Source organism: Plectropomus leopardus, chromosome 18 (genome assembly GCF_026936395.1).
Source record: "Plectropomus leopardus strain MGB_pleo_1.0 chromosome 18, ASM2693639v1, whole genome shotgun sequence".
NCBI classification, from domain to species: Eukaryota; Metazoa; Chordata; class Actinopteri; order Perciformes; family Serranidae; genus Plectropomus; species Plectropomus leopardus.
In genome coordinates, this window is record NC_142193.1 from 545,003 (window position 1) to 647,500 (window position 102,498).

General features: G+C 41.1%; 4 protein-coding genes across 9 annotated transcripts; 3 read left to right on the top strand and 1 right to left on the bottom strand.

Moving 5' to 3' along the window:
• The first annotated feature begins 1,321 nt into the window (after positions 1–1,321).
• On the top strand, positions 1,322–24,253 carry engase (endo-beta-N-acetylglucosaminidase). Of its 4 annotated transcripts, XM_088091160.1 has the most exons (15): positions 1,323–1,535; positions 3,766–3,845; positions 5,009–5,210; positions 5,788–5,936; positions 6,091–6,245; positions 6,595–6,743; positions 8,454–8,625; positions 8,718–8,824; positions 8,931–9,042; positions 15,348–15,535; positions 16,105–16,247; positions 16,615–16,714; positions 16,801–16,912; positions 17,231–17,297; positions 20,994–22,557. In XM_088091160.1, exons 1-14 carry the CDS (start codon positions 1,435–1,437, stop codon positions 17,258–17,260), a joined length of 1,800 nt encoding a protein of 599 aa, XP_087947286.1. In that variant the 5' UTR covers positions 1,323–1,434; the 3' UTR covers positions 17,261–17,297; positions 20,994–22,557. The 4 variants fall into 4 exon arrangements, with proteins under 4 accessions (XP_042360147.2, XP_087947286.1, XP_042360146.2 ...); XM_042504213.2 differs by lacking the exons at positions 17,231–17,297; positions 20,994–22,557 and adding an exon at positions 23,621–24,253 and having other exon boundaries at positions 1,322–1,535; XM_042504212.2 differs by lacking the exon at positions 17,231–17,297 and having other exon boundaries at positions 18,536–22,557.
• Positions 24,254–29,158: 4,905 nt separating this feature from the next.
• scpep1 (serine carboxypeptidase 1) lies at positions 29,159–38,989 on the bottom strand. Of its 2 annotated transcripts, none has more exons than XM_042505110.2 (13): positions 38,831–38,989; positions 38,453–38,592; positions 36,629–36,718; positions 36,171–36,326; positions 35,048–35,122; positions 34,543–34,615; positions 32,665–32,702; positions 32,452–32,580; positions 30,554–30,638; positions 30,300–30,413; positions 30,040–30,177; positions 29,757–29,920; positions 29,159–29,364 (listed from the first exon to the last, which is right to left on the bottom strand). In XM_042505110.2, the coding sequence occupies exons 1-13, from the start codon at positions 38,889–38,891 to the stop codon at positions 29,302–29,304; spliced, it is 1,326 nt and encodes a 441-aa protein (XP_042361044.1). In that variant the 5' UTR covers positions 38,892–38,989; the 3' UTR covers positions 29,159–29,301. The 2 variants fall into 2 exon arrangements, with proteins under 2 accessions (XP_042361044.1, XP_087925178.1); XM_088069052.1 differs by having other exon boundaries at positions 30,040–30,189.
• A 3,881-nt stretch (positions 38,990–42,870) lies between these two features.
• On the top strand, positions 42,871–50,136 carry coil (coilin p80). The gene is made up of 7 exons (XM_042505019.2): positions 42,871–43,181; positions 44,123–45,101; positions 46,547–46,636; positions 47,697–47,744; positions 47,846–47,915; positions 48,257–48,345; positions 49,736–50,136. The coding sequence occupies exons 1-7, from the start codon at positions 42,931–42,933 to the stop codon at positions 49,781–49,783; spliced, it is 1,575 nt and encodes a 524-aa protein (XP_042360953.2). The 5' UTR covers positions 42,871–42,930; the 3' UTR covers positions 49,784–50,136.
• Positions 50,137–52,840: 2,704 nt separating this feature from the next.
• On the top strand, positions 52,841–99,564 carry rab11fip4a (RAB11 family interacting protein 4 (class II) a). Of its 2 annotated transcripts, XM_088091098.1 has the most exons (16): positions 52,841–53,168; positions 58,339–58,426; positions 58,510–58,598; positions 67,106–67,263; positions 67,469–67,627; positions 71,202–71,336; positions 78,871–78,894; positions 79,145–79,180; positions 79,398–79,506; positions 82,330–82,433; positions 83,224–83,364; positions 83,997–84,078; positions 86,753–86,890; positions 86,967–87,113; positions 95,400–95,543; positions 96,377–99,564. In XM_088091098.1, exons 1-16 carry the CDS (start codon positions 53,016–53,018, stop codon positions 96,491–96,493), a joined length of 1,824 nt encoding a protein of 607 aa, XP_087947224.1. In that variant the 5' UTR covers positions 52,841–53,015; the 3' UTR covers positions 96,494–99,564. The 2 variants fall into 2 exon arrangements, with proteins under 2 accessions (XP_087947224.1, XP_042361443.1); XM_042505509.2 differs by lacking the exon at positions 78,871–78,894 and having other exon boundaries at positions 52,843–53,168.
• The last annotated feature ends 2,934 nt before the right edge of the window (positions 99,565–102,498 follow it).

A 102,498-nucleotide genomic window follows, 5' to 3' on the forward strand; every position in this document is an offset into this window, starting at 1 on the left:
TGAGTTGGAAGGAATAAAACGTCAGATATCAGTTTATTATTTCAACATAACTGGCTGGAAACTCACTACACCTGAATTCACACCACGATCAGCGTGTCTTCTCGTCAAGTCACAGTCTCTCACACACACACCTGGCACAGGAGGAGAGAGAGGAGGGGGACGCTGGCCTGACGGCCGCAGACAGCAGTGTTCTATGGTTACTGTGGGCAGCGAGCACGGGAATTAATGACAGTAGGCCTATTTCCTCCTTGATTATCTAAATAAGTTGCTAATATTTTTCCTGCTGTGTTTTTTAAATATCGTGCTGCAGGGAGGATCCGAAAAGCTGGTAAACAGCAATAAAGTCGGCACATTAGTAGTCCTCTTCTCCCGTCACCCTGGGACCTTAGACTGTGTTGTTCGATTGTTTTTTGGACGTGGAAATGTTGTTTTATTGCACAACATCCATAACCGTGTCCCCTATACAGTAAAAACACAGACTGACGGAAAATCTTGTCAATAGCAGGGAAAGAGTTAAGTATTCTGTTAAACATTTTTAAAGAAAATATGCCAAAACTGTAAAAACAGAAGTAACCATTGGATTTTCCCATTTCCAATGGTCCTTGAACACCTGATGTGCAACAAACACTTCAATCAGAAAAAAAAAAAAAAGCATAAAATAGTGATATTTCATGAAAATCACTTTATTCTGCATCTCATTTAAAATTTGTCCAAAAATAAAGTGTTTGCAAGAACTAATCAGCATTCATGACAAGAGTGAGACCCTGATACTTTTTTCAACTCCAGATCTTCATCTTCAACTTTTAACTTTCAAACATCACAGGGTCAGTTTTTGATAAATAAAGAACTGTCCCTAACGGACAGCTCACCAGGCATTATGCCTAACTTATTCAGAAGCCTAGTAATGACATATTTTTAACAGAAAAAATATTATATATTATTTTGGGGAATAAAAGGTTAAATATGGTGACACAGTGCATTACAAAAACATAAAAATACAGCTTGTTCATCAAAAAAAAAAAAAAAAATCCCAAATCACCTACAAAGGTCAGGGCTGAGCCCCCAGTGTTCTCATACAAAGGTCCCCGATACTGCAGAAAGTGATGAAGTTGTCAGTGTTCACCTTCTTTCTCAAAATCTAATCTTAACCCTCTGGGCCCTAAATACCCAACTTTTTGTCTATCTGTAGTGTCATTAATCCTCGAAATATTTTTTAAATCATGTGTTTCTAACCCACACAGCACAATGTCAGAGTAGGCAAAAGCATGTTATATGTGTACCACGACATGTGTGGCGCTCTTATTATGAAGGACTGGGTCGGAAGTGTTTAGCTGTCATAGCTGGTAGATCCCGGTAGATCCGCGGAGGAGCACTCCGAGAACACTCGTTTGTCTTCTTTCGTCAACAGTTTGTTTCTCAGCTCATTCTGGTTAAATGTCTCTGACTGAGGATATGCACAAGCCTTCACCACACCAAGAGGAAGAAGAGGAGCAGGATGATACCGGCGCGAGGAGCAGCACGAACGAGCCCAAGCGGTAACGTATCGTGACTGTACTCACTGACTCTCAGTGTGCTAATAGTTATGGGTAGCACCAGATCCATGGTTAGCACGGGTACGGGTTAGCTCACAAAAGTGAGCTCACAAAAGTGAGCTAACTTCCGGTTTACCATGGAAGAGATGAGGTAACTGGCTTCGTGTTGTTTACATCTTTAATTATATTAACATTGGTAAGGGTGATGTCATCGAAAAACAAAACTGACAGTCATCAGTTTATCTTCAAAGGAATCAAATAACCTAGCGGTGAAATCAAAGTACATTTACTTAATGTATTGTACTTGTACGAATATGACGTAAGTTACGGTTACTATACCCGAGTTGCTTTTTTCATTTTTTCCCAGACATTTTTCTCTTCCTTCTTGCAAATTGTGGAAAATTTTATGCTGTGATGCTCATGGCCTTTTTTCCCAATGTTTTTGAAATGGCTCATTAGCTCAGAATTCAAAGGTTAAATTTATTGTAAAGGGTATCTCAAAGCAGCCAAAGAGTAATGCCCTCCATTTTTCAAAGGGTTAAGCTAAATAAGCTCTTTAAAACCCTCTCTGATCAGCTGGAAAATATAATCACAAAGAGGAAACCAGAGCTGATTTCTGATGCAATAAAAAGTTGACTTTTTAGAATTTTGCAGCTCTCACTGGACAGCTACATGAATGTAGACAATATATAAAGGACTTAAAATGAGCAGAATGAATGTACATGAATATGAATAACCTGTTTAAGATCAGGTTTTTGGAGTATCTGGGTTATGTGTTTGAGCATGTAAACACCATATTCTGGTAATGATAAACCCAAATACTTTAGCTGTAGTATTCTGAAAAACAAAACAAAAAACAAAAAAAAAATGGTGTGTATACTTGAATACAAATAACCTGATTTCTCTGTGCTCATGAAAACACCATATCCTGAATATGATCATAACCAGGACAACCTGGTAACCTCATGAACGGGTTATTCATGTCTGTCTAATTACAGCCAATGGGAGCCTGATTCTGTGGACCTAGAGAATGATTGTTTTCGTTTTCGTTTTTCGTTTTACTACTACAGAAGTTCTTCTTCTTACAGCCTTATTTGGTTTCATGTCTCTGGTCTTGGTCATGTGTCAGTCTTTGCACACGGCACAACATCTGCCCTTATATAGTGTTAAGGGGGTGTTACCTTTGCTAACAGGTGACTTATGATTAAGTGAGATTCATCATTGAGCACACCTGGTCAGAGCAGATTTGAAAGGTTAAGAACGTTTGGTGTGTGTGCAGTTAACATTTCTTAAAGAGTTATATCTCTCTTATATTCTCTTAACAAAAAAATTATAGAAAATGGAAGAGAAATTCAAGAGATTGCGTTGCATGAGGCCCATTGTCTTTTCAGGCAGATAGAAGAATAGTCACTGTCATCTAGAACATTTTTCACAATTTATTGTCTATAGAGCAGCTTTCGACTTTATACCCTGTGACATCTCACATGTAAGTTTTAGCACTCAAGTTTTTGGATTTAAGAGAGAGGTGGTTATGTTTACTGATGTTGTTGAACTGTCTTAGATCATTGAAGTAACATGTTTGAATTCTGAAAAAGGAGACAGTAAAATGCAACATACACTTTTATGGAATACTTCACCCCCCAAATAAGCATCTGTATATTACTCATCCCGTTTGATGTTGAATTTGGGAACAAAGCAGTTTTTCTCTCATGCTGCATGGTGAATGAAGAACCCAAAATGAACTTAGGTAATAAGGTGTAGTGTTGTCACCATACTGGAATTTCTAACTCTGATACAATACCTTGAAAAATATTGATATTTGATACCATTTTTTTGATACCAAGTTGGCATTGAGGGAAAAGGATTTTTCTTTTTTATTAAAAGATGAATATAATAAGGCCATAACAGGACAACTGCATTTTTTCTTAATTGTTTAGGACTGTAGGCTACTTCCTCCTGGACTACAGTAAACACTAACAATAATTAAAATATTTATAAATGAAACTAAACTAAATATGATGTTTAAAAATCAATGGAGTGCCTCTCTTTTTGTAATTTTTTTTAAAATTAAAGTATACTGCACATGGAAATGGTTTATTTGGGTAAAAGGGATTAGTTTGGGATTAAAAAAAAAAAGAAAAACAAGTCTTGAAAGTTGTGTTACTGTCCAGGCTCTCATGTAGTGTTTATCCAAATTCACATGCCGCACTTTGCTACCTTGTTCCTTCATCAGGTTGGAGTCTTGTTTGGATCAACCGATGGACTCAAGCAGTGTCCATGAAGTCATCAATTATATGCCCTCACCACTACCAGGTGAGGAGATATGGTTGCCTGTAGGGCTGGGCGATTTCATCTCAAATCAATAACACAATTAATTGAACATTTTACCTCGATTACAATTAATGAACGATTTTTTTTGTTTGTTGTTTTTTTTTGTTTGATTGTTTATTGCCCTCGTAGTTCATTGACACAGTTTCATTTGACCATGGTGTGTTGGAGTGGAACAAACATATGGCGTATTATCATTTGTAAAACTATCCAGAATTAATAAGAATTAAAAGCTCCATCTTAAACAAACTTAAGGTAAATTTATGTAATGTGCTGATAATAGGCCATCCTCTCCTGACTGCAGGATTTAAACTTCTACTCTGTGGTGTTAATCGTTTTTCTCAACAAACAAAGTTTTGAATAGGCCTACATCCTCTACAGTTGCCAACATTCTTAGTTAGAGAAAAGCTGAAAATAAGGCCCCTGTGTCTGTGGACCCAGGCCCCCAAATCACTATATCTGTTCCTGGTAATAATAATGAAAGCTCAGCGCGAGTGACTGTGTGAGACACGGAGCAATGCGCTCTGGTGTTTCTTTGGACAGAGTTATGTACTCTGTCCAAAGTCTGACTTAACCTGAAACTAAAACAAAGTAGTCTGTAGAAGTCTGAAGAAGTCACTTTCTACCTCTGAGTATTTGGCTGCTGGTTCATTCTGACACTTTGGTGCTGTAAGGAGAAGCTCCGCTCTGTCTGTCTGTCTCACTCTGCCGCGGTTGGACCATCAGCTGTTCAATACGCAATAATAAGACTCCTTGGAAGCACATATAACTTGGTTGTCAAATACTGAGCTGTATTCTAGAGTTGTTCTAGAGTCGTTCATGGCATTACATGATTGTTCAACACCTCTGTTGTCGGAATGTTTTGCCGTGTGATTTTCCTCAGTGTCATGAGAGCGTTAGACAGAGCCTGAAAGCGTGAGACACATGCCAGATGTGTGAGAGTTGGCAAGCCCGCTGGGGAAAAGATTAACAGAATTTCTAAATAACCAACACAGGCAAGATTACATCGGTTTGAGGTTCTAAATGTTGGTTTCGATTACTCTACGGTTTATTGCCCAGCTCTAGTTGCCAGTAGTTCACCTATAGGGCAGTCTGAAAGAATCTGAGCTGTAGTTGATGTCTTGGTGTGCATTTTCTCTGCTTCTCAGTCAAACATTACGACGCAGAAACCACCGAACCAATCAGCTGTGGTCTTCAAAGTTTGGAGGAGCTATTGTCGTGGAAACGAAGTGAGGCAAACCCCTTTAATGTGGCAGCAGTCCCTCTGGCACCTCGGGAGCCTCCTCTGGCCAGCTGTCCACGTCGGACCTTGGTGTCTCATGACATGATGGGTGGCTACCTAGATGACAGGTGTGGTTGCACATTTAGGGCCAAATACAAATTGTCGTGTTCTGGACATTGAGGCCTCTGATTCTTAAATTTACATTCCCTTCCTTCCAGCTCACGACTCATGCACAGTTTACAATGAGCTGTGAGGACATTTTAGGAATTTGCGGGCGTTACATGGTGCTATAAAGATATTGGGGAATGAACACTTCATTTCCAAAGTATGTGGACCCCTGTCCCCTGCTCTCTCCTCTGAGTGGGGCAGAGAAACACCATGTGCTACAGCTAAAAAAAACATGAGACTCTCACACTGAGCTGCAATGAAACTAGTGCTTATAACTTTGGTAAATAACGTAAACAAACAATCTCATACTGGGTTTTTGTTCATGATTTGTAGTGTTTAGAGGAGGCTGTGGCTCAGCGGCAGTCAAAAAATGCCTTGATTTGCCCCTGATTTGATATTTGAGATGGAATCGGGACATCCCTAGTTTTTGTAACCCCTAGATGGGGTGTAACATCGAGATGACTGTCATCCATATTGTATTTGCACTCACATCCCTGCATCATGTAATGCCATGTCATGTTGTCTGTTGTTGTTTAGATTTGCCCAGGGCACAAATGCAGAGGCCCCATATGCCTTCTATCACTGGCAGTACATTGATATTTTCAACTACTTCACACACAACATGGTGACCATTCCTCCTGCTGTGTGGACCAATGCTGCACATAAACATGGAGTTGTTGTTCTGGGTGAGTGAAAAGGTCAAATCTTGCAGAAGCAGGTCCAGGTTAGTAATGCTGAATTTGTGTTTTATATTTAAGATATGGGGCGACGTCAGTTTCACTACCGTCTTATCAGGCGTCTTTTCATTTTGTATAAAATGTCCTGGTTCCCAATTCCCAGGCACTTTCATCACAGAGTGGACTGATGGAGCGGCAGCATGCAAGGCCTTCCTGCAAGAAGAGGAATCGTACCGGGCAGTGGCTGATAAACTAGTCCAGATCAGCCACTGCTATGGCTTTGATGGCTGGCTCATTAACATAGAAAACTCCCTCAGTGTAAGTAAGACATACAAACTAGCCAACACCACATTACTTACACTGATATGCGCAGACATGGTCATGCATCATTCTGCTTAACTCCACTGCGATCCTCAACAATGTGTTTTTTGATGGCAACCTCTTTATATCTTATTTATTTGCTGAGCATAGCCTGTAAATTTACGAAAGCAACACTTGTTTGGTGTTGGCTACTGAGTGGCAGGTGGCACCCTCTGCGTTCACCTCGAATGTTTATATAAATGGGTGAATGTGACATGTAATGTAAAAGTACTCAGAAGACTATATAAGTGCAGTCCATTTAACTGAAGCATGTAATGTTGTGTTTATGCTGCCCCCCCACTGGCAGGAGGTTGCAGTGAAGAACACACCTTTGTTCCTGCGCTATCTGACAGACCAGATGCATGAGCGAGTGTCTGGCAGCCTGGTCCTGTGGTACGATAGTGTGATCGAGAATGGACAGCTAACATGGCAAAATGAACTGAACCAGTCCAACAGGTGGAGATGTTTCCGTTATGGTTTGAAAACTTTAATCCCGCTAGAGTTTCCAAGTGGTATTATTGTCGGCACCAGTGTCATAAAGACAACTGGATCACTCCTCATTTTCCTCTGAGCTTTGCTGTGGGGCTCTTTTTCTTTTGGTGGGTAGATTTTTCACAGTTAGTTTGGTTGTTCCTTTGTCCGCCATTTACTGGGGACGATAACTGCAAAGAACTTTCATACTCTTTAGTAACTAGGGATAGTTACTAGGAAAAACAAAAGCACTAACCTTTTCCCAGTTGTTCATGCACTTCCTTCGTAAATCAAGCTGTCATGTTCCCAGGAGGCTGTTACCAGTGGCAGACTAAAAGGCAAAGTGAAAGCAAAGCTTATAGGGAACCAGTCTTAACACTGATGGTGCCATTAGTCTATAGCCATTACTTTGTGCAATCAACATTTGTACTTCTCTTCTCACTTCTCTTAATTTAGTAACAGAACTAAGTACAATCCCAATTCCAAAAAGTTGAGATGCTGTGTAAAACAAATCAAAACATAATGCAATGATTTGAAAATCCCATTTGAAGTATATTCATTTAATTACAGTCCCAGGACAAGATATTTAATGTATAAAATAATAATTGTTACAACAAATTCCAAAAAAAGTTGAGACAGGGGCACCTTTAAAACTTTTCTTTTAACAACACTCAGTAAGTGTTTTAGAGCTGACAACACTAATTGTTCAGTTTTGGTAGTGACATTCTTTCCCATTCTTTCTTGATACGCAATTTAAGTTGCTCAACAGTCCAGGGTCTCTGTTGTATTATGCACTTCATAATGCCCAACACATTATGTTGGGCATTATGATCACAAGGAAAGCCATGCTGTTGGAACACATGCAGAATATGTCTCTTTGTCTTCATCTGGATGGCAGCATAGGTTGCTCTAAAACATATATGTACCTTTGAGCATTCATGATGCTGTCACAGATGTGCAACTTACCCTTTTTTTAAAAAAAAATCTTTTTTTATTGATTTTTAACATCCTCTTGTGGTCACAGAAAAAATATTAATTAAACAAATGGGCAAACATTACACAGTATACCTTTTTTAGAGAGCTTACTGACAAACCCAAAACAAAGACTGGTACAGAGTCGTGCTCTCTCTCGCTATCTCTTTTTTTTCTTTCTAGACCTGGTCATTGCTATCTGTTAAGCCCTTCAAATTATGGAAATAAGTTAAAAAGGGTACCCATACCTCATTGAATTTGGACGCATTCCCCTGCAGGGTGTACTTTATTTTTAACCAACGTTAAGTGAAACAGTACATCTTTAAGCCACCTGGCATGACAAGGAGGTCTTGACGCCTTACAATTTAACAGAATGAGGCGGCAGGTCAGAAGTGTTGTGAATGTGGATTCTCTTAATTTTTTGGTGATATTATGGATTTTAGATGGTGAAATCACTTAATTCCTTGCAATCGTGCTTTCATAAATGTTCTTATACTGTTGGACTATTTGTCTATGCAGTTTTTCATAACGTGTTGAACCTTGTACTATCCTTTGTTTGGAGCAACTGAGCTTTTTGAAGAGGTCATTTCCTTACCCAGTCATGACACTATTTACATTTTACACAGCATCTGACCTTTTTTAGAGTTGGGATTGCAGACAATCAAGATGATTCTCACAGTTTGTCTATACATTAATAACTATCCAACAATCTCTCCATAAAAGGATGTTTTTCGATGTGTGTGATGGTTTCTTCACCAACTACAACTGGACAGAGCAGAACCTGGAGTGGATGAGCAACTATAGCGGTGTCCAAGGCCGCCAGCCTGAAGTTTACATTGGAGTGGATGTGTTCGCCCGAGGCAAGGTGGTGGGAGGAATGTTGGAAACAAATAAGGTAAACACTGTAGAGCATGTGTGTCTGTATATGAAGATGCATTGATTATTATCAGAACATCATATGGACCTTTTTGTTTGGATGATTTACAGGCGCTGGAAATGATTCGGAAGCACAACTTCTCTGCAGCTATCTTTGCTCCAGGCTGGGTGTACGAGACCAACTATGATAAGACCGAATTCCGTAAGAATCAGGACAAGTAAGATCAGCACAATATTAACATATCAATATACACAACCTTTTACTTGGATGTATGTATGTCAGTTAGTGGAGATGTTTTTAAATAAGCCCTGTCCTGTCTGCAGGTTCTGGGCTCTTCTGACAGATTACCTGTACATCCATCGACCAGCCTCACCACTCCCCTTCCTCTCCTCCTTCTGCCAGGGCTTTGGGAAGGCCATCTACTGGAGAGGACAGGTACTGCTGGAGTTCGATCTGTAACCAGAGGTAGATGGTGTGGGGTTTGAAATATTTAATTACTGCAGTTGTTATTGAAACAGTTTGCATTAATCCTACTTATTTTCAGTCATAGTACTACTGCATCACATGGTCAACAGTGTTTGCACTGAGGTTCATTAAGTTTTTATCCATATAAAAACAGCAAAGGATAAAAAATTAGACAAAACAAGGCAAAGGACTAATGAGTCCTGGGCCCTATTTCAGAAAGTGGGATAAGTGAAAACTCTGAGTATGTTCAGCCTGAAATGAGGATACTCTGAGTTGTCCGTTTCACAAAGCCAGCTCAGTGTCACCCTGAGTCAGTTACTATGGCAGTATGCTACGTGAAGCAAACCTCCTCGCCAGCAGGTTTCTTTCCCATGAGCCTGAAACTGATCACCTGCCGACCGAGGAGCAGGGACGACAGACACGGTGGTTCCTTTTCTGAATCAAGTCAAAGTTCTACATTTTCTTTATATTAGACACAACACAGTTTGCATTTTTCCATTGAAAATAATTTTATAAAATGACTCACTGGTTAAATGACGTTCAGAATCCTGGTGATTTTTTATTTTTTTCACTACGGCTATTTGAAGACATTTATTGAACATTCACATATAAGCCATAATTTAATTGGCTTTACAAAAGTGGCATTGTCATCCTCTAAAATGTGTAAATAAAAGCCTTTAATCATGTTGGAAAACTGCATGGACAATTTTCAATTTAGAGCCTTAAAACTAATACATCTTACATCAGTTTCAAACTCCACATTCACAGTAAAAGGCACAGTATCTGATCTCTATACAACCATCTCTTTGCAGTAACGGTGTTGTCTTTGTCATAATTTATACTTGTCCCTGCATATACGACAGGGTCAGCTTCTCCCTTCACGATGTCCTCAAGTTTCTTGTTGGCAGCTAGCAGCATGTAGATCTCTTTTTTAATCAAATATTACGAAACATTACATGTGATAAATTTATGCCTTGTGTTATAATTTTAGGGAAATGTCTGTACTAATTATATCTCTGTCTTTCTACCTAGCTACAATGGAATTGTCGCATTTTAGGTGGTTTAAAAGATTGTGAAAAGAGATCTATATTCATTCTGAATTAATAAAGATATACTGAATATTGATACATAATATCAGCTATTTTTCAACTTAAAAGTTCTGTCTTGGTTCTTACTGGGAAATAAGACACACATGTCACCGACTTGGCATCATTTTGTGAAAGTGATTAAATGAATGACTGAGTGGATTTTATATACTTTAGAAACTTCATAGTATTTAATAGCTCATCGTTTTACATGCAAGGTCATTAAAATCTCTAATTTAGTTGGTTAAAATAAGTAACTCTGCTTTTAACTCCACCTCCTGCCAGTGTGAATCATGTTGTCTTTGCTCCACTGATGATTGCTTTCTGTGCTCACCGTGAACATGCTTCTCTCAGGCTGAACATAGTCAGAGTTGACTGATCTTATTCTGTTCAGCTTTTCTGGAACCGAAAACTCAGTGTCTCTGCTCAGGCTCAATCAACTTAGAGTTTGGGATTAGGTTAAGAGTTTGTAGAGCCTGCTTTCTGAAATAGGGCCCTGGTCATTCAACATCTCCCTGTGGTTGTTGAGTAACCTCGTATCATTTGCATGTGATATAATAAAGGTAAACACAGATGATGGTTGTGAAATGGCACTGCTGCTGTCACGTCTGCAGGGATTTCATGAATTGGATGGGAAACTTTTCACACAGTCTAACACCTGCATATGTGAGCAGCGCGTAACAGCAAACTCACTGAACTGCTAGGTCTTGTATGCTTGTGGTGTTGCTGCACCGCTTCTGCAGAGCCGCCTGCTGCTATGAGTACTGTATTTCCACAATTATAAGCACATGATCCACTCATTTACCAACCTGAGCTCCTGTTTTGCCAACAGCTAGGTCCTGCAAATGTTTCACAATAAAATGTCTTGTGTCAACAACTGAAAGGATTCTGTCTGCAGAAATGTTGTCAGAGGGCTTCTATTTTGGAACAAACAGGAAAGATTGAGTAAAACAGATATATTTGTATTTCCTCATCTCATCATAAAGACATTGAAACTGTAATTAAACGTTTTGCTGAAAAAACGTGGAAAAAATTGGCAAGCCACCGCTTCTCTAGATGTTCTGCAGCTGAACAGCAGCTGAGATGCACCTGAGCAGCCCTGCTCACACAGGCAGTTTGGCTGCTTTAATTTATTAACCTGGGCTCCAAAAAAAAAAAGTTCCATGGTGCTTACACATGCAGTGTGTTCTAGGCATAAAGCTGCTGCAGAGTTACTCATATTCATCTACAGACCAGTGCAGACTGATTTACCAGTGATTCTACTCACCACTGTAAACCAAACAAGCATCAGTTTTGATGCAACTTTAAATTCATTCTCTTGATTAAAATGATTTATATACATTTTAAGCAGCATTTCTTCTTGCACTAGTATAATGCCTTACTAGTCTTCCAATCACTCAAAGTATTTTCACTATATAGAATCATTGTCACCCATTTATACACACATTCATACACTGGTGGCTGAGGCTACTGTACAAGGTGCCACCTAGGGCAGCTCAATGATGGCAAAAACAATAATCTCAATTATTAGGGCCCGAGCACAGATCACAGGTAGTTGATGGAAGTCAGGAAGTTGGTCATTATGTGCTATTTTTTGGCAATTTTGGGCCTCGTACTTTTGCCATCTTGTCCTACTGGATTCATCCGATCGACTTCAGAATTGGTGTGTCCATTCTCAACCCCTTGGTGATGAAAAGTTATCACAGGTCCATGTTAAACTTTTACTGGTTTCCTGTAGTGTGATGTATAATTTTGATGTCTCGCCAAACAACAGCAAATTGTTGTTACTTTGGTGTAAATTGTCCGATCTGCCTAAACTTCATAGGTTTGAGAAGTGTCCCACCCTGAACACATCTGTATGACAATTTTCACTTGTCATAGTAGCGCTACCTACTGGCAACAGGAGGTAAGCCTTGAGGGACAATTATCATTGGATTTACATGACATTAACGTTTGGTCTATAAATGATGTACACCAAGCTGACTTGGAAATTGTGTCCCCTCTGGCCGCTGAAAGTACTACACCATGTGAAATGTCTCACTCCAGGGTTTAAACTCTGCATGCGTTATCTGACCTTCACAGAGATCAGTGACTTGTCAGTCCAAGTCCCGCAAGCAACCGGGGTACAAGGACCCTTTCATCGCTGAAATCATGATTATTTAAGGAGGCACGGAACATGGCCCAGTCGGACTCAATGTCCCCCGCCTCCACTGGGACGTGGTCAAAGCTCTCCCGGAGGCGGGAGTTGAAGCTCCTGCTGACGGGAGACTCTGCCAGATGTTTCCAGCAGACCCTCACAATGCGTTTGGGTTTGCCAGGCCTGACCGGCATCCTACCCCACCATCGGAGCCAACTAACCACCAGGTGGTGATCAGTTGACAGCTCTGCCCCTCTCTTCACCCGAGTGTCCAAGACATGCAGCCGCAACACCGACGATACGGCTACAAAGTCGATCATCAAACTGCCGCCTAGCGTGTCCTGATGCCAAAATGCACATATGGACGTCCTTATGCTTGAACATGGTGTTTGTTATGGACAGTCTGTGGCGAGCACAGAAGTCCAATAACAAAACACCACTCAGATCGGGGGCACCATTCCTCCCGATCACGCCCCTCCAGGTCTCACTGTCGTTGCCAACGTGAGCGTTGAAATCCCCCAGAAGAACAAGGGAGTCCCCAGATGGAGCACTCTCCAGCACCCCCTCTAAGGACTCCAAAAAGGGTGGATACTCTGCACTGCCGTTTGGACCATAGGCACAAACAACAGTCATCATCAGTCCCCCCACCTGAAGCCAGAGGGAGGCTACCCTCTCGTTCACTGGGGTAAACTCCAACATACAGGCACTGAGCCGGGGGGCAATAAGTATTGCCACTCCTGCCCAGCGCCTTTCACCAGTGGCAACTCTAGAGTGGAAGAGAGTCCAACCCCTCTCGAGAAGACTAGTTCGGGAGCCCATGCCATGTGTCGAGGTGAGGCTGACTATATCTAGTCGGAACTTCTCAACCTCATGCACCAGCTCAGGCTCCTTCTCCACCAGAGAGGTGGCATTCCACATCCCTAGAGCTAGCTTCGACAGCCGAGGATCTGACCGCCAAGGTCCCCGCCTTTGGCTGCCGCCAAACTCACACAGCACCCGACCCCTTTGCACCCCCCATGGTAACTTTAGAGCTAACTTCTGTCACTTTAATCAGCAGCTGGCAAGCTAGACATGAATGAATGCCTTTATTGTTATTGCATGTCCACGTACAGCAAGATTTAGTCTCTCATGAAAAAAAAACTGTTTCCACTCACTCACACATTAAAATAAATAACTGTTAAATAAGATAAATATAAAAAAAAATAGGTGCTGTACTAATGATAATGTGCATATGCAGTGAATTAAGATTGTCAAATTGAAATTCAATGAATTGCGTGGCCCTATTGCCACCTACTACTCAGCTTTGACATTCACACACTTATACACTAATGGAACAGCCATTGGGAGTAATATTGAGTTCAGTATCCAATGATACTTGGACATTGGGACTGGAGAGCCACCTCCTGAGATACAGCTGCCCCCTTCCAAATATTTAATTGGCTCTTCATTATCAGATTGGTGGCAGGTTTACAGTGCCAGAAACAGACATGGTCTAAGTGCAAAGTCTAAGAACCATAAAAAACTTGCATGGGACACAGCAGAGTTAGACTTTTGGAGTTAGAGAGTTAGAGTTTTTGGATTTATTTAGGATCGAAGTCATACAGTGTGACTGCTGCTACATCTAAAATCAACCTGAATGCTGCATAAATGATGTATAAAATTCTGACTGATTCTGCAAGCACCATCTCTGAATACAGCAATTTGGTCTTGTATGTATTTTTAAAACTCAGCAATTAATTCAGCATTCTCAGCTATGTGAGAATGCTATGTATTGACTACAGCTTGGAATTGAACCCACTGCACTCAAAATAAATTATACCATTTTCACCGGTGATCAGGCAGCTTGTTAAGACAAGAATGAAAGTTAGCTTTAGATGCATGTAGAGGAGTAACTGATTGTGATCAGCTATATTGAGCTATATAGAGCCTGATTCCAATCCTAAATTTTATGTTACCTGATCCTTTGTTCACATCAGCCAACAAGCGTTTTTTCTCATGAAACTTTTATGCACTCCAATGCAACAAGTGCAGGACTCAACTTTCCATCTCTCCTGCAGTCTGCACCCTGTGAAAGACTAAACATCAGTAAACAAACTATGAGACTGTTTTTTATGTTATTTACTGAAGTTATGAGCACTTTTTTCATTTCAGCTTCTTTTACATTTTGCTGTCGTCTATGGCCTTGTTTTGAGGAGAGACAGACAAAGGTGGAGAGCCAGATACAACCACACTCACTATACCTCCCTAAGTGCAACAAAAGCCTTGCAAGCAGAATGCCAGGAAGTATAACTTATTAATTTCATCTGTGCAAAATAAATACAGACAAAAATGAACATACAGTGAAATACAGTAGAGAGTACTCCCTTAAAGAGACAGAGTCCAGCGACCAGGCCAAAAAGATCACATGAGGTTTGTTATTCAAAATAAATTAATGTAAAAGGCTAACATTAAGGATAAGTGTGGACAGGGGTATTTTTTAATGCATTGAAGTGCTATATTGTTGTCAAGCATATTAACTACATTGTTTGAACAATTTAAAAGTCCTGGAGGTGCACTGTGCAGCTGTATCATCAAGGAAAACAAATATTGGATTGGGACTCAGTAATGGCAGCTACTCATTAGTGACTTGGATTGGGATTGGGGGCAAAAAACTTGATCCAGACATCCTAAAGAGCAGCATTGATAGAGTGTCTGATGGCTCAGGGGATAAAGCAGGCGCCCATATATGAAGGCAATGTCCTTGCTGCAGTGGCCGTGGGTTTGATTCCAGCTTAAGGCATTTTGCTGCATGTCATCCCGCCTCTCCCCCCTTTCACACTATCACTCTGTCCTATCAAATAAAGTCAAATATGCCCCCCCCCCCCAAAAAAAAAGAGCAGCATTGATCACCTTACACTAGTCCTTATATCCCTGCTCTGGTTTGCAGTTCATTTTGGAGTTGATGATAACTTTATTTCGGGAGATGCTGGCTGTTTTTTGGTCAGTGAAATGTGCTGCATGAATGAAGTTAAGTGATTGCTTGGTGACTGCAGTTTTCATTTGTGTATGTGCAGCGTGAGGTGGACAGGAGCTGGTTCAACCTGACTGCCCAGGAGATCCAGCCCTTATACTACCATGAGGAGCTGGACGGCCGTGGCTGGCTCAGCAGTCGCGGCTGCCCCGAGGATGCATGGAATGGGGGCTGCTCGCTGCTGCTGGATGGACTCATCCCCGCCACTCACACATCTCCACTTTGTGCCAAGTGTGTGTGTTTCTTGTTCATGCTTGCTTTATTTTCATGTACGGGAAAAGTGATCTTGTCCCGACTACCTCCTCACACACCACAGTCTCACAGCTAATACACAGTACTCTATGCCTGCATTATTTGGGCCAAAATGATAAATCATGACTATTTTGATCAACATTGAGACTGCAATTATTGATGTCTGATGCCTTTTTTTAGGTGATTTAAAAAGTTATTTGTGTTGCTTTGCAGCACAGATGCAAGTCTCATGAAATCTTTGCATGTGATTTGTTCTCTCCTAAATTTGAAAAGTTCCAAACAGCTGATGATGGTGGATTATTTTTGTTTTGCTCGTCTGTAGTGGTAACATGGGAAAGATAGTAACAGGCTGCTGCAGCAGAGAGCACAGGTGGCAGTATGACAGCCCTTTGGAGGTGGAAGCTGGCTGATACTTCAGGCAGTGTTTGATATGATATGAAGCTGAGTTTTCTGTACACAAAAAACGCATTTTAAATGTCAGTACTGCAAAATCATGATTGTGAATATTTGATTAACTGTGAAGCCCTACTCTGTTGTGTATTTCTCAGGATCTTCTCCCTCCATGTACCTCTGGCATCCAAGATTCTGGTGACCCTCATCTACAAGCCATCTGCTGGGATCAAGGTGTCCTTGGAGCTGAAGACAACAGATGCCAGTCTTTGCACACACATGGACGTCCAGGATGTCAAACGTGAGTTTCTCATGATCCATTGATGATCATGATCCATTCCCCCTTATCCTACCTCAGCAATGACCATTTAAGAATAATCTCATGAATGTGGTACTCGACATAAAGGAAGGACACAGTTTTGCAGTTATGAGGCTTTGCTAAATTCGGCTTGAAACACATATAAGAAATAGAGGTCTAGGATCAAATGTTCTTGCATAAGTTTAGGAATTTGGGAATATTCAACCTCTGTACAGCCTCGGCGATGTCACATGTAGAGATATTTTTGCTGCTACAAGCGCCCCAAATGCTTATTGTTGTTAAGGTGTTCTTTAGATTTTTAATGTCCTGGGTTGGATATTAACACCATGCATTAACTGTCTGTGTGCAGTTACTGATGTGTCTCCTATGGTACACGATGAAGGGCTTAATTTGGTGAGGCAGTTCTCTCAGCTGTGTGGCAATTTGAAACCAGATGGTTGGACCATTGGGTAAGGCACTCAAACAGTGAAATGACAGCTAAGTTAGCAGATTTCATCATTAAGTGTGTGTGTTCCCATGATATCACTATGGACAGGTGTTCACAGTTGGAGCTTCGTGGCTGTGCTCTTCGAGAGGTTTGTTTCAGCATCCAGCGGGTTGGAGAGCCTCTGGACACACCTTTCAGCTGCAGGGTGGGCGAAATCATGGTGAGAGAACAGACAGTTGTGTTTTATGTGTTCTCTGTACTGCAAAGTGTTAGAGGCCCAGATAGAAGCGCACAGAAAATCTTCTCAAGTTGTTTTAACACCATAACTGCTTTCAGTGCTCACATTTCAGCCAACTTTGCCAACTGATACTGGGTCTCATTCATGAAATGTTAGTAAATCTGTGAGCAGATTTGCACATAAAACATCTTGGTACTAAAAACCCACATCGGATTAATGGACGCTGCAAGAAACTCTATTATTCTAACTTATTTTGGGTAATGTGGAGTTGAGAAAAAATATTTTCTTTTCTGTTGTCAGCACGGGTGTGACAGTTTAGCGCAGGGTTGAACTCTCTCACTATTCCCTCGGGCTTCAATCATGTCAGGTCTGTTCTCACCAATTTAACTTTTTTTTTTCTTTTCTGAGACTGTGTTGAACTGTCTTGTGCTTGAATAGCAGTTAAGCAGGAGTTTTAATGGACTAAATCAAGAAGGAAAGAGAGAGAAAGAGGGGGAGAGCGGGAAAGTGACCGAACAGAGCATGTTGAGAACCAGGGAAGAGAGATAGAGAGAGCACATGTGCGGAAGGGACAGAAAAGTGGGCTGCAAGGCAACTTGGTTGGCAGTGTTTGCTTGTGCCTCCCAGCAGATGGACAGATGTGTATAACAGGCAGCGAAGAGCAGTAACCATTATCTGCACACTGCATCACCATGGATCGCCATGCAAAAGAGGCACAGAGACGGAAGAGAAGAAGAAATGGTGCAAGGAAACTCACCAGCTCTTAGCATGTTTTAATTTTTTTTTTATAATATTTTTATATTTTTTTAATACTATTTTTACAGTATTATATTTATATTATTATATAATTGGCTTCAGGTCCCAAATTAAACTTCAACTTCAACTTTATTTGTCCCGAAACAGCAATTAGTTTTGCAGCAAGACATAAGGACATGCAAATACAAAGACAATGTTAAAAAGGCCAATGAGGTAATATGCACTGAAGATAGCCCCCTTGGAGAAACAACAGTGATCCTGACTGACGATCCTAATAGCTACATTTCATACAAGAATAAAGCACTGAATCAACAGCAACAACAAACAATTTCAAACTGTAATTTCTAATAATGACAAGCAATATTTCCGTGCATTCCTTATTTACACAAGCACTGCAAGCAGTCATTGGTAGCTGTAGATTTTGTTAGTGCCTACGAAAAGATTGGAGCTACTGACACATTGATGAATGCCAGAATACATGTAACTTACCTTCTTCGAACAGTACACACATAAATTCATTCTGCTTATATTTCATGAATGAGGCCTATTGTCTTTGAGTTTATTCACTGGAGCTGGCACTCGTTTATTTCAGGCTTTTATTGAACTGACACTTCTAACACAATTTATCACTTACACATAATTTCTCTTTTTTTAATTTCACTCAGCACAAAGAATTACACTGACACCTCTGATTTATTGATTCCATTCAGTTTTGTATTCCCATTGCTACTTCAATTGAAACTTCATTTTTCCACACCAAATTTAGCCTTTTCTAGTTTAAAAGTAATAAAGTAAGTGTGGAAGAGAATCCCTCCCTCTTTAATTGCCCCCCCCCCCCCTGTCTGTAAGCTCTTGGATGGAACAAGTCTGCAGGTGCCTCCTGATCTGGTTCAGGGTCTGTGCATTTATGATGTGGTTTGGCTGCGCGGGGCTGGTACCTCACCACAGTCCACTGCTCCCTGCCTGCTCCTCAATGCCACTCTGCGCTGGGACTACCCCACCAAGCTCGTGCGCCACTTCAGGGTGTATTGGCGACGGCTAAGAGGACCGGATCCCCGAATTCCCCCAGGCCAGCTGGTTCTGGTGGGCCGGGCATATTCTAATCTTTTCAGAGTGACGGAGCTAGCTGTGCCAGAATCACCGGGCCTACTGGAGCTCGTGGTGGAGCCAGTGATCAGGAGGGGCTTCCTGGTCCCAGAGAGCCACTGGGGAAGAAGAAGCCTCAGCTACACAGAGGACTTAACACAATGACTTTACATAGCAGAGTTCAGACTGATTCTTCTTCTGCTGCAGTTATGGCCCTGATGTCAAAGTCAGTGTTCCAAAGTTTCAGCATATCAGTAACCTACAATTTGCTTTTGGCTCCAGAGTTGTAACAAGATGGCTTCAGAGGCCCCAATCCCAACTCAGTGTCAACACACTTTGTTTTTCTTGAGCTTTTAACCAGACCATGCTGTTTTCATTAGGGCCATTGCTAAAACCATGAAAGCAATTGAGCTCACAGTCCGACATATCCGTCTCCGTGATGTTGTGATAGTTTCGCAACTGCTGGACGCCACAGCTGTTGCCTAGCAACACATAAACATTTTCCTGCTCACTGCTTGCTCATCTGTGTTAGCTCGGTCTTCATGTTATGCACAGACCAGCTACATTTATCTCTGTGTTTTCTGTGAAAAACCAGTTTGTTAACAGACACTGTGGTGGCCTGTGAGATTCAGATGAGTTAGTTTGATCAGACTGATCGTCGCTCCAGCATGTGTCCACTCACTGCCATAATCTCCGTTACCTCGTATCAGACAGCGTGTATGTCGGTGTCTTGCAGGCTGTGGATAGTATCAGACGAGTGTGTTCCTGTCTCACTGCACATGCTTGTAACATCTGTAATAGCTGGTTTACTCCCAGTGAACAAACGTTTACCACAACCCGCCTGTCACAGCTGCTCCCTCCTGGGCTTCCTCGAAACTTTTAGTAACTTCAGTGCATGTACAGTCAGTTTAAACCACACTTCAAAATTCCTGTCCTTTCTTGCTCGCCCCCCACTTCTGTCTCTCTCCTCTATTCTTCTCTCCTCATTTAACCTGACCAACTGACAACTACGTGAACTGCGCCAACTAGCTGTTTGAACCTTTGCTTGCACCATATTATAAACACATCTCATTTTAAAAACATATCCCACTTTCACTCTAACACAATATAATGGATTTTGAACGGCCATGAAGCGGAGTGATACATGCAGAGTTAAAAGTTAACAGTCCTAGTGCTGTTGTACTCTTATACCAGCACTCATTGAATGCCTCTCAACCAATCAAACTGCTTGGTCGGAACTAACTGTTGTAAAATCATTCACATCTAACAGCATGGTAAACAAAAGAGAGGGAAAAATAGACTTTCTACCTCTGAAGCGGTCCCTAAGTCCAAATATGTTTCCATTCCTCAATTTAATATATTCCTTTAGTCTGTGTGGCTCCCGAATCAAAAGAATCAAAACAAAATTAATCCAAGTTTTGAATTTTGGCATCTGAAGTCCATTGCTCTCCCTGCAAACTGAGTTAGTGAAACTAAGACTGCAATTACTAATAATAAATAATATTTATCTTATTTCTACATGATGTTGTTAGGTATGCTTGTTTCGTTGCCTTGCTGGCTATAAACTGAAAGTGTCAGAAAAAGTTTTTCTGTGTATTTTACAGCCCCTGAGCACAGCATGTACTGAAGGAAATTTACCTGTATTCTCGCATTCATCAGTATGTTAATATTGTCTGTACTAACAACATCTACAGCTGGCTCTGACTGCTTACAGTGTTTGTGTAAATAAGGAATGATTGTCATTATTTGAAATTTCTATTTAATTTGTATTTTGCTGTCATGTTCACAATACACAGATGCCTTTGAAACACTTAACTTAAATGTAACAGAAGATTAAAAATACAACACATTTAGCCAAAGTAGTTGGCAATAAGCAGATTCAGTGAAAGAAAGATCAGTGATGGCCATCAAAATGTACTGTGATATATTACCTTTAGAGTTCTCAAGGGGCCAAAAAAAATTACAAGCTGAACAGAGCCAACTGGTGTGAGTTGAAGCCCAAACCCAGCCCGTCTGAGATCATCACATAGTCTCAAATAGAGAGGCAGAGGGAGCAGCTGTCTGGTGCTTAAATGGCAGATAGTATCTATCTCTCAATTAACCAATCTCTATAATATATGGTGGATTGAAATTATAAATAAATAATTTTTAAAAAAATGAATTACTGTTACACAACTTTAAACAGATGAGAAAAAAAATCACCTCTGCTTTTTTTTCACAGGAGAGACAAAGTCCAGGCACCAAATTTTGATATTGCAAAAGAGAGGAGACTAGCTGAGGACGCTTTTTGTATGTGGTGTTCAAAATATGAAAATGAGAGCAGGTTGGTCTAATGAAAGACAGTACATATTTGAGAAGTGTCCTTAAAGAGCACAAGTATGCAGATGTAGTATTTCATCAAAATCTGTATGTGAGAAGTAGAATTACTTTGTGACCTGTGTAAATCAAAATGAATGGAGAGATGCATGAGAGCATAGAGGGATTTCAATGTGGAAATCAAAGATTGAAGATTTGAGTATGTTTTTCAATTCACTGTAAGTATTGATAATCTAAACATTGATAAATGTGATTCATGTGATTCAAAAATGTCATTCAGCTTTGTCTTTGTCTCCCGAAAAACAAATATTTCCATTTCGTAAGCCAGCACAGTCTAGGGCTCTTGGTAATTTGCTTGTACCATCTGGGGGCTTTTGTTGTGAAAATCCAGCCTTGTCCATGGCCAACTGGTAAACTATTGGCTTTTATTTTGAAAATGCAGCCAAATGGTAACTGTTTGACCAGAGCCAGCACTTTGATCTCCTGTTAGCTGGTTGGTGCATTAGTCAGTCCTTACAGGATCTGTGGGCTGTTTTTGTAATTCTTATGGCTTGAATGCCTGATTTCACGGCAGCTTTTCTGAAAATTACAATGCAAGTTACATAATTTTCAGGCTTTTTCTTTTTTTTACCATGTGGGTTTGTATTCTGTTACAATTACATAGGATTACATCATGATATGATGCATTTTCAGAGTCAGTATTGGCATATAATAAAACAAGTGTTTTAAAATATTTGCCAGTCCAAAGTTTTGATATTATTAGTCAAAGCCTGTCAGGAAGATTAAGAAACAGAAAGGTCAACTATGATGAAAGAGGTTGACCTGACTGTTAACAGGTGATTGACTGGAAGGATAGACACAGGCATTACAAAGGGAAACACAGCTAAGAGAAAAAGACTGTCTGCCTCCGTAGACCGCGTAGGCTGCGTCCTCCGAAGGATGCAGACCCTGAATTGGGACACAGTTTATGTAAATTTTGCTTCAGAGGGTGGCGCACTTCCTGGGGGCTTGGCTTCACGCCACTGAGCAGATGATGTGATGGGCTTTAACAGGGTAAGACGTCTAAAGAATCGTTTTTATAATATCAGCATATATTAGGTAAATAAACATGTGCATTAACGCATGATATTGGATTATCTGCTGCTAAATTAGTAGATTTACGAAGCAATAACAGACATGCTAAGAGTAGGCTAACGTTAGTACACTGTACTGTATGTACTGTACACATACCGTTAGCCACTAACAGCCTGTTAATTTAAAATGTCCTGCTCTTGAATAATTTCATCTAACATTGGAGAGTTAAAGGGGAGAAAATTCTTGTGTAATTTACTTTACAGGTCAGTGTGAGTTACATGTCAGCTTTAAATATAACATGGTGCTTGATAGCAGAGTGCTGTTTTATGGTACATAAGTATTAATATGGATTAAGAGTGCATATTTGAGACTAATAAACGATGTAAAAACTTTAATGTAAACAGAGATGTGATTTAAGGGTGAATGTTTTTAGCTTTGATTTGGTTGACTTTTGTCTTTATTATGCTACAGCTCAGCTGATTTTCTTTTGATGGCAAAAAAGAAAGAAAGACTTGAATGAGATTACAGGGTAAGTCATTTAGAAAAATGAAACAGTAGACTCAAATAGTTCCAGCAATAATGAATCACACTGACATGTTAGCCTGTTAAACTTTATTTTATATTAATGATAGAAGTTATTCTACTGGATATATAATATACACTGTTGGGCAAGTTAATTTACAAAAAATATACATAGCATATTAGGAGTTAGCTTTTATTTGAATGAAATAAGGTACCGTACAATATGACTCTCTGTGGAGAGTAATGCATTACACAAATTTTGTATTACTTTCACCAGAATGACTTCATAAGAATGACTAGGCATTATAAAATGTAAGGTCATGTTGTTTCGAAGCAGGTTATAAAAACGCAGAAGGCTCAAGTTTAATGCAGTTCATTAACATATTAATCCAGTAGAGGGCAATATTACACAGCCTGATGAAGGCTCTCCTCTGGAGCACAGATCTGACTAATTCATGCATTCACACAGAGTGGTTTACACTTTGTATTAAATTCACTTTCTTTCTTTCTTTCTTAGTGTGATGACATAGAACAATGAAGTAGCCTAGACCTTTTTAACCAAAGGAAAAAGCTTGGACACATGGACGGGCAGGCTGACAAAGGATCAAAGTCTGATAAATTATTAAAAAAGGATCAATATTTGTAGGACTATCATATGAAACACTATAGACAAATGCTGAGGTTAGCACAGCAAAAGCTAATTTCCATGCGAGTTATTACATACAGGGTGATGGTATATCCGCTTGGCCTTAAGCCTGGCGCACCTCCAACGTAAAGTAATTCACTATGATAACTTAACACAACTAACAAAGTTTCATAACTGAAGTTGGGGAACAAACACGCCTCATCTCCTAAATCGGTTTCCCACCCAGGCCTATAAAAGTATGTCTGACCCTCTCTCTCCTATCCTTTTCTCCCTCCCTCTTTCATTAAAAGAGCTACACAGGATTCAATGGAGCCTGGAGACTCCCTGCACTAAGACAGCACCCTCATCCTGAAAATCAGCTCCCTGATCACTGCAAGCCTTTCCCTGTTCCCTATCTTATTAAACCATATGCAAGGCTTCCCAATGATATGGTCTTTGTTTGAGGAAAATGTTCTAATGCAGTTTTTGAAAATGATAACCATGAATATTTTTTGTAGTTGTAATCTGTGGTGAGTGTAAGGCTATTTCTGCTGCCATTACTCAACAATGTTTTCCTCATCTGCGTGTCAGTGGAGAAAATGTGCATGTGTACCTCCTTTCTCTACACACCTGGATCGTTCCCGTGCAGCACAGCAAAGCATGGTGGAGACTGAGGACACCACAAAAGAAAAGGCACATACCAACTGCTTGATGTGCTATTTGTGTTGAGTTTATTAGATATTAATTAAATTAATTAATTGCAGTTAGTAATTCAGTAGAAAGACAAAGATAAATGAGACACACGTTTATATATAAACAATAAACAGCAACCTGCTCCTTTACCATGGTAAATCTAAAATATGTCAGCATAACCATGTATGTCATATCCACATCACTCACGTAATTATACATTTTCCATATAAAAGTATTATATATATACAGTATATATGTGTGTATAGTGTATATAGATTTTATATATATTGTATTTTAAAATATATATATATATATATATATATATATATATATATATATTGTATTTTAATCATATTTAACCCTAATTTAGCACTCAATCACTTTTTTCTGTTGCCTCTGACTGTTGAGCTGCTGAAATGTTTGAATTTCTCGAGTGTGAGATTAATTAGTATAATCTAACTTTAGCTGTTGACATTAATCTTCAGACATTAGCATTTTACTTTAAAAAACAATATAATAATGAAACACCTCACCAGGAGGCGTCCTAATTAGATGCCCAAGCCACCTCATCTGGCTCTTCTCAATGCGGAGGAGCAGCGGCTTCTCACCCTATCTCTAAGGGAGAGCCCAGCCACCCTACGGAGGAAGCTCATTTCGGCCGCTTGTACCCGCGATCTTGTTCTTTCGGTCACCACCCAAAGCTCGTGACCATAGGTGAGGGTAGGAACGAAGATCGACTGGTAAATCTAGAGCTTTGCCTTTCAGCTCAGCTCCCTCTTCACCACGACAGATCGGTGCAGAGTCCGCATTACTGCAGACGCTGCACCGATCCACCTGTCGATCTCTCGCTCCACCCTTCCCTCACTCGTGAAAAAAGACCCTGAGGTGTGGTCGCCTGGAGGGAGCTTGTGATTGGGAAATGCAGGTTGATTTAGGAGGAAAGCTTGTTATTCCCCAGGAAATAGTCTGTACTAATTTGAGGCCTGACATAATGCTGTGGTCGGTGAGCCAGCAAATACTTCGTTGAGTTTACAGTCCCTTGGGAAGCTTCAGTGGAAGAAGCCTATGAGAGGAAGAAACTGAGGTACACAGACTTACAGGCAGAAGCTGAGTAGAAAGGATGGAAAGCTAGAGTTCGCCCAGTTGAAGTGGGATGTAGGGGATTTGTCGCTGGATCAGCTATCTCTCTCCTGGGGAAACTGGGAGTAAGGGAGCAAAGTTTGAGGAAGACAGTAACAAAATGTCAGATGGGGAAGTTAAATCCAGTCAGTGGATTTGGATTAGGAGGAACAATGGCAGTTGTGGACCAGCAGGGGGAACGGCCAACTTTGAGGTCAGGTGGAGAGATCCACCAATCAGTCCTCTCAGGAGAAAATCCAGGAAGTGTGAGGGTATTTAGGAGTGGGAGTGGCCTGTTTGAATCTTTTTTTGTGTGAGACCATGCTGCCATCCAAATATGTGTGTTTTATTTCCCTGAGCTTGAGTCTTGTAATTGAGTTGTAGTATATTGGCAATTGTGATGCATGTGCTAGGGAAGGTAGTATCAGCACAGTCACTACCTGGAGTCTTCAAAAATAGAGCCTGGGTCTGCTGAAGGTGGTATTGCTGTTTGGGCTGTGATAGCTATGTGATAGCCAGCCTAGCCAGCTTAGATAGCTCAGTTTAGCCTCCTGGGGGATAGCCATGTGTTAGCTTAGCTTAGCTTTGTATCTGTGGTAGCCTGTGGTATCTGTCTGTAGGCTGTGATAGCCATGTGGTAACTAGCCTAGCTAGCATGGCTTGCGTAGCTTAGCCTTAGCCTTAGCCTTAGCCTTGTATCTGTGATAGCCATGTTTTAGCCTTGTAACTGTGATAGCTTTGTAGTTTAGCTTGTATCTGTGAGAGCTTTGTAGTAGTTTAGCTTAGCCCTGTATCTGTATTAGCCCTGTCCCTGTATCAGGTGGTACTGCCATTACCTGGAGCTTGCATAAACGTAGCCTGGGTCTGTTGAAGGTGGCAGGGCTGTTTGGGCTGCATAGGAGCAGTGAGGACTGGCACTTGGGGAGTGGCTTTGGGACACGAGATCACTGCCTAGACTCCTGGAGGTGTTGTGGGACCAAGGAGGTGAAACACTGATGAAAGGAGGTTCCCACCTGATGACCCCAAAGATGTGTCAGTCTTCACTGCTCTCTGACTCTTCTGACCTCTCCCAAGCATTCATATTTAAGTCATAATTGCTGATCAGTGACCCTAGTATCCTCATTGAGTGCTTATCCTTTTCCGGAGCACAAGTTTCTTGTGTTTTAGTTGAATATGTAAGGTCATTTCCAGATATCTGGGGTCCTCACTGAAATGGATGAGAAGTATCTTGCACTTATTCTTAAAGGTACGTTGATGTCAGACTGGATGTAGAGATTCCCAGCACCAATGGTCATACTGCAACTTATGATCTGAAATCGTGTATAAACCTGCAAGCTTCCAGACAGCTCCTGTTTCACTCACAGACTGAAATGCACTATAATGTGCAATCCTTTGTATTTTGAATGTGTATTTGTTAAAATAAGTCTCCATAAATATTTATAGACCCCCCAAATGATCCCTCGGAATCCACCAAGTAAATTTGGTCTACCATTAACTCATTAAACTGTCTATCTGAATTGATTATCCTCTGTGATTTTAATAACAACTGGTTAGATCACTCATCTAGCAATGATCACACTTTATTTGGCAGCGTAACTGAACCCACCAGAGTTAATTCCAAGTCTGCATCCCTCCTAGATTGGATTCTTGTCACATAATTGAATCTGGGGTATTACCTGACTTTTTCAGTGACCACTCTATTGTGTTTTGTGTTTGGAAAATAACATGACCTCATCTTTCACCGAAATGTATCAAAGTTAGAAAATCTAAAAATATCAACTCCAAACTTTTTATCCAAGATATAATGAATATAAATTGGCATAGATTTCAGCTAATTCCGTTTACTGAAGATGCTTGGAATTTCTCTAACACAGAATTTGTTAAAGTTGTTGATAAACATGCTCCCTGACAGTAATTACAGTTAAAGAAAAATACTTGCTTTGGATAGATGGCAATCTAATACATTTTTTTAAACAAAGACATAGGGCATGGGCAAAATATTGCTCAACAAAGCATTCCTCTGATTGGAATGCTTCAAAAAATTTGAGAAATACATGAACAACCAAAACTAGAAACCTCAAATCTCATTATTACAACGACTGCTTAAAAACTGATTTTAACAACATTAAATAATTTTGGAACAAAATCATCAGCATAACCAATAAATCAGCTAAAAGTCTAACTACACATATCAGAATCAATAATGAAGTTGTTAATGATCCAAGAACAGTCTTTGTAGATTTGTTTTGAGGTGTCCTTACAGAACTCATCACTGCTGGATGTACGAGTCATTGAATTGGTTAACACACAAGATATTATCACTTATTTTTGAATGTAATTTCTTAAATTATCCTCCCTTCTTAAAACACTTCTTTACTCCATGCTGGTCTTCATATAACCTAAGGCATACCAAGCAGCTGTTTTTCTCTGTTCCCAAAATCCATAAAGAAATTTGTTGACATGCATTTAAATTTAAAGCTCTATCTGACAGAAACAACCTGCCTTGCTCAATTCGGTCTATTACCTCTTTTTATCTCTTTAAAGTATCCATACTCAACCATCTTCAAACAACCTGCTCCTGTTTTTAACTCTTTTTATATCCTGTCTCATTTTCTCAGCGTCATGAAACAGTTTATATCTTTGTTTCTCTTTATACCAGTATATCACATGAAAATGTCTGTATACTTTTTGTGTGTACAGTTACTGAATGTATTGCACGCTCTCTACTTTAATGTACACTACCTTGGGGATTTGGTTGGTGGGGGATTAGCTGGGCCTGGGAGAGCTTTTTGTGTATGTTTGTAAGTGTCTTGCAATGTAATGGGTCTCTGTGTATTTTATTATATTTCTTTTTGCATTTGTACTTTCTGTTTGTTTTTGATGAGGACCCCCTCGAAAACATTATACATCTCAAGGGGTTATCCTTTCAATAAATTTAAGAATTTCACCCAACCAGAATTTGCCACATGGGTGGTAGGAAGTGGTGAAAATTCTGGCCTGCATCCATGGACTATACCTGCAGAATTCACTTTGCAGAACAATGTTCCAGGAACAGCGATGCTATTTAAGACACTGAGGTTTGAATTTCAAAGCAAGCTTGTGAATATCACTGAAAAGTCTCTTGTGCATCCATGGGGAGGACATCCACCAATCATGCAGCATCAATACAAGTCAAAGATTCACTAAATAACAAGTGAACAAAGTGTGGGAACTGTTGAAATGTGAAGAACAACGTAGAATAGAAAGACACCTATAACAATGTAGGAACACAAAGCAAGACTTATGGCTACAAGTCTGTTGCCCAGGTGCATGCTGGGAGGTCTCCCTATACAACTATTTCATATAACCATAATCACGTAAGCACTTAGCTAACCATGTGAATGCTGCTCCTGGTTTTAACTCTTATTCTGCCTTTATTTCAAAACGACAGCACATTGTTATTGATAAGGTAACTTGATCCAGAATTAATACATTTATCTTCAAACTGCTCTCAAAGAACAAAATGAACTGGATGAGAATGAAAAGGATTATTGAAGCCTGATAACAGGTTGTTAGTCTGAATTAGTTTAAGAGTAACTAATCCTCCACACCACTTTTTCTCAGTTGAAAAGCAATATATATGGGTATTTAGCTAATACTGCTGATTGATTCAGGCCAATTTCTCGACATTTGAGTGCAAAGTATTAAAATTCTACATATATATATAAATATGCGTGTAACTGCCCTCCAAAGGTTGAAATGTGCTATTGCAACTGAAGTGAGCTATTGGCTGATCCTGGTAGCAGGAGCTGCTTTCATCACCAACTGGGCTCCCCCTGTCACCACTCTCTCCCAAATTTATTGCTTAGTTTGTGTGTGGGAGGGCAGTAAGCTGTGGATCAAGAGGCCCAGCTCATTTTTGAGACTTTTTTCACATTCCAGAGAGGAGGCACTCAAGCCAAAAGCGGGGAGTTAAACCATATTAGAATAACAGGACATGGGTTTCCAAGCATCTCTGAACACTTTGATAGTTTGCCAGACAAGAAGCCACGGCAGTATTTACAAAAATCAAGTGTCTTTAATGTTGTTATGGCTGGAAGCAACAGAGATTCTTGATTTAGTTGAACATAGCGTGGTTTATAAAGAGATAATGTGATCATTGTGATTGTCAGAGCTGTTTGGGCTGGAATCAGTGGATGAATCAGTCCTGCTGAGTGATCATCTTCATCATCTGCAAGGCCATTGGTCCCTGATCTGATGGAATCTGGACAAACAGGAAAATATATTTTACTTGTTTTATACTTGATGTGACTTGAAGTTCTCAATCAGCTTAACAGACACTAGGTAACAGTATCTGGATCAATTTCATGTCAGCACAAAATGTGTAACAAATCCCAAAGAAGAAAACAATGGTGAAAGTCAGAATTTTGGTAAAACTGCGTGAGTGGGATTTAAGAAGAAATGTCTTTTTAGTGGTTGGTGAATGAGGCCTGTTGATCCCACCATGAAGAACACACATTCTAGAATCTCTTATATTTGTAATTCCAGAGAGGTTTCTCCATGTTCACTAACACAATTATCAGTGGCAACTTGCAGGGGACTGAGTTAACTGGCCGGTGCATTAAAACAGGGAGGAGCCCCTGACTGGTATCTCACCATGTGACCAGCTTTAAGGATCCAATAGAATGCAAAATTCTTGTAAGTCTTGAAGAAAGCTCCAGTTATGCCTGAAGAGGAGGGGTCATCCAGGGGGGTCCACCTTAGCTTATTAAACTCAGGTAGCCCCTCCCACTTCAGCCTCTTCACCCACAGCTCCTGACCTGGGACAGGAAATAGAAATCATGTGTCACTGCTATGTTGAGAGGAATTCAGTCTTTGGATAGTTTACAGCTCAGACAGCCCTGCTGCCCTGCTGCAGGCAGGACACTGAGGACGTTACCCATGGTGTCCACTATGAGATCCAGCTGTCCATTGTAGACGGTGACGTTGACTCCAGCAGTCAGCAACTGGTCCACTATATCCACCACAGGCTTCATGAAGTCTCCTGCCATGTTGCTGAACACGTCCTCTGCCTGGCCTGGACACAACGCTCACACAGCAGAGAAGAACCGTTCACACAGATTGAGAACAAAAAGAAAAAAGAAAGTGCTGTTTTAAGAATGTATTTGGATCTCAAAGTCCCCCGTTGAGATAGCGTACCTCCCCAGGTGACGTTCTGGGGGATGATGCCCAATTTTTTCCTGATTGGTCCATTCATCAGCTCGCTCAGGGACTGGCTGTGTAGCGGGCAAATATGGCGACGTGTCTGCAGAGCTGGTGGATGATAACATGGTTAAGCTTAAAATATTGAAATGACTCATGTTCATTTAAACTCATCTCATTAACCTTCTCATCCCATGCTACCAAACCCAATTAGCTGTTAGTTTTTAAAATCATTTTTCAAAGCATCTTACAGATGAAGTTCTCTCCTGCTGCAGAGTGGCATTTCTCATCCGGCTCCTGGGTCAGGATGTTGTAGAAGTTAACTCCATTGGTGTTCTGACATGAAAACCACAGCAGATGGTAAGGAGCAAGGAAATCAGACTTATAATGCAAAATCATTCTGTCAATATCAGTGTCATATTTATTAGACAGTCTGCAGGCTCATCTGAGTCTGCAGTTGCACAATGATACTGCAAGTTGCAAACTTTGTTAAAATGTAACTTATTTATGTGAATTATTAGGACCTTATAGAAACATATGGAACATCATCAACCAGGGGTCCATTCCAGAAAGCAGCTTCGACATACTCTGAGTGTAACTCTGAACTCTGACCTGATGAATGCTGAGATGGGAAACTTGTGAGTTTCAGTTCCAGAACATCTGATCAGAGTTTGTTCAATCAGTTATGAGTGTATTCAGTTAAGCTTGTGCGTGGTGAATGAAAAAAGCAATCATCAATGGAGCTCCGATACTACGATTCACCATGACAACAGGTCAGCAATAGCCACAAACATTTTAATCCAGTGGTTTTACAGATATTAATAACTGAGATTACGGGGTGCCCAGTAGCTCACATGGTGGAGTGGGTGCCCCATGGACAGGGGCTGTGTCATTGCTGCAGCAGCTGTGGCTATCTGAATAAAGGCGTAAATAAAGCCTAAAAATAATCTTTAAAAAAACTGGGACCCCCCTCCTATTTCTCAGCAACCATCTTTTCTAAACCACCTTGAAAAGACGGTTAAAGCTGCTCAGCTCTGTCCTCACTGACCTTGAACTCTGGACTATAACTTGGTTTTATTTTGACAAGCTTTCAGTAGTGATGTGCTATTGTGTGTAGCATTTGATTCTGTGTTTTGTGTGTGATGTGCTTTTTTTGTTGTAGTTTTATGTTGTATTGTCTGTATTGTGTCTTTTTCTTAGTATCCCTATTGTGTGTTATTTGTCTTGTGTGTCTTTTCTTTTTCTCTTCTTCTTGTACAACTTTAGATTATAATGTCAATGTGCTTTTTTTGTTCTGACCTGCCGAGGGACTGCAGATGCTAATTAGCTTTAAGCTTCAATCTGGTACAGTACATCAATTGGCAACATTTATCTTTTAAACTGTACATGCTCCCTTTACAATCAATTAAAAAAAAGAATTATTTTGTGCAAAACCTAAGGTCTAGAAAGGATGTGTTGGGACCAGGCTAGCTGTTTCCCCCTATTCCTAGCCTTTGTGCTAAGCTAGGCTAGCTGTCTGCTGACTGCTTCTATATATTTGCTCTTCAAAAATAAGTGGTACTGAGCTTTTCTTCCAACTCCTGGCAAGAAAGCATTAAACACATTTCCAAAAACTACTCTTTTAACATCAAGCAGTGTTAAGTTAGTTGAACAAACGGAGACATAAAGAGCCAGTTACCTAAAAATGGTGGAGTGGTCTTTTGAAGCAGTCACACGCACTCTTGTATGAGAAAGTAAGGAAAGAAAAGAGGTATGGAAAACGCAGATGCGTTTCAACCCCGTGGCCTACTTCAGGGCGTTGTTACAACTGGCTCTATTTGGCACTGTTTTTTCAAGTATTTAACTAACTAACTAACTCGACACATTCTGAGCAGGCCAGTCTCCATTCATTTTTTTTTTGGAGTTAAGTTAGTGCCACAGAAAATGAGTACTTCCTGCTGATAAGCAAGGAGACAGATAGAATGGACATAAAGGCCTGTCTCTACAATAAACATGTCTCCAAAAAGTCACCATAAATCATGGTTCCAGCCACTTTGAGAACTGACAGCATACCCCTGGCATGGGTAGCCCTTCCTAATTACTGATAAACACTGTAAACAGCTCCCTGACAGCCTCAAACAGTGCTGTGGAACCTTGTGAGTTGACCAACCTGCTCCACTACCGTCTCAGCCACAGACCACAGCTCCGTGGCCTTGTCAAACTGCTGCTGCTCCACAGCCTGCTTCACCGCCTCGGCTGCACCGCTCACATCTGCCAGGCCATAATCATCCAGCAGCGACTGCACAGCAAAGGAAACATGGAAAGCTCAGCATAGCACACATTTCTAAAAGAGATGTTTTCTGTGCTTCGGTACTTAGCCTACGGTGGTATAGAGGTACGGTCCCCAGGTCATCACAGAGTCTGTGGATGAAGCACAAGTCTTATTGTGAGCAGTCTGGTCGTTCAACGAGAAGCTCTGTTATCTCTGATCAATGAAATGCATTTAACATTCTGCTGATCTGTGACTTCCTATGGCAAGTATAATAAGCACTATAGACTCCACAATAGAAAAATCACTGAAGTTAGGTGTTCTCTTTTGCTGATCTGAAAAATTCGTCTGAGAGACATCAAGTTGATCAGTTAGAAAAACAAGTCCCGATCTTCCTCAGGTTAAAGAGATGTCGGGACTGTATGCTGTATGGGACTTATTAATAGACGTTATATTACAAACAACAGAAGTCAGTAAGCACACCTTCAGTTTGGAGAAGCAGGCTGGAGTCTTTTGACACAGAAGCTACCTGATCTACTGCTGTGGATGGAGGTCAGCAACAAAACGACCTTTACCCACCTACAAAAAGTCCCACCTTACCAAATCAATATCAGTTGAAGTAATTATAGTATTAATAGTATTAATAGTATTTACACTGCTACAAAATTTATGTCAGACAGTGGTTTCCAACAGGACAATCACCAAAATCCCACAATATCACAAACTAACTGACTGATTGAAGCAGCAGCAGATTAGCAGCTCCTGTGTTCAGGGAGATAAAATCACTGTTTCTCTTAATGGATTTTGGTAGCTTTGATGAGAGCATAGATGGAGAACTGAGGCTGTTTATGTCTTTCCCAATGAAACAGTCTGTCTGACAGAAAGGTAAAGTGGTGAAAAATACTCTCAAGATAACATACATTTAAACTTTTTTTTAGTGAAACTTTTAAGGTGGCTAAATTAGATGAAATCCTGACTTTCACCTACAGCAGTACATTGCTAAGCCTCTGTGCCAGACTCCAGCCTGCTTCTCCAAACTGGGGGTGTGCAAACTGACATGTACTGTATGTGATATTCTGACTGTGGAGAAGCACCCCATACAGCCCTGCTTCAAATACTTAATAAATAACTGCCCCATTAATGTCACTCTGTGGTGTAACCTGCCATGTACCCTCATTTTGTCTTCTTTTGACTGTCAGTTCTTTTTATAGACAGTAAACTGTAGGGAGGTCGGCTATGCTTGGTTTAACCCTTTGAAACGCGCAAATGAGTGCAAAAAAAAAGAGAAGGCACCAATAAGCAACACCAGAAATGACACAAAAATTAGAAAGAAGCTAGAAAAAAATCACCTGCAAATTAGTAAAATAACCAAAGCAACAAGGAAATGACCAGGTAAAGGGGCTTTAAAAATTCTAAGAACTTTGTAATCATTTTAAATACCTAATTATAATAATTCTAAATGTTCTAAATGTTTTTTTCCTAGCTTTTTTCTTTTTTGCCTGGGCATTTTTCACTAGCTTTTCAAAAATAAATTTCGATAAATACTAATTTGGGGAACATTTCTTATCAAGTTTCTCATTGCCTTTTTTCAAATTTGTGAAAGAAATCATACTATTTTGCTTCAAAGGGTTGCCAAAGGCATCTCAAAACAGCATGAAAAAAGTGTTGTAGCTGCAGGTTTTGAAGGGTTGAATGACAAGTGTGATACAATCTGCAGTGTTTGATTACTTCCCATTCCTCAGACAAAAACTGCAGTTATTTTTTCTACATAGAAAAGTGCAGCACTGCAGAAATTCAAGAGATTGGATTTCAACCAAGGACAAAATTGGAATTTGTGCTGATGCTCTGTAGACAATTTTAAAAAATCGGAGCATGAATGACTTGCCATTGTGTAATTTACATGGATTGTTTTCGGTTTCAAAATCTAGATGTGGAGTGCTCCAGCAGAACAGGTACAAAGGTCGTGACCATACGGGACTGACTGATACTGACCCAGCGGAGAAATCCACGAGTCCCCAAGTGCCACACCAGCAAAGTTGCATTTCACTGTCCCTTGTGCTATGGCCTGAACAGACAAGAGACAAAAACAACAAAATATCCACAAAAGTAGTTTGTATATTCCTCAGTTTCTGTACAACTCTTTAAGTGGACCATATGAACAGCCAGACTAAATTTCACAGTTTCCACAAATTCAGAAATGTCAGAGCCAGTAATCCAGTTACTGTCACTGGCTGGCAGCTGCATGGAACACTTTCAGGATTACTGATGACATTTTGAGATTGTTTCTACAGTAATGAAAGGCTCGCTGCTGGAGCTGTACAGACACAAACTTCTCCAGAACAAGTCGTTAACTTGCAAGAATTCCAACCCACTGATGACAAAACATGACCCAAAGAAAAGTCACATGACAGTTGTTCAACATGGGGAATTTCCAATATCAGTGCGCTCACATGGACCTGAAGAGGATGTTAGAAAGAGAAGTAACATTTACTCTCACCCTCGTGAGTTCCAAGGAGATAGCTGCTGCCATCTTCCCTCCGTAAGACTCAGAGAAGATGTAGAAGGGAATGGCCTGCAAAGAACATAACTGACTGAAAAATCTGAGGCTGTGATCATAACACTTCAGACTGTGATTGAGAAGATGCAGTACTAGAGTAACACGGAAAGCTGAGCAAACAAAGCAGGCTGAGATTATGTGCATTAGTCAGTCCCTCCAGGATTTTGCTATGCTGCCATAGCATCAATTCACATACTATTATCTGTGCCTGCCACCTCTGAGACGTATCCTATTCTTTCTGACAATCACTGCTTTACAACCATGTCAACCCGTTTCATCCTTGTCCACCTCACTGTTTCTAAATCTTCTTGACTGGCTCTGACTTACATGAAAAAGAACACCGTCTAAGATTTTTTATATATCAGTTTTATATTCACCAATATTGGCTCTGAAAATGCATCATGTAATGATGGAATTTAAAGTAATTGTAACTTTAAAAAAAATACAAACTCTTATGACACCAAAAAAAAGCCTTGCATCCCAACTTTTATGAAAAGTGGTAGTGACATCAGGCACCTCAGGCCGCAAACAGTCACAAAAACAGCCCACGATATCCTGTAGGCACTGATTAGTTAACTTGTTAGCCATCAGTACAGCCCTGCTCTTGTCCAGGTTTCTATCTATGCTATATGTATTTATTTTTTGTTGTTTAGTCTTTACATGTGAAGAACATTGTCTCATTTTATTGTTTAACCTATTCAGCTACTTGTTCTTTGTCCTCAATGACGGGGGCATGAGCCAAAATGCTCTATTTCTGCTGTATCAAATTACACAGATCATCATATGAGGCCAATAAAGCATGCCCAGCAAAGCAGCTAACTGAGTGCGGCAAAGCAACTAACCTCCACCAGCTCTATGGCTAACTTCCTGTTTAGTGCTCCACTAGCTTGAATGGGGATCAAGTTATTTAAACATGCTGCTCTTTCAGACTTTCTAAAATTATTGGACTGAATAGATCAAACCCCAATAGTGAAACGCATCATTTTGTGGGGGTTGTGACATTCAAAAAAATGTATCCAGTAAATTCTGTGGAGTAATAGAGTATCATGCTGGAGTGACGTACCTGGAACTCTGCTCTCTCGGTGAAGAAGTGTTGGAGCAGCACCAGCATGTCGGAGGCCACCATGGCCACATTAGTAGCATAGCCGTCCGGCCGGTCACTGTAACTGAAGCCAGTGCCCACAGGGTTGTCCACAAACAACACACTTGCTGCCTGCACCTGAGACAGCCAAAACACACACACACAGCCAACACACACACACACACACAGTATGTTGCATTTCCTCAGTTTCAGCAGACTTAAACATTGCTATAACACAACAGCATCGTCAAAGTTACAAAAACAACAGTCCATGATAACATGTCCCTTATGGAATTTTGACACACACTGCAGGAGATGACTCAACCAGGATGAATCACAGTCACAACTTTACAACAGTTTTTTCCTCTGCAGTGCACTCTAAATTGTTTGTGGTTCAATAGCAGTACGTTTATTTTAAACCTTAAAAGCAACCCTCTTACCCAGCTGCTTTTTCTGGGCTCTAGGTCCCTGTTCAAAGGTCCAATCTCCTCAAAGTTCCCAAAGCCACTTCCTGATCCTCCTGGTCCACCCTGAGGACACATAGGCACACATCCTGTTCATGGGCAAACATTAACAACCATATACAGTATGTATCTAATGAGCTATTATTTCACAGATTAACCGTCTTCTAACCAATTTCTGAAAATATGATGGCGAGTTTTCCTCAGATGACTGGTTTTGTTTTATAACTCTTGCACGGTTGGCTCCTACAGGTAGAAAGACCAGTTTATTAGTCAGTTCCTATTGTGCCCATAAAAACAGAAGCAGAGAGCTGTTACTTAGTCTCACCCCCAAAGCTGTTTTTATTCTACTTGCTACAGCTGCTGACTGAATATCCGTCTCCAGAGCCACTGTCTGCTCTCCTCCCAGCAGAGTATCATGAGTCTTGTAGAGCAGAGTGAGTCAAAGGGATCAAAGGGTGCTCTACCTGATTCTCTCACTGTGCTCCTGATAAACAGTAAATGCATCTTACCTCATTCACTCAGCCTTTCTGATTTCCGTTTCAAAGTAAAAGCCCTCTTGAGCGGCCTCTACCTCACCTGCTATAGTGTGCACCCCATATGTCCAGGCCTTTGCAGCAGCCCGGGTTTGATTCCAGCTTGTAGCCCTTTGCTACGTGTCATTCTCCCTCTCTCTCCCACATTTCCTGTCATTCTACAGCTGTCCTATCAATAAAGGGAAAAAATCCCCCCAAAATAATCTTTTAAATAAATAAATAAATAAATAAATAAATAAAAGCTCTCTGACAACTCAGTTGATGACACAAGGCATTTTATTAAGAAATATTTGAAAGACCATGTTGTTTACAATGCTGGAGCTTGCACAGCTTCATTAAGTGGAACATGCTTATAGTTGTGGAAATACAGTACATACAGAAGCAGGCAGATTTGCAGCAGCATCGCAGCAACAACGCTGACAGTGTGAACACCACAAGCGTGCAAGACGCAGCAGTTGGATGAGATTGTTATCACGTGCTGCTTATGCAGGCGGTGCGTTCCAGTTGTTAAGTTACAGTTTAGGACTATGGGAGGAAACGGGGGAAACCCACTGACAGGTAGCAAACATGCAAACCCCACACAGAAGGGTCCAAGCCGGCCTGCCAAAACCTTTTAATGTGAGGCCACAGTGCTAACCACTGCAGCACCTTGGCAAATCGGATGTTATGAATTGGAGTTTTATCTGACGTTTAGGGCTGCAGCTAATGATTTGTTTTTTAATAGATTATTTTTTCGATTAATCTATTCATTTTTTTCCCATTTAACTATTATTTTTTTATTACTCGATTGATATAACAACGTATTTACCAAAAATAACATTTTAAAACTTGTCATTTATATTTCGGTATTTTATTCAATCATGGCAGAGTATACACTGCAGGGCAATATTCCCCAACAAGAAAAAGCCCAGTCTTAACTGGTAATTTCCGACTTAAATGGCCATTCCATTGCACTTTTCCAAGTCGAAGGTCGTTATTTTTCTGAGTTCCGAGTACAATGCAACGCAACATTAGCCCCCAATCTATGCGGAATCGGTGGCATCCTGGGAGCTGGGCTCAGTGCGGGCTGCAGTCAAGTCAAGTCAATTTTATTTATAAAGCCCCTTATCACAAACATAAATTGACTCAGACTGAGTTACAGCATACGACCTCCCTGTCTATAGACCCTCACATTGACATGGACTAACGGGGGACAAAATTGTAGAAACAACAAGCAGTAGCAGCAGTGTGAGAGAAACAGTGAGTGGAGCCTGTGTGTGTGTCCTACCTGCAGCCACATGAGCAGAGGAAGCTGCTGGTACTGAGCAGACGGACTGTCAGCGTAGTACAGCCACCAGAAAATGTGAGCCCCGTCCCTCACCGTCACATAGTTCCAAGCTTCTTTACCGGCCCGGGGTGTGCAAAGCCCTGCGCGGGAGTCAATCACATCAGCCGTGTTCTCTAGGTGTTCAGTTAAAGTGTCACCGTTTTACAGCCTTGTCTGATCACTAACAGCACACAGCTACGGTGGTTTCGTTTTGCCACCAGCTGAGTGACGGCACGAGGAAACGTCAAAACCAGCAGGTCTATCTGTTTGCTGTTTTGACCATAGTTGACTAGAAAGCTTTCCACATTCAAACTCGCTGTAAATAGACCATGAACCTACCAGCGGTGACGACCGCAGCCAGTAAAACCAGCGCCGTGTAAGTTGGTCCGGTCCTGTCCATTGCTGAAGTGTCGCTTTGTGCTCGGCTGACTCCTCTCTGCACAAGTCACATGACCACACTCTGGGTCAGCTGACACAGCTCATCCCCACCCCAAAATATATCACAAGGCTCTGCGCCACTCTGCACCCGCGATGATGGTAACGCAAGACATTCCAACTGCACTTAGTCATGTCATCAAAAGTAACATGGACAACACACCGGTGTTGGCATCAGGCCCACAGGAAGTGCGCCACGCCAGACATAAAATGAACGCGCATAGGACCCGCGGGACTCTACCGCGTGGATGCGCATGTAACTCTTGGAGTTGCTGACACAACACAGGCTCCGTGTCGGCCTTAGTAATGGATGTTTTTGAATCAGAATTCATCATTTTTACCATCTTGCAACATATCCATACGCTGTTAGCTGTAAAGCCTGTAATATGGACGTCTTACCGTGTCTGTATCAGAGACCGTATATACAGTCTGCGGTCTGTATTCAAACAACCGGTTATCAGTGAGCAGCACGGAGCTCTAGTGACAGTTACTAAACAGTACTGAACGTACTATTTCCTTAAAGTTGAGCTGTGTAGTAATACACGGGGCAGTATTACAAGGCACTGCTTTTTATTATATTTTTGTGGGCACAATATATTTTGATTCTGTTAATTTCATTTCTCCGGTCGTGATTACGATATGATTCTCTGATAAGTTGTATGTATATTTGTGTGTGTGTGTGTGTGTGTGTGTGTGTAGAGAGAGAGAGAGAGAGAGAGATACCATTATCTGATTATCACGTAAATATTAAAACCGACAGCACCGCTGTAGTTATACCGCCGATTAGCTGCTGTTGCTAATAAACTTAGCTACTACGAGAGGAATGCTCGTGAACGAGCGCTGTTCGCTTGGAGCACTCGACTCGGGTAACTTGTGTGAGCGAGCCAGTGAGTCGGAGTCAGTGCTCGGGTACACTCGGCCGCGTTCGACTGTCGTTAATCACTTCTACTTCCTATCATGGATGTATTGCTTCCTAATACATCCATGCTTCCTATTGGGCCAGTAGATCCGGGTATTTTACACTTTTCTAAACCCCGAAAAAGAGTTTTCGCCGCTTCATGCTTCATGCTTCCTTATAATACATCCGTGGCATCATGCCGGCTGTATCCAGATTTCACTATAATACATTCATGATGAGGCTCACAATGACATTTGCCTGTGAAATGAATTCATCAGAGCAGGATTAAAATTTGAGGTAAAAACCACTGAACACCTGCTTTTGTTTATTTGTTTGTATTTTACCTGTGACAAAATTCAAACCCTATGGAAATCAATACACACCCCTATTCTTTAGGCTATGCCCTAGGATGGTAGTATTTTATGCGTAGGGGGTGGGACCTGCTTTGCTTTACAGTTTGTTAATAACAGGAAACAACAGGCAAAATATAGGCTATGAAATCAAAAGAATCAGAATCAGAATCAGAAAAAGATTTATTGTCAGGTATAGTTAACACAATACGAGGAATTTGTTCTGGCGGGTTGGTGCAACATAAATATAGAAAAAAAACCCAGATAAAATAGAAGATACAAATATAAAATATAAAATATAAAATATAAAAAGTACAAGTCTAGCAGTGCAAAACAAAACAAGTAACACAAGTAACAGTGTAACAGTGCAAGAAACAGAACCATGGAATTAAAGTGTTATATACAAGAATGGTTGGAGTGCAAGATATATATTGATATTTACATTGAATTTCACATTTATACAGGTTTGAGTGCAACTTTATGGTGTGGATGTGCCGCATGACCAGCAGCAGTGCCGGTGATGTGCATTAATGAACACGTTAATGTAACGTCCAGTCTATGAGGAGAGTGCGTCAGTGGGGGACCTGGGCCTTGTTTATGAGGCCGGTGGCAGACGGGAAGAAACTGTTCTTGTGGCATGAGGTTCTGGTCTTGATGGACCGAAGCCTCCTGCCAGAGGGGAGTGATTGAAAGAGTTTGTGTCCAGGGTGGGAGGGATCGGCCACAATCTTACCTGTACGCCTCAGAGTCCTGGAGGCGTACAGGTCCTGGAGGGAAGGCAGACTGCAGCCGATGACCTTCTCAACAGAGCGGATGCTACGCTGCAGCCTGAAAAATGAATTAAACCAAAAATAAAAGTGGGAATTGAAAGCATAGGCAGGATTGTATGTTGTATGCTTGTCATGGGGCTCCGGTAAACTAACGTTAGTTAGAAAGTCATTTTGGGAGAAGACAGCAGTCAGTTTAGTTCCATTTATTGCTGAAGGAATCAGTTTGAGCCTGACAATAATCTCTGATGTTCTCCGCTAAATCTAACATTTTAGATTTCTTCCTCAACGCTAAGGCAAACAAAGAGACGGTGTCACTTTGAGGATTCCAATCGAATCCTCAAACGAGTCTGATCATCCATAGTCCTTAGCAATTTTGGTTCCGACGTTGGTTTAAGTCTGCCTCCCTCCCATGGACGTCTTATAGTGAAGTCGCTCCCTCCGCGCCACCAGAGGGAGGTAAACAGTTGACCTTACCTCCGATCACGCGGAACCACACTTCCGGTGAAATAGTGATCCTTCAAAATAAAACGCACAACGTTAACCTCGCATGGTGCAAATACATGATAGTATAACAAAGAGGTCTATTTAATAACCCATCTTGATATTTCTGCAAAAACTAGAATCTAAATTTGGGGCATTAAAGTAACTGAATGCGTTGACTGAGCAATTTGGAATCTCTGTGAATTAAGACTTGTAAGACTTACAATTATCTGTTTGTTTGGGTTTTTTTAAACATCACATCCATCTAAAACATTCAAAAAAAAAAAAAAAAAAGCTCAGGGTGAGGTTGGGTTTCTGTTGTAGAAACAAATGCTGTTTTTCTTTTGGTGACAGGAGTAACTTGTTCAAGCAATACATTGGTCAGCAGTTGATTATGGTGACATTTAATAGCTTACGTACATACAAATTTATCTGATAATGTTAGATTAAGAGTACCATGCTGCACTGCAATTTGGCTTTAATTCAGGTGTCCGCACACATCACTGCAGTCTGTGTGAGAAAGCTGGTTTGTCTTTGCTGTACAACCCTAGAATGGAGCAGTGATACAGTTTTCTCTATGAGCCTATCTTACATGATCTGTCTCCTTATTCGACTGCCTCCTTATTCTACTGACTCCTAAAACTGTCAGTAGCTGCAACTTTTGGTCAAGTGGACAACCCCTGTACATCATTCCTTGAACTGTCATTGATTAAAGTGCTTTTAAAATTTTTGCTCCATCATCACGGTGTCAGCTACAGTCACCTTAAAATGGATTCTGTTATAAGCCTGGGAGATTTTAGAAACAGGATTAAGGATTTTTTGACTAAATGCACATGTCTTGCTACTGAATACTGCTAATTGTAACTGGTTGTTATAAACTGGCTGATTGTTTGAAGTCTTGTTTGAAAAGAAAATCTTTTTGAACAGAACTTTTGCTGAACTTTTGCTGTTGTGATTTTGTCTATCATTATTTTATGTGAATTTTGTCATGCTACTGTTTCAGCCAGGACTCCCTTTAAAAGAGATTTTAAAATTTAATGGGATAATTTCTGGTCAAATAAAGGTTAAATAGTGAAATAATAATAATGATAATAATAATAAAATTAAAAGATGAATTCTACAGAGTGCTTTGTCTTAAATTATCCAACATCATAAGTTGTAACTAATGCTTCATTATTAGTTGTTTTCCAAAAGATGAGTTTAAAGTCATAATAAAGAACTTGTGACTAATGATTATCCTCTCTAGTATCTGGTGGTAAAAAAAATTCAAATAAAATTAAAAAATCAGTTAAAAGGTATACTAAGTAATGAACAAGGGTCATACCTTTCTCATTTTTCTTCAAGCCGTAGTTGATAAATGTAAAGAGGTTTGAAACTTTTTCGTGATTCGATGGACGGATGGATTTACCACTCTTATTCTGAAATTCCCAGTCAGAAATACTATTCCTGCTGCCGGCGGAACACGAGCGTTGTTTCGGCGTGAGCTCCGTTATTGTGGTGGCCGTCATGGCTGCACACGGTAACAACTTTATCCGAGTGCGCTTACACTTTGACTATCCGCCGCCAGCCGTGGTGGACTGCCGCATGTGCTGGATGCTCGTGGACCTCAGCAAGTGTCGCGTAGTGGCGGATCTGGAGAGCAGCATCAGAGAGAAGTTCGAGTTCAGCCGCAGGAGCATCCTCAGCCTGTTCATAGAGGACTGCTACCTGCCGCACACCGAGAGCATCTACGTGGTGCGGGACAACGACAGTGTCAGGTGCGCGTGCCAACATGGGACTCATGCAAAGAGCCAACATACCAATACTTTTCCCTTCTTTTGTTCCTATCCACAATCTGTTCTTGCTTTGTTGTTGCCCACTGATTTCTGGGATTCTTCAGTGTTTTCTTAATTATTTTCCTCTTTGGTAAGAGAGTTAAGTAAGTGGTTAGGAGCACTCTTACAAGATGACAGAAAAACATTCGTTCCAATTATTAAATTTGAGGAACATAAAATTGCACAAATATAATAAAATATCATGTAAAAAACTGTATTCATGACTGTGATTACATATTTAAAAAATATGGTTTGACAAAAAATAATATTTTTTAACCCCTCGCCAGCCCTTATTGGGTTTTTGTCCTTTTTTCTTTTTAGTTATTTGCTTGTACTCATCCCTTTCCCCCCCAAATTTTAGGTATTCCTTCTTGCCTTTCTTATTGCCTTCTTGTTTAGTTAGTGAAGGAAATCAAGCCAATTTGCTCAGGTTCCAAATGGTTAAACACAGTTTAGGCAGTATATTTTATTTTACAAGGATTAGGCTTAGTTCAATCAAATCGTTTGGTTTGTGAGGCTTTCCAAATCCAAATCCTCTTGAAAAACAGCTGGATCCAAATATGTGTAGTTACATCCATATTGCTTTCCATCGATATGCCCACCAGCAGATGGAGACATGAAATAGAATGCTCTTCAATGTATGTAATATTTATTCATTGTGCAAAATAAGAAAAATATTGCGACTTAGGGCTGATGTCTTCTACATGTTCACTTTGTCTAAAAACAAAATATCAGTTTGTGATATCAGCAAAATCAGCAGCATGTTGGCCGATTCTAATATTTCATTTTAAAGACAGTATCTGCTGAGAGCAATGATGCACACATGTTAATGTGCATCCCTACTTTTGCTTCAAAGTTGTTTTATTTCCTTGTTTATTTGCCAGGGTGAAGGTGGGCTGTCTGGCTCAGCTGAACGGGGACAGCAGCTGTCCAGGATTGGCAAAAGAAAACCGCAGAAAGAGACAGAGACCCACAGAGGAGGATGGGCCAGGAGAAAATGAAGTAAATGTGGAATGGAAGAAAAAGAAGAGGAAAAAAAGGAGCAAGGAGAGCCTTGAGAGGAACACTACTCAAGCTTCAGGTCATGAGAAGAAAAAGAAATCAAAAGAGAGGATGACAAGAAAGATGGCTCAGGAAAATGGCCCTACTGTCACACCCAAAGCAGTTGCTTCTCCCAACCTCACCTCACCTGGTGTCACCCAGGCCCTTAACACCACCAAGAAGCCCCCAGTGGCACAAGCAAAAGCACAGACTGTCTCTTCCTCAGATTCATCTAGCAGCAGCAGTGATGAGGATGAAGCTACCCAAAAAACATCTGCTCAAAAACCAGAGCCCAAAATGCCCTCCTTGACCCCTGCTGCTTTTAAGGCTCCTCCAACCACCAAACCTGTCCAGGCAAAATCAAAGCCTCCTCCTTCATTGTCTTCAGAAAGCACCTCCTCCTCTGATGAGGCCACCACTGTGAAGAGCCAGCCAAAAAACAAACTTTTAACCTCCACAACCCCCAAAGGAGAAACAAGTGATAATTCCAGATCTCCACAGGCTCTTCCTGCCCTGCAGCCCACAGAGCATGCTCAGAAACACGATGTGAGCATAGCGATGCCCCCTCAAGATAAAACCACGGTGCCTTGTAATTCAGACAGTGAAGAAGAGATCGAGCTGGTTATCCGACAGCCGATGCAGCAGCTGGCCCACGGTGTGGGTGGTCAGGTGTCTTGGAGAAACCGCCACCTCGGACAAACCAGGCATGGTGGTTCTGGAGGGAGGGGAAGGGGTGGAGGTGGAGGGAGCATCGGCCATAATGAAGCCAAGGAGCCATCCTGCCTGATTGATTCACTAAGCAATATGTCTGTGCTCCTCCAGGTCTGTCTGCATGGGGTCCTACATCACTGTGATGTAGGGCTGTCATGATACTAGAATTTCTTATACCATTACTTGATACCATTTTCAATACCACAGGGGGTGTGGATATATATGTACGTATATATGTGTGTGTGTGTGTGTGTGTGTGTGTGTTTACATATATATGTAAGGGATGTAATAATTCACTCATCTCACAATTCAATACGATTCATGATACTGGGTTCACGATACACTTTTCTCACAATGTTTTTTAAATACAAAATGAGATTACAGAAAAACTTTGACTGAAAAATATTCTATTAATTATTTCAAACAAAAATTGTACAAAATACTGCATTTTCTCTTCTATATCAAATTAAAGAATCCCTTTTTATTTCTGAGGTAGGGTGTAAATGCAAAACACAAACTATGCAGTGAATGCATTTCTGGATGTTCATCATGTCCCCTGCTGTTAAAAAACAAAACACCTTCCACTAAGGAAAGAGGTGGCTGCTGTGGGAAGGTTTGCTTTTGCTAGAGGGGAAGGGGGTGCAAATGCACTTTTCAGTGTGGTTTGGCCGTGTAGTTGTTGTTAAGGAGTAATCTGCGTACGTGGGGCTTACCGGAGCTCCTCACTATGATGCAAAAAGTTGTGGTTGGTACAAATAGAACTGTTTCTTACCTTCCCCATTTCTTGTCCTTCCTCAGTTGGGGTACCTATCACACAGATCTGGTACTGGCAGCAGCTGTTGACTGAGAAAAAATTAATTTCATTCACTGGGCTGACTGCTGGCAACTTTTAAGGTGGAACTTTTACTTGTAATGTTAACTCAATGCATGACATAATGCACTGAGATGAATCCATCAACCCACCTCAAATTTTAATATGAAAACGTTCACTATCTACTGACCAATCAACAGACTGCAGTGTTTCTAGTTCCACCTTTTAGCACCAGATCAGTGTGCCAGGTACCTCATGCAGAGGGGGGATGAAAAATGGGGACAGTTCCAAAGGTATTAATGGTACCATCCACAACCTTTCACAATTGAAACACAAAAAATACATACTGAACTGAACTAAACCGACCAGCTGATAGAAATACACCCTAAGTTCCAACGATACTATAAGAGCAGATTTTGGTGGAAATGTGCCTTTGGCTCTAATCATGGCAGGCTTACCAATATATTGTTTAATCTGTTCCAAAGACACCTACCTCTGAAAACTATTGCTGTTACTCCACTGTCAGGCCCACCATCTCTACATGTGGACAAATCAAAGCTTAGGCCCTCCTAGTTACAGTTGCTAAGCTAGGTTTGGACCAGCACTGTTTGGAGGAAGGATCTCCTTATTGGCAGTAAAATTACATCAGATGTGCAGAAGTGAACATTCTCATTGTATTGCCTGTTCATAATAAAACACTGTGTATGAAAAGGCGTAAATAATCTCATATTTTTTTCATATGTAGAACGGAGCAGAAGGAGCTCCAGAGAAGGACTACAGCTCTATGCCCCTGCTAGCTGCCCCTCCACAGGTGGGGCAGAAGATTGCATTCAAGGTAAGTCTAGTCTTATTAGCTACAGTGTATCTGCTCTGTGATTGACACTATATACATCCACGCTAACCTGTTTATTATTGCTTAAGTCTGGAAAAATAATGTTTAAAAAGAAGAGAAGCTGTATGGTTTAGGCTGGATTTCTGGAACGTTCTGCTTATGAAAAAAAGTGGATTTTGGACCAGCAGTAGAGCTGACATTATACAGAATATTGGAAAGTCCATTGATATAGATGAATAACCAATTCGTTTATTTGTCTATTTATTCACTGCTTTCACTTGCAACGTGAGACTCTCATACCAAGCTGAAATGAACTAAGTGCTTGTACTAAATAATGTAAATAAACAGTCTCACAGTGCGTTTTTGATTATAATGTGTGGTGTTTTGTGGTTGGCGGGACTCAGCTGCTGCACACACACATGGGAGCTCAACAGAGGGGAGAAACAGAGGCAGCTGAGTAGAGGAGAGATAGTGAAGGCTGTGCTCAGTGTTGCTCTGCTTGATAATAAAAACACCTGTCGCAGCTGACATAAAACCACAGATTGGATCACTCTGCAAACTAAGTATTCCTGATCCTGATAGTCAAAAAAATGCCTTGATCAGTCCTGATCCTGATGTGTGGGATAGGATCGGGACATTCCTAGTCATCATGCAGTGGATCACATAGAGGCAAATAGTTAGACAAAGCATCTACGGCCTGATGCACTGTCCCCCAACTCCTTCAATCTATTTTTAAAACACTCAAATAGAGCCTGTCCTCTAGACATAAATCAGTATGATCAGCAGATTCCAAACTGCAGGAGGAGCATCCCTGAAAGCTCTTATTTCCCACCTCAGGAAACATAGAAAGCAAGAGTGATTCTATGTCCCAGAGCAGAGACGGTGGCTCCCATCATCTTTCAGATGGATAAGTTTACATATAGAAGAAAATGAAGCAAGTTAAAGATTGTCTCATGAATACCAACACGCCACTAATTAAGTCTCTGGATGATGCAGTTGTAAGAAGTTTGTATAGCTGTAAGCTTCATCTCCTAACTCCATTCCTTCTTGTGTGTGTTCAAAGTTACTGGAGCTGACTGAGAACTATACTCCAGAGGTGTCAGGATATAAGGTGAGAGTAATCATGTCTGACCATGGAGATACCTTGAAGTCTTTATTGTTTATTCATACTGGATTCACAACACTGACCAGCCATGTTGCTATATATTTTAGGAGGCAAAGATTGTGAGCTTTGACCCAACCACCAAACAGATTGAGCTGGAACTACTCAACATCTCTCACGGTAGGAATCATTTCTCCACAGACAATACTGTCATATTTGAAAAAGATGCAAACGATGATGCTTTTCCCTCTCAAACTCTGCTAGAAAATATGTTTTAATGGTCAGTAAGCTCAACATGTAGCAAATTGAGTAGTGGGATAGAATCACAGCTATTGATAAATAATATGGTAAGGCTAACATTAAAAAAATAAAGTATTATGGGTAATACAGGTAAAGGGGGAAAGGTCACTGCTCATAGAGTTTTGGAGGACTGTCTGCACATTTTGTTAGTCATCTACTCAGCAGGATCAGTGCATATTGTCCAGTATTGTCCACACAATAACTTGCTGCTTCTCCCTCAGCTCCTGTGGAGCCTGGCAAGTTTGACCTGGTCTATCAAAACCCTGATGGCTCAGAGAGCGTGGAGTATGCAGTGTCCAGAGGCTCTCAGGTAAGCCTTAGCTGTTCAGCTACTTTTTTATTATCAGTCTCTATTTAATTGTCAGTGTTTTTTATAAATCAACAGCACTCCTTAAAAGGCTACTTCCCAAATTTTCAACTAGTTTTTTATCAAAATAATGTAGGTAGTATGTGTAGATCAGTCATGTCATTTGAAAATATTGTACATGCTATCATATTTAAAAATAGTTGAAAAAAGAAAAATGGGGAGCAGAGACCACACTGAACAAAAATGTAACATATGGACCAGTGTATTTAATACCTTTTTCAGGCCATTCAAATCCACTCTTAAGTTTTACACTTTATGGGATCCTGCCACTGGCATCCACAGCCTCAGTTTTATGCATTTTTACCTCTTAAACATCAGTCTGATGATTGTTAAAGACATCATATCACATTTGATCATAAAATGCCTGGAATTAAATGTCATTAAAGGTGTGTGGATGATTCCAGGGACCAGATGGTAACTGGGCACACACTTTATTTAAAATGAATGCTCAAGTCAATATGTCACCAGCTTATTCCTGAGAGTGCCTTAATAAATGACAATGACTTCCCTCTACTTTGCGTGGGCACATTTCCTGGTGAAGCCCTATTTTCAATGACTTCTCCAAATGGGAGAATGTGGGGGACTGACCAAGACGGCATCATGTGCAGAAAGCAGCAGGGGTTACCCAGTCAGTTGTTTCCTGTAAGGCTGGAATAACATTGGACACGAAAGCAGTGCTGAACCGGTTACATTTTGTGTTTTTTTTTGGCACCCATGTTAACAAGTTTGAGCATCCACACTGGCTGTGCTTGTCTCAGCAGCGTGTCAGCCATGGCACATCTAGAGAAATGGTGGTTGCTGATTTTTGCTGCGTGCCGCATGTAGTTGTCAGCAGAAATAGGCAGTGAAAATGGGGTTTTGATAATTATATTCACTCTATACCACCTTTTACTGCAGTTTAAAAGTCCCTCTCTGCCATAGACATGAGGAAATATAAAGATGCCCGTTTTACTCAAACGTCCCCGATTCCATTTCAAAATAAAAGCCCTCTGACAGCATCTCTGTTGACAGAATCCCATCAGTTGTTAACGCAAGGCATTTTATTTTGAAATATTTGCAGGACCATGTTGTCGACAAGGCAGGAGCTTGCACAATATCATAAATGTGTGGAATTTGTGCTTATAAATATGAAAATGCAGTACTCATAGCAGCAGGCAGCCTTGCAGAAGCGCCACAGACACGATACTCTCAGTGTGTACGCCACAAGCAGTTTGGCGAGGTTGCCATTACATACTGCTTTGCATCCAATGTGAATCCAGTGTAACACCTGCGCGGATTTTTTGTAATCTTAGCATTATCATAGTTAAAATATTGTCCTCACTTGCTCCCATAGGTGACAGAAAGGTGGGACTCCCTGCTGGAACCAAGGCTCATCATTTAAATGAGACCCAACAGTGACTTTGTACATCTTCTAGTTTGACAAGATGCAACTGTAAAACTGTTAAACTATAGGCTACCCTGCATATGACAGGTAAAGGATATGATTAAGGCTGAGTTTTCTCTTCTCTGATCTTCTAAAGAGGTCATGATTTTGCACAGAAGAGCTACTGCAGATGTAAGCATTGAAAAATGCTACTAAATGTACTAATACTAATTTTACAAATAGTTGTTGCATTTGAATTGGAGTTATATATGAAATGCTGTTTTTATTGTACAGTGATGTTACTGTGAATATCAGTCTTGTATAAACACTTTTTCAAATAAAAGACTTGGATGTCTCATGTGTTATTCCAATGTGAAAATGTTTTCTTTCATCAAAGGCCATTTCTGAAAGGAAACAAAGAAAAAATGGTAGCTAGATAAGTAAAATGTATATTGAAATCATATTGCTAAGTTGTGATTGTATATTAAAATTCAGACTTTCTACATCAACAGATGAAAATATTAAAGACCCTTGCTATGTCCCAAAATTGCCATTTTTTTCTAGCAATTACACAGTATTTAGAGCTGTTGGACATTAAATAAAACTGTGACTTTAGAATGTAAGAAAATCTAAAACAAAAGGATATGGCTCTGTTATGTAATATTAATTTATTATATTTCTTTATTTTTTTTTATTTAAAGGTCTTTCTGGAGCTGCTTCACCACCACAGTCATTCTATTTGTTGTAGATGCAAGTATCATCTCCTTTACGCATTGCCTCTTTGGAGAATATCTAAAATCAACAGCACTTTCAAAAATGAACTGTTCATTCTAAAACTTATATCACCATACTGGATAGTATGCCAGAAAAAAGATTTAGTATGTCCTAATACAAAGTATGTCAAATGCAGTATGCCAAAAATACCAGGATGTTGTACTCTGTCTGGTCACACTTTGCAAGCCACCTTACTTTTCGGGCTATTCTTTCCCACTATCCCAGGAGATTTGTCTCACTGACTGAACAAACAGATGACAGCTTGACAGCTTATTGACAGTTCATGACGGCTGACAGAAGCCACAATGATAGATGTAAGCACACTCAAGTAACTGGTGACCGATCATATAGATATCAATAGGAATTGGAATTGCTCACATGAACAAAATAATCAGAAAGATAACCAGCAACAAAAGGACAACTATGAGAATAACACAGAGGCACAGAAGATCTATTCAATCAGCACAGTTTCAAGGTGGTCAACCAAGATAAATGTCACCAATTTCAGTGACTGACCAAATGTGTCCCCTTCTTTTCCTGAGTTATGGCATTGAATAATTGCCAAAATGTGTTTTGCAGAACATTATGATGTCACAGTGAAGTTGACCTTTGGGTTGTAAAATGTCATCACTTTATCATTTTATTCTATTAGATATTTGACCAAATGAAATCAGTTTATTGTTGAGACCAAGTGGACGTTTGTTCCAAATTTAAGGAAATTCCCCTACTCCCTATTCTTGAGAATGCTTGTTCTAAATAAATGTTTTGTTCCTTACAATCAATGTACTTCAAATTTAAGCCAGTCTGCAGCCAGATTCAGCAATTGCTTTAACCCAATGCAACACTGCAAATACACTTAGGATGAACTTTTAATCTTTTTTAACAGTTGCCCTCATTTTTCTTATAAAAACAAGAAGCTATAATCAAACTCATTCTCGTGGGTTCATGATCAAACTCGATCCCGCAAACAACAGTGCTAAACATTAGAACACAAATGGAGAGAACCAAATCTGCTGCCATTCACAGTACTTTAAAAATAAAAACTACCAGACAGCAATAAATGAGGGAAGATCAATACATTTCTCAGATATAATCTCCAAAAACAATCAGAACCCCAAAGTTCTTTTAAATGTTGTTCATAATGACTAATAATTATTATTACTACGAGATATACCCATTGACAATAATATCCTGTCTCTCACCTAGTTTCAGACCACCAACATCTCAGTACTGTGTGAATTATCGTCTTAAATAAAATCCTCTGCTTGTGTTTTAGACAGTGTCCCCACTATGTTTTTAAATTGGGTATTCTCCACTGTTGGTCCGTTTATTTTATCAATTGTTCGCTGACTTCTGGCATCTTTATAAATAGTTTTTAGCATTACATTATTCAACCATGAACGAAAAACACCAAAGTGGATTCTCGTTTACTCTGTAATTACAGACCAATTTCTAAACTATTGTTTTAATCCAAGGCGCTGGAGAAGGTAATTTCAACCCAATTAATTTCTTTTTATAAATGACAATAATTTTAGCAGGTTTTTTGTCAGGTTTTAGACCCTGCCAAAGCACATGGACAGCCTTTGTGAAGGTTTACATCAAGTTACTTTTAACAGCAGACAGGAGTTACTGCTCAGTCTTGATGTTTTAAGATTTGAGGGCTGCCCTTAATACATTCAATCAGCCTGTTTTCCTTTACTGTCTAGACACCTGGGTTGGTTTAAAGGGAACAACTAGCAGGTGCTGCATTCTTACTCCTCTAATAGAAACCACAAGTGAATGTGCCTTTGCTGTCAGAGCCCCCAAACTGGGAAATACACTTCTAATTGAGATCAGACATGCTTCATCTTAAGCATAATGAAAATCCCCTCTCAAAACATCCTTTTATTGGAAAGCATTTATGAATATTTGATATGTTGCTAGGTTTTATCATCTCTCTATTGTTTCATTGCTGTTTTGATTTCATCTGCAGGGCTTTTCTCTCTCTCTCTCTCTCTCTCTCTCTCTCTCGATATATATATATATATATATATATATATATATATATATATATATATATATATATATAATTGGTGTACTTTCACAGTTTCCTGACAGAACATCTGGGGTCATAGATGCAGCAGCTCAGTGTGATAACACACCATTACAGCCGCATGGGAGTAGCAGACTATTCTTTCAAAGCGGAAGCAGGTTTTTTTCCCCTTAATCAACCAAGACATCCCTTTCTAAAGAAAGGAAAAAAACAACTGGATTATAATTAGCAGCCAGTTTGTGACGCAGTGCCTCGTGTCGTAGTCGTAAATCATCGGCCTTTTCCGTGACTTCTCGCGCCTCTTGAACAGGCGTTGCTGCGTATGTGACAGCAGACAGCGGCAGACAGCGGCAGTCGGTCCGGAGGACGAGATGATGATGGCGAACATCAAAGCGAATTTATAACAGGAAAAATTCATTTTTCGCCGACGAAGCCGGCTCAACGATGGAAGGACATATTTTTCCCGACCAGGAGCAGCTCCTTCTGTTCCTGAGGAGGCTTAAGGAGGTTTTCGACGTGTGTGACGAGGATGCTGACGGCTTCATCCGGGTGGAGCACTTGGTAGACCTCGGTCTGCAGTTCGGTCAAGGAGACAAGGTGAGCGGCTAGGGAAGAGCAGGGACAGACAGACGGATAGCGGTGTGTGTATATATAGCTGTGCACGGTTCATTAAAAGGCCTAACAAGGTGCTGCTGGTGCACCTGCTGATCTCCTGGCAACAACACACAAGCTGCCCTCATTTTTACATTTCACAGGTGTGCTAACGTCAGAGCGGCTGCTAGCTCTCAGTGACTCAGTACCAGCGTCAAGCTAACTGGTGGCACAACTGCTGCTCTGGTGTGTATGACAGGTGACAGACCTGGGATGTCTTCACTCTGTTTGTCTTTCTCCATATGTACCAGAAGCACATTAATAACCATTATTATTATTGTTGTTGTTGTTGTTGTTGTTGTTGTTGTTATTTGTATTAGTATTGATGTTACTGTGAATAAATAAATAAATAAATGAATAAATAAACAGCAGGAAGCACTGAGAAGGTCGGTAAGAGCTTCCACGGTCAGGACACAAAGATCCTAAATGAAGACAGTAAGACCCCCAATTCATAGCCTACACATACAGCCTATACATTATTATACAACAGGTTGTTCTGACCAAGCAATCTGATGGGGCAACAAAAAATTTAGAATGTGCTCAGATCAGGATGACAGCACACCTTACTCATCACTGAAGATATTACTAAGTAGTAAGTTCAGAGTTCAGAGTAAGTTCACAGTGTAGGTGAGTTACATGATGTCAAAAAGTTCAAAGCGGACATTAGTGAAGTACAGCTGTTACGATGAAGGGGTCGGGGGTCGGTAACTTTGGGCACATGTGCCACCCTTGGCACATTGTAGCTTAACCGATGACACTGGGTATGCAAATGAGCTTTTTAAAATGTTTAAGTTCAGGGTTTCCCACACATTCATTTATTTGAGGCGGCCTGCCAAGATAATATCTGCAGACATGTATTGATTTTCTATTTTTGGAGCTGGATGGTTCATTTGGAGCATTGTTGGAATATATTAAGCCTACATATTTGGTTATTCATTTTATGCATACTCAAGGCACAGATGGAGCAGCAGATCGCCAGGCGCTGTGATAGAGAAACTTAATTGTTAATTGTGCTGGGTCCACAAGTTTGTGCTCATCAGACTCTACAGCAGCTGCTACTCTTATCCATCAATGTAATCAGATCAGCTCTGAGCAGATGCAGTTATTCTCAAACTCCTCAAACTGCTGCCAAGGAGAAAACACTCATGCTGTGTTCACAGACCCACAAAAACTTCCAAATTTAGAGAAGGGACACAGAATGCCACAAGGGAGACACACACACACGCACAAACGTACTTGATTAGAGCATGGATGTGAATGACATCCAACGTTTGATGCCCATAACAAAATGCTGTGATTTGACTGTGAGGGAGAAGCTGCCTCAAACAATAAAAGGTGAGGACCTAGCCAAGCAGCATGAAGAGAGAGCATGAAGTAACATTATATTGATAATGCACACTGATAAATGAGAAAAGTTCAAATTGGCACTTCATATCAAAAAGGTTGCTGACCACTGGTGTCATCTAGACACAAAACAAAACAAAAACAAAAATAACAGTAACCAGCATAAACCATCATGTTCTGAACAGACACATTTTAAACACTGACAAAAAGTGATGGAAAACAGCAATTGATTTATTGTAGGAAGTATGTCTGACTCTGCCACGGTAGGTGGAGATATGCCCCCTTTCAGCTAGTTGCCATTGAACCTTCTTCAGGCAGATCTATTATGTCACATACCAAACAAGTTACTAGGCGGCAAACGCATTGCATGTTTAACGGTGACATCATGAACAACTTTAAGCGCTCTACATTTTGTATGTACTCTATGCTTGTTTTGTTTTCTTCCATTCTTCTTTTTTCCTGGCTTTCTTCTACATATTTATGCTGTTGGATTTCCTGGTCAAAGTCCAACCCGGGGACTATGAAGCGTGTGCAGAACGTATAGGCAAGTTCAGGTTGGGTTGAGGAGTATACATGAAAGCATAAATTGATGCATTATTTAGACGTGTTCAACTTTAGAAATCTGACTTACGATTTCAGTCAGACTAATGTGTACATGTATTTTGCACGTTATTCTGACTGAAAAGTATTCTTGACAATTTACAATCGGAGAGAACTTTAGTTCAGAACATGACAGGGAAGTATAACTACAATTGAAACTGCCATGTTTATTTGCACAAATGGGCATGGCCCATAACATTTTACTTCACAATTAAGGATCACTGCGACCAATTCTGATTAAACTTACTGGAGACTTGTGTAGGGATGTTCAGAACTGACCTACCAAGTTTCGTTCAATACAATTAATGGTGGACGAGCGCTAGGAATCTGATAGCCCAATTTTGTGATAATGCCAGCATTCTGATGATCAAGTGTGTGATTGATGTTGCCTCTTTAACCAGAATTAAACAAGCTGCAGTTACTTTCCTCAGCTTCTTGTGGTTTTAAACAACCATACAGTCATACATATTGGGATTCATGTTGATAAATTTAAGTGGACAGGGGGGTGAGTAAGAGCAACCGCCTCAAAGGAATAACTGTTTTGTGTAACTTGTGGCCATATTGCTTTTTAAAATTTTAATTCAAACCTTTTAATCAAGTTATATTTTTTACCAGGTTGTCCTGCACGCATGAAACAACAAGGTAAGAACAAATAGGACAGTATAATAATATAATATAATATAAGTAATATAAGGCAATAATAATAAGAAGGAGAAGAAAAGAAATGATCTTAATTTACACAAAGGCAGCAAAAGTTTCACAAAGGCAGCAAAATAAAAGAGACTTAAAGTCTTAAAATCATCACATTTTAAAAGAAATCTGATTACAAAACAAAACAATTACAAAAAACAATTTGGTGTATAAAAATCAATACAATGAAGATGTCCTTGTAGGAGTCCTTTCACAATGGCTAACCCATGTCAGTGCAATTCATAATTAGTCTCTCCGGGATTTCACAGGCTTTTTAGTGATTGCTGCAGCCTGAAATAAAGGTAGAAGAAGGGAGAAGGTAGATTTATTAGTCATTTTTTAAAAAAAGTTTAAAAAGATGAAATTACATTTGTCTGTGATCCTGCTACATCTTTGGAGGTAAAGGATGAGTTGATTAAAATCAGCAGATACTTTGAAAATTCCGTCCGTTTGCTTGGGCATGTTGCTGCTGGTGGCATCATTCAGTTTCTGCAGTGCATTTTTAAAATTTTCATCACAGTCTTGTATCCTTATGGCTCCTAACAAGGTACAAGGTACAAGGTAGATTTATTGTAATTTTTCTTAAACATGGTTTAAGAAGAAATTAAATTAAAGTTTACCCTTAATCCTGCTACATCCTTTATGCATCGAAGGAGTTGCAAAAAGGAGAGCTGAGGAGTCTCACAGCCTGGGGAAAGAAGCTGCTCTGTAGTCCAGTGGTTCTGCAGCAGATACTTCTGTATTTTTTTCCAGATGGTGAACAGACTGTGACTGGGGTGAGGTTGAGGAGCTATTGGCTGCTGCATCTACATACACTACAGTCGTCAACTGATTTCACTGCAGCTTTTCAAAAAATAGTTGCACTAATTTGAGCTGTTTTTGTAATGAAATGGATGGGACAAGTGAAAATTTGAAAAATAGTTGTGATGCTGTTTAACTTTCTGAACTTGGTATTGTGGGTATTCAGTGTTTAATTAGGCTCTATTTGTGATAGTAGGTGGTTGGGAGAGGATGTGTCAGCTGATTGCTGACAATCAGCTGTTGCTGACATTATAAAGCAGTGCTGAAGAACTGTCTCAGTGATGTATTCTCTTCCCGCTCCCTCTGTCTCTCTGCACAGCATGAGCTGACACACCTGCAGTGGTAAACATCGGACACAGAGCTGTTTAACAGTCCCAGCAATGTCACACCAACAGCGAACTGGCTCGACTCTGTCATTAAAGCTGCTGATCAATGTTGGGTTAGCTCTGTGATGCTAACAGTTACTCCTGTCAGTGTGTGTGTGTGAGACTCTGTTGCAGGTGCAGCAGTAGTGCATGCTGTGTGAATCGATACGTGGCTTTCAGCTTTACAATGAAATGAGATTTGACCCATTTTAAGTTGTCAAATTGAAGATAAAGTTGCAATGGTTGACAGAATTGCTAGGTTTACATTAATTGTTGTGATCAAAACATTGCAAAATATAGGAGGAACTGCATAATTATGGAACCCAGTGTTAGTGCAGTTGCATTCTCTTAGCACTGTGTCTTTTCCTAATTTCTGAAGAATTCTACCTCACATCTTTTCTTGACCTCATGATATTTTCCACAGAAGTGAAGGAAAAGTGGTTTGGAAAGGAAATCTTTTTGCCAATTTGAACACAGCTGCTCTCTTTAGTTACACCAGATTATTCGGAGACTGTTATGTAAAACAGGAGCTTGGAAGAAAATAAATAAAACTCAGAGAAGCAATGGGATTGGGTAGTAGAGGAGGCAGGTTAAAACCTGGATGACCTGAGTGACACAGAAAATGATGTCTTGCAGTCAGAGTAGATTTTCATGGTGTCATGGTGATCGAGCCCCTGAACATGTTACTAAAAATAACTCAGTTGTACTAAGTGGTAGCTACTTCTTCATCTCCCTCCTCCCTTCTTGTAGCTCCTCTCATCTCTGTATTCTTTGTCACCATGGCAACGAAAGCTTAATGCAGAGTCTATGAGCTGATTGGTCAGTTATTAAGTAATAAAATAATCTGCTTAGCTGCTAGCAGCAGCCAGTGAAGTGATGCTCACTGCATCAGCCCTGTATTAAAATTTGATTCATTTGGAAACCATGAGACATCCAGAAAAGTTTGTTTCTGTGGTGATTTGTTCACTGCAGTGAATATACAGTATGAAATCACAACATGCAATTGAACATGTTTTGAAAGTCAAGCCTTCTCCAGTGTTCCAGGTAAGCTATTGTGTCTGTGGGTTTTTATTTTAGTAATCCAGCCAAATTGCCACCTCTTTGACCAGAGTCACCACTGAGATCTCCTGTGAACTGGTTGGTGCGTTACCTAAAGAAGGTAATAGCTTAATGACTTTACTAGAAAGGCTGAAAGCCAAATTGTAATCCTGTCTAAACCAATGCCTAATGTCCCTGCTGCTGAGAGTCTTAAGGATAGAGGGTGCAGCATTTTGTCCATACTGTAAAGATCTCTGACGTACTTCTGTTTCTTGCAGGTGAAGAAGTTAATCAGGTACCTGGATCCTAACACTCATGGGAAGATCAACTTCAAAGACTTTTGCCATGGAGTGTTTGCCATCAAAGGTAAGAAATGCACCTGAGATATAAATCACGTACCAAGGAGGTATATCAATGAGTTAACTGAACCCACCCCCCACCCCCCACAGGTTGTGAGGAGATACTGAAGATGGCTGTGGGTCCTCGCACTGTTACCTCCAACCAGCCATCTGTTACTGACAATGGTTACATTTACCAGGTACAGTCTTGCTATCTAAAGCCATGTTCACACTGGACGCCGAAGTGCGCCGATATGTCAGTTGTTGCACAGCTGCCTGTCAGGCACAGTTCTTTTTACCGATCAACAAGCGTTTTGCTGCTCTGCTCTTTTTCTCGCACATACAACTCTGTACATACTGTATCTCTGTGTGCTTGTGTGTGTGTGTGTGTGTGAGTGAATGAATGAATGTCCCTGATATACAGCACAACATACGACCTCGTGTGTGATATTGCTTTCATACAACAGCTCTACGAGCGTCTTTTATTTGTCAGAAGTAACAAGTGACAACAGATTATGACAGCTGTTGCCTAGCAACACAAACATTTTCCTGCGCGCTGCTTGCTAATCTGTGTTAGCTTGGTATTCATGTTCTGCACAGACCAGCTGCATTTATCTCTGTGTTTTCAGTGAGATAAGAGTCTGTTAACAGACAATTTTGCGGCCTGTGAGATTGACGAGTTAGTTTGATCAGACAGTTTGTCACTCCAGCATGTGTCCACTCACTGCCATGATCTCCATCACCTCGAGTCCCGTATCAGACAGCGTGCGTGTGTGCCGGTGTCGCTTAGGCTGTGGATAGTGTCTACAGAAAATTAGCACGCTTAGTGGCACTTACGTGTGCAGTGCGAAGCCAGCAAAATGGTGAATTTTTTACTTTATAACAGTTACATGGAGTGTGCTGTGGTCTGAAGAGTCCACACTATAAATTGTTTTTGGAAATAATGGACATCATGACAAAAGAAAAGGACCATACAGAATGTTACCAGCACAAAGTTCAAAGCCAGCATCTGTGATGTATGTGGGTGTGTTAGTCCCAACCATTAATCCTGAAAGGTACATACAGGTTTTGGAGCAACATAAGCTGCCACCCAGGTGACGTCTTTCCAGGGACGTCCCTGCTTATTCCAGAGGGACAATCAGACACATTCTGCATGTGTTTCAACAGCGGGGCTTTGCAGTAAAAGAGAGCAGCTACTAGACTGACCTGCTGCAATCCAGACCTGTATGTTGGTCAACTTGAGTCATTTATCAGACAAGAATGGGAAAGAATTTCAATTTCAAAACGAAACATTTAGTGTCCTCAGTTTTCAAACGCTGAGTGTTGTTCAAAGAAAAAGTGATGTCAAACAGTGACAAACATGCTCCTGTTCCAGCTGTTTCAAAGTTGTTGCAGGCATCAAATTTAGAGTGAGTGTATTTACAAAAATAAATGAAGTTTATCAGTTTGTATTTTGGGCTATATAATTATCTTTCAAGGGGCCTCTCATGGATGCATGCATGTGTGTTCATGGTCACAGCTGAATTCTAAATTAATTAAAAATTTAAAATTAAAAGTTTACTTTTATTTTTCACTAGGCTGGCCCTTTTTACATTACCTACACAAAATAGTGTGGAAAGAATACACAATAATAATAATAATAACAAATTATCATAACTTATAAAGCATTTTTCAAGATTTGTATTACTAAGTACTCCACAAAGGCAGCAAAATAAATAATATATCAGAATTTAAAGGAAAAACAAGAGATGTTGTTAAGTAGTTTATTTTCGGGACATTGGAGCTTCACCACACACTGGACCCACTACAGTTTGTCTCTTCCTGACAGGCAGACTCCAGGTGGTGAGAGTGGGCAGACACATGTCTTCCACCCTCATTCTAAAAACACCAAAGCACCCCAGGGTTGCGTTCTGAGTCCCCTGCTGTACTCCCTGTACACACACACTGTGTAGCCATTTTAATCTCCAACACTGTCATCACAGCTAACAATGAAAAGGCCTACCTGATAGAAGTAGAGGACCTGACTTCATTGAGAGCCTGACCTGGGCGCTGCATATTGACTCAGTGGTGAGAAAAGAAAGGCAGAGACTGGTTTAACTGAGTAGCTTGAGGAAATTCTGAGTTTCCCCAAAAATGATCAGGAATTTTTACCTCTGCACATTTAGAGCAGTTGTCATCAGTTGCTGTCAGTCACCTCGGGCAAATTTAAGCTATCCCTCCCAAAAAATGGGTAAACAAAGGGTGGACTATGAATAAATAAAAAAAAATCACAGGCTAAAAAACAGCGCTCAGGACTAATGGCCAAAAACTTAAGAAGACTTTAATGACTGTTTGGCAAATGGGCTCTGTGATGGGCTCTCTCGTTTGTCATGTAAAAGGTTTTATCAAAGGTGGTTTCATACTTGTGTTTGATCAGATTTGTGCTCATTTGAAGACAGTCTAATTGCTTTGAAACAGGTCAGTTTCTTTTTTTTATAGTGTAGATTTTACTTTTATTTCCTTGGCAGAAAAAGGGGGAATAAATGACAACAAAAAACAAAACAAAACAAAACCAAAAAAAAAAGAAAGAAAGAAAACAATCTAAAAACATCAGTATTGGCTATCAGCCAAATTGTTATTTTTAGTACCGGTATGGGCCAGAGTTTCAACCACCAGCAAGATGCTGTAGGTTTTCTTTGTCCATATTCAGCTGCTGGTTTGGGTATGGATGTTAGCCAGACATCTTATTGATCAGGAAAATGATAAACGCAAAGCACTGCATACTTGATTGTAGCTGATGTTGTTGCGGAGCTCTCTGCAATGAAGCATTGTTTAAAGAAAAACATTGCTTTGCTGTTTGTAGTTTGTGGATAGCTCTGCTACAAAATGTCTTGTCTTCAAAAACAGAGTGAGCACTATTTAGATGATCTATAGCGCATGGTCTAAAGCGCATGGCGCAAATGCGTTTAGGGCGTGCCAAAGTCCATTTTGCTAGTTAAACGACGGATAATCTGGGCACCAGGTGTGGCGCATGCCACCGAGGGGTTGTATTTAGACTCTGAATTAGTCATGGGTGTGTTTTAGGCAAAACATGAATGAACCAATCTGTGCAATTGCGATCTAAGTAACGGATTTGGCAAATTACAGATGTGAGTGGTGTTCTGCTGAAGAAAATGATCTGCTTGTGCGCAAGTTGAAGGTGCGTGAGCAGATAATTTTTGAAGCAGCAGATATCCACCAAAAGCAGCAGAGGTAAATCAAGTCAAGTCAAATCAATTTTATTTATAAAGCCCATTATCACAAATCATAATTTGCCTCAGAGGGCTTTAGAGCATCCCTCTGTCCTTAGATCCTCACATTGACAAATAAAAAAAACTTCCCAGGCATGAATCAGTTTTTGAAACTCCAGTATGGCCTTACAATGCAGAAAAGTCAACAGTGATGTGAGGAGGATGTGATGTCATAGGCTACAAAAGCAGGATCACCCCCATCATATGTGAGGCCACGGTGCCGGATGAACCGAACACATTTTATGCTCACTTTGACCTCCTCAATAAGGACTCAGCTGTGAAGTCTACTCCGCCTCCAGAGAACACTACTCTCAGTGACCACAGCTGATGTGAGAAAACTCCTGCTGAAAATGAATGTAAACAAGTCTGCCGGCCCCGGAACATTCCTGGTCGTGAACTAAAAACTTGTGCTGATCAGCTTTTTAATGTTATAACTGACATTTTTTAACATCTCACTCTAACAAGAGACTGTTCCCTCCTGCCTCAAGACAGCCATAATCGTTCCTGTACCTAAGAAGTCTGTTGTGTCTAGTCTTAATGACTACCGCCCTGTGGCTCTTAACCCCATCCTGATGAGGTCCTTTGAAAAAACTGGTTCTCCAGCACATCAAGACAACATCCCTGCCAGCCTGGACCCTCACCAGTATGCTTTCAGAACCAACAGCTCTACACAGGATGCCATATCTACTACTCTTTACTCAGTCTTCACTCACTTGGAGAATAACAACAGCTGCATCAGGATGCTGTTTATTGACTTCAGCTCAGCAATCAACACAATCTCGCCCCTTAAAGCTGATTGGAAAACTTGTACTGGAAAACACTCTGGGCATTAGTACAACACTCTGCAACTGGATACTGGACTTCCTCACATGCAGACCCCAGAGAGTTTGGATTGGCAGTCACACCTCCTCTACATTAGTGTTCAACACCGGAGCCCCTCAGGGCTGTGTGCTAAGCCCGCTCCTGTTCACACTGTATACCCATGACTCTATTGTGAAGTATGTGGGCGACACCACCATCATTGGCTGTATTACAAACAAAGATGAGAGTTCATACCGGGAGGAAATCAACAATCTTGCAGAGTGGTACACAGAGAACAACCTACTGCTCAACATCAGTAAAACCAAGGAGCAGATTGTTGACACACACCCCTGTCTACATCAGTGGAGCTGAGGTGGAGCAGGTGAACACTATAGGTTCCTTGGAATTACTGTCACTGAGAACCTATCTTGGTCATCACACGTCACCACCCAGGTTAAAAAAGCACAGAAAAGTCTCTACTTTCTACAGAAACTTAGGAAGGCTAAATTCCAGAGCAAGAACCTGGTTAACTTCTACAGAGGAGCAGTAGAAAGCATACTGACTGGAAGCACCACGAACTGGCATGGTTCGTGCACAGCCCAGGACAGGAAGGCTTTACAGCAGGTGATAAAGCTGCCCAGAACATCACTGCTTCCCAACTACAGAGCATCAGTGACCTTGGTGAAGTTGGGTGTTTGCACAGAGCCCAAAGGATACTGACAGGCAGCAGCCACCCCAGCCTGTTCACCCTGCTGCCATCTGAAAAAAGATACAGATACATCTGCTGCCAAACCACCAGACTATGGAGCAGCTTCTTTCCCCAGGCTGTGAGACTCCTCAACTCCTCCTTTGACACCAAAAAGATGTAGTAGGATTTAGGGTCATTAATTTCATTTCTTCTTAAACCACATTTAAGAAAAATGACAATAAATCTACCTTGTAAACAAAGCTTGTCACTCAGCGTAAAAATAAGCAGAAACAGGAGGAGCCAGCTGATCTCTCAGTGCGCGTGTTGCTGCTGGCATATTTTGGTCAACTGGCATCGGCACACGCAGTTCAGCCTCACGTCTTCCTACGTCCCGTAATGTGCCCTTATTTATGTCCAAGAGTCATCCCTGATGCATATTATTGTTGTGCAACACACAGCTTGCCACAAGGAATGCTCCGACTTTGATGGCTGTTTTGTAATGTTCCACCTGACTTATCCAAACATCTGAACCGCATGCAGGCACATCTTGCTATCTGAATAATCCGCCCTTTAAATAGCAGAAAAAACTGCTTCATTTGGTCAATGGCACATTCGCTTTCTGTTGCCTAAAAATAGGAATCCGCCAATAGTGTGCCTTACCGCACCTTACTTTAAGACCCACAGGGGTACGCACAGATGGGTGCAGGTACATTTCTTAAGGATGTGGACACCAGGTGTGAAAATAATAACTGCACCGGTCTGACATTAGCAATGACACTTGTGCTGCCCTGTGCGCCGCCTTGCGCCGAGCATAAGATAGATCCCACAAAAGGAGCATTCATTCGCTCAAGAGCAAGATGGATTGAAGAGGGCGAAAAGAATTCATCATATTTTTTCAATTTAGAAAAAAATAGACAGACCAAAAATGCAATAAATAAACTATATATTAATGACTCTTTGAGTGTAGATCAAGATGCGATTAACAATCACATATTCACATTTTATAAATATCTTTATAGCTCTAAACCCTTTAATCAAGAAACTGATCTTTTCCTGGATTTGGTTAATAACTGGGCCCCCAAAATAGATGAGGATTTCAAAACCCTGACAGAAGCTGAAATTTCTATAACAGAGCTGACCACTGCCATTTCTCAGATGCCCAGTGGAAAGTCACCAGGTCCAGACGGCCTCACAACAGAGTTTTTTAAACATTTCTGGACTGACATTCAGGGTCTGATTCACGATGCCTTTAAAGAATGCTTAGATAAGTCTAGTCTGTCACCTACATTGAAACAAGGCGTTATCACGCTTATACCAAAACCGAACAGAGACAAACTGTCTTTGGATAATTGGAGGCCTATTACACTCCTCTGTGTAGACTACAAGCTTTTAGCTCACGTCTATGCTAATAGACTCAAAACAGGACTTACTAAGATAATTGACGAAACACAATCCGCATTTATTAAAGGGAGGCATATTCATAACCATACCCGACTAATCTTAGATATGCTTGACTATAACTCACTGATCCCAGACGATAGCCTCATTTTATTTTTAGACTTCTTCAAAGCCTTTGATAAGATAGAACACCCCTTTCTATTTAAAACCTTAGAAGTATTTGGTTTTGGCTCAACCTTCTGTAATGTTATTCGTATGCTTTATAATGATATAAACAGTTGTGTATCTCTCAGCCATGGCTTCACAGCAAGGTTCCCAGTCAAAAGAGGTATTCGGCAGGGGTGCCCAATCAGCCCCCTGTTATTTATTTTAGCTGCAGAGCTGATGGCAATATATCTTAAAAATTCCCCTGAAATTAAAGGTATCGAAATACTAGGGAAAGAATTCATAATAAGCCAGTTTGCGGATGACACGGCACTTTTCTTAAGAAATAATATTATGGTCTCAAAAGTGATTGATAAAATAGGTTTTTTCTCGAAAGCTTCCAGTTTGACTTTAAATCTTCAAAAATGTGAACTCCTGGCTGTTCATGGCAGCAATCTAAATAGCATAGCCAATATCCCAATTAAAAACGAGATCAAATACCTTGGCCTAGTAATTACTAAAAATGTGCATGATAGAGAAGATTTGAATATCACTCCCAGAGTGAAAACGGTACAAAAGGTGTTAAATCATTGGCTTACACGGGACTTATCTATACTGGGTAGGATCCTCCTGTCCAAAACAGATGGTCTTTCAAGACTTATCTACGCTTGCCATTCCCTGCACACTTCTCCAAAAATGATTAAATATGCTAACTCTGTTATATTCAAGTTTATATGGAAGAACAAGACTCATTATCTCCGTAAATCACAACTGGTTAGAGACCATACTAATGGGGGCTTGAAAGCCATGGAATTTGAATCTGTAATTGCATCCTTTAGAATCAAATGGTTGAAAGATTGTATGTCTCAATCCCATTCTATATGGTACCACATTCCTAACAAAATTTTTAATAAGGTTGGAGGGATTGATTTCTTGCTGAAATGTGATTTTGATGTGTCAAAAATTCCTGTAAAACTATCAAATTTCCACAAACAAGCACTACAGTTTGGAAAGATGATGTTTACCCATAATTTTTCACCACACAACTCTTTGCTGTGGAATAACAGGGCCATTACCATTAACAAAAAATCCATATTTAAATCTGATTGGTTTAATAGTGGGTTAATGTTTGTATGTGATCTACTGAAATCAAACGGACATCTATACTCCTATGAGGACTTCACCACAAAATATAATATTGTTATTCCAAGAAGAGAATATGAAAAAATTTGCAAAGCAATTCCTACTCCTTTAATTCAACTGATACACAATAGTATGCAGTTTTCTTCAGTTACACCCTTTCTGCCCACTCTAAAGATTGGAAATGTCAATTTGTTGGATGGAAAATGTAACAGTAAATTGATAAGTCTGATTTTTAAACAAACAATTTTTGGTGACTTTAATTCATCCTCAATTCAAGACAATATAGAGATCTCCTTAAAGAGACAGGCCCTCTCCTTCTATATATCTTGCCCTGTTGCTCCCAAAGTAAAGGAAACTCACTTTAAAATAGTGTCAAGGATATACCCTGCCGGTGATTTTCTGCACAGAAGATTTAAAATTGCTGTTGATCCATGTGTCTTTTGCTCTTCTAAGGCTGAAACTATTGTTCATCTATTTTTTGAATGTCCCCGTGTCACTATGTTCTGGTCCGAAGTCCGTAATTGGTTATCCTTGAAAATAGACAACATACCCCCATTTACTTACAACGATATTATTTATTTTATGGATAATCTGGACGTGAACATTTCTGACATTGTTAATCCTGTGATTATTATGGGTAAATATCATATTCATACTTGTAAATGGAATGGAAGCCTTCCCTCTCTCACAGTGTTCTTATGTAACTTTGCCAATTACTTTAAGTCTCTAAAAGTGATGAAAAGAAAGACTCATAAGACTGACAAAATATATACATTTATCTCTCGATCCTTGCTCTTCTAATACCTAATACCTTGCTCCTTTGTGTCTCTTTTTGTTTATTTTACTTTTGCCTTTGTTCTTTTTATTCTTATCTGATTTTCAATATGACTCCTCCTTTGTTTTCATGATTATATTTGGTTGCTAATTTCCACCATTGATTGATTATTTCCTAGCCAAGTTTTGTATAACTATCCCTATCTTGTTATGTAAATTTCTAAATAAAGGAAGAAAAAAAAAAAAAAAAAAAAAGATAGATCCCAGTATCTTACCATTTACAAGTACTAAAGTATGCTGAAATACCACAGAGGGTACCTTCTAGTCCAAGTACGATTAAGTTGTGTTGTTTTTGTATGATGATGCCATACCAATTACACAGAAAATCACTGACAGTGGGTAGTGTTTAAATCACATTGTCCCTCTCTCTGGAGTGTAGGCAGTATGTGCACATTTATTGACATGCTAATGTTTCATTTTGTCTGTCTAGAATGGTGAGGCTGAGCTGGTCCCTCCCATTATTGTGTGTACGCGCTCCTACCCAGAGTGCAGTGGGTATGGTAAGGGTTGTAGTGCTGATGGGGAGTGTGACATGGACAGCAGCACTGAAAACGCCAACAGCTCTGACTCTTCAACACAGCAAGACAGGTCAGTGACATCAATACCTGGGCCTTTCTCAGGAACAATTAGTGACTAGTGGGTGAGTGTCAGGAGCTGAGTAGGAGTATGAAGACTGTCACTTTTCCACTGCAAGAGAAGAGGCTTTAAATTTGTTTAGAGTGTATGATTTCATTCTTCTACTTTTTTTTTTTTAATTTACCACCTTTCTGTACTTCCTGTTATGCTACCCTAGCCACCCAATTGGCTCCGCGTCTGCGTCTGTCATCGGGGAGGAGCAGTTTGAGGACTACGGTGAAGGCGAGGATGTGGATTTTACTCCCAGCAGTCCTTGCCCTGAAGATGACACCCGAACAAACGGCTTCTCAGACTTAGGATCGTCCCTCCCCTCCAGGTTGGTGCTCAAGCTAGAGGCACATACCCTGAATGTCACTGTGTTTTTGTGAAGCCAAAGACAATTTTCCAGATTTTGGACGAATAAAGACCTATCTAATCTAATCTAATCAAATCTAATCTAATCACATATTCTCATATCTGGAAGCATATTTTTTATTACGTAACAGGAGTGCCACTTTTTTTTTCCAAGCAGGCTCTTTTCTTGGCAGACACATTATGACTTACCCTGTTTCAAACTTGATTCTGACTCAAAGCATGTTTCAATATTCAGTATTTTTAACCTGGAATTTTTTTTTATGTTGAAAAGCCAGACGTTAGCAGGTGTTAGCAGATTTTTGGGGCAGTGGGAATAAGGCACTCATGGCAGTTTGAACTTGGTAAATCAAACTCCAAACAAGGGATTGTAGTAAGCTAAATGAGCGCGTGAATGTTGCCCTGTCTGCTGCCATAGAGTGCTCAAGTGCTCCAAAGTAGGTATGACAACACACTTTCTAAAATGATACACTGCTTTGACACAGTATCTCTTAAGCCTTTTTCTGGACATTACAGGGAAACAAACTAACCCATCAGTAACAAAGGGGAAGAATTGCACTTGTCAGTTACTTTCCAATACCAGTGCAGGATGTCTTTATTGACCAGGGCAACAGGGTTATCAGGTTTTGATCTACCAGACTTAAGAGTGGAAAAGATGGAACAGATGGGAAGGAGCCTGAGTAACAAGTCTTTGGGAGCGCAACACCCGAGAAGCTCCCAACCCTTGAACCCTACACAAGGTTTGTTCCCAAAGATAGTCGGCACAAATTCATCTCCTAAGACAGAAGCCTCATCCATCTTTGCAACTCTCTGCTCATTGAGATAGGTGGCAACAACTTCAGGTACACAGCACTCAAATTGTTCAAGCAGACTCAGGTGTCAGTTGTTCATTGGATTCTGCTCTCGGAGATGTGCACTACCTATCAAATAGTGACTCACTGGCAGACTCAACATAAGTTTGCTTATCAACCTTACTGCTATCTCTAAAACTCTGGCTGTATGCCTCTGGAACTAGTTCACGGGACCACATGATAGTGCTCTCAGCCATTCGTAGTTCCAACTCTGCTCTGAAGTCAGGAAGATATAGGCTTTCTGAGTCCTTCTAATGAACACACTGCTACACAAGTGTCCCCACAGCACTAGGCCAGCCTGATGTGATGGCTACAAGCTTAAAATGAGGGAAATATTTTCAACATATTTCTCAACAAAATAACCATTTTAATGCGCCTGCCATCAAAACCTATATGAGAAGAGAGAGAGTGAGCACAACCAGACATCTGAGCAATTTCCAGCTCTTGAGTGCATTGTCATGCTTGAACAACATCTCCTTGTATTCAAGTAGCGATTGAATGAGCAAGCAGGCAGGCAGCAAGCGTTTTTTTCTTGAATGCCAAGTCCCTGAATTTAGTTCCACTGTGGCATCGGGGGTGGTGGGGGTGGGGGGGGCTCTTTCTTAGCCATAAGAACTCTACTCTTAACTATGAATATTACTATTACTATAACTAGACTGTTGACTGATTGGAGCCGGTTCTGTGTTGTGTGAGCAAGCCCCCAGCAGCTCACCTTGATTTGGGCCCTTTCCTTCAGCAGAGAGCAGGTGAGCTATTAGCCTAGAACAAAAACCAAAAGCCCAGAAAAGCATACCTGCACCAGAAACTGTAGTCTCCACCCAGGTTTACTCCAAATCAAGAAAGGCAAAATAATAAATTAGTGGGCTGAAAAACTGAGGTAGTTTAGCTGGTCCACCCTTTGATTATCTAAACAGAATGAACTCCTAACCACTCAAAAGACAGATTGCTCTCATACCAGGCCAAAAGCAGTTGAGGAGAGTACTCCGGCACACAAACACCATTTTAGTCAAATTTTCAAAACCATCATGGATGAGCCCCCAAAATGTTATGACCCTGGATTAAGGGGATACTTCAATTTTTTGAAGTAAGATACTTATTATATTGTCAATGTAATGCATATAGTAGATGGCAGTCTGTGTGCTTCCCCTTTGCCGAAACAGATGGGACAACCACCCCACAAACTCAATTATGCATTGCTGTGGACGGGGGTTGACAGCAAAACTTAAAAAAAGGCCTGCCAAAAAAAAAGTGTATCAGAAATATTGCTGTTACAGCAAAAAAGGAACTAGCCAAATATTGCCATGAGCTGACAAAAAAATAGTAAGGTTCAATGACACCAAATAGCAGAGTTATGTGATCATTTGGCTAGCTAGCAATGAAGTTGCTCAGTTGTTATGCCAGGTTCAGACCAAGTCTGTGCAAGATGTTATGACTCCATAATTCACTACCTATCATTAAAACAGATCAAACCTGATGATTTATTTTCTGTTAGCTGGACACAAACTAACAGCCTCTCAACTTCATACATTTAGAGTATTTGCAAGTCACAGTAGTGGTTCATGGTTGTAAAATGTGACCATAAATAGTCACAGTCTGGAGCCCTGCAAAAGCACTGCTTTGTATGTGTCTGCCTGTGGGAGGCATAAAGCCTTAGGGGAGAGAGGGAAACACTGAAGCAAGTCTCATGTCGGTGGCTAAAGAAACTAGACAATGTATACTCTATGTTCGTGATAAAGTCTTTTCATACATCAATGTGGAACAAGCCAAGATGCAACGAGTATATTTGTATATTCACTCACCCCTAGTTCTGTGTCTGACTTTGGCTCTGAGCAGGCCGGGCGGTGTGTCTTGTGTTGAATTCCCACGTTCAGTATCGCTTTCCAGCTCCCCCTCGGCCACGCGGACTGACGACATAAACAAAATAAACAATATGGCATAATGTGAAATGATAGATGCTTTTTTATTGTCAGACAATGCATTTTATCATAATGCACAGCCCTAATTACAGGCACATATTCCTATGCTTTGTGGAAACAAACCAGTAGCTTCCAACTTCACATTGTCAGTATTAGATTTCTTCTACATTACATTAACTATTGCAATTTTTAAAAGACATTATTAAAGGATTTTTTTTCTTAAATTGATGCATTTTGTGAACATACTCTACAATGTGTGATGTTTTCATATGAAAAAAGTGCAACTTTGGTTACACAAATGAGAAGAATCCACTGATGCCTAATATGTATTAGCTCATGTACCCTAACTTGGCAAGTGAACAAGCTGACTGAGTTGCATATCCACTGCTTGGATCGGTTATCTAAAAAAAGTTGCCAAATGTGGGGTCAAGGACACAATTTTATTAATAAATATGTTTTTGCAACTGTATTTCTTAGTGTTCCTGTTAAAGGGTAAAAGTATTTTTAAAATGCTTGCTGTGATAAGGGTCAAAGAAAGCCTCTGTTGAACTGTTTCAATGCCACTGATATATGATCCAGATATTGCAAAATTAACTGCAATTCAAGCTTTTTATAATAAGAAAAGAATAAAACAATCTTTCTGGATCAGTATTAGCATATTTATTGTTGCCACCAACTGTACTTACTCTCGTTTGTTATTTATATCTATTTATAGTTTTAGCAAAGTCCTACATTTTTCATCTTCATATTAATGCATTCTTTGCATTCGCAGTGCTGGGCAGACTCCTCAGAAGATGAGGCAGCTGTATAACAGTGAGCTGCTGGACATATACTGCTCTCAGTGTTGCAAGAAAGTCAATCTGCTCAATGACCTGGAGGCTCGACTTCGAAACCTTAAGGCCAACAGGTAATACACACAACACATGAAGACAGGAGCATAAAAAGGCTGAAAGGACCAAACGGAGGTGTTTGGAAGGGAAGATACCTTCTGTTGCTGCAGCAGTTCAGTCAAAGCAAGTGGCTAATACGCCAGTGGAATTGAAGAAGACATATTTCAGGGGTAGATTTAGTGATTTTGATCTCGCTTTTATTTTTTACTTTTTCTCTAACTGGGAATGTTGATAGTGTCAGTGGAAGAAGCCCTCCAAAAATGTTTTCTAAGTAAAACTATTAACTATTTATTCTAAAACTATTACTACCACACAGTAGGGTTGCTTGATTAATCAAACAAAAATAAATAAATAAAAAATCAGGATCTCAGTTTACACATCTATGCGATCTTATCTCTAAATAACAATGAGTCACTCAGTCCTATTTCCCTGTGAATTTGTACAGTTAAGTCTGTGGTTAAAGTCTGTGGTGTTAAGTCTCTGCAAATTAGAAACCAATATTTCCTGTTTTAGCCGCTTCATAATAAAAGCTATTAAATAACAACAACAAAAAAAACATGCAATGTTTATTGTGAAGAATGTATAGGAAATTAAACTTCCATTGTTTTACAGTTGCTTAAATCTCCTCTAGCTGCTAGGCTAATTTATACAATTTAAAATGCCAAAGGCTTGTGCTAATTACGTTAGCATTTTGTATTTGTGGAGAAAACATGTTCAGCAAAAGACAAGTCTTGAGTCTGTGAATCTTCTGAGTCATAATGAAGCAGATTTGTGTATTTGTGTTTGGAGTTGTTAAGGGATGCATGATAATTTTGGAACGTCATCAGTATCAGCAGATATTAATGATGTTAATTCCACTATAGAAGAGACCTGATGATCACTTACATTAGGTGGGTAAAGTGGATATAGCGATTTGGGTATTGATGACACAGATACACTACCGCACAGGTCACAATGGTGTAGGCCACATAAGCTCTGCATAGGGCCTACGCACAACTATAAATCCTCTTTATCTCAAGACAAGCACATCATATGTGTAATGGTCTTTGTATGCTATTTATATTAACTTTACATTCTATTTTTTATATTCAGCATCATTTAAGTTCATCACTTTAATGTTCAAAACTAAGAGATGAAAAGAGAGGCTTTGCTTTTTGTTACAAAAGACTTCCAGCACTTTGATAGGATTTGTTATGTTAATATGGCCTGTTTAAAGCCCTGTCTGAACAGCAAGCATCACAGATGTGTAGGGAGAAAAATCTTGATTCGCAATTTAGGAAGAGTCGTGCAGTCTAGTTAAAGTCCTGTTTTCAAATGTGTACTTCCGTTGAAATGTGAAAGAGAGGCATTATCTTCACAATGTAACTAAATTTACTGAACGTTTGCTCTTGTTGAAGCTTTCAGCTCTAATATAATGCTGGATAATTAAATAAATAATAATGTATCATGGGCGGCACAGTGGCTTTGTGGCACTGTTGCCTCACAGCAAGAAGGTCCCTGGTTCAATTCCCGGTTGGAACAGGGTTCGGTCCAGGCGGGGGCCCTTCTGTGCAGAGTTTGCATGTTCTCCCCGTGTCTGCGTGGGTTCTCTCCGGGGTCTCCAGCTTCATCCCACAGTCCAAAAACATGCAGCTCAGGTTGATTGGTGACTCTAAATTCCCCTTAGGTGTGATTGTGAGTGTGTACGGTTGTCTGTGTATATGTGTCAGCCCTGCGATGGTCTGGCGAACTGTCCAGTGTGTACCCCGCCTTCCGCCCGATGACAGCTGGGATTGGCTCCAGCCCCCCCGCGACCCTTACGAGGACAAGCGGTTAAAGAAAATGACTGACTGACTGACTAATGTATCATAGTTTAAGTGTTATATTTTATGAGTAAAATCAAAATCTGCAAAATGACCACTAACATGTCTGTCAGGTAAATGTAATGGGCAATAATGTTCTGTTTTGTATAGGCTCCGCCCTCTAAGAGCTGTCGCTTTTGGGTTTATCCCCACGTGCATGCGCAGTCGTGAAGATTTTCTTTCGCGCCATTGTGCCATGCATACGCCTCACTCAGGTCCACAGCTGCAGTATAAGAAAACTGCGTGACCTGATTTCTGCTCCCCACTTTTTCTTTAGCGCTTTCGCAGTGATTCCAAGGAGTGAAGATGAAGAAAGGAGAATGTACCGCTGGAGGGGTTCGCCTCTGTCCATCCTGCCATGCTGGCTACATCACGGACTATGACCTCCACGCTCGCTGTGAAACGTTTCTCAGCCTGCAATATGTTGGTCCAGCCCTCACTCCTCGGGCCTCGTGCCCCTGTTGTGTACTCCTGCCTGAGAAGGAGAAGCACTGGCGAGTTCACCGAGGTCACTGACTCCCTGGAGATGGGAACCAGTGATATTCTAGGCAGCTTTAATCACCTGCTGTAGAGCCTTCCTGTCCTGGGCTGTGCACGAAACATGCCATTTCATGATGTTTCCAGTCAGTATGCTTTCTATTGCTCCTTTGTAGAAGTTAACCAGGATCGTGCTTGACAGGCCCTCCATGGTCCTTTCGAATATTGAGTATCTAGTCACCTTCGAGTATTTGCTGATAAACATGACTCATATCCAAACATTTTTCCCTTTGCAAGTGCTGCAAACAGATCCTCTTCTCGGGGTATTGGATATTGTTCTAGTGAGGACACAGTATTCACAGTGAGCTTGTAATCTCCACATAACGTCCAGTTCACAGGAGCTCTGCAGACATAGGCTTCAGAGTGTTGTTTTACCTGGATGCCCTGATTGTAATGGCGGTGTCCAGAGAGACAGACGCAGCAATCCACATGGTGCAACTTGTGGAACACCAGTCAAGGCTGGGTTTTGCCATAAACTGGCGAAAGAGCTCTCCTTTCCCTCCTAGTCCATAATTGATCTGGGGGTGTGTCTTGATTCATTACACATGCAAGGTATGCTCTCTCCTGTTGCACATCAAGCCTCACAAAGTAGTGATGACTCTGTCTGTGATGCGTCTCTTGGGCATGGTGTTAGCCAGTCATGTAGTGGTCCCCCTGGGGGACGACTACATGACTGGCTGGCGTTCTGTCAGCGGGGGTTCCCCTCAGGAGAGTTACGTCACATGTTTCAGTATACAGAGACACGTCCTCTTTGGGTGGGGAGGAATGTGTCAGTCTCAAGTTGTGGGAGGGAAATGGCTGGAGCCTCCATCTCTCCACATAAACTGCCTAAAGTTGTCCATAGTATTGAAAGTGTTAAAACCCTTCGCTCCGCTACTGAGGGACAAGCATGTAGTCATGAGAACAGACAACAAGACAGCTGCAGCATACATAAATTGCCAGGGCGGTGTTCGCTCAGCTCAGCTGCTAGAAATTTCCAGAAACCTCCTGCTGTGGGCTCACATGAATTTGCACTTCATCAGAGCAGTGTACATCCCAGGCAAAAAGAACCAAACTGCCAATCTGATGTCATGAGGGGGTTCCTCTCTGAACGAGTAGAGGATGAATCCCACATTTACTCACGTGTTGTGAGAAATATTCGGGAGAGTGGAGGGCTCATTATGCACACATACTGATTACTTAAAAGGCTGCCATGTGTCTAGACTTTTGCTCTGTGTACGCAGGCTTCAGGACCACCACAGTGTGTGGTAACCATCCCTATTGCCCTTGCAGCTAATGTACTCTGTGGATGAAGTGCATGCAGGTGCTGTAAATGTCATCTGCAGAGAGTGCCATGGCATAGCCATTTGTAACTTGACCTTTTTGGCGCTTGTGAGCTGGTGTGTTAGTGCTTGTGGAATCTGGTGGTCCAGTGAAGCAATCACCACATCATGCACCGCCCTTATCCCAATAGCAACAGCTCTTAGAGGGCTACGCCTGTACTCATCGAATCTGAGGTTATAATAACATAATCAGCGTTTTTTCTTCTGAAGCAGAAGTAGAAGTACACAGTAAGTCGTGTGTTGTTGAGTTAAATATTTTTAAGTGCTTTGGGTGCAGTCATACTTACTATTTGGGGCCCAGATGTGTTGCTCAGGAACCAAAGAAGTACAGTGTCCACTGTGAAATTGTTTGGATAAATAGTTCTTCAGAAAGCTGCAAGCAGCAAGACCACATGCTGAGCAACTACCCCTGTTTTGAGTGGGCTTTGCAGGGCTCTGCGCATGTTGCCAGTTATGTGAGAGGTCTAGAAATGGTCAGGCCTGTCAGAAGCTGCCCTGCATTTTGCACTACATTATGGCTTCAGCAAGTTCCAGGACACCACAATCAATGTCACTGATGACATCAATGAACTCTCTTGAGTTCTGTATCCTAACAAGCACTAACAAGTACATTCTAGTGACCTTTTTTTACAGCCTGTATCCTAACAAGTACACATTATTGTCCTTTTTCATACCCTGCATGCTACCAGGTACAAATTGCAGTCCTTTCTTCACACCCTAAACCCTAACAATTATATTTAAGTTTCCTTTTTTCATACCCTGTATCATAACAAGTACATATCAGTGTCCTTTTATCACAATATGCATCCTAACAAATATATACGTGTCCTTTTTTTACACCCTGCATCCAACCAAGTACATACTAGTGTCCTTTTTTCACAACCAGCATCTTAACAAAGATATTGCTTTTCAGATCCTGCAACCTAACAAGAACATTCCAGTGTCATTTTTCATACCCTGCAGCCTAAGAAGTACATACTAGTGTATTTTTGTCATTCACCTTAATAAGTACAAACTAGTGTTCTTTTTTCATACCTTGCATCTTAACAAGTACATACTAGTGTCCTTTCCCTTGCAGTACACAGTAGTGTCTTTTTTATACCTTCTATCTTAAGTAAACACTTGTGTTGTTTTTATACCATATACCTTATCAAGTACATACTAGTATCCTTTTTACACCCTGCATTCTAACAAGTATATACGATTTTCCTTTTTCATACCTTGTATCCTAACAAGCACATGCTAGTGTCCTTTTTTTCATCCTTCACCTTAACAAGTACACGAGTATGCTTATATGTACCTTACACATAAATAGGTACACATTATTTTTTATGCTTAGCACCCTGACAGTTACACACTAGTATAATTTTTCATACCCTACATCTAATAAGTACACACCATTTTCCATTCTCAGGAGTAGTTGGAGAAGTTGAATCAAAGCTGGAGTTTACAAAACAAAAGGAAAGCAAAGAAAATCCTTCCTACATTTGGATTAACTTCAAAATTGTTATTAACAAAGAAGATAAGAATCTGGAGTTTGTGATAAGTGTGGCAAAGTTTTCATTTACAACAGGCACAAATCCTTTTTATACACTACATCCTAACAAGTACATGTTTGTATGCCTCCATGTACCCTACAATGTAACAGGTACACAATCCTGTCCTTTTCTTACCCTACACCCTAACAGGTACAGATGTCTCATGCATTGGGTGGCATGGCATTTACAAACTTTATGTACTACTACTGAGCAGCCAATATAGGGGCATTGTTGTATTGGAGGAGGAGTGATGTTATCAGTCCCAAGTGGACACTATTGGAAGTACTATCCATTGGATCTACCTCCCCAGTAGCTTTACTTTGTTCTAAATTACCATATAAACAGCCAATCTCTAGCTTCTCCTCAAATCCAGTGTTATTCATTCTGTTAAAATCTGGAACTAATTTAGATGGTCATTTAATCTAACTAATCTAATCTAACTCTCACATGCTCCACCAGTGACAAAAAATCATGTTTACCCTGTCAGTAATGGATAGATCTTTTGATGTTTGATTGAGAAATGGAATAAAAACACTATCTGATCTATACATCAAAAACATGTTTGCCACTTTTGAACAGTTACCACAGAAATTCAATATTCATAAAACACATTTTTACGGGTATTTACAACTCAGAGGTTTTGTTGTGTCCAATTCAGACTGTTGACCTGTATGCCCTACCACAACTCTGCTGGACTCAGTGTTTAAGTATACAGCAGATATAAGACAGATTATAAGCAAATTTTATATATTGCTCAACTCACATAACTTGCCAGACCTGGACTCTCTCAAACATAAATGGAAACAGACCTGGACAAAATTATAACAGAGGAGATCTGGCAAAAAAATTATACAGAGGATTCACTCTTCACTCATTCACTTTCAGTCTGCCTCCGGCATGCTGTTATTCAGTTAAAAGTTGTATATCGTCTTCTTGGTCCGTCCATTCATCTTCTTGGCAATCCATCTTAGATGCCTTTTCCAGTATTTGTGGGAAAACAATAGACCCTTCTCTATTCTCTATTCTCTACTTTTTGGTGTGGCCCCAGCAGGTGCTCCTTTCAGTGGGTGTAGTATTAATTTGATTGCCTTTTGCTTTCCGCAGGCCAGAAAGCTTATATTATCAAAATGGAGTGATTCTTATATTACTATTATTATTATTAATATTTGTAATATTTACTTATTTGTCATTGCTTATTAGGCATTCTTTGAATTTTGTTTTATTGTTGTTATTTCCTTTCTTTTCTTTTTTAAATGGTTGAAGAGGGAGGTTGGGTAGGAACTTCTTTTTCCAGATGTTTCATGTCCAATCTGTATTTGTTTAGTTGTATTTATTTTGGTTTTTTTTTACATATTTGGAAATAAAAAAAGACCTTGATAAAAAGATACTCACTCCAAATGCACTCCAACAGGTACACGTTAGTTCTCTTCAATATACCCTTAATCGGCAAATGTTGACACTAGTGTCCTTTTTCATATCCCACAGCCTAACCAGTACACACAAGTGGTCTTTTTCATACCCTACACCCGAACAAGTTCAGAATTTTGTCGCTTCACTTACAACCTAACAGGTACACATTAGAATGCTTCTATGTATGCTACTCACTAACACACCAATATTAAATAATATAATATAATATATTATATAAATATATAATATATTCAACAGCTCAAAAAAAAGCTAAAAAAAAAGCTTATTCCCACAGCACAAGACACGCTATCATCTGGCTTTTAAATGCAATGGGAATGCGTATGATCGGCATTCACACCCAGGTCAAATGACTCTGCAGTAGACAGGTTTTTATTGCCCCTGGCTCCAATCGGCTTTGATGGGAACACAACACCCAAGTGAACACTGTAAATTCAGCTCCTAAACCGGTGAGACACAATGACACGCTGTCACTAATTACTGTCTGTGTTCACCAAAGCTGTGCTAACACATTGTTCCAAATTAGTCTGCACCTAGTTTGAAAGAGAGACTGAACAGGCAAGAGATATTTAAAGAGAAGAAAACACTGAAAAGTGTTGAAAGACCTCTGTTCCTGCTGCTGTTGTGTACTGCGCGGATACACTTAAAAAAAAAACAACACACACGCTAGCTGACCGACACTCTCCAGAGGTGAGTTCAGTGGCATTGGGAATACAACTAGTCATTCATATTTAGGGGGTTTACCCATGTTTAAACATCCTGCGTGCACACACTAATTTTGGTGGGAATATAAGTATCCTAACAGGTACACACTAGCTCCCTTCTGTATACCACCCACCCTAAAAGGTATAAAATGTTTTTTTTCATAACCTGCATCCTAACAAGAACACGTTCTCTTCACACTGACAGGTATGCAATAGTGCTATTCTATTTACCCTATACCTTAACCAGTACACATTAGTATGCTTCTATAGTTACAGACTATTGCCCTTCTATATATAATACCCTAAAAGGTACATGCTAGTGTTCTTTTTTTCCTTACACCCTAATAAGTACACATTAGTATCCTACTTTATATTCTACAAACTAACAGGTACATACTAGTGCCATACTCTGCACCCTAACTCAATTGTGATTTAGTCTCTCTCTTGTGTTTCAGCCCTAACAGAAAGATTTCCAGCACAGCATTTGGACGGTGAGTGACCTGACCTTTCTACTAATGACCTTTGAATAAAAATACTGCAGAGAATCTGCATTTGCAAAGAAGGACAAGTGGTCATTCACTTGTAACAAATCTCAATGATGGGTTCAGCATTCAGCTGTTGTAATCATATGTGATCATTGTCACGTAGAGTGGCTAATAATGGATCCCCTGTGCTGTTGATTTGTAATGTGTCCTCTCCTTCATGCAGGCAGTTGTTTCAGGCCAACCACAGTGTGTTTGGGTCCAGTCAGGGCAGCAGCACTGAGGATCTGTTCACAGACAGCATCGACTCCTGTGACCTAGACATCACAGAAAAAGTACAAACATACACACACATGCACACAAATATTTAAGTTATTGTACATTTGTATAAAAGTCGGTTCATATGATTAGCCCAGTCATTAAGGTCTTTTTGTTTCAGGTTCACCTGTCAGGTAATAGTTGTAGTAGTGGTTACAATGTAGTGGTCATGGTATTTTTTAAAAAATCTGGCCCTTTCACAAGAAATCACAGTATTTTTCCCCATCTTTATATAGCTTTATAGTGGCTTATTTTACTTTCAGAAGTTCATAGAACTGCTGTGCCATTGGTAGACTATCAAGTGTTGATTTATATAAATCAACAGATCACTGGTTTTATGCCCCAACAAGTGCCATTTATGTTTTCAGATTCTTCAATCAGATAAGTCACATGGTATCAAATGTGATGTAACTGCTATATTTTTGATGGGTGAGTTTATCATATGGTTAGATTTAAAATATAAACGAAAACATAATAAATAAAAATAACTTATTTCTATTCAACACAAAACCAACAACCACTAGATGGTTAAAGGATCATTTACAACAACCACTTGAGGTCCTCACATGCTAAAAGCCACTCTTACTTTGACTTATTATTGCAGTCTTCGGACTATAGTTTTTCTGTCAGTGATGCACTCATTATAACTCGTAGAAAAAATAACATGTTACCACACCGTCCACAGGGACTTCCCTCTGTCTGGGCACAAGTTCTTGATGCCTCTCCAGTGTCTTTGGTCTCTTTCCTCATCCTCCATCTCTATTGTCTTTTTACCAATATGAAAACAAACAGAAAAGCTCGAGGCATGTCAGGGAATCAAACTCTCATAGTACTCTTAAGTATTCTAATACTTTAGTATTAGCTGTACCCTGAAAGTACGCTTTAGTATTTTCAAGTTTTAGTATTGCAAGTGCACAATTGTACACTTGAACTCAACAATGACTGATTAGATTTTGGTGGTCAAATGTTAAGGTCACTGTGACCATATCTGTCTCATTAACGTGAACCGATATCTCAATAACACCTTGAGGGTTATTTCTTCAAATTCGGCAAAAACATCCACTTGGACTCAACAATGAACAAAATCATTTTGCCGGTCAAAGGTTAAGGTTATTGTGAGCTTGTTTCCATCTCATGTTTGTAAACTGAATATTTCTGAAAGGCCTTAAGGGAATTTCCCCAAATTTGGCACAAACATCCACCTAGATTCAAGTATGAACTAATTTAGTGGTCAAAGCTCAAGGCCGCTGTAAATGGTAAATGGTAAATGGACTGTACTTGTATAGCACTTTCCTAGTCTTTTTGACCACTCAAAGCGCTTTCACACTACATGTCACATTCAACCCATTTACACACACATTCGCACACTGGTGGCCGAGGCTACCGTTTATGGTGCCACCTGCTACTTAGTAACCACTCACACGCACTCGCACTCCGACGACGCAGCATCGGGAGCATTTTGGGGGTTCAGTATCTTGCCCAAGGATACTGCGACATGTTGCCTGGAGGAGCCGGGGAACCTCTGAGCCACAGCCACCTGTAAACTGTGACCTCATAAAACATGTTTTTGGCCATGATTATTATGTCTAAATTTCATGTAAAAATGTCTAAAAGAAAAAAATTATATAGTGATGGTGTCATGAACAAGTAACCAAAAGAGGAACTCAAATGCAGGACACACGAGACCATTCCTCAAAGGCAAAAATCACAGCAAAACAATCAACACAGGCAGAGGTATCCAAAACATGAGCAGCGTCAAAGCAGAGTCAAAAAACTATTGAGGTCAATACGAGAAGGCTTTGAATACAAAAGAATGCTGGAACATGACTATGAGGTACAATGAACTGGCGATGAGACAGTGAGAGACATGAGGTTAAATACAAGAGATAATGTGGGTGATGGGAAACAGGTGGGGATGAACAATCAGGAGGCAGGTGTGACAAGACAGGGGCAGGGCAGACAGGAACACACCTTAAAAAGAGACAGGGTTATTGATTTCAAAGTAAAACAAACAGGAAACACAAGACATGAAATGAAATGAAAAAAATAAAGATAACTTGACCATGATCGTGAGGTGGCTTTTTATGTCCAAAAGTTTAAGGGTTAGCTTCACTTTGACATCATTATGATCTTAAAAAACACGTATCTGGCTTTCACTCAGTGACATAACTCAGTAACATTTGGTCAGATACAGAATTGTTGACACTACTCTTGGGTGCTCATCTTAAAACTGCAGAGTTTGTATAGCTCTTCTGTGCTGCTGAGTTTAAGATGTGCGTGATGCAACAATGTTTTAGAACATCCATATCCGAAGCATTATCTACTGTCATGGCTACATATGAGTCTGGACAGACATGGATGTAAACTGTAACTGCAACTTGACTGGTTCAAAGAGGCGTACAACCACAAGGCGATAATTCTAGTTTTTTAGTTACAAGTACACATCAGTGGATTATTTTAGTATGATAAGTGAACTAGAATTCTGTCTAATTTTATAAGTACACTTAAGTATTCAAATATTTTAGTTTTATTATATGTATACTTTATTTTTTTAGTAAGCATGTTAGTTTTTAATATTTTAGTATTATAGGTAGACTTAAGTATTCTATTATTTTAGCACTCATTTTGTGCTCCTTAACGGTTTATTAATCCTACCAAAGCTTTTAGCCGCAACAAAATAAGAATACAAACACATATTAGATGAGTATTTTGTGTGTGTGCGCGCACGTGTGTGTGTGTGTGTGTGTGTGTGTGTGTTCAGATAGTAGGAATGCCTATAGTACAAAGTATAAAAAACACCAGGTGCCTTTCTCCTCCTGAGGCCTCGTTGTCTTCCTCAGGTCAGTTATCTGGAGAAGAAGGTGACAGAATTAGAAAGTGACAGTCTGGCCAACGGTGACCTCAAGTCGAAACTCAAACAGGAGAACACACAACTTGTACACAGGTGGGGAAACACAAACACCAGATCCTTTTTATTCATTAAAATGAGTCAGATTTACTCTGGCACAACTAATGCACGATATTCACGCTTTACATGCTAAATAGGAAATTTCATGTGTGAAATATTCAAAAACCACATTATTCTTTAACCACTTAGAAACCATGTGTGCCTGCATGTAAATATATCACATAGATAGTGTTTTACATGTGATATTACTCTGTTTTGTAAGAGTGAGGATACAATATTATGTCTAATGCTTTGCTCTGTAGGTTTACATAACCTCATCTGGAATCATACTGTGTCTGATGGTAGCTGTATTGCCACATTGTAAAAATACTGCATGTTTCCACTATAGATGCACAAATCCCACTTTTTCAGTCCTAGTGACCGATACCTGGGCTTTGGATGTCAGCCAATACCAAGTACCATTCAGATGCCTATCTTAAATTATGAAGCTGTATGCCTTACTGTGGGGAAGTGACTGGAATCATTTGTTTATGTGTGAGGCAATATCAGACTCGACTTCAATATTGCTTTACCAATTTTGTCAAAACAAAATGTAACAATTAATTTGAGATGCCTCAAAACAGCTTGCGTGTTTATTGTTTGCCTTCTCAGCTATGCAGTCCAGTGCATGACGTTGCACGCCTGCGTGTAATTAGACATAAACAGAGCTGAATCGATCAGCCCCAGTATTTATACCAGCCCAAAAGCAGTACTGAGTCTGTTCATCCCTAGTTTCTGTTGCATGAAATATTGTTTTATTTTTACACTGTTTGTGTTTGCATCACAGGGTGCACGAGTTGGAGGAGCAGGTGAAGGATGCAGAGGCAAAGGCAGATCAGAGTCTGGAGGAGGAGTCAAAGAGGCACCGGGAGGCCTACAGCAAGATGGATAGGGACAGAAACACAAAGATAGACCTGCTCTGCAATAGGTAAACTCATAAACAATATTCCACCATAATCCAAACCCAAAGAGATGCTGGTACAGACTTTGAGTCTGGCTCTAGGTCATAAACAGAAGCACTGATACCTTATATAATTAGTCTGCACAAAACTGTCCACACTGCCCATAGCCATCACAGAACAGCACAGAATGAATAGGCATATGATTCTTGGACTTGCCTTCAAGAGTCTTGAAAAGTCACTCCATACAATCCAACAAATTATTTTCATTTCTTGCTACTTTGACAGGGTCATACTGGCTAGCTGGTTTGCCAAGGTGATGATATTTTTTTAAAAAATGGTAAAGTTTTAACTATATGAGCTTATTTTTATTGCATTTTTGTGATTTCAAGCTGCAAGCAGCATCTTTACAGGTCACAAACTGATCCAGGATCTACAGCACTTAGCACATGTTAATCTGTTACACACTGTGTAACATGGTATCGCCACTTTGATCATTCATTCTGTAAAAATGATCATGACTAAGATGTGAAGTACATGTTGCATGTTCTGGCTCTGTGGCATACTGAAGCACTCTGTGTGTGTGTGTGTGTGTGTGTGTGTGTGTGTGCTCGCGTGTGTGTGTGTGTGTGCGTGCGTGCGTGTGTGTGTGCGTGCCCAGGGTACAGCTGTTGGAGGAAGAGAATGGAGAGCTGAAATTAAATGTGTGCAGACTCAAGTCTCAGACTGAGAAACTGGACCAGGTGAGTGTGATTACCAGACAGATGATTCAGTTTATTATTTTGTGTAGTTTGGGCCAACATTAGTGTTACTACACTGAGTAGTAATAACATCATTGTAGTTACCAAGTTTATTTGGTGAGATCTGGGAATTCAGCAACATTACCAAAAACCCAAACAATTAGACAATCGGACAGGCTTGAAACAAAAGCCAGAAGAAAGTCCAGTTTGTTGGGACTATATCACAGATGAGGGTGTTGTTCATAGAGGGCTGAAAACCCTCCTAGCTGTGATATAAGCATATCGCAGCCTGCAGAGAATTAATGCTTTGACAAAACAGTTACCAGTGTTAATGTTAATTTATTGCAGAATTCCAATATTTCATTCTGATTTGTTGATTTTTTTAATCATGTTTTCAGTTGGATTTTTTTTTAATTTCAAAGCAGTTATGAAGTCCATATGAACAAGGTAAAGCAATTCTTATCACATAGTTCTGATTAGGAATGAAATTACACAAAAAAAATGCATGGGACTAGCATAAAGTGGGCATGTCTGTAAAGAGGAGACTTTTGGGTACCCACAGAATCCATTTTTATTCAGATATCTTAAGGTCACAGGTCAAGAGACCCTTGTGAAATTGCCATGCCATTTTTTAGCCTAACTTTGCAATGTTACATCTTCCTGAGAAGCTATCATGACATGGTTCCATTGGATTCCTCAATGATACCAGTATCATCACTCTGGCTTTAAAACTCAGCCTGGTACAGCCTCTTAAAGACAAGAATGTCTGCAGGTGATTGACCTGCTTTAAAACACGCTAGTCTAGACTATTTTGCTGAGAGGACAGTGGCTGGCAGTTTTGTAGACTTACCTTCAATTAATGACTAAAGCAAGTTTTGGATATTTTGTATGAGGAGTGAAAGTTGTGGGCATTACAAAAGTTTAAGACAGAAATTTTGAGTAAGAGTGTTGAGGGAGATGGGAGTTAGAGTGGGTGATGTCATCAGTGATGCTTTAATGGGCACATTGTCTAAGAGAAGACCAAAATATCTCTTTTGATGTATAAATTGTGTATGCTAAATCAGGATTCACAAAATGATAAAGACTTGGATCTCAATAGTATAAAAGCAGAATTAGCCTTCACGCAATAAAGATTCCAGTAACAATGGTGTGAATGCTGAATCAGCATTGTTTAGCCATGCAACTGTGCTCTTTGATCTCAGTAATTACTGTGTGAGTGCAGTGTTATCATTGAAGGCTGTATGAGATACTTGTGTATACTCAGTGTATTACATACAGTAGTTGGCATTCAGTGCACTCCCTGTTTGCAGAAACTGACGGTACTTGCACCCCACAGCTCAGCATAGCGCTGCTGTATGGGGGGTAGATAGCTAAACACATTCTAGCCACTTCAGTAAAGGCCTACCTAAAATATTAACATAGGTTTAAGTGGATGCTGTATTGGGAGTGTTTTCTCCATTTTACCTCGCCATCACGTGGCCTTCTCCTTTGGTGTTACATTTTCTCGACCCCCTAACTTTGGTAAGACTGAGCAGTGAATTGTATTATGCTGCTGGTCAGCAGTTTGGGTCAGAAAGTGCTGTTATTGACTGTTATGTGAGCTGACTGTAACAAAACTTAACTTTTCTGAAGATTTCACGTGCTCATGCTTTTTCCGGGCTGTTTAGAAAATAAATGAAAACTGCTGTGGCCAGTTACACTGAATAAAGACATCAACACTTGACCTGCAAGACTGAGACGGCTCTGTGTTTGCACTGAACATTTCTCTGTAGAGGATTATATGAATCCATCGCCAAATAAACAACAGACAGGAGAGCACTGCAGTACGCAACCATCAGGTCAAATTAGACAAATTACCAACAAATACATGAAACAACCAGTAAAGTGTAAAGTGCTGATGTCTTCTGATTCAGAAACATCCTGGAGTTGTGTTGTTACCAAGTCCAGGCAGCAGCAGCTCACTGTGTTTACAGTCCACAGTGAGCTTGTGCTCCCACAATGTCCACAGAAGTTTAGCCCATCTGTCTCTTTATTGACCCGTTCACTCTACCTCCACAAAAGTTGTTCTCTGTGCTCCAGTTGGTTAAAGTATCCCTTTGTTTCCAGAGTAAATGCCAGTTCACCGTTGATGTCATAATCGCTCAGTTTTTTAAAAAAAATTTAAACAGCTGCCTGGCAGCATAATTCCATGCATGGCACAGTTGGGCCTCTGTGTAGGAATACCGTTGTTATACAGTTGACAAAAATATATTGCCAAAGGAAATGACTGTGTGACGGAGAGGTAAAGCAGTGAAAAAACTCTCAATACCACATCCTCTTAGACTGATTTCATTTTTTTTTTTTTAGGAAGGCCTTTTTTAAGTGCCTAAAATATGTTTTAACATCCATCCCCCTATACAGCAGTGCATTGCTAAGCTTTGGGGTGCGAGTCCAATCTGTTTCTGCAAACAGGGAGCCCACCGACTGCCATCTACTGTATATAATACGCTGACCATAGATAAATATATGATAAAGCCCCTTTCCAAATCCCCGAATTATCACTGTAAGTAATAGAAATATTGGCCAAAACTACAAAAACGATTTTTTTCTTTAACTCGGTGTGTTTGTTTAAAAAGAATTTAAATGAGAGTAATGGAAGTGGCAAATTGCTTCCCACCTTCATCTATTTCCTCTGCAGGAGAAGCAGAGAATGACAGACAAACTGGAGGACACTAGTCTGAGGTTGAAAGATGAGATGGACCTCTACCGGAAGATAATGGACAAGCTCTGGCATAACCGTCATGAGTTTCAGAAGGAAAAAGAGGCCATGCAGGAGGTGAGCACTCTAGATAACAGAATGATTGCTTGGAAAATGTTTAAGAGTTCCATTGAATGGTATCTTTGATCTGCAGTTAATTGATGACCTCCGCCGGGAGCTGGAGTATCTGCAGTTATTTAAGATGGAGATGGAGCATCCAGGACAGGGCAAGGGGCTGTACGAGTACAATGCCAGGACCAGAGAGATTGAAATGGAACATGAAGTCAAGAGACTGAAACAGGTTTACACACACAGCACACTTGCACACTTGTTCTTCTATCCTCATGGGACTCTTCATTCTCTGCATTCATTCCCAAGTGGTTTAAGTTCAGTCCACACAGTGGACAGTGCAGAACTAGCATGGACCATGTAGACATGACACTGAACCTGCCTCACAAGTCTGTTGGCAGGGATATTATTAGCTTGTCATAGACATGTCAGTATGTTGGCCAGTAATGTCTTTCAGTACAGAAATACCAAAGATATTAGAGATGGGCATTGTAGGGAACTTCCATATTAAAGTACGAAATTATCACAGAGTACTTGAACACTGGCAAAAAAGGAAAAAAATCCTACATGGGGGGGACCCTGTTAGGGCTTATTGTTGTTTAGGACCCAAAAACAGACTTGAACACAGATGGGTAAATGATGGCAATGGGAAGATAGCTGGTAGAATGTGGGAAGCTGAGATGGCAGGGGGTGGCAGGTCTGACAGGAGGACGAGGAGCTGGGACCGGCTGGGGCTGATAAAAGCCAGCAGATGTCTGGAAGGGTTTGCTTGGTGGGGTGTGGTGGTTCAGATGGAGGTGGTTTGTTGGTGATGCACAGGCGAAAATTGTCAAAAACAGGCTGAAAAACACAAGGAAAATACTTTGGTATAGGGGTCATCCAATATTGGCCCAGTAACTTTCTTTGTAGAGAGTACATAGGCAGTGTACTCGCTGCAGCGAGCATGGGTTTCACTTAGACCTCGGCCCTTTGCTGCATGTCACCTTGTCTCTTTCCCCCTTTCATGCTTAGTCTGTCCTATTGATTAAAGGCCAAAAACCCCAAACTATTCTTTATCTTTAAAAAACTGAAACTTTCAACATCATATACATTAAGTTCCCAGCTTTTTTTTCCAAATCAAGTGGAAATTGAAATATAAATTGAATAAATAAAATAGCTCCCTGAGGGTTTACAAAGTAAAAGTTCCTCCTGTTCTGACATTGATTTTATCGTCAATAATTTAATTTTTTTTTAAAAAAATGATACAGATAATCAGCAAAATGCCAAATATCTACCCCAGTAATCGGCCAGGCAGGTAATCCGCTGAACCCTATTCTGATATAAAGACACAGAGTGGCCAGAAAGGTTCGTACCACTGAATCTCGTGTCTGGTGAAGATTAAGTCCCTGGGTATATAATATATATATAATGCATGGTGGTTAGATGATTGAAGACAGGAGTGCAGGTAGAATCAGAAACCACAACACACAGACATACAGGGGAGGTGGAAACATGAGGGAGACAGGGAAAGGAACACAAGGAAAACCTGGAGTCATGGCCGGAGCCATGACACACCCACTAGCTGTGGGGTACGATCCCAGCCTACAGCCCTTTGCTGCATGTCATCTCCTCTCTCTCCCTATCATGTCCTATCAAATAAAGGCAAAAAAGCCCCCAAAATATATTTTTTAAATCTAACATAGGAGTAGGAATGTGAATTGGCCAAAAATGTGGCTTTAAAAGTGCCATTTGAAATTCATTTATTGAAGAGCAAGGCTTCAATTAGCCTTTTAAACCATAAATTCAGAGAACAGTGGAAAGAGGAGGTGCTAAGGGAAAAGAATACACTGCATGCTACTCTCGATTAAGGAGAGTTTACCCATCCCAAATAGTAAAAAAAATGAATCAAAGTCATGTACACATGTGGGAGGTTGGGTGGCAATTACTCTATACATCGAACGGCTACTGACATCCAAATAAGTTCTCCAGTACTCATGCCCATCCACAAGCGATATGTCTGATGTCATGCAGTAACAGTGTTGCCACCATATAGAGGGGTTGCTGTCAGTTTGCTGTTGTGTGGGTCAAAGTCACATGATGAAACTACAGTTTAAGGCACACACGATACTGATACATTGATTGTCCTAAGACATCTTAGGGTACTAAATAGAAAAAGTGTTTGGTGGAAACATGTCTTTACTGAACAGAGTGGTATCAGTCCAAACATCTAACTCTTGAGTCAGAAAGTGTATTTACCAAAATGTCAACTATTCCTTTAAAGAAACATGAGGTCCACTACACACTGAAACGGGGTGTGTATGAACCCAGAAGCAGTACGCCAACACTCAAAGTCAGTTGGTAATAAGCTTTATTATCGCCAACACAAATAAAGATCAGCTCACAAATGTTCAGTCCGTTCTTCGGGTGAATTACCCAATTAATGTCTCTGGTAATCCCACGAGGTGAAGACACGAAGCTGGAACTCACTGTGGCTGGAGAGTAGGAAACCCCGTAGCTCGAGGAACCGACAACACGTGTGGAAACGTCGTCGGGGAAAACGCTGGGTCGTGGTCGGGGACAGGCAGGGGATCCGTAGCCGAGGAAACAGTCCGAGGATGCAACGGTACCGTCGAGGAGCAGGCTGAAGGATCGTCGTGGTCGAGCGGGGAGGTCTTTGCCAGTGAAGCCGTCAGAGATGCGGAACGCCGAAGCGAAGCACGTGGTCAGGGACAGAAGGCAGGTAGGTACACCGAGTGGCAGGCACGGAGGGTTGGTCGGGAACAGGCTGAGTCGGCAACAGGAAATCTGGCAAAGGAACGCTGGAAAGTCATGCATGGCAGAGGAACAATCTGGCAAAGAGTGAGTGAACTGGAGAGTCTTAAATACTGCACTGATTGGAGATGAGCTGCAGCTGAGGGGAGAGCAGGCTGCAGCAGTGGGCGTGGTTAGCAGGTAGAGCAGAGCAGAGTGAGGTGAGTGGAAAAGTACTGGCAGTGAAGGAGAGGAGGAGAATGCAGGAATCATGACAGAACCCCCCCCCCAAGGGACGGCCCACGACGTCCCAAACCCAAAGTCACAGAAGCCGGGCGGGCGGCGGGGGCCCGGAAGGAGGGTCAAAACTCCTCGGACATGGCCGAAGCCCCGTCATCGACGTCATCGTCATCGTCGTCATCGTCACCGTCACCGTCGTCATCACCGTCACCGTCGTCGTCGTCAGCAGGAGGATCCCTCCCCGGCGGCGGCACGGAACCCCTGGAACAGGTCCCCAAACCAGAAGGGCCAGGGGAAGGAAACGGAGAACGGGCAGGAACGGACGACCCACGACCAGCAGCAGCACGGGACGGCTCATCCGGATGACGCCTATGGAAGTCCTCGATGAGGCGGTGATCCAGGACCTGTCGAGCGGAACCCAGGACCGTTCCTCCGGACCGCATTCTCCCAGTCGACGAGGTACTGGAGACCCCTGCCGCGGCGCCTGGACCGAAGGAGGCGACGGACCGTGTAAGCCGGTGCCCCGTCAATGATCCGAGGTGGAGGAGGCGGCTGGGCGGCAGGCTGCAGAGGACTCTCCCGGACCGGTTTGATCCTGGAGACGTGGAACGTGGGATGAATTCTCATGGCACGGGGTAGCGTCAGACGGACAGCCACCGGGTTGATGACCTTTTCAATGGGGAACGGACCGATGAACTTAGGAGCCAGCTTGCGGGAGTCCACCCTCAGCGGAAGGTCCTTGGTGGCCAACCAAACCCGTTGACCCACCTGGTAGGGGGGAGCCTGGGATCGGCGTCGATTAGCCGCCAAGGAGTAGCGACCCGCGGCCCGCAACAACGTGGTCCGGGCTCGGTTCCAGGTCTGGCGGCAACGACGAATAAAGTCCTCCACTGAGGGGTAGGCCGTCTCCCTCTCTTGGGCAGGAAACAGAGGAGGCTGGTACCCATACGCACACTGGAAGGGGGAGAGCCCCGTGGCAGAGCTCTGAAGGGTGTTGTGGGCAAATTCCACCCACAAGAGCTGCGATGACCAGGAGGCGGGGTGAGACGAGGCCATGCAGCGCAGCGCCGTCTCCATCTCCTGGTTCATCCGCTCAGTCTGTCCGTTGGATTGGGGGTGGTACCCGGAGGACAGGCTGGCGGATGCCCCCAAAAGACGGCAGAACTCCTTCCAGAATGCAGAGGCGAACTGGGGCCCTCGATCGGAGACCACATCAGAAGGGATGCCGTGCAGTCGGATGACATGCTGGAGGAGCAATCCCGCTGTCTCCTTGGCAGAGGGAAGCTTGGGTAAGGGCACCAGGTGCGCCATTTTGCTGAACCGATCCACCACTGTCAGGATCGTGGTGTTACCTCCTGACAGTGGCAGACCGGTGACGAAGTCCAGGGCGATGTGGGACCATGGGCGATGAGGAACGGGAAGCGGGTGCAGATGACCAGCAGGAGACTGGCGAGAGGTCTTACATTGTGTACAGACCGGACAAGAGTTCACAAAGTCTCTGGTGTCGGGGATCAATGTGGGCCACCAGAACCGTCGTTGCAGGACCTCTCTCGTTCGGTTGATACCAGGATGACAGGTGAGGCGAGATGAATGGGCCCACTGAAGCACCTCCGACCTGAACCCCTCTGGGACGAACAACCGGTTCTGGGGGCAGGAACTGGGACCCGGCTGTTGTTCCAAGGCCGACAGGATACGTTCCTCAATGTCCCATGTGAGGGATCCCAGGAGTTGGGAGGCAGGAAGGATGCTGTCAGGGAGAGAGGACTCCTCCTCCTCCTTCAGGAACTGGCGGGAAAGGGCGTCAGGCTTGACGTTACGGGAGCCCGGGCGGTATGAGAGGGTGAAGGTGAAGCGGGCGAAGAACAGGGCCCAGCGGGCCTGGCGAGAATTGAGTCTCTTGGCCGTGCGAATGTATTCCAGGTTCTTATGATCGGTCCAAACGAGAAATGGAACCCTGGCACCCTCCAACCAGTGTCGCCACTCCTCCAGCGCCAACTTCACCGCCAGGAGTTCACGGTTGCCGATGTCGTAGTTGCGCTCCGCTGGGGCCAGTCGCCGTGAGAAGAAAGCGCAGGGGTGCAACTTCCCATCCTCACCAGAGCGTTGCGAGAGGATTGCTCCCACTCCCACATCCGAGGCGTCGACCTCCACCACGAACTGCCCATCTGGATCGGGGATGAGGAGAATGGGAGCAGAGCTGAAGCGCCCCTTGAGGTGTTCGAAGGCTTTGTCAGCTTCAGAGGACCAGCGGAACCGGACCTTGGAGGAGGTAAGGGCTGTGAGAGGTGCCGCCATCGTGCTGTAACCCCGGATGAATCTCCTGTAGAAATTGGCGAACCCAAGGAACCGCTGCAGCTGCTTACGGGAATCAGGTACTGGCCATGATGTAACGGCGGAGACCTTGGCGGGATCCATCCTCAAACTGTTGTGACCGATGATGTATCCCAGGAAGGAGACTGAGGATGCGTGGAAGTCACACTTCTCCGCCTTTACATACAGGGAGTTCTTGAGGAGGAGCTGTAACACAGTCTGAACATGATGGACGTGTTCCTGTCTGGACCGGGAGAAAATCAGGATGTCGTCCAGATAGACAAACACGAATTTGTTTAGATGGTCTCTCAGAACGTCATTAATCAGGGCCTGGAAGACTGCAGGAGCATTGGTGAGTCCAAAAGGCATCACCAGATACTCGTAGTGTCCAGTAGGGGTGTTGAAGGCCGTCTTCCATTCATCCCCCTCACGGATGCGCACCAAGTGGTAGGCGTTACGTAGATCGAGCTTCGTGAATATGGTCGCCCCCTGTAGTAGCTCGAATGCAGATGCCATGAGAGGGAGGGGGTAACGATTCTTAACAGTAATTTCGTTCAACCCCCTATAATCAATACAGGGCCGCAGGGATCCGTCCTTCTTCCCCACAAAGAAGAACCCAGCCCCAGCAGGAGATGAGGACGGCCGGATAAGACCACTGGCCAGGGAGTCTCTGATGTATGTGTCCATGGCCTCCCTCTCTGGTGCGGAGAGGGAGTAGAGTCGACCCTTGGGAGGGGCCGCTCCAGGAAGAAGGTCAATGGCACAGTCGAAGGAGCGGTGAGGCGGAAGGGAGGTGGCCCTGGCCTTGTTGAACACCTCCCCGTAGTCGCGGTACTCAGCGGGAACCCCTGAGAGGTCCGAAGTGATGCATGAGCGGGTGACCCCCTTAGACGAATCTTGCCACTGTAGACAGGTCTGTTGGCAAGACGAACTCCATGCCACGATCGAACCGGTGGACCAGTCAATGTGGGGATTGTGTCGACGCAGCCAGGGGTATCCGAGGATCAAAGGGAGTTCTGGGGACCTCAGAACGTGGAATTGGATGGTCTCAAGATGGGTGCCGGACAGGAGCATGGAGACGGGAGTAGTCTGATGGGTCACGGTTCCCAGAAGATGACCATCCAGGGCGTTAGCCGGAACAGGACGTGACAGGGAGACCAGGGTTACTCCCAGCTGACGAGCCAGATCCTCGTCGATCAGGTTCACGTCGGCACCAGAGTCAATAAACGTGGCCAGGGTGTGAGTCTTTTCACCCAACCGAAGCTGCACGTGTAACAAGGGGCGAAGACTGGAAGCAGAGTTCTGGGATCGGCTCAGCAGTATGCCCCTTTCTACTGCTGAGCCCCCCCTTTTACTGGACAGCCGGAAACGAAATGTCCAGCCTGTCCACAGTACAGGCAGAGTCTCCCCCGACGCCGTCTCTCACGCTCCTCAGCAGTTAATCTGGTGCGGCTAACCTGCATAGGCTCCGTCCCTCCCAGATTCGAGTCCGCTTGGAGCGTAGCCGGGGGTGGTGAAGCCCGCTGGTGACCTGGGAACCGGTGGGACCCTCCCTCCAGACGCTGCTCCTTCCTCCTCGCCTGAATCCGCCTGTCCAATCTTGTGGTCAATTCGATGAGACCATCGAGGGAATGAGGGAGCTCAAAAGAGACCAGTTCGTCCTTGATGTAAGGTGCTAGCCCGTTGAGGAAGGCATCGCACTGGGCGGCCGAGTTCCAGTTACTCTGCCGGGCCTGAGTCCTGAAATCAATGGCGAAGTCGGCGACCGACCGACTTCCTTGGCGTTGACTCAGTAGGCTCCCGGAGGCGTCAGGACCCAAGGACACGGGACCAAACACTTTCCGTAGTTCATCGGCGAAGGCTTGAAATGAACCGCAGGCTGGTGTACCTCTCTCCCATTCCGCTGTTCCCCATAATCGTGCTCGGCCAGTGAGATGATTGATAGCGAAGGCTACTTTGGCTCCCTCGGTGGCGAAGGTACGTGGCTGAAGAGCGAACAGGATGGAGCAGTTCGTCAAAAACGGATTGCAGCCCTCTGGGTCTCCAGCGTAGCGTTCCGGTGTCCCCACCCGGGGTTCGGGTGCGGAACTGGGAGGTGGCGCCGAGTTGGGAGCCGTCGCAGCAGGGTTCGAACCAGGAACAGCGTGTTGAGTCAACGAGGTGGCCATCTGTTGAACCTGGTTAGCCAGCAGTGTCAAGGCTCTCTCCAACGCCGAGGCGGAATGGCGAGCCTCAGCCGCGTTAGAGGAGAGCTGAGCCTCGTGTTGCTGGAGCATTCCCTCAACACGGGCTAAGCGAGACTGCAGAGTGCTAGGGTCTGCTGGGTCCATTGTTGGCCAGATTGTACTGAAACGGGGTGTGTATGAACCCAGAAGCAGTACGCCAACACTCAAAGTCAGTTGGTAATAAGCTTTATTATCGCCAACACAAATAAAGATCAGCTCACAAATGTTCAGTCCGTTCTTCGGGTGAATTACCCAATTAATGTCTCTGGTAATCCCACGAGGTGAAGACACGAAGCTGGAACTCACTGTGGCTGGAGAGTAGGAAACCCCGTAGCTCGAGGAACCGACAACACGTGTGGAAACGTCGTCGGGGAAAACGCTGGGTCGTGGTCGGGGACAGGCAGGGGATCCGTAGCCGAGGAAACAGTCCGAGGATGCAACGGTACCGTCGAGGAGCAGGCTGAAGGATCGTCGTGGTCGAGCGGGGAGGTCTTTGCCAGTGAAGCCGTCAGAGATGCGGAACGCCGAAGTGAAGCACGTGGTCAGGGACAGAAGGCAGGTAGGTACACCGGGTGGCAGGCACGGAGGGTTGGTCGGGAACAGGCTGAGTCGGCAACAGGAAATCTGGCAAAGGAACGCTGGAAAGTCATGCATGGCAGAGGAACAATCTGGCAAAGAGTGAGTGAACTGGAGAGTCTTAAATACTGCACTGATTGGAGATGAGCTGCAGCTGAGGGGAGAGCAGGCTGCAGCAGTGGGCGTGGTTAGCAGGTAGAGCAGAGCAGAGTGAGGTGAGTGGAAAAGTACTGGCAGTGAAGGAGAGGAGGAGAATGCAGGAATCATGACACACACATTCAGTTATTAAGCATTTTGTGAGATGCAATTAAAAACTTGACATCACTTTCAAGTTTAACTTCACTGTGTTTAATACCTGTTGTTACTGCGCTATACAGAGTTGGAAGTTTCATCCATAATCCCCTCTGAAAGTCACTGTTTTCTTTTTGTTTCCTTAGGAAAACTATAAGCTGCGGGATCAGAACGATGACCTGAATGCTCAAATTCTCAGTCTAAGTTTGTATGAGGCTAAGAACCTGTTTGCCTGTCATTCCAAGGCCCAGTGCCTGGCAGCTGAGATTGACAATGCATCCAGGGACGAGGTAAGTGTGCTGCTGGTGGATGGGTATAATGCTGATGTTTGATACATCTACTCTTCTAAAACGGGGTACACACTACAAGATAATTGGGCTGGTTTTGGGCCCAATTCCCCCCTGATGACCAAAGTCAGCAAAGGCCCGATTATATGATGGTCCTAAAGATTATCTTGCCAGATAGTCCTATGGTGTGAGACAATCCCCCCCCAATTTGAAATTGGAAATATTAAACATGTTCAGTATTTACGGTCAGAAATCCTGTTGTGTGGGGGTAACACAGAGGACAGCCAAGCACGCACTCTGTGGATTGTAACGTGCAATGGAACGATAGCCAATCAGGGAGCAAGCTGACTGAGGACATAAGCATGACAAACATGAGACATGGCAACGGTGATAAACGCAAAGCATAAAGTGAGATGGACCTCAGAAATGGAGGACCAACTTGTTGATTTGTGGCAACAACACAAGTGTTTGTACCACATTTGAACAGACAAGGAGAGTAGAAATTGCCAATGCAATTGATGTACCAGGTAGCTAACAGCTAGCCACATTTAGCTCATTGTCTGTCATGTTTGTTTACTCTAAAGTTAAGTTTGACCGTGCAAGATTTTGAGTTTTGAGAGTCAATACTCTGGTTGTTGGTGATCGGAGTCTGTTGGTGTTAGGTGTGTTTTTGCTGTGTTGGTCAACTCGTTGCACACCATACACGTTAAAAAAAAAAACGGTTATATCTGTCATTATTTGTTGTCGTGTGTGATCTGTCACATTTTCTATATCAGTTAAGTTTTTAAAATCTTTCAGTGTGTGCCAGGCTTAATGCATCTCTTTATCTCTCTCAGTTGGTGGATGCTTTGAAGGAGCAGGAGGAGATCAACCTGCGTCTGAGGCAGTACATGGACAAAATAATTTTGGCCATTCTCGACCATAACCCATCCATACTGGAGATCAAGAGTTAAACACCCCCCCCACACACACACACACACACACACACACACACACACACACACAAACAAACAAACCGAGTTGTAATCTTTATGATTGTAATCCTGGTTACTGGTGAAATCCAACAGAAGAGCAAGGGGTGAGTTTGTTAAGTGTACAGCCAAACAAATTCATGTTGTTTTCATGAAGAAGTCAAACAATATTAGGAATAATAAGCATTACTCCTTGTAATATTTCAAACTGATTCCATGTCTTGTTATGTAGACACTGTTTTTGATGAATGATCAGGGTCAAACTGTGTCTTCTCAGTCCCTCACAGTAACAGCAGTAAAAGTGAACAATCAGCAGTGAGTGTTGGGTTAGCATCAGCAGTAACACATAATTGCATGCGCCATCGTTTCCAGTCAATCCTTAGTGCCTGATAGGTCAGTCTGAACCCAGAGAAGGAATAGCAGACTCTACCACTAATAAGAGAGGCAATTACTGACTGTAAATACATTGAATGGCTATTGCTTAAAACATAACAACTGACAGTGAATAGGATCAAAAACAGATTTCATGAAAATTTTAAGGATTATAACTATTAACTTAAGGCCATAATCTTATTGTTTTAAATGTTCTCACTAATAATGACTGAAACTGTCACTCACAAATGTTGTTACACACAAACATATATCTACACAACCACAGCTGACTGTCTTCAGAGTCACTACAACCAAAAATTTAATGTTAATAATTATTATCTACAGATACTGAAACTGGGACTAGAAAATATTAGGGATTACATAAAAACATATTTTGATGTTCACTTTATTTCTTGTAGTCACAGATGGTCACATTAGTCACATTAGTTGTTCAGTAGCTCTACAGCTGCTGATTATAATGGACTCACTCACTGAGACTGAAAGAGAGGTAGGATTTGAGGAGTGCAGGACATAAAATAATTAGCCATGTAAAGACCATACCAGTGTTTTGCATGTTTTCTACAAACCATTTGCCAAAACAGTCTAGAATGAATTTTGGATGTGTTTTTATCTTTGTCCAACCTTCATTTCAAGTAATATGAAAGTCAGTCTGTGAAGACTTAAAACTAGCTTGAGTGTACTTTTAATGTGAACATCATGAATAAATGAATAAATGGAAAACAGTGGAAGCATCTGGAGGAACACCTCACAAAATAGTTCAAAATTTGTGGAATTATGCTGATTTGCTTTAATTTTAAGAGTGAAATGGGAGGATTGGCATCAGTCTCATGTCTGTGTGTTCACCTCTGAACTGGAGTCAAGAGATGCTTAGCTTAGCTTAGTTTAGCTTGGCTTAGCTTGGCTTAACTTAATTTAGCGTAGTGTAAAGACTTAAAAGTGGGGGAACAGTTGGCCTGGCTTTGCTGAGAAGTACAACTCAAAGCTCAGTGATTAACAGCTCGCAGATTAAACAGTTTGCAGATTAAACAGTTTGTTTAATCTGCTCACAAACTAAAGTGGTTTAGTTTTAGAGGTGGCAATGCTTTTGAAGTATGCATTCAAATGCTGAAATGTAATGTTAGGTTTTTGTATATATACTGTCAACGGCTGCAGCATGCATAAACACTGACATGGGCTATTTAGGTGGCACAACTTTTAGCCTTTTAATATGGCGGTGATGATATGCTGTATACAACATCAAATCCATTTTCGTAGTTGTCACTGAGCCTTTGTGTGTCTGAAGACTCCTTGTGATAATGGTATTTAAAGGTGCTAAAAGACAATACTATGTGCCATATCTGAACTTTTCACTGTTTTCATTGGCTTCAATAGTTGAAGGCCATCATACAGAACTGGATGGCTAACTTACATCTCTCATACAAAAAGAGCATGTTTCATGATGAAATGTCAACAAGAGCTGGAATCACTGACTACTGAGTAGAGCAGTGGCATTCATTGAAATTTGCTCTGTGGAGATGTTGACCACTAGTGCCATAGAGCAAGTAGCTCCATGTTTTTTTCACACTACTTGTGCTGATAGACAGTTGGTGGTGATAAAACACCATCAGACATGTGGAACACAGGCAGTGACATGGATATAACAACACAGGACTAAAATCATGAATAAATCAACTTTGCTTACATTTTATGACCTGAAGGACACATAGAACTTTGTTTACAGGAAAACTCCATTGTCCAACTTTAAGTAAAGGTGTTCATATTTTGCTCCTCAGTCTATCACCAATGTATTACAAATTACAAATAGTTGAAAAAAATCCAGAAATATTGTATTAATACTGAATACTACTTCGGTGTTCTATAGAAAAAAAAGGCTTGTATTACTAAAAGACACCCACTGATTTAAGATGTGGAAACTGTTGATTTTTGTGCTGCCTTTAGTATCTGCCTTTGTGAACAACTATGTTGTAAACTAGTCTCAACTATTTTTTTCATGTCACTCAGTGTCATTCCACACATACTTCTCACACTACAGTGTGACCTGGATGCACTATCCAAGCACACAGGTGTGTGCCAGTGATCAGAGCAGTGATGAGCTGTTGTATTGAGCACTATTTGATGTTACAAATTAGAGTTTTGTTGTATTGCACAAATTGTTCACCCAGTGATTTATTTGCTTGTTCTTTCCTTGGTTTTGTGGATTTGCATATGAAGTATGAAAATAGATTATTAAAGAGGTCTAGCTATGATTTTGTCCATCACAGTTGTTACCCTTGTGATTAGTATTTTTCTATATTAACATTTTCACTCTACAAATGAGGAATTTGTGATTTCATACATTGTAAATGTTGTACAGACTGTCACTATTTATGTGCAAGTCATTCTGCTAATGAAAAAAGAGAGTTTAGAATACAAAATAAACTATTTGTTGTAGATTATAATATGAATTTAATAACCTATAGCACACTTCAAAGTGTCATAAACAAAGTATTTTACTGGAATATTGATATTAAATATGATGAAAACATATTACACACTCACATCTCACATGTGTTCTTTTTGGTTTCTTGTACTTCTGTAATTGCACATAAAATTATGGGTGACCATGTCATACAAACTAGATTTGTAAATAAAATCCATTGGCTTTGGCATGACAAAGTTCACCCTGGTTGTTTGGTGTCTCTCATGTAGAATTTGTAACTTTTCTGTTCCTTTACTGCTGAACATGACAGCGGGTGATGATCATCAGTATATAACTCTGCTTTTTTAAAAAAATAAAAAAAATCAGGCTTCACATGTGTAGTACATTAGCAGTGTGTAATCCATGGCCAGATTAACCTGTAGGTGGGCCACCTGCTATGTAATTGTACTCTGTTGCCTCCAAATTACTATCTAATATGGTACAGACAAAGACCAAAATCCATTCCATACTTTAATCATTTAATAACTGTTTGGCCCTGGCTTTTTTGTTTCAATTAGTTTGAGCCAGGTAACACATCTGTATATAGTAATATTCATATGTTTGTGAGCACACACAACAACAACAATAAATATATCATGCTTGACACAGGAAGCTTCTATACAAGTCAACAACACTTATTACAGTTACAGGCCTTTTCCACAGCACACATTTTCATTTGTCACAGTGGGAAAACACATTAAATTAAAGCTGCAAGTGGCCCTGAGAGGCATCCGAGCAGATTGCAAGCATTAAAATGCTTGTTACTTTTTTAACTGACAGGAAGCAAAATTCTTGATGTTCTTAAAAATCATTCACAGTGATCATCACTATATGCTGATGGTCTTTTGAAGGATATACATTTACTTTCACCAAGAGAAGAGCTTCATATGACTACATTTGTATTAAAAAGTGTTTGTTCACAATCTAAAATGTATCCCATATCAATGAATTTATAAATAAATGGTGCTACTATGTGAAAGTGTCAAAAGTTATCTCAGAATCTGCAAAATGGCTCAAGTGGGAACTGAACTCATCACCTGTGCAGTGAAAGACAACCAACTTCAGTAACTTCCAATATAACTTAATATATTGGATATTTTTAGATGTGTCACCAGAGATTGGGGATTTTAGTTTGGAAATTGATTAAGTAGCATGGGATATGGCATGTCAACTTTTAAACAACAAGAGATAACAACAGATGGGCAGAAACAGGAGATCGACCCAGGTACAGATAGTTCCCTGATGACCTTTTTAACCCCACCCACTGGCTCCAAAGCCAGGAAGCAGTCTCAGAAGAAGAAAGCAAAGAGATGGAGGTCACGAAACTTTAAATATCAGTGTGCTAAACAATGTCAGTGTTTGGAGTACAATCAAGAAAGAAATCACACATTGACCTGCAGGTTTTTGGTGTATTGTCAAATACTTTAATACTACAGGCTGCAGGATTGTGCTAAGACATTGGGAAACAAAAACTGTCAGCCCTTCTAACATGTAGTGTGGGGGAAATGACCAAAATAGCCAAATATGAAAATTTAATTTTCAAATTGAACAACAGGCAGGAACTTTTTTGGAAAATATGGGGCCCCTACATGAGTATTACATTGAAAAAAAATAGGGATTTACAAGTATGGAGGAGTGCTGTGTCTTGTAGGTAAGGGGTTACTATTAATACTGGTAATAGTTTATACTGTGTGTCAGACTGGATGATGGGTGCACAGCAAGGTGTCATTAGCACATGGGGATGGTATTACTTATTTAGATAGGACTGACAACAAATTAATGTGATGATTTAACTTTTAACTCTTTTATTTTTTCTCTTCTACTTGTTTTTGTTGTACTGTTACTGTTCCTGTTTATGTTTAGATTTGTAAAAAGCAATAAAAAAGTACATAAAAAAACTTCAATTAAAGTTGTTCAGAAAGTGGAGAACTAGGCCTATGTACTATGTGAACCTTTGACATCTGCATCTGATGTACTCACTGCACCACAAGACAAGGCTTCCTATACACCTTCTGACAACTTGAACCAATGATACCACATTTGCAAAATTGGGGCATTTTTTGCCTTTTAAGCTTAAAACACTAAAGTCACAGTGTTGTTGACAAAAGTCTAAAAAAATCTCACATCAGTCTTTCAGGAGTATTATTATTTTTTGGTGAGATTTGGTTAAAAATGAAATGAAATAGAAAATGTCTTGCATAAAGTGGAAATTACAACAAGTTACTGAATATTATGGAGGCCTTGCTGTAAAACAGACCTGAACACCATTTCAGGCATGTTTTATCTTGTATCCAAAGAATGTCTGCATCAATTCTGACAGCATTTGAATGAAGACTTGTGAAGATATACAGATGTTTATTGATTTTGCATATTCTAAAAAAATATAGAGTGACTGACTTGCAGGCTGCAGTGAAGCAAAATGTTGTCACAATTCAGTAGATTTGCTGAAAAGATTTCAAGATTTCAGCTCTGTAGGATATTTCTGTGATTTATAGTGTGTTTTTTTTAAGCTTGGAAAGTAAAATGTCTACACCCACTGAGTCTTGACTCTAGATTTTGCAAATCAAGTTTCATACTAATTTATGTAGTTGAGTATGAGATATACATTTTTCTGATTTGTGGATCCTCTAGTGGCAGAATAGACTGCTTAGCCAAGCTCGGACAAAGCATCCACATGTGTGCACAAAGTTTGGTTGCAATTGCCTACGCCATTTTTGATTTCTGAGTTTTTATGTCAAATTTAACCTGAAGACAAACATTTGAAAATGCACCTTAAAACAGATTGATTTATCAAAATTTCTTTGACAATTTTGGATCAGCATTGTCTGTAGATGATCCTGCCAAACTATCCTACTATACTCACTGCTATGTTCTGCACAAGCATTAAATGTAGCAACCTAGTCGATTTTACACATTAGCAATTAGACTCCATAAATCCTTTTTGTTTAAGGTTTTCCATATCCAAATAAAATCCAGATGAGATTTGAGACACTTTTATATGTGTCTCTGTTGGCCTGATACAGTCCGTCTTGGTTCTTCTGGGCTATATGCAAATCAAAGTGGGTCCTCCTTCTGCTCAGAAGGAGGCGGCAATGCCCCTAAAGCTGCAGTAACTCCCAGAAACACCAGAGGAAGT

Excerpts from the sequence above, each read along its gene's own strand:
- engase (XM_042504212.2), top strand. The coding sequence starts at position 1,435 with ATGTCTCTGACTGAGGATATGCACAAGCCTTCACCACACCAAGAGGAA. Across the intron at positions 5,937-6,090 it reads ACATGGAGTTGTTGTTCTGG|GCACTTTCATCACAGAGTGG; the intron begins GTGAGTGAAAAG and ends CCCAATTCCCAG. Across the intron at positions 8,626-8,717 it reads GAATGTTGGAAACAAATAAG|GCGCTGGAAATGATTCGGAA; the intron begins GTAAACACTGTA and ends GATGATTTACAG.
- scpep1 (XM_088069052.1), bottom strand. The coding sequence starts at position 38,891 with ATGGACAGGACCGGACCAACTTACACGGCGCTGGTTTTACTGGCTGCG. Across the intron at positions 34,616-35,047 it reads TCTCCTTGGAACTCACGAGG|GCCATAGCACAAGGGACAGT; the intron begins GTGAGAGTAAAT and ends TTGTCTGTTCAG. Across the intron at positions 29,365-29,756 it reads TCCTTAAAGCTGGTCACATG|ATTCCATCAGATCAGGGACC; the intron begins GTGAGATACCAG and ends CTGTTTGTCCAG.
- coil (XM_042505019.2), top strand. The coding sequence starts at position 42,931 with ATGGCTGCACACGGTAACAACTTTATCCGAGTGCGCTTACACTTTGAC. Across the intron at positions 45,102-46,546 it reads ATATGTCTGTGCTCCTCCAG|AACGGAGCAGAAGGAGCTCC; the intron begins GTCTGTCTGCAT and ends TTTCATATGTAG. Across the intron at positions 46,637-47,696 it reads GGCAGAAGATTGCATTCAAG|TTACTGGAGCTGACTGAGAA; the intron begins GTAAGTCTAGTC and ends GTGTGTTCAAAG.
- rab11fip4a (XM_088091098.1), top strand. The coding sequence starts at position 53,016 with ATGGAAGGACATATTTTTCCCGACCAGGAGCAGCTCCTTCTGTTCCTG. Across the intron at positions 58,599-67,105 it reads ACAATGGTTACATTTACCAG|AATGGTGAGGCTGAGCTGGT; the intron begins GTACAGTCTTGC and ends TTGTCTGTCTAG. Across the intron at positions 79,507-82,329 it reads ACCTAGACATCACAGAAAAA|GTCAGTTATCTGGAGAAGAA; the intron begins GTACAAACATAC and ends TGTCTTCCTCAG.